We start from the raw sequence: 144,179 nt of genomic DNA, 5'->3' as shown, positions 1-144,179 counted from the left end.
TCTAATTTCTTCATAAATGTAAGCCAAAATGTATTCTACTACATGTGTTTGATAAAACAAAAACCCAATATATTTATATTAATTGGTTTGTGTGAAAGTTACGTTGCGTCTACAAATAATGGTATATATGCTGGAATTTTGTTATATGCTGGAATTTTGTTTTAATAGTAATGGCAGCAATCAGCTACCTATAGTGGGACTGTAGGCAGTGGGCAATCTGACACTCGGTGAGAACTGACTAAATGACACTGACATCTCTAGTGACACTAATACAGTGATCAGTGCTACTAATATACATTATATAACTCATTTTGGTGCAATCAAAAAGTTAACTGTGTGCCTCACAATGTTTACTGTGTGCTGTTTTCACTAAACAATGTGCAGTTTTTACTCCCTGCTTTGTAGGGAGGAAGAAAAATGGCACATTGCTGCTGTCTTTAGAGAGCCCTGTGTTATTTACCAACACAGGGTTCTCTTCTGTCACTCACTCAGCCGATTAGCGGGTCCCAGCCATAAATCATTGGCTGGGACCTGCTAATTGGCATGTGCTATAGTGAATGGCAAATGGTATATTGATTGATTTGCGTGAAAGTTATAGTGTCTACAAGCTATGGTATGTATATAGTGAATTTTTGTTTTAATACTACTAATGGCTGGGATCAGCAACTTACAGTGGGACTGTGAGTGCAGTGGGTGATCTGACACTAACTGATGCTGGGTGGGACTGTAAAACAAGCGGAAAGAAGGCGCAACAGCCTAGTGCATTACCTGAGAAGTAACTTTATTAAGTTACTAATAAAGTTACTTCTCAGGTAATGCACTAGGTTGATGCGCCCTCCTTCCCTTTTGTTTTACAGTGACTCTTCTGGGTTTCCCCCGATCTTTAGAGGGTAGCAAGGCCTATGTTGACATTGTATGTGCTAATAACCTGATACTTTTTGATCACAGTACACCACTATTGAACGCAGGGGACTTTTGTTTTGTTCTTCCATTAATTCATGGGTTGGAACTGACTAAGTGCCACTGACATCACCAGTGCCAGTGCCAGTAGGTCCAGCAGCGTATAAGTACATTGCTGTGCCTATACAGGTTGTCTGTACAGGTTGAAGGCGGGTCTGAAAGCAGTTAAATATTGTACATACCTGTATGTGCACATTCCTGTGCAATTCACTTGTGATTCAGTGCAGTGAGATTTGAGCCCATTCATTTTGATTGCGTTCAAATCACACTGCATTGCACCAAAAGTAGAGCATGCAGTACTTTTGGAAATGCACTGCAACTGGATCACATGATAGTTTTGTACCATGTGATCCGATGCTGGTAAGCGCACTGCATTTGTGACCTGAGTTTGGAGTGTTGTTAACCTAACATTGCCACCCGCTGCAGATGCAACTGCATTGTGCTTTGAAGGTGGTACAGGAAATGCGCGCGGAATGTGGGTTTCCCGCACTGCGTTCCATTATGAACCTAGAAAATATTTAGGCTGAACTCCAGGCAAACAGGTCAAATAGAGTTAACCCCTTCACACCTAAGGGGAAAACAAATCTTAAAGCCTAAGTAAATTTTTACAACTTGTGTTAGTAAAGCCATACATATCATCACAACTACTTTGTACATCCAGGTGAATTATACCGCGTTTTTTTCCAGGAAAAATCAGGCTTTCGTTTGATGTTAACTGGTAATGGATATCTCTTGATTTTGTTTTTTTTTATTATCAAAGGAAAGCTGGGCCAAAATAGTAAAAAAAAAAAACACAAAATCTTTACGATTACAGCGATACCATATATGTGTATGTTATTTGTTGTTTATACCTGTACTACAGCTCAGAAACAATAGTGCACATTTTTTTTTTTTACCTAAAACACATTGACACTGACACTGATACCAATAAAAAAACAAAACAAAACATTATCTTTGACCCTTACCTCAACCCAAACACTAACCCTGGCATTGAACTAGATCAAACCTTGATCTAGGTAGTTTTTCTTTTTTCTTTTCTTTTTTAATATTTATTTTTGTATCTTTTTTTTTTACAAACAGTTGTTTTTTTTTCTCTATGCAAGGAGAGAGAGAGAGAGAGAGACAGACAGACAATGTATCTCTCTCCTCCATTCAGAGCAAAAAAAAACAGGGGGGGGGGGCTTCACAGTGACTGATCACTGTGATAGCCAATCAGAGGCTATCACAGCAACCTGTGACCCAGAATCGGGAGTCCCAGGTCCCGATCGTTAGACCGGGACCCGGGGCTCTCAGTGACACTCAGGTCTTTGTGCTGGAAGCGCGCTGTGTGGTGCGCTCCCAGCACAAAGACAGGTATTCAAATATCACATATAGATGTAGAGATGTGCTGGTTGCTTTCAATTTTAAACAGCAGTTGCAAAGCATTTTTTTTTTTCCCTCTTTGTGAGTGACAGACAGGAAAAGCGGGACTTTGCTCTGATTGGTTGTTGCTACAGCTGAGAAGGATCCACCCATAGCAGCACTGTTGCAGCTGGACTTATGATTGGCTGTGGAGGAAAGGAGAGAGGAAAAAGGAAGAAGAAGCACATGTGGGGAGGCAGACATTTTCAGGGGACCGCATGGAGCAAGGGCTCCTGGTGTAAAGTCACAGAATCTCACTCTCTGTGCTGCTAGAGCCCATGGGCTGGGCTGGGAGTGTGTAGCAGAGGAATTGTTGCAGGAGGACAGTGGACTAAGGATTGTCCTGCCTGACACTCAGGATTACAGCCACTCAAGTGTCTCTCAAAGTCTGGAGCTGCTGAAAGAGAGAGGATTTCTACTGCTGTCTAATGCTAACTAGAGGACAATCCAGAAACAGTGAGTACTCTGTAATGAAAGGGGATTTTGATATTGCTGCATTTGCTGTTCATCTCTGGAGAATGAGAATTAGAGAGCAGGCTTTGTCATGACCAGAGTGACACAGATCTTGGAAAGCCCAAGCTGCTCAGAATTAGCTATTCCTGCTGCTGATTGATGAGAGACCTCTGTCACTGTATATTACTAGTTTGTCTCCTCAAGATTTGTGCTGTGGCTGAAGAGTGTGTTTAGTTCCTAGTCCCCACAGAAAGCTTGCTGCTCTAAATATACTGAGCAAGTGTCAATACATCAGGATTCACCTGTATGGTAAAGACTTTGTTGAAAGTGTTCTTTTCTATTGCAATGTTCACTGGAAGATTCTGCTTAAAGGAGACTGTGCTATCCTGTTACTCTCTGCATGGGAGAGTATTTGTAATCCAGGGGTGAGCGCTCTTCCATTGATTAAAGGGCCCCAATGTTGAGAGACTTTAAGTTTCATCCCACTGACCAGTGGTTAGGTAAGATATTTATGCTCTAGATAGTACTGCTATAGCAAATATCAATAAGCTGCTTAATCTCATTAACAGTTATTGTTTCATGTGTCAATGTCACCCTAGTCAGTGTGATACTAGTCAGTTTGGTTTCTTTGGCGAGTGAATTGTGACTTCTTACCAACTGTGTTATTCAAAGTGGTATCTGTGTTTTATGTACATTACCTGTGTTAAATCAGCCAGTTCTTTTTCAGGGTTTGTTTTCTTCAATAAAACCCATATAAAATATTTTCAGAGTGTCGGAGTGTTCTGGGTAATCGGAGGTTTCACCAGATTCAGGTGAGAGCTGAACCTATATATCTAGCCAAGCATCAGCCAAGGGTGTGCTACACAGATAAGATAAGTGCAGCACTAAACCTATAAACAGTTCTTCAATAAATCGATAGTCCTTAGTAAAACATATACTGTACATATGATAAAAGTGCTCTGTGTGACTTCACATGTCTCAGTGCATCATTCCTTCAAATGGATAGGTGAGGTGCAAGGTAATGAATAAAATGTGCACTCACCGGACGCGCAATGGTTATGCGCAGTGTATAACAGGGGCGGACTGACCATTTGGAAACTCGGGCACTGCCCGAGGGCCCGGGGTCAGTAGGGGCCCCATGAGATGCCCCTGGTACCTTTTTCATAGGCTTTTTTGAGTTTGGGCAAGGACACAGGGCCCCCAGGCAATAGGGGATCATGGGGCCCCTATGAGTGGTCAGTCCTCCCCTGGTGTATAATATAATAGAGGTCTGCCAATGGGTCCCTCTCAGCATAGGAACGGGATCGACCCAGGATAGGTAGATGTCATCAAGATATATATATCTGGAGGTCCCCTTTAAGGACACGGGTGCAGCCTCTTCAGTGTGGTACAGTGGTCACCAGGGGGAGCTCAGCTGGTTAAGTAATAGGGGCCGCCGGACCTCCTTGATCCGGCGGCTTGACGTCAAGGCTCGTTGGCTCCTCCAAAACGCGTTTCGTACGCGTGTACCTCCTCAGTTGGGGTTGCCAACTGCGCATAACCATTGCGCGTCCGGTGAGTGCGCATTTTACTCATTACCTTGCTCCTCACCTATCCGTTTGAAGGAATGATGCACTGAGACGTGAAGTCACACGGAGCACTTTTATCATACGTATATGTTTTACTAAGGACTATCGATTTATTGAAGAACTCTTTAAAGGTTTAGCGCTGCACTTATCTTATCTATATGTGTTACTTGGAAGGTTTTATGGTTCCCTTGTACTGTGCATAGTTGCTTTTTTATATTGAGCGCTCGCTGAGTTGTTTTTTTTAGGTATTCAAATTTGTGGCCCACGGAAAAAAGCCGAATTCTGTGAGGCCGCATATTTGTCTGACGTCGATGTCAAGGGATTAAAGTAACACTAAACAGAAAAAAAAACTATTTAGAATGTGGCAATGGGATTACCAAGTAAGTTACTCATAGAACTTGCAGGAAATATATGAGATCAAGTAACACTAAATTCTGATTCTGTTTCAAGAAAAAAATTTTTTATTCAATTCTATATTTGTATTCTTACCCCAAAACAGTCCCTTCTATTGCTCTCAGCCTCCTCCAAATCTCCAATTCTTTCTTACCACATCTGAGTATGTGTACGATACCGCACAGCTACGAAACCTTATTGTTCCCGCTGTCAGCGGGTTCCCCGCTGATAGCTGAATGTAAAAATAATTGCCCTGCAATTAAAAAAAAAGACAAAACACGTGGGGTCACTCCTCCATCCATACCAAGCCCTTCGGGTCTGGTATGAATTTTTATGTTTTTAAACATAAAAAGTTTGGGTCCCCCCAAATTCATACCAGACCCTTATCCATGCATGCAGCCCAGCAGGTCAGGAAAGGGGGGTGGGGCAAGCAAGTGCTCCCACCTCCTGAATCATACCAGGCCACATGCCCTCAACATAGGGGGGTGCTTTGGGGCAGGGCCTCCCTCCCAAAGCACTTTGTTCCCATTTTGATGGAGACAAGGGCCTCTTCCCCACAACCATGGCCACTGGTTGTGGTGGTCTGCAGGTGGGGGCTTATTGGAATTTGGAAACCCCCTTTAATAAGGGGGCCCTCCAGATCCTGCCCACCCCCCATGTGAATGAGTATGCAGTACATTATACCGCTACCCTTTCAAAAAAAAAAAAAAAGTGTAGTGTAAAAAATTACAGTAGATAGTCTTTGACAAGTCCTTTGTTAAAAACAAAAATAAATAAAAGTCCTCCAACATATTTTCCCCCGAATCACAATGTCAGCCGCCACCGCTGACTCCAAAAAAGAAAAGAAACGCTCTTGATGCTGGCTCCTTCTGCCGGACAGCTGTACCTGAATGACAGTTCGTAAATACTGTGATGATGTCACGAGGGGGTTGGGGTCACCCCACCCCCTTGTGACGTCATCAGACACTGTGATTGGCTAAAGCATTGCACCTGACTTGTGGTCAGGTGCATTGCTTTAGCCAATCACAATGCACTGTCAGGGCGCAGTGCATTTTGGGGTACGATAAGCGAACAACCGATGTTCGGGCCAAACATAATGCCCAATACTAACCTTGTTGGTTCGTGTGCATGCAGGTCCTTAGTTTTTTTGCTGCACATCTTTTAAAGGAATAATGCTTCAAATCCTTTATGTATATTGCACTTAATTTCTTCACCATTTATATTGGATGATTTATGTTCAAAGAATATCAGTTGTGTTGTGTTACGCAATTTGGTTTGATTATTTTTTACAGGAATAGTCCCACACATTCTTATGTATAATAGGACCATGAGTGACTCTTTAATAACAAGGGAACGCAGAAGGGCGCCAGCCTAAGTGTAGTTTTACAAAATACAAGTGGCAACTCACATAAGAAAAGTGATTATACTGTAAGTGCCTGTCATCAAAAATCATGGAACCGGCAGCTCAGCGGTACAAAGCTATCCGTCACTCTGGTACCAGGAATCAGGGCTGTCTGAGGGCCGAAAGTGACATCATATGTCAGTGGAGCAAAAAAGGGGTGTTGCTATGTACTGTATTTCAGAGCTGCCCAGCTTCTTTGTCAAGTCCGAGATTAACCCTGATGGTCCCACCCTCTCTCTGTCTGAATGATGCTGTACATGGGATGACAAGAGTTCCAAACCAAATCAAATTTAGGTATTTATATAAGTATTATTAAAATGAAACTCCAGGCACAAATCATCCTATAATTTTTTTACACCCTTTTATACTTTTTTTGAATTTGTAAAGAAATTTTGTCTGGGCAGGTGTGATGGGCTGTCAATAGAAACGCTCCTAACAATTAATTCACACATTTGTATATGCAGGAAGGTTCACTTACTGCTGTACTTCTTTTACATGAAATTAGAGCTGCGGCTCTAAAAAAGGGAATCAACTCCGACATTAAATTGCCCTCATCTCCCCTTCCCCATTCACAGAACATCTTGCATTTTCAGAAAGGTCTACCGAATACAAGCCTGCAGGAGTGCCCCCATAGTAAGCAGCTTGCTATAGGGGGACTCAGAAGGGGGGAGGAGCCAGGATCACCAACAGGGTACCCAAGAAAGAGAGGATTGGGGATGCTCTGTACAAAACCATTACACAAGACAGGTAAGTTTAAAATGTTTATTAACTTAAAAAAAAATGAGACTTTAATATCACTTTGTGATCACTTCTCTCTACAATACAAAAACACCTGGCAAAAGAAAACTATTTTTATCATTATAAATTCTTTTTTTTTTAACACATAGGTGCAGTCATTTTAAATCAGTTTATTTGTTCAAATGTCTCTGGCTTTAATACTTTCTGAGTCACTGGCCTGGAACAAGCATGCAGACAACAACTGCAGAGTGAAGTAAAAACACCTGATCTGCATAATCATTCCAGGTCAGTGATGCAAGCATTAATGCCATTGGACCAGCATGGTAGCCAAGCAGAGGGAAAGGCTTTCCACTTTAAGCCAAACCATTCCAAGTTAGTCAGACTGATGTTTTTTATATATATATATATATATATAGATAGATAGATAGATAGATAGATAGATAGATAGAGAGCTCAAAAAAATTAAAGGAACTCTTTGAAAACACCCCAAAAATAAAAGTGAAAAAATGATGCAGCAGGCTAGTCCATTTTGCTGAAATTTCATTGCAGCAACTCAGAATGGTACTCAGTAGTTTCTTTGGCCCCCACATGCTTGTATGCATGCCTGACAACGTCGGGGCATGCTCCTTATGAGACGACGGATGGTGTCCTGGGGTATTTCCTCCCAGATCTAGACCAGGGCTTCACTGAGCTCCTGGACAGTCTGAGGTGCAACCTGGTGGCGTCAGATGGACTGAAACATGATATCCCAGAGGTGTGCTATTGGATTTAGGTCAGGAGAGCGTGGTGGCCATTCAATGGTATCAATTCCTTCATCCTCCAGGAACTGCCTGCTTACTCTCGCCACATGAGGCCGAGCATTGTCCTGCACCAGGAGGAACCCAGGACCCACTGCACCAATGTAGGGTCTGACAATGGGTCCAAGGATTTCATCCAGATACCTAATGGCAGTCAGGGTACCATTATCTAGCCTGGAGAGGTCTGTGCATCCCTCCATGGATATGCCTCCCCAGACCATCACTGACCCACCACCAAAACGGTCATACTGAATGATCTTACAGGCAGCAGAACATTCTCCACAACTTCTTCAGACCCTTTCACATCTGTCACATGTGCTCAGAGTGAACCTGCTCTTATCTGTGAAAAGCACTACGCTAGCCTGCCAATTCTGGTGATCACTGGCAAATGCCAATCAAGCTCCATAGTGCTGGACAGTGAGCACAGGGCCCACTAGAGAACATCAGGCCCTCAGGCCACTCTCATGAAGTCTGTTTCTGATTGTCTGTGGTCAGGTGCATTGCTTTAGCCAATGGTCAGGTGCATTGCTTTAGCCAATCACAATGCACTGTCTGGGCGTAGTGCATTGTGGGGTGCGGCTAGCGAACAGCCGATGTTCAAGTTGAACATAATACCCAACATTAATCTTGTTGGTACATGTGCATGCAGGTCCTTAGTTTGCGACTCTTTAATAGCAAGGAAACACAAAAGGGCGGCAGCCTAAGTGTAGTTTTGCAAGTGGCAACTCACATAAGAAAAGTGATTATAAGTGCCTGTCATCAAAAATCATCTGCCAACTCTAAAGAAAAGAGAATATCTCCTTAACGGTGCATGTTTCTCCTTAGGAATACAGAAAGGAGCACCAGGCAAAAACCACCTTGAACAGTCCAAAATAATTTTAACCACTTCCCATCCGGACGCTGTATATAAACGGCCGGACGGTGGCAGTGCAGGGGTGGGTTGCCGTTCATAAACGGCGCCCACCATTTTGGACTGTGCTTGCTTTTTTTGCGTTGTCTGTTTTTATAAGACTTTTTTTTACTATCAATTAAAATGGTGTTGGACTCTTTCATCCAGTTTCGGTCTGGTACACCTTTCTGTATTTCTATGGCTTGAATTACTGTTGGGTGCCCATCAGGGGAAGCCTTGCCATGTGGGAATCACCTAATCAGAGCTATTGAGCTTGTTTGTCATTTTTCCTTAATCTAACTACACCTGCAAGCCTTAAAGTTCACAGCACCTCTTTAAGTACTGTATGTTGTTCTGGAACAATAACAACCTGACAGATTTCCAGAAGCGCCTCAATGCTCGACACCAGATTTCTATGTTATTCTAATGTGCCCATTCACATCTAAGTGATGTGCCTCAGAAACTGTACAGGAACTTCTTTGGGTAATGAGGACATATTTCTGACCCCAAAAGACTTCAACAGAAGCACCTGAACACGCATAATGCATGATTTTGTGGCTATAAATCATGTCCTCCTGCTAGTGACTGGCTTTCCATTGGCTAAAATAAAAATACTCAAGGCTAAAAAAAGTGCAAAAAAAAGAAAAAAAGTTCCAAAAACATGAAAACATTCCCACAAAAGTGTGAATACCGGCTAAGGGTTAGGCTAAAGGTTACTATCTACTTGAGAAGCAGCTTTTGGTTTGCTGACACAGATTAGCTCCTGCTGTGGCCTCTCACATTGTGACTTCCTACAAATTTACAAATTTCAGACTGATCACTTGGGGAAAGTTCACCACTGGTGGAAGGAAAAAAAATTGATTGATTTTCCAATCAACACAGTCAGTGCTGATGGGGGAATCCCTACCCCAGCACTATTGTGCTGTGCCGGCAGGGATCTTTCCACATCGAAAGAACACAATGATCACATTGTGATCACATGAAATCACACAATGATCACATGAAAAAATCCAACAGGCTGATTCTACTGAAGTTGATTGATGAGTTGACTTCAGCACAACCAGCCTATCCATAGATCATTCAAATATCGGCCAGTCCCTGTTGAACCAGCCGAGAAGGGATCCATCTATGGATCTTGGGAAAATGCTTCACCTGCTTGGAGCAAACTGATGGCATCATCCCAGTCTAGGCATAGCTCAAAGAAGGTTTTTTAATAACAAAAAAGAGTGGCTTTTGAAAAATGTTACAAATACTGCATATTATGATATGTCAGAAATGGATTCACACAAACTCCTAAAGTTATTAAAGTGTTCATTTTATGGTAATGTTTGTGCTAATCCTATGCCAGCAAAACTTATTTTTTCTGTTCCACCGTAACATATAAAGCTGCCATTGTAACTTTTTTCAGAATCACCTCCATCACTTGTTCACCAAATCTGAAAGGAAATGTTAAAAAATAATAACAAACACATGTTTAGTCGCCTGAATTTTCTCTCCCTGTCATTCTTCCTTTACCTCCGAGATTTCTTCCTCCCAACATTAATCTTTTCTTGTCAAAGACACGGCCACCAGGGATAAGAAGACCGGAGTGTTGAGTTTGTATGGCGACCATGTTCAGTGACTCTTTGGGTGGCTTGGCACAATAAAAGACTAACACTCCGGTTTTGGGGACTACGTATTAGCCATAGGGTGATATACATCAAATTCTTGAGAACAGGTTTTGTGATGACAAAATATTTGTTTATTGGTAGTACCAAATGTGGTAGAATTTTTTGTACTTGCCAGACAAATGTAAAAATAGCCAAGAAAGCTTGATATCAGAGGAAGCTTTGATATGGGGGAGATTTACTATGAGGGAGATTTACTAAAGAACTCAGAACTTGGTGCAGCAGTGCATGGTAGCCAATCAGCTTCTAACTTGTATGTTTTGGCAATAAAACCTGGCAGCTGATTGGATTTTATGCAGAGTTGCACCATATTTTGCACTCTCCTTTAGCTTTAGTAATGTAGCACCCTCCTAGGTAGGTTTTTAGGATGTACAGTATATAGTCTAGTTTAAGTGTGGTATGGTCTCCTGCTTAACATTTGTTAATTAGTTTATGTGAAATCTCAATTAAACACTGTAAATAATATTGTAATTATGAATATATTTCAGTTAGAGCTGTATCAGTCTGGGTGTGCAATATATCTTCCTATAAATCCCTGTTCTATAGATACCATAGTTGCCAAATGAAATATTCTATTATTTACACCTTCTTTACTGTATAACAGAAGTCTTTGCTGAGAATCCTCTTTCAGACAGTTCGGTGCCAGAGTTAGTTTATCTAACAATGGGACAAACCTGTTGGCTTCACAAATATGAAGGTCAAAGGTTAGCTCATTTAGATATGCAATGAAGGTGGCCAGCCATTCATGAATACTTAGTTTCCCAGGAAAAGGTCATGAACTCGCATGCTTAAATTCCAGATTTTCCTTAAAGGGGGTTGGTGTATGCTAAATACAGGGAATTTGAAGTTAGCCAATTGAAAGGGAATAGATTTGCCAACCAATCAGTGATACTCCATGAAAATTAATGGAGGAGAGGACTATAACTATAGACACTAGATAGAGAGGGACTCTCTTTGGAACACCAGAGGAAGGGAATGGAACTTGTACGTCCAGTTACATGGTAATTATGGAATATATCCCTTGCACTTATATCTAAATGTTTTAGTTTAGACCTCCATCCTATTCACCAATAAATTTTGGTTGTTGAGTTAAACCTTTCACTTCTGGGTAAGAACTCTTCATTTACCAAATCATATCAGAGAATTATTATATTTCATAATCTATAGATTTGGTCAACACAGTAGACCGATAGGTAAAACATATCTGCTTAACAGAAAGCTACAATTGTTTAGTGAGAATATCCTGCGTGGCTCACAGTACTGCTGTGTTTGGCTCCTCTGTATCCAGGGGACCTTGGAAGGTTCTGGGTGAACAGGGGTGACCCATGCAGATCAGCAGCATGAATATGGATCCAGTTCCAGTCAATTACAGGGAGTTTTTTTTTTGTCCGCAAACGTGCAAACTACAACGAAAAACCCGTAAGTGATCACAAAAAATGTGCAAGTGCGAACACCACACGAAAAAGTGCACTTAGGGGTGTGTTTGTCCTACCCCCGAAAGGGTTGGACCGTTCACCTGATCCCCCGGGGCACAAAGCTCCTGACAGGGACAAGGTTCCCATTTGGTCCTCCTGGCCAAAAGGCCTGGTGGACCACCGTTCCTTATGCCCAGCCGAAGCCGGACATCCAGTACTAGGCAAGGGGGTTCTCCCGAAGAGAAAACCCCCTAGGGATCAGGGGAGGAAGGAACCGTAGGGCCACACATCCTCCCCCTAGACTTCAGGTAAGGCCCGAGGACCCACACCCTCCATCCGTGAAAAACACACACATAAGTAAAGTAAAAAGTGACAAAACGTGGGAGTGCATAATAAATAAGGTAAAGATAAAGTAAAGAAAAAAATAAAAAAATGGTACCGTGCCGAATTGTGCACAGACCAGGCCCTGAGGCCCGTAGCAAAAATTGCCCTGGACTTAGCCAAAAGACCTGGTCCTTAGGGCGCTGTGCAAAAAGAGGTGAAAAACAGTGGCCATGTGTCATCTTCACACCGTGGGGTCCCACACCCAAGTGTTACTAGTGACACCCCTGAGAGCGTCTTCCCCAGGGGGCACTGAGTTTGCGGACTTTTTGCGTCCCCAGCCCCAGGCCAGACCAAGGTAGATCCGTCCAAATCAGGAGGTACTGGGTCTTTCCAGTCTTCCCAGAGGAATTACTCCCAAGGCCCCAGAACGAATCATGGCGCTCCCTGGTTTCTGTCCCTCCGGTACTAGCCTTCCGGACCCCCATCATACCAGTGAGGGTACTATACAACAACCATCCCCGCAAAGCTAGAATGGTCGGGAGCACCCCCACTGGACACTGATAAGAACAGATACTACACTTGATCTTAGCCAAAAGGCCGAGAAGCGATTACAGGGAGTGGTGCCCCTGAGCATGCTGGGTACTAGTATTTATATTCAGTGAGCACATGTGATCTGGGTTCCTCCTTCTCTGAGAAGGGAGTTCCAATTAGGGGAGGTGGCTGCCTCTCTCATGCTTCCAGGCGGGTGACCAGAAGGCCAAGATGCTGAAACCCAGAGTGCTTCTGAGAGCTAACTAAGGGGGGCGTCTACAGATCCTGTCTGGTATCACAGAGGAAGGTGACCTGCAGCAAGGGCCTTGTGAGTAATTACTGTTCTACAGGGATGCTGGGACTTGTGCTGTTTAACCCCTTCAGGATCTATATAGTCAGCTGCTGGGTGTAAGCTGAAAGGGTCACTGGCTGGTGTCCACAAGAGCAACTGTCCACTAAAGTTCAGCATTTCTACAGAGGGACTTTGCTCCATTCGTTTTACTGTTTTCTACACAGATCTGCTTAGAGAAAGCTGTCCTCACTTGTGCATAGTTTGTATTGGAGTATCCCACTATATCCTTTCCCTATCTCAGTTCTAAAACAAAATAAAAACAAAAAAAAAACTACAACCCCTGGACTGATCATTGGAGTAACGAGCGGAAGTTGCATGCACCTGACTATAGTAAATGCTGTGTGCTTGGCTGCATGAGAAGATCTAGGGGAATGAATGGAAAGATACAAGCAACTCCTGCGGTGGTAGTGCTACAGTAAACAACGCCCTATGTGTTTAATATTGAGTTCTAATAATGCATTTTGGTGTAGCACTACTCTCATAAGAGCCGATGGACTTGGTTTGTGTCCCCCTAAGCACTGCACAGCCAGGCAACATGCATTTTCCACACTTGTATATCCAAAGTCAGTAAACAGTCCATAGACTTAGGTTTTGTTGTTTTATTAAGGGATTGAACTTGAACAGGGTTATGGGATGTCCAATCTGATTGAAGAAATAGCAGAATGAGGAAATTTTCTCCTCTGGCACACTTAGTAATAAAACGACAAGCACTTGACTACATCCCAACCATTACACTCCTTAGTAAAGTAATCCCCTTCTAGGAGCTTGGTGTCCCCTGAGTGGATTTCCGGTAACGTGAGAATGTGTAGGAGCTTTTGGTTCCCTTGGTGCACAGTGTACCAGCCCCCCTGGCTACAGTATATGATCCCAGGACAGGGGATTGGGTCAGCTATGAATTGTCCCCTGAAGACTTGCCAGAACTTGCATCCAACAGAGCTCTTTCATCTAGGCAATGAGGGTGTAAGGGTACTAACTCTGTCCTTGTCCTGCAGTTGTGGAACTGCTTTCAGGCCTTCTAGCTGGGCTGGTTCCTCTCCAAACGTTGCAGGCTGTCCTTCACTGCTGGACTGCAGGACAGTGGAGCTCCCTATTTCAGCTTCTGCTCAGCTTCCAGCCTCCAGCCTGAAAGCAGAACCCCCTCCTCTGAGGCTCTCTCCCTGGCTACACATCAACACCTCTCAGCAATAAATCTTCCACCTGACTCCCCTTCCAGCATAGCCCTTTCATGTCAATGGGCCAGTCTACCACCCTACCAAAGCCTCTTAGCCTGGGATCCATCTGACTTCCAGGAATATGCAAATTTAGGTCTCCACCCTTCCACCTACTGGCTTCTGGAAGCTTCCATGGATCGCCAAAACTAGCTGGAGGCAACCTGCTGAGTCATCCAGCCTGACTTCACACTGAACCCACAGTAATTCAAGCCGCTCACTACCATGAACCAAAAATAAAGTTGCCTTACACTTCTCCACCAAATGGGTGCTAAATTGCCTTCAAATTTTAGAATTTGCTTAAGGTAAGAGTAGCTGCTTCGATGACTTCCAGAAGATGGGGAGAATAGTGAAAACCAAGTCTGACAAGCTACTTATAGACACCCAAAGCTTATATTGTAATAGTGAATGAGTACTGTAGGGTTCAATCACACCCTGATAGCTTATTGTCTCTTGGCTCCAAGAACGTGTGAGTCTTGGAGCTCACATAAGTGTTCTTATCTTACAGTGTGTCACTGACACAGAAGTACTCTCTAACACTTGGTTCTCCTCCCCCTTAACATTTTTTGTAATCCATAACAGTTTATATTAGTAATCAAATTGGCAGAGATGAGCAAAATTGATCCTGACAAAGACATGCATCTATGGTGTACACAGTCAGTCAAAGGAAGAGCTATAAAGCTAAACAAAGTCTCTGAAATGTAACACAAAAAAATATATTACATAGTCATAAGCCAAAAGTTATCAAGTTGCTGAAGAGCAAGAGCGATGACAACCGGGCGGGATTACTCTTGTTCTGGTTCTGCTGTGTCTCTCACACAGCGCATCAGTGATCAGGGTAAAGAGCCAAAGATGTCTCTTTACAATGTGATCAGCGATGTCCAACAAATGAACAATTAACATTAATAAATGTCGGTTATTGTCCCTTCCTTTTCTCAGCGCTGTCACTATCTAAGAAAGGGAAAGCCAATAACCGTCTTTCCTGTAACAGTGCTCTGATGATCAGTGCAGCCCCATCAGTGCCAGTGTCCAAAGGTGCAGCATATCAGTGCCCATCAGTGCAGCATATCAGTGGTTATCAGTTCTGCCTTATCAGTGCAGCTTTATCAGTGCCTCTTCATCATTGCCCATCAATCCAGCTCATTAGTACCTTAGATTGTACGCCCCTTGAGGGTTAGGGACTGATGTGAATGTACAATATATATGTAAATCGCTGCGTAAATTGATGGCGCTATATAAGTACGTGAAATAAATTTTAAAAAATAAATAAATTAGTGCCCATCAGTGCCGTCTCTTCAGTGCAGCCTTTTAGACACTTTTTGTTTACAAGTAAAAATCAGTATTTTTTGCTAGAAAATTACTTAGAACTTCCAAACATTATATTAGTATATTAGCAGAGACCCTAGAGAATGAAATGGTGATCTTTGCAAATTTTTATATCACACGTTATTCGCGCAGATTAATTTTTCCATTTTTTTTTTAAAAATACACTTTAACTATATTTAATGCAAGAAAAACACAATATATAACTGATTTTCTAGTAGAGTATAAAATATAATAAATAGTAATAGTAAATAGATACCCAACATGCCACCCTTTAAAATTGCACACTCTCATGGAATAGTGACAAACTGCAATATTTAAAAAAATTGTAAAATACTTTTAAAGAAATGTAAACATCTCTTGTGATAGAAATAAGGGATGAAAGGTCCTCTTTATGGAGACATCGGGGATCTATTGTACCCCAAATGTCTCCTCTACCTTTAAAAGTATTGGATGAAAAAAAAAAAATGTTTACACCCGCCTTAGTTATGGCATCACACTGGTCCTGCTACATCATAGAGGTGAGAAGAGGTGATCTGGATTCTCCTCACCTCTGTGGCCAGCCACACAAACCACCAAATCATTTCCTGGGCTCGCTGGTGAGATTGGTAGCCTGAGAGACACCGGCGAGCGGCGCGCGGGGAGGGGGGGGATGAGTGACCCTTTTTGTTGCTTCTAGAAAGCGACCCAATTGCTAAGCCACTCGGATCTTTTAAGAGAAAGAAAATCGACAGCCGAAACGTATATATATATATATATATATATATATATATATATACAGTCATGGCCGAAATTGTTGGCACCCTTGATATTTTTCCTGAAAATCAAGTATTTCACACAAAAAAGGTATTGCATTAACACATGTTTTGCTATACACATGTTTATTCCCTTTGTATGTATTGGAACAAATATAAAACAGAGGCAGAAAAGCAAATATGACATAATGTCACACAAAACCCCAAAAATGGGCTGGACAAAAGTATTGGCACCCTTAACTTAATATTTGGTTGCACACCCTTTGGAAAACATAACTGAAATCAGTCGCTTCCTATAACCATCAATAAGCTTCTGACACCTCTCACCCGGAATTTTGGACCACTCTTCCTTTGCAAACAGCTCCAGGTCTCTCTTATTGGAAGGACACCTTTTCCCAACAGCAATTTTAAGATCTCTCCACAGGTGTTCAATGGGATTTAGATCTGGGCTCATTGCTGGCCACTTCAGAACTCTCCAGCGCTTCTTTGCCATCCATTTCTGAGTGCTTTTTGACGTATGTTTGGGGTCATTGTCCTGCTGGAAGACCCAGGATCTTGGACGCAAACCCAGCTTTCTGACACTGGGCCCTACAGTGCGACCCAAAATCCTTTGGTAATCCTCAGATTTCATGATGCCTTGCACACAGTCAAGGCACCCAGTGCCAGAGGCAGCAAAACAACCCCAAAACATCATTGAACCTCCACCATATTTTACCGTAGGTACTGTGTTTTGTTCTTTGTAGGCCTCATTCCGTTTTCGGTAAACAGTAGAATGATGTGCTTTACCGAAAAGCTCTATCTTGGTCTCATCTGTCCACAAGACGTTTTCCCAGAAGGCTTTTGGCTTACTCAAGTACATTTTGGCAAACTGTAGTCTTGCTTTTTTATGTCTCTGTGTCAGCAGTGGGGTCCTCCTGGGTCTCCTGCCATAGCGTTTCATTTCATTTAAATGTCGACGGATAGTTCGCGCTGACACTGATGCTCCCTGAGCCTGCAGGACAGCTTGAATGTCTTTGGAACATGTTTGGGGCTGCTTATCCACCATCCGGACTATTCTGCGTTGCAATCTTTCATCAATTTTCCTCATCTGTCCACGACCAGGGAGATTAGCTACAGTGCCATGGGTTGCAAACTTCTTGATAATGTTGCGCACTGTGGACAAAGGCAAATCTAGTTCTCTGGAGATGGACTTGTAACCTTGAGATTGTTGATATTTTGCCACAATTTTGGTTCTCAGGTCCTCAGACAGTTCTCGTCTCCTCTTTCTGTTGTCCATGCTTAGTGTGGCACAGACAGACACACAATGCAAAGGTTAAGTGAACGTCTCTCCTTTTTATCTGCTTTCAGGTGTGATTTCTATATTGCCCACACCTGTTACTTGCCCCAGGTGAGTTTACAGGAGCATCACATGCTTGTAACATTCTTATTTATCCGCAGTTGTGAAAGGGTGCCAATACTTTTGTCCAGCCCATTTTTGGAGGTTTGTGTGACATTATGTCGAATTTGCTTTCTTTCCTCCCTTTTTTTGTTTTGTCCCAATACACACAAAGGGAATAAACATGTGTATAGCAAAACATGTGTTAATGCAATACGTTTCGTGAGAAATACATGATTTCCTGGAGAAATATCAAGGGTGCCAACAATTTCGGCCATGACTGTATATATATACACACACACACACACAGTATATATTGCGGTCTTGAAGTGGTTTTTAAAGTGATTCTAAAGGCTGAATTTTTTTTAATAACAAACATGTCACATTTACCTTCTCTGTATAATTGTTGTGCACGAAGCAGCCCTGATCCTCTTTTTTTTGGGGTTCTCCCCTGGTGGTCCTAGCTCCTCCCCCCTGCCTCTTGCTAAGGGGGTGCTCAAGCAAGCACACTTCTGAGCCATGCTCCTGTGAATGAACATAGTCCATTCCCACACAGAGAGCAGCTAAGCCTTGTCCTCTACTCCATTCTCATTGACCCACTGGCTGTAATTGACTGCAGCAGGAGCCAATGGCTCCCACTGTTGTGTGAGCAAATGAGGAGAGAGAAACCCAACTCCCATGCAGATCGCTGAATCGAGATGGGGATCAGGTATGTATTGGGGGATTCTGAGAGGAGAGTTGCACCCAGAAGGTTTTTTACCTTCATGCATCGAATGCATGAAAGTAGAAAACCTTCTGCCTTTAGAACCACTTTAAACCATATGTGCCATCTAAAATATAGGGATTAAGTAGTACCCTTAGTCAAAACAGATAAAAAAAGTATATGGCATTGCAGCCTGTGTACATAGGATTTAAATACATAAGAATCACAGTGACCCTGAATGTTGCTTAGGGGCCCCTCTCAGGCAGCCATAATCCTGTGAGGAGAAAGCCACTGTGAGGGTGCAGGATGGTAGTGGGTCTGTCCCAGGGGAGGACTGACCATTTGAGCACTCGGGCACTGCACGAGGGCCCGGGGTCAGTAGGAGGCCCCATGAGTTGCCCCTGGTACCTTTCATTGGCTTTTTCATAGGCTTTTTTGGGTGTGGGCGAGGATACAGGGGCCCCATGATCTCCTGTTGCCCGGGGGCCCCATGAGTTGTCAGTCCACCCCTGATCTGTCCTGACCCAAGGCACACCATATTTGCAAGTCACCTGAAATGCAAATCATATGCCAACTCGCACCCGATGTGTTATTGCTAAAGCTTAATTGAACAAGCTGAGGTTAGAAGCTGATTAGCTACCATACACAGATGCATAAGATTCTGAGTGAACCAGCTTTTGTAAATTTCCCCCACAAGCTTGAGACACTGAGAAACCCTTGAACCCACAATTAATAATAGCAAAAGGGTATAAGGAAGAGGTAGTACTGCCAGGGGTCATAAAGTGCATAAACCAGGGGGCTTTAGCTTTTAAATATGAGAAGCCTGATCAGCTGAGTAGTATAATTTGAAGTCTGGTTGTAAAATGTTTCAAGGTGGACCACTCTGAACCCTTAGCTTAGAGTACGCCTAAAGTGTAACTGAACCAAGCACCCTAGACATATGATATGCAATTAAAAGTATATAGGGCAAAACTAGTGAGCTCTAGTATTTCCAATGAAGGCCACTGTTAATGATTCTAACCCTGTAGGAACAGTTTTAAGGAAGGTCTTTTTCTCTTCCAGCCGAACTATGCCACTATGAACAAAGCCGGCTTCTTAAAGGCATGGTTTGATGGGTTTCTGTTTATGTGCACCAAGCCATGACCCTGGTCCTACACCTTTGGGATGAATTGGAGCCAGTTTTTCTTCAAAATCAGCACCTGACCTCACAAATGCTCTTTCGGCTAAATGGGCACAAATTCCCACAGAAACACCCAAAACTCTTGTGGAACATCTTACCAAAGGATTGGAGCCTGTCATAACTACAAATGGGGGACCAGCTCTTTATTAATGCTCATGGTTTCAGAATGGGATCTCTTTTCCAACAAGCTGATATGAGTGTGATGGTCAGATATCGACAAACGTTTGGCTATATAGTGTAAAAGTAAGGAAAAAAGTTAAAGGACTTTTATATTCCAAGTTACTACTTCAATCAATCATCAATCTATTTTAGTCACAATGAAAAGTGGTAGATTTTTATATGTTTACTATTTCTTGCAAACTGTGCACTGAGAATATTTTTTTAACATAGTAAAGGTCTCTCTGTGTCTTCTGCTAAAAAGTTTTATCACAAACGTGAACGTTAGGCAATGTCACATTTTGGTGATTGACCAAGAATGAAACGAAAAAAAGAAAGAAATGAGGGTTGAATGAGGTCTTGGCGCTTGGCAGTTAGGAGGATTCAACAGTGCCAGTCATGGGGACAGCAAGCATAAGAGATATATGCCATGTTCAGTAAATGAAGCCGCTATTGTCTTAAAAATAACCAATTGTTCAATGTAATGTCCTTTTAACAGCAATGTACCAGATAATTTTATGGTTTCATGCCTGATCATGGCTGAGCATTACTCTTTGTCTTTTTTTCATCAATAAAATTTGATCTCGGTAATCTGCCACATCGGGTTTTAGCAAAAAGGCCAAAATGGTAAGTGATTTTCAAATATACATCACATGATATGTCTCACATATCAAAGATTATTGTAGCCAAGGAATTGCAGAAGATGCCAATGACTCAAAAAATGAGGGCTATTTACTAAAACAAAATCTGGTGCAGCTCTGCATAGAAACCAACCAGCTTCCAGGTTTTATTGTCAAAGCTTAACTGAACAAGCTGAAGTTAGAAGCTGATTGGCTACCATGCACAGCTGCAACAGACTCTAAGTGCACCAGTTTTAGTAAATCTACCCCGATGCTTACAACATATGTTGGGCAATATATGATTTAGAGCAGTGGTTCTCAACCTGTGGGTTGCGACCCCTTTGGGGGTCGATCGACCCTTTCACAGGGGTCGCCTAAGACCATCGGAAAACACATATTTCCGATGGTCTTAGGAACCGAGACACCGCTCTTCTATCCGTCTCCAGGCGGGTCCACCCACATACAGATAGACTCTATGAGGTAGTGGTGAGGGCGGCCGGAGGAGCTCGGCAGGGTGTCCCGCACTCCCGGCTTGCTGCGAGCCTCTCACTCTGAACTAACACCAGCACACTGACTGACCTGCTCCCTCTTCCCTGTGCGTTATGAGCGGCCGGCCAGGCTGGAGGCTCCTCCCCTGCAAGGGGCGGGTCGGAGGTGCCCCACTGCCACCCATTGGCTGCCCTTGCACCTGCTGCATGTTTCCCAGGCGGGCAGCTGCTCACAACAGCTGGATAGATGTTAACCGGGCCCCCCTTTGTCTCTGGGGAGGGGGATCTGGTTACCTGCAGAGCGTGTGCCCTACAGCCGCTCACCTCCCACGGAGGCTTCTCCTCACAGCACTTGTATGAGGGCTGGCACCGGGGCACATGGCCCGCTAGAAGGAAGTACACAGCGACCAGCAATCCCAAACTTTCCGGGGTCATACAAGGAGCCTCAGGACAGACGACTTGGTGTGGGAGAGGGCTGATATCCCTGGGGGGGAGGGGGGGGATACTGGCCATACACGCTTCAATTTTACTATCCGATCCAATTGCCAATCAGATTAACTTCCATTCCCATCAAATTCCTTAAGTCGATTGACCAGGGCGCAAAATGATTGACCAGTTTGCATCGATTGGCCGCACTGAGATGCTTTTTTCCATCAATTGTACCATATTTCCATCAATTTATGAGATTGTATGGTGAGAACAGAGATGTGGTCGATAATCTCAGATTGTATCTTCCAAATATTGATCAAAATCCACTTCCCCGTCCGTGGCTGATCAGTTGATCGTGTTATTGGTAGTGGTGCACCGAAATGAAAACTCTGGTGCCGAAAAAAAAACGCTTTCTGATAATCAGATCATTAGTATTCCGCTGTCGAGGGCTGGTCATGACAGTTCATGCGAAAATATCCAAAGGGACAGGCACATAAATTTTCTCGTACAATTACAGAAGGAACTATTGAAAATACATCCTGCATATCAGATATTTACATTACGATTCATAATAGTATAATGTATAATAGTATAATAATATAATAGCAAAATTATAGTTATGAAGTAGCAATGAAAATAATTTTTTGGTTGGGGGTCACCACAACATGAGGAACTGTATTAAAGGGTCGCGGCATTAGGAAGGTTGAGAACCACTGATATAGAGCCTCCTGAGATACAGATGTCATATATCTCAGGGGACATTACTTTCCTCTCTTCATAGAACAATATGTAAACAGACAAGGTACCCGATCCTCTGTCTACACACATTTAAGATCTGGAGCAGCCTCTAATCATTTCCCTCATTCTATGGATGGTGAAAGGAAGGCCTCCTGGGATATGTTCTCTGGGAATTAGGCATATGGCACTGGAACCTAGAGCTAGAAGTAGGTAGGCAGTTCAAATTGCAGTCATCGTTAATATGATTCTTGTGTAGCACCCACTTGGTATATATGCTGCTTCCACAAACTTCCACTGCATAATTCCCTTTATCATGTAGTTTTGATTGTTTTTGAAATCCAGGGGTATCTGATGCTTCAATCTCCTGGGATATGTGCTGTCAGTATCACAGGAGGCGAGGGGAGGAGTGAATCATCTCTCTAGGTGAGAATAAAGGCAATGGGAAAAAATGGAAAAGAAATACTAAAAAGTGGTAAAAATTTGTTAAAAAAATAGGTATACCATACATAACTGCAGTGCATACCATTTTCAAATTTTGCATTTCTAAAATGACCTTCTATGCTTATTTGTAGTCACAGCAACATTCATTTTAAATGTCAGAATCTCCCCAATTGTCACCCTCTGTTTCTTCAATGGCCTCACTGCCTCTTCCAGAATTCCCCACAAATCCTAACATTAACCGCTTGCTGACCACCTCACGTAGGAGTACGGTGGCACAGCAGCACTCCTATGCTGGACCACGGATCTAATATGTGATCTGGCTAGAGGCTGCACAAGCCAATCAGTGGGCCGATGATTGCCATCCGGGACCCAGTAATCAGGAAGAGGAAGACAGGACAGAGCTCTGTGAATATAAACAACACAGAGCCGTGTCCTGGCAGCGGGGATATGCAGAATTTGTTTTCCTTAAAATCAGGGGAAATAACGGCAGATCCCTTAGTAAAAACAGTACACAGTTAACATGCCAAGCAGTGTTAGGCATACAGTTATCCCTTTGTTTGCCCTAGATGTTAACCCCTTCCAGGCCAGTGTCATTAGTACAGTGACAGTGTATATTATTACTACTAAGGGGCGGACTGACCATTCGAGCACTCGGGCACTGCCCGAGGGCCCGGGGTCAGTAGGGGGCCCCATGAAATGCCAATGGTACCTTTTTATAGGCTTTTTTTGAATGTGGGCAAGGACATAGGGGCCCCATGATGCCTTATTCCCTGGGGGCCCCATGAGTTGTCAGTCCACCCTTTTTACTACTGATCACTCTATTAGTGTCATTTGTTCCCACAAAGTGTCAAAAGTGTCAGATTGCCCATCCATACTATCACAGTCCAGCTATAAGTCGCTGGTCACTGCCATTACTAGTAAACAAAAATGAATACAAATTCCAGTATATGTGCCATTGTTTGTAGACTCTATACCTTTTGCGCAAACCAACCAATATACGCTTATTGGAATTTGTTTTACAAAAAATGTGTAGTAGAATACATTTTGGCCATTTTTTATTGGATATGTTTTATACCGAAAAGTAAAAAATATTGGTTCTTTTCAAAATTTAATTTTTTTTGTTTATATGATAAATAAAAACACTCAGTGGTGATCACATAACATCAAAAGAAAGCTCTATTTGTGTGAAAACAATGATATAATATAATTTGGGTAGAATGTTGCATGACCGTGCAATTGACGGTTAAAGTAGCATAGTGCCACATAGCAAAAAATGGCCTGGTGATGAAGGGGGGGGGGGGTCCTCTGGAGGGCAAGTAGCTAAATCACAGAAATGTAGAATATGACCAGTCTTAGAAACAACATTCAGTTTGTTGTCAAGATTTCCCAGAACTCTCATCCCCCTGCTCCTGTAACTGGCTCCAGGCTTCTTCCAGCAATATGCACTGAGGTGGAGATCAAATTGCAAGCAGCCTGTTGCTTCTGAGATAAATAGATGCTTTCATTACACAGGTCACAAGAACTGTTTTCAAAACTGTGGATGGGGCTCGGCACTGTAGCTTTTTTTTTTGTTTTTTTCCAGTAATTCGCCACCCGGCTCATCTATCAGCACGCTGGCAGATTACTTTGCGCGCCATTACTGTAAATGATAAGAATAGACACCTTGTTTCCAGTTCACTAACATTTCCCCTCTCACATCATTTCCTGCAGCTTCTGAACTTATTAGTGCCCAAAGCGCTACAAGCATTAAACCTCATTACAAAATTAACTTCTAAGCTAATTTCAGCATACTGTTTTCTCCCTGAAATTCATTTGCGAAGCCACAGCATTCCAGGACCAATCACATTTAGCCGGGTGATATATTGCTCCCCATAAAAAAACAATTGCTTATAATTGCATAACAACATCAGATGTGCAATATAATTTTGTTATTGTTATTAGTGGAAGATAATTTAGTGGTGGATTTGACACACTGTATAGATGCTGGGAATTTAGGCTGAGCATTTCCATAGTTAATTATACCATTTTATTGGGTTTTATTATATTAGGGCTAATTAATAAAACATGAAACATATATTCCATTACCAGCTGAAATATTTTCATAAGGACCGGAGTCCCTGCCATAGATCCACCAGCGTAAGAGCATAATTTGATTGTCTGTGCCTTGCAGTGTTCTGCTTTATCTATTTTGTGAGCCAGCTCAGATGCCTACTCCAAAGATCTTTGCTGCTTTTAGCAATGTCCTCTCTAGTTTGACTGTTTCACCGTCTTAACTCCTTGGCGCCAGGAGTACTGAATACAGCAATACTAAATGCATTAGCACTTAACACTGCATGAACCCAGCCACTGGTCAGGAGGACAGAAGTTATTTTAGGACAGGCATTTGATCAGACGGAGAAGAAAAAAAATTGCTATCTGCTCAGAAAGTAACTTATCAAAGCATTGTTAATAATTCTACTGAAAGCAAAAGAATACAGGCCATTCAGGGTCGTTCTTCCAAAGGACGAGTCCATATGGGAAAACGATTCTGTGCCCAGATGCATTCTTTTGCTTTGGCATGGTAGAAGCAAGGTGGTGTAATTGAAGGACAAGGGTTAAGTTCTAATCATAAAGTGTTCTCAGGGTTTGGGTTCATTTGGATTTCAGGGATGTGCCATTTAAGGACAATTTTAATGGACCTTCTCCTCTAACTACAGATGTGAGTGGCTGCACAGTTCTGTGCACCAGTAGAGTGGAGTGTCAGATGTGAGTAGGTCCAAGATTGAGACAGCACCTGTCAAGGACAGCTAAATGTGTAGCCTGGCTGGTCCAACCTAAAAGGAAGCTTGCTGAGTTGCTGATGAAGGCCCTGATCTTGCCCTACTCCTCTAGACCTCCCCATACTGCTGCTCATGTTCCTGATAGACTGGTGTCCTGTCCCTATAACAGCCAACTCGCAAAATGTGCACTAAATGGGCTTAAAAAGACTCTGAGTGACCCTAGATGGTCACCACGATCACCTGGAATCAGGGTAGCCAATTTGAACGCTATCCCAGGGGACTGAAAGAATCATAGAGAAGCCCAGTTTCTCTTGAATTCCTCCCCCAGCTGCATTGCCATTCTGGACAATTGCCACCTGCAGTGGAGAATGTAGACAGCACCTGCCTATAAACACCTAAAAAACTTACTTTTGCCTGAGATAGCAGTACTTCAAAAATAGACCTTAATTTTTCCAGAAACATAGCAGTCCACTTGTAGGCAGTCCTAATTACTTGCAAGCTTCTGCCAAGCTGGCCAGGGCACCTCCCATGTTATTCATGTTCAGGATGATAGGGTTTGAACACTCCTGTATAGGGAGAGACTCCACCATCTTGGTTACTCACAGTCTCGATGCCATGCCAGCATCCTGATCACCACCATACCCCATACCAGTGTCCTGATCACCTCTATACCCCATACCAGTGTCCTGATCACCGCCATACCCCATACCAGCATCCTGATCACCACCATACCCCATACTAGTGTCCTGATCACCGCCATACCCCATACCAGTGTCCTGATCACCGCCATACCCCATACCAGCATCCTGATCCCCACCATATCCCATAGCAGCATCCCAATCACCTCTATACTCCATACCAGCGTTCTGATCACTGACATACCCCATACCAGCATCCTGATCACTGCCATACCCCATATCAGCATCCTGATCATCCCATATGCCATACCAGCTTCTTGGTCACCGCCATACCAGTGTACTGATCACCACCATAACTCATGCTAACATTGTGATCACCACCATACCCCATACCAGCGTTCCGATCCCTGCCATATGTCATACCAGCGTCTGGCATTTTAGGGTCAACTGATCAATTTTCAGATATATATCACATAGTCTGTAGACTCTATAGCTTTCATACATACTAAGTACTATACACTGTTTTGGGTTATTTTTACCCCAAAAAAGTAGCAGATAACACTTTGGTCTAAATTTATGAAGAAAAATTATATATATTCAACATTTTGTTTTGGTCTTTCTTCCTTTATATAGTAAAAAATAAAACACCCAGTGGTGATCAAATAACACCAAGAAGAAAGCTCTATTTATCTAAAAAAAATGATAAAACTTTCATATAGATACAGTGTTGCATATCACTCAAAGTGTGAAAGTGCTGAAAGCTGAAAATTGGCCTGGATTGGAAGGGGGTGAAAGTGTTCAGACTTGAAGTGGTTAACCCTCAAAATGCCAACCCACCATAGTGCAACCATATGCATTGAACTCAGTTTCAGAGCAGTTGTGGTGCAGCCCTATTCATTTGACCTATTCACATGGGGCAGTGGTACCACCTGCCAAATGCAACATGCCATTTATTCTTTTCTGCACCCATGCTGCTTTACTTAGGTACAGCAATGCATTGCTGTGCTTAATTGGACAGTTGGATAGGTGGCTGTAGAACTGCAGCTCATCCTACTTTTACTTCTCCCTGGATGCCTGTTTGAAGGAGTTTTTAAAGTGTTCTACATTTTAGTAAAAACACTTGCCCATAGTATTTCATGTTCAGGTCACACTTGTCTTCATTAAAGGCCTTTATACAAACTTTTGCTACTTTTACCGCTACTAACTTAAACAGTGTTAACCACCTCCACCCAGGGGCGGACTGAACATTCGGGTACTCGGGCACTGCCCGAGGGCCCAGGGTCAGTAGGGGGCCCCATGAGATGCCCCTGGTACCTTTCATAGGCTTTTTTGGGTGTGGTTTGAGTGTTGGTGATGACACAGGGGCCCCATGATCCCCTATTGCCCGGGGGCCCCATAGGTTGTCAGTCCGCCCCTGCCCCCACCCCCTACTCCATTTGTTTACTTACCTTAGTTTCAGGACCTCTTCTGATGTTTACAGCTTGTTCTAATGAAATCTCTTCAGCACTGGCCAGATTGGCTCACTGAGCCTTTGCAAACCCATATATTACCTTGTAAAAGTAGCAGTGACATCATCACTGTGCTGTACATAGCCTGTGAAGACAGCAGAGCTGTGGGAGAGACCCAGCAGGCTCCAACCAGTACAGACTGCCACAGGCTGCCTGAAGAAAACTATAGGAAGGGGAGGAGACAAGACCAGTTATCCTACACAAAGAGAAAAAGCTGCAGTGACTGGTCTTTATTGCAGGAAACGTCTGCACAGAGGCACATTTCTGCATTACTACTGGATTACCGCAAATATCTGGAAAAAATACACAAAGCACATCAAGATTAGACACATGCCTCTTGTATTAGAAAACATTTGCAAATCCTGGAGTTCAGCTTTAACTACAATATATCCAAATCTGGCTTTCACTTAGTCATTTTATATAGGTCTAGGAAATGTTGCCTTGAGCCTCTGAAACCTAAAAAAGCATGACCAGTTGACCAGGTCCACATATTTCCTTAATTACCTCCACACATCGGTTGTCAGCGACATTTATGGCAGCTGTAATTAGCATACCAAGTATTGAAAGAACTTTTTTTTGCACATGGGTCATGATGGCCTTTGGGTCCCTTTCTAGACCTTTCTCCTGTCTTTCAACACATGAGCTAATGCGAGCTGTTCCTTCTACTTCCCTATTAATTTAACCTTATACTAGATGACCTCTGTTTTCATGAAATACATCCATCAGCCAGAACAGGCATAGAGGTGGAGGAAGGAAGGAAGAAGGTGATTCAAGTAAAACTTACATGAATGCAGAAATAAAATTAAATAGCTTTTGTTATTCCATTATAAAATTTCACAAAGCCACTCTGAGCTTTGGGTCTCTAAAATAAAGCTTAAAATAATATAGGTAGTGTTGGTAGCCCCAAACTACGAGGGCCGTATTTTATTACCCCATGCCCTTTATGTTATGTGATTATTTTAGCAAAAAATTGCCAGAATGCTCTGCTGGAGGAAGCATGCTATCTGCTTAACCTCTTGCCAAAAATGTAATGCATATGTGCGGCGGGAAGGGTGGTGAGCCTTAATGCCAGTGCCCCTCTGTTTGCGAGAGCATTGGCATTCCTCTGTTATGCGTCCTCAAGGGCATTTCATGGTATGGGATCTCGCTCACAGCCCTGGAGTACATTAATTTTCCATTTATTGTCAACTTTCCTGGCACCCTTATAATAAGTAGTAAAAGAGAGGGTGGGCTGTGGAGGTATGCCAAAGGTCCCTGCTCTTGCTCCTGGTCACCTGGTTTGAGATGGACTTCCCAAGACTATATCTGACCAATTAGATACTGCCAAATGGTCTTTATACCTCAATGATAATTGTATCTCTCCAGTTTTCCCTGATTTATTTCAGGTACTTGTATAGCGCCGTCAATTTACACAGTGCTTTACATACAGTATATATTGTACATTCACATCAGTCCCTAACCCTCAAGGGGCATACAATCTAAAGTCCCTAACTCACATTCATTCATACATACACATACTAGGGCCAATTTAGACAGGAGCCAATTCACCTACCAGCATGTCTTTGCAGTGTGGGAGGAAACCAGAGTACCCGGAGGAAACCCATGCAGTCACAGGAAGAACATGCAAACTCCAGGCAGGTGGTGCCATGGCTGGGATTCGAACCAACAGCCCTAGTACTGCCAGGTGGAAGTGCTAACCATTTAGCCACTGTGCTGCCCATGATAAACACTTGTTTGTAGTCAACACACATTGGGAAACATCACTGGGGAAAGTTATGTTACATTGGTGTGCATTTTTGCTATTGTTCTCTTTGTATGTACAAATGCCCTGTATTTGGATGATATATTGCAATGGCACATGGCAGATTGTCATATGCATATTCTAACTGTACAGGCAAGACCAGAGTTTTGTTTTTATTCTGCTATTGTCTTAGATAGAATCTGCAATAAATCTATTTTTTATTGATCTTTTTGACATATTTTTGGATATAAATTTTCTTGTTGCTGCATTAAAGTCCCAGGGGAGTTGTATTTGCTGTTTTCCTTCTTGTTCTAGGGATGAAGCAGCAGTTTATTCACAAGCGCATTACCCTCCTTTTGTGTATAGTTAATGCCAGTGTAGTACTCACCCCTGTAGGAGCCCACTGTTTAAGTCCCTAGGTTGTTTCCCAATAGATACACTAGCAGCCAGGCACACAGTCACAATCAATTTTTTGGCTCAGTAATCAGTCTAGGAGTTTGCTTTCCCAGTGCATTTTTTATTAGAATTTGAACTTGGATGGGTGTAGGGCAGTGGTTCTCAACCTGTGGGTCACGACCCCTTTGGGGGTCGAACGACCCTTTCACAGGGGTCCCCTAAGACCATCAGAAAACACATATTTCCAATGTTTTGTAATGTACAGCGCTGAGTGAACTATTGGCGCTTTATAAATACTGTATAATAATAATAATAATAATAATAATGTGTAAAGAGCAGCTACTGTGTAGAAAGCAGCTGCTTTGTTGAAAGCAGCTACTCTGTTAAAAGCAGCTACTGTGTTGAAAGCAGCAGTATTGGAGGTAAAAGGACACTCATGAATTATAATTACCATATTTTCCGGCGTATAAGATGACTTTTCAACCCCTGAAAATCTTCTGAAAAGTCAGGGGTAGTCTTATACGCCGGTGCGAGCCGGTGTCAGGGCGGCACTTTTTCGAGGGGCGGCGCGGTGCCGCCCCCCATCCTCCTCCAACGGACACCAAGTACAGGGGTGGGCAGAGGGGCTGCTGTACCTTACCTGGCTCCGGTCCCACGACAATCCGGTCCAGGAGGCGCGGCTGCTCCTTCTTTCAGTTCGGCCAATCGATGGTCACGCGGCCGCTCGGCTCAGCCTCCTCACCAGTGATTGGGCGCCAGCACTGGAAAGGCACACAGGCGACCAATCACCGGCAAGGAGGCGGAGCCGAGCGAAAATCGAGCGGCCGCACTGGAAGAAGGAGCAGCCGCTCCTCTCCCCCACTGATACTAACGATGGGGCACTATTCCTCCTCCACACTGACACCAACGATGAGGCACTGTTCCTCCCCCACTGACACCAACAATGAGGCACTGTTCTCCCCACAGACACCAACGAAGGGGCACTGTTCCTCCCCCACTGACACCAACGATGGGGCACTGTTCCTCCTCCCCACTGACACCAACGATGAGGCACTGTTCTCCCCACTGATACCAATGATGGGGCACTGTTCTCCCCACTGATACCAATGATGGGGCACTATTCCTCCCACTGACACCAATGATGGGAAACTATTCCTCCCACTGATACCAATGATGGGGCACTATTCCTCCTCCCCACTGACACCAATGATGGGGCACTATTCTCCCCACTGACACCAATGATGGGGCACTATTCTCCCCACTGACACCAATGATGGGGCACTATTCTCCCCACCGACACCAATGATGGGGCACTATTCTCCCCACCGATACCAATGATGGGGCGCAATTCCTGCCACAGATACCAATGATGGGGCGCTATTCCTCCCACTGACACCAATGATGGGGCACTATTCCTCCCACTGACACCAATGATGGGGCGCAATTCCTCCCACTGACACCAATGATGGGGCGCAATTCCTCCCACTGACACCAATGATGGGGCACTATTCTCCCCACTGATACCAATGATGGGGCGCAATTCCTGCCACAGATACCAATGATGGGGCGCTATTCCTCCCACTGACACCAATGATGGGGTGCTATTCCTCCCACTGATACCAATGATGGGGCACGATTCTTCCCACTGACACCAATGATGGGGCACTATTCCTCCCACTGATACCAATGATGGGGCACTATTCCTCCCACTGATACCAATGATGGGGCACTATTCCTCCCACTGATACCAATGATGGGGCACTATTCCTCCCCCTGATACCAATGATGGGGCACTATTCCTCCCACTGATACCAATGATGGGGCACTATTCCTCCCACTGATACCAATGATGGGGCACTATTCCTCCCACTGATACCAATGATGGGGCACTATTCCTCCCACTGATACCAATGATGGGGCACTATACCTCCCACTGACACCAATGATGGGGCACTATACCTCCCACTGACACCAATGATGGGGCACTATTCCTCCCACTGACTAATGATGGGGCACTGTTCCTCACACACTGACACTAATGATGGGGCACCATCATTGGTGTCAGTGGGAGGAATAGTGTCCCATCATTGGTATCAGTGGGAGGAATAGTGCCCCATCATTGGTGTCAGTGGGAGGTATAGTGCCCCATCATTGGTATCAGTGGGGGGAATAGTGCCCCATCATTGGTGTCAGTGGATGAAAGTGCTTCATCATTGGTGTCAGTGGATGAAAGTGCCTCATCATTGGTGTCAGTGGGAGCAATAGCACCCCATCATTGGAATACCATACTGAAATAGCATACCATATTGAAATCAAATCTGATGTTTTTTCATTTTTATTTGGTGTGCGTTGGAAGAGGGGTAGTCTTATACGGCGAGTATAGCCCAAACCCTATATTTTAACAGGAAAAGTAGGGGGTCGTCTTATACGCCGGAAAATACGGTACTGGGTAAATAATTTTATGGTTGGGGGTCACCACAACATGAGGAACTGTATTAAAGGGTCACAGCATTAGGAAGGTTGAGAACCACTGGTGTAGGGTAATCATGGGATACTCCAGCAAGTATAAGAAGCAACTTAAGGACATTAATCTTGCTCCTAGGAATCTAAGCACAATCATTGCAGCAACACATATTGGGCTAAACTACGCTGGAACATTAAGTACAATGTCCACGTTAAGAAACACTGACTCTTGTATGAGAAGGACAGCAGCAGCACACGTTCACTAGGATCTTTCACACTGTCTGTACTCGTTAAAGTTCTTGGATAATTAGATGCCTCCTTACTATATCTTCTAGACACCTCACTGGTGAATTCTTCAGACTTGATCCCCAAAAAGTCTCAGCTAATATCAGCAGAATAGGTTCCCCTAGCTACCATAGCTGGGACTTCGAGGAGCAGCAGACACATAGCAAGCCTGCCCAGAAGGGCATCATCCCTCCAGGCTGGGATCTCCTCTAGGTCAATATCCCCTCTGTTCTAGGCCCCCGGCTATTTCCAGACCCTCCCAGCCATCATCTGGGCACCACTCCTTAGCGATTGGCAAACGTTGCATAAATATTCAGCTGCTGATTTGACTTTCCTAGCCTACTTTCCTGTAGAACCCTCCAGACAGGGGGAAGCAGTCAGCCCTGCAGTCAGTGAAACACAGAAGAGATCAAAATAATCAGATACAGCTCAAGTGATTACAGTGAGACAGTAGCTAAATTAACTAACCTAGCACCCATCTAGAAGGGTGCTACACCAGGACATGAGGCGGGCTCTTTTTGACTTGCTGCAGCTTATAATGCACAAGAGGATGAAAGAGAGCGCACAAACCTTGCGCATTACCTCAATAAATAGTGACTAATTTTATTTTATTTAGGAAATATACTCACAAAAGTGACGGTAAAACAGGCATAAGTTAACCATAATCCACACAGGGTTACAGGTAAATCCAAAAGGGGGGGGGGGATAAAAGCTAACGTGTTTCGAAGGGTGCTCCCTTCTTCATCAGAGCTGGGCTTGGCAGATAGAAACTTCAGTATAGCAGAGTTCCCATGACAAGGAGACATTCAGCCACTGTCAGTATTACAGCAGTTCAGCCTGTTTTGTTTTCAGTGGCTGAATGTCTCCTTGCCATGGGAACTCTGCTATACTGAAGTTTCTATCTGCCAAACCCAGCTCTGATGAAGAAGGGAGCACCCTTCGAAACGCGTTAGCTTTTATCCCCTCCCCCTTTTGGATTTACCTGTAGCCCTGTGTGGATTATGGTTAACTTATGCCTGTTTTACCATCACTTTTGTGAGTATATTTCCTAAATAAAATAAAATTAGTCATTATTTATTGAGGTAATGCGCAAGGTTTGTGCGCTCTTTCTTTCATCCTCTTGTGCATTATAAGCTGCAGCAAGTCAAAAAGAGCCCGCCTCATTTCCTGGTGTAGCACCCTTCTGGGTAGGTGCTAGGTTAGTTAATTTAGCTACTGTCTCACTGTAATCACTTGAGCTGTATCTGATTATTTTGGTCTCTTCTGTGTTTCACTGACTGCAGGGTTGACTGCTTCCCCTTGTCTGGAGGGTTCTACAGGGTAGTAGGCTAGGAAAGTCAAATCAGCAGCTGAATATTTATGCAACGTTTGCCAATCGCTAAAGAGTGGTGCATAGAGCTCTGAGGAAGAAGGTACGTCCTTCAAAACGCGTCAGCTGTACTGAGTGTCTACCCCCATGATGGGATTTGCGCTGGCCTCTTGTTTCTGAAGTCCCTTGGAGGACTTACATACCTGTTTTTATTCGCTGTTTGTGAGTACCATTCTTTTACTAATACATTTTGGTTACTGAGGTAATGCGCAAGGTTGGTGCGCTTCTTGTTTTTTTCACTTTGCAGTATTGTTCGGGCTTCCCCAGCCTTGTTTTGGAGCTGCACGACCTTCTATGCTCTGGTGGTCATTTCGTTTGGGTTTGATTTCACCTACTCACCACCGGCCTGGGTCCTGGAGCACAGGAGGAATCGTATTTGTCTACTAACCTCTGATCACCAGCAGATGAACACACTGTTTGTTACTAATGCCCGTTTGATCTGAGTCTTTGAGCGCAGGAGATAATGGATCTTTGGTGCTTATAATGCACACTCAGAGAAGCTCACAGTGTGCAGTGAAATATGAGTAAGCATTTTCAGTACAGGAGATTAGCCTGTGCACCTGAGCAAAACCAAAGAGAAGGCTGGAGTCCAGCTTTAATAAGTAAAACAAATGGACAAAGCACATGCACTGCATGGTTTTCCTTTGTCTTCTTTATCAACATTCTTTGCTTCTCAGTAGCACAATCAATCAGTCATTCTTGGGTCAAGTGAACATCTGCATTTTCTAGTTAATATTTCATCATCCCAGATGTTAGGGCACATAGCTTCTGGAACATATTTTAAATAACAGTGTCATATGTTCTTTTTATGAAATAATGTTGTCATATGCTGCGTTCCTGTAATTGTTTCATCAGTATACAGCCATCAGCAAGGTTTTAATTAACGGTATGATTAAAGAATGCCCACGGTGTATGACCGCACACATCTCAGGAACTCACCAAGGTGCCACGTGAATAGAACCATCTGGTTTTTTAATTCACTTCCAGAATTACTGAGCTGCTTCCGCATCTAACCCACCAATCTTTGGGAGATTAGATTTGGAAAATGCAAATAAAATTAAAATCGACCTCATAAAAAAACCATAAACCTTTCATTATAGGTCTGATTTTTGAGAGTTTCATTGGAAACGAACCCCCAACTCTACTCTTTATACATAACGCATTATGCTGACCTATACAATAGTGCAGAAGAAAGGGCACTGATGATGTGTAAAATGCTAAATTTCAGACTGGCCAAAGAGGCTCCATTTTTGTTTAATTATTTTTTTTATTAAATAATGTTTCCTGTCCCCTGAGCTTTATTGGTCATTGAGACTTGCGGGCTGGCTGCAGCATGTCAGAAATGACACTGAGGCCCAGATGCAGAAATTAGTATATTGAAAAACTTGCAAATACAGTCAGAACAGCCCGGCGGAAAAAATGCCCATCGAGGAAACTCATAGTCAATGCAGCGGAGAGTAGCGGTAGTAGGCCCGAGCTGAAGACAGCTCCTGGTGAGAGAGATGGAGTGAGGCATGGCTGATCCTACCCAAGAGGGAGCTTGCAGAAGTGTAGACATAGGCCCTGCTCTTTTCCTATTCCTCTGGAACCTTTCCCTACTGCCAGTTCTATCCCTAACAGACGGGGTACCTCTCTATACACTAGACACTTTTCACATGCATGCCATAACTTGGGGGCAGGCACTTAAAAAGGCTCTGCTTGACTAAAGATGGTCACCTCGATGCAGCATAGCCAGGCGGAACACTGAGTCAGGGTATCAAAGAAACCATAGAGAAACTGAGTTTCTCTTGTTTTCCCCTCCAGCTTCAGTACCGCTTTGCTTGAGTGCCACCTACAGTAGAGAAAGCAGACTGCAGCTGCCTACAGGCTGATCGTCATATTAAATGACCAGCATGGGGGCTTGAGAAGTAGAAGGTTGAATCCAATATTTACCTTTTGCAGGAGCATTAGAGCTTTTCACAGAGCTTCAACTGCCTATATATCTAAATCTCATGTTTATGAGAAATTATACTTTCTCAACATTTACATAATGAGTTTGAAGGATTTTGCTGCTTTTTCCACACTTAATTCCTCATCGGTAGATTTTAACATGGTTGAAACAATAGGTCCATCCAATGACTGTTAACTCCCATTTTATGTCTAATTCTAGCAAGACAGCTTCAAGTAGATGTAACCCTAACTAAATGATATTTAGTACATTCTGCTAAGAGCTGTTTTGCCTGCCAAAGAATTTGTATTTCTATCCAGTTCTGGGATTTACACTGCCCTGCCACATCACACAACCCTAACTGACAGGAAAGGAAAACTGTTTTAACTCATCTTCAGTTTAGTAACGCTTACAGGTCTTGTTCCTCCCCTAGTCTGTGGTTGGATAATGAAGAAGAAGCAAGCCATCATCATGGTTCCTTGAACTGCCACACAACTTATTGGCTTCTTGTGCTGCTTCTCCCTACCCTCTGTGAACTCTGCTGTACAAGGACTACAAGAGGCGATTGTAAAGCCAAATTCAGGTACTTGTTGCAGTTAAACACATTTAAAGATATAATAATGAATGCTTAGCTACATTTAATTGTGCCTTCTATATCTATAAAGTTCATCCTTAAGACACCCCTATCATGGGGGATGTTGAGAGAACCGAGTACTGGTTGTGCCAAAAAAAAATACAGCTAGACTACGGCCATAATAATTCCCTAAACGGAGTGTGGGTTTTTTTTTTACTGGGGTTCCTCTTTAACAACGCCAACAGAAAGATCTTTAAAGAGTATATAAAAATATAAATATGAAGTATTCTACAGGACGACGGGCTGAAGAGAATAACAGACTCCCTAGTTTTCGGCTGTTGTACTGTAAGTGTCAGGATTAAATAGACAGGTCTGGTTTTCTTCTGCCTTTGTAATAAGCTTCCAGCCTAGAGTCTGCCTTCTGTTTATGCCTGGAACAGATCTGTGGAAAATACACTGTTTCCCCCCAAGATTATTTTATAACATTTGCTCAAATTTTATATTACACTTCGTGCACACACATAAAAAAATAGACATAGCCCTATTCAAAAAGCACAATAGCTTAAACATATGTCGAGGGAAGGTTTGTGTCATCGAGAGGATATGTGAAAGTTTTTGTGTCTCCAGAAATTATAGAGACAATGGGATGTTTGATGCGTTGTACTCCACAGAAGACTGTTTAAAGGTTTATTCGGATTGCAAACTAAGACTGTGTTTTTAATTATAGAGGTGGTGCGAAAAGATACACTTTGTTCCAAGATGCTTGGAAGGAGGGAAACACAACAAGCAACCTGCTTTAAGCATTTTCTGGAGCCTCATGATGGTGTTTCAGAAGGAGCCCACTAACCCCAACCTGTTGGGCCATTGCTCCATCCTTTTGGGCTCCCTAAATCAAACAGACCAGACCTAATTGGGGCTTTATGGTCAGTATGGCTTTTTACTATTTCCCAAGCGTTTCATCAGTATAGCTCAGGATTCAGTAATCTGGTGACCTCTCCATTGAGGCACCTTCTTGCCACCGAGTAGCTCTTGCTAGGCCAGTCTTAATAATGACCACTCTGTCCTTGTAGATGGTCCTCCTTCCGCTCCATTGCAGCCAGATATCCTGGCCAATACATCAGGGTTAGGGGACCCCCTTTGGTACTTAGGGACATGCAGATAGTTCCAAATCAGCTCCTCTTCCCAACGGGAGTGGGAGGTTTCGATGGTGTCCATAATATCTGTGGAAAGTCCAATCCCCACTGCAGCACGGTTCTCCTTTGTAAATATCTCTGGAATAAGGAGAATCTAGGGAGCTCCCTGCACCTGCCCCCTCCAGGTAATACACAAGCCTGTGGAGACTGGGTAATCCACAACTTGTAGGCCAAGTCACAAGGCTCTTTCCTGTCATGGTGTTGTAAGCCATGTACCGGGGTGGGCTCCCCAGGATACAGTGAAGTCACGAACGAGGAAAGCAACCCCAACACCAGCTTTTGCCACAACAGAATTTTACTTAGATGTGGCAAATAAACACAACCAAAAATGCTGGGAACATACAATAAATTTACATACACCCAGCCCAAAGGCTGAGACCCTTGTGCTGCACAGCACGGTGCCTTCTGATGGATGAAGGTAGAAAGTGAAGTAATTTACCTACTGGCGGGCACAACTAAGCTGCCACACCTTACCCGTTATTACTCTAAAAGAGCAAGAATCAGTGTATGGGTGTATGGTATGGGCTAGCCTGCGGTGCAGCACAACAGCTTACAATCTTACACAAATCTACAGTATTCCCCCTCCCATAACTGTTCCTGTAGCACATACCTGAGTATTCCTTCTGAGCAAAACGCCAGTCTGGCTTGAGTTTGTGGGATTTTATCAGCTCTCCAATGTGAGATGTCACTTTAAGTTATGGAGTCCTTCCAATGATCAGTAACAACACTTGTGGCCTGACACAAACAGAGACCCTAACTAACTAACTAACTATAGGCCTGGTCTTAGTCTATAGGCGCCAACACTGAAATGAGGTGCGTGCACGATCTTACCGACCCAGGTCTGCTTTGCATCCGCTGGTGACTCTGAACAGAACAAATGTCTCTCCAACAAGCATGCGATATCGCAGTATATGTTGCGTTGTTCTTCTGCTCTCATCAGCATTCTTGGCAGCAGTCTTCCTTTCTCTGAACAGGATCAGGGTCTTGGACACGATCAGCTTCACTTAGCCGCAGCTCTGGTTACTGAGGGATGCATTCACACCTGGATGTCATCGGATTCTCAGCTCACACGGCCCCTTCATTCAGCATCGTCCAAAACATGGCTCCAGTCTCCTCTTCCTGTTCACTAAACTCCATGTGAAAACCCCACCTCTTAATGAATATAGAAATATCTATGCAGTCTGAGGCTGTGTTAGAAAAACAGTGACATCTTGTGGCTAAATGTCACTCCAGAACATTTAATTTACTGCACACAAACAGTGTTCAAACAATGAGAGCTGTTTCCCCATCTCACATGGTCACATGGCTCCTCCTGGGTTTGATGTTGGACATGAATGGGATCCGGTCTGCTTGGTTGCTGTCTTTCTGCAGGGGTTGATGGTGACTCGGATCCGGCCACCCATCCTGCCTGTTCAGGGGTAAGGGTCCTTTCCCTCTGTCCTGCTTGCTTTCCAAATAGTCCCATTATGCAGGTCAATGATGTCTTGAGCATCCCCCCAGTGCCATTCCTCGTTAGAATCACTCTCTGGGGAATACTCAGTCTCTAGCTCTAGGGGCCAAAACTCGGCCTCCAGTCTGAGAGACCCCCAATCAATTGTGCCCTGATCATTACTCCCCACCGGCTCAACTGAAGGTATGCAGATACCTGAACTTGGCTCCTTCCCAGTGGGTGTGACAGGGCAAACCTCAGCAGTCAGCCTCCCCTGGGAAGCAACTTGCGGTGAAGCGACCGCACTTGCCTCTGGTCGCGACTCTTCCTTCTCCAGGCTCCAGGCCATGACTATCATCTGGCCTCTCCCACAAGAGTAGTGATACATACCTAAACGACTGTCACCACACATCTCTTGCCTTCCTCCTTCCTCTCCACGTATAGACCTGAGCTCAGACCACTGAGTAGATGACCAGTGGAAAGTCATTAGGTATCAATCCCATAAGCAGCTCATCACAGTGCCCACACCTCATCCAGGCTCTTATCATTGCATTCAGTTTCTGGCAGTCAGGACACAGCAGGCATAGCCTCTCCACTCCATCAACTATGCCGAGGGCGAATTCTCCTCAGTGTTTCAAATACACATCTATATCCACCATCTGATCGTCTGCTATTGATCCCGGTACCATAGCAAAGTTGGCCACAGGGTCACAAACTTGTAGGTAACCCGCAATGTTGCTCCTCTCTCTGACCTTCTCATCACACTGGGTGTACTGGGCAGGCTTTAAGTTGAGGTCACGCCGCTCATTTAGACTTGTAGGCGCCAGTTCCACTGCTATGCAGAATTTTCCCCATGCTTGTTTTAACCCTTGCTAAGCTGAGCAAGTGTGTACTGACTGGGTTGTAGGCTCAAGAAGTACCATTTCCTGGCAGGAACACAAGAACAGGCCACTGATTTTTGCAGCATGTTTCCACTTTCCCACTTGGTTCCTGTGATCTCTCGACAGTACATAATATTTTTCTGGCTCAATGGTTGCTAGGGAAAACAGCCATGTTGCTATAGAGATATCCCGGATGAGAACTCCAAATGTAGTGCCTCATGATGGCCATTGTTTTGTGGGTATCCCTTAGCTTTCCTCCGCCCAGCCAGACAGCAGGTATAGTTGCATCCAAAGACAGTGACCAGTCCATGAACCTGGTTTTGTTAATTTATTAGGGGATTTTAACTTGGATAGGGAAATAGGGATTACGCAATGCCAATTTTGGTTTGAAACTATGGAAGGGGGACACTTCCTTCCTACAAAAGCAGATTCTGGCTGTTCTTTTCCTAAAAGCTTCAGTCATTGCGGATAAGTAGCAGCTGTCCCTTACGGGTGAGGAACTAGCAGCCCCTCAAAAATCACTTCAATTCTCGTAGCTACATGCAGGAACATCTTCTCTCCCCCTTCCTCCTGGCTTCTTGGAAGATCTCCCGGGTCAATGATAAAGGATTTAGCTCAATGCTGTCTTTGGAAAGTTTGCTATATTTGTCAGTCTTTCCCCTTGTAGATCCCAAAGGGGGCTTCTGTTCTCACACTGTCCTCTTTGCTCCCTGATGCTCCAGGCCTTGATCTCATCAGTGCCTCTCTGCAGAATGTATCCTCTTGAGTCAACCCAAGCCCAGTCTAGAGGCCACCCCCCAGACCTAGGGGACACCTCCTAGACACTGACAGTTTCCTCAGCACTCCGTCTTCCACCCAACTCCCCTGTCAACCTGACTCTCCCCTATTTATAGGCTAGTCCACCAAGGCACTTGTGCGGGCTCCATAGACACAGACAAGGCGGATTGTCCCAGCCCCCAACTACCCCATCACAGCATTTGATTGACAGCAATGGTAGTCAATCTGCCAATGAGAGAGGAGATGACTGCGAGAGCCACTGCTCTCATACACATCACTGGCTCAGGTATGTATAAAAGGGGGCTGGGGGAAATACTGCAGGGTTTTTTTACCTTAATGCATAGAATTCATTAAGATAGAAAACAATTTAAGGCTTTAGAACTACTTTAAAGTAAAATGTATTGTGTTCTGTGTCCTCATTGGGCAGATTCACCCTCTTTTTTTTTGTTATGGTGACCAATGTCAAATGTGATATGAAATCCAAAATGTTACAACTACCACCAGAGCAGTTGGTGCAGGGAATTATTCCAATGGGGACTCTTGTTTAACTGTCTAAGAGAGGATTTTCTTTTACTTTGCGGAAATTTTCATTTACTTCCTGTTGTGTCTATAAACCAGAAATTAACAGGTGTATTAATCATTCCCTACTCTGTCTGAAACTAGAAATGTTATGCTTTAGATGTTTAGATGTGCTGTTTTTTTTATTTGGGTTCCGAAATTTCAGTTAAAGTCTTATATTTTGAAAATGTCCCTTGCTCTCAATTGTGACCAACTGAACCATATAATTCTAAAAGTTTAACTTCGCCTTGAACAAATATTTTCTTTTTGAGTGTTATCCTGCCAAGAAGATCACCCTTTTCAGGAGGCATGAATTTCCCCTATGCTGACGAGGTTGTGACATGTGACATAATCAGCTGGAATGCCAAGCTCCTTACGGTCACTGTCTTCTTAACATTTTAATTTTAAGTTGATGATAGGCAGGATTTGATATGTAGTGGCAGGGGAATTCCCACCTCTTCTTATCCTGCTCCTGTGGGACTGACTTACTATACATTGTTCTGCACTGTGTGTGGAAGAGGCCATAATGTTAGAGCAAAAAGGGCTTTGCCTTCTCATTTAGGCACCATTCACACAGATGTTTGTCACACTGCAATGACATTCTGTTGGTGGCCAAAGCTATTTTTGTCCTCAAATCCAGCATGTAGGCAGGTGCGGTCTGTATTCCCCACTGTAGGTGGTGCTTTACCCAAAGCGGCAATGCAGCAGGGGAAGGAAGTCCTTTGGAACTATGTTCCCCTATGATTTCATGTTAAGCTGGGAGCAGCTGTTTGAAAAGATGCTGGTTCCTTGGTGACCCCTGCAGCCATCTTGGGTTAGGACAGATATTGTTTAATTCCCTGTGCTCCTTAATTGACATGTATTTTGCAAGTGGTTAGAGTAGAGACAGGTTCCCTGTCTGTTAGGGACAGCACTTAACGGTAGGGAAAGGTTTTGGAGTAGTAGGGAGAGTGCAGGGGCTACATATCTCTTCTGGAGTAGCTTCCCAATTTGGATTTCCACCCCTCCTTGCAGACTCTGTGTCAGGGACCATCGCGACGCATGGGTCTACACAGGCGTAGGTGTCTGCCAAGATGTGTAGGTGGCAGGGCACTAGGACCCAGGCACGCCCGTCGTCTTGACGGTACTAGGCAGGCACTAGGACCTAGGCTGCGCCTGTCAGGTGCAGGGCGGGCTATTTAAACCAGCTCTGCACAAACACTTGTTGCCAAATGGTCTTTGTATGCTGTTACCTGTGTTGTGAGTATCTTGATCTGGATTGTTTGACCTTGCTGCCTTCTCCTGTCCTGACCCTTGGCCTGCCTGACTCTGCTCCTGGATGTTCCCCTTTAAATCTGATCTTTTGGTATTGACCCTGCGTGTGACCCGACTATCCTTTGCCTACCGTTTTGTACCTCACCGACCCGCTAGTTACCGAGCCGGCCTGTATGACTCTGATTTAGCTCATCCATCCATCCATCCCGCAGGGATCACTAGGCTCCCTCACATCAGACTCTTAGCCCCCTGGAGCTCCTGTCAGACTCCTCTACCCCTGTTGGAGATACCTAGCAGCTGCGACCTGGTACCGGAGCGCTCCAAGTCCATCCCCACCATCAGGGGCCCTGGTGTACAAGTGCTTCGGGTGCTTAGACTCCGCACTCTGGGGAGGCTCTGCCAGGGGATTGATAGAGGTGCTGTCAGGCGGTCCATTACACTCTGTCAGCATAACTCTGAACCTCTGCCATGAGTTTTACATGTGTTTCCAGATGGCTGTGCTCAACCACAGAACCTGTTGTGGCTTGTTGGAACATTTCAATATATTCCATTCTCTTCAATCAACCCCTGTGTACTTTCTCCTGCTGCCACCTCACATTGCACCCTGCTCACAAGTGCTTCCTGCAAGTGATCATGGCTGGACGCACGCAAGTTGATTTCTACCATTGGGATTAGCAACGTGGTAAATTGCCCATGCCATTGGTGCCTAAAGAGCTGCTGCCCTCATGTCAAGTTATTTGATGGCTAGTTGGGTTAAAGAGAAGCAGAGAAAGCACTGATTCTCAAAATGAATGAACTAGTTAGATATTTGCACTGCAGGTGTCTATAGTTTTGGTTTCAGCAGGCCCTCTAAAGAACAAAGAGCAATATGGTAGTGACATCACCAAATCTCACTCCAAATCTCATAAGAACAGCAGTCATCAATGACAAGAGTGAGCAGGATATGCCTTGGATGATCTCACACTGTAAATATGCAGCTACAAGGCTACTGAATAGGGTTTCCTAGGTACATTCACATCAGGCAGTGCACTGCTGTTTTAATGGAAGAATTCCATGCAGGTAGATTTTTCAGGATACTGCATAACCAAAATTAACTGTCATATAAACTTCCTAAACGACAGTAAATCTTCACTTTTCGAGTATAGGTCCACTTTAATACAGAGACAATTGGTGTTGGGAGGCCAACAGGAAAAAGGATGACAAGATCTGCTTTTTTGGAAAATGCCAAGCCACCAACCTGGGCCTGCTCTAATGCCCTTGAATGTCTTTTATTTCCATTTAAGAATGTGTCTACTGAGCGCTGAAGTAACGGTAATGCTGGAAAGCAAAGCACCTCTATTTTTCAGAAATAAGGGACATTTGATGGAAACTCGTTGTGCTCTCTCATTAACTGGAATATTGCAGAACAGAATCCTAATAGTCATATAAGCCATGAAAGAACAAACTGAACTAAATATTTCTTTGGTATAACCTGAAAAACACAGCTATTTCCCTCTCTATAATAAAGGATGACGACTTTCACTGCTGAGAAAACATTTTTTTTTTATCCCTTTGTTTTGCAGTAAAAGGGCCGTGATACTGCAGACTGTCTCCAAAAATCAGTCAATGTGTAATGGCTTCTGCTTTTCTGCACAAGAGTCATTAAACACATTCATAAATCAATGAAGCGGACTGATGCATTACTTTAATTATTATTTCTGCTCCGATAGTTGGATTATATCACAGACTCATTTGCTAAACACAATGCTGTACCTGAAAGGCACTGGATTCAGCCTTCCCCAAGTGTTATTTACTATATTCTGTGAGTGTAGATAGCTGATTTTGTATTGTTAACATAAGTGACTGAATAAGCCCAAGAGCAATGTCACATGACCCACTATGCTAGGATTGCCAACTGTGCCCTATTTATGGGGAAGTCCTTTATTTCTGTGTGTTGTCATCTCATGCCCTCATTTTCCCCTACATACACTGCCCCAAATAAGGAAAAATATCAGCTATGCAGCCTATGAAGGAAGTCGATGCAAGGTGTCTTAATATTTAAAGAGATTTTGCCCATTCAAGGCAACATGGCAGGCTCTCTTAAAAGAATAACTCTCCTCCTGCTGATACTCACCATCGCTGCACTTTTACACCTGGTCTGTTGCTCAGCCAGAGCCCTTGGTAAATATCCAGTGCTTACAAGTATGAGGAAGTGTGTGACCACCTCAAAGGATGACTGGCCAGGGGCCAGGCCCAAGAACTTTCATGTGATGAAAGGGAGGAAGACATTAACCCAAATCAGGTCTTACACAGGGTTGGATATATACAGTATCTTCATCACACACACCAGACCAGAGTCCTCGAAAAGGGTGCCGGATGGTGCCACAGAGGACAGAAGAGAAATATGTTGCCAGCACACCACAAGTTTCTTTTAATAAAACCACCATTATTGACACTTTTTCGGCATGTTACATAAACAAATGAATGCATTGTATCTGGACCACTAAGGGTCCCTTCATCAGGAAAAGTGACCACAGACTTTGCCTGATGAAGGGACATTTGGTGGTTCCAAAAAGTTACACAAGGTTTTCAAACCTGGTTCCAATGGAGGAATGGAGCAGCAGGGTAGCACAGGCTGAATATCCCTGGGTGGGGTGGTGGGGTTCTTTTTTCTAGACAACCTTTAAGGCAATGGGTGGCTCAGTCGGAGAAGCCATGTAAATGTAAGGGCTTACAGGATCAGATGTGGCTAAAGTTGTGAAGGTAATGATCCTGCTAGAATGCCACAGGGTGGAGGGAATGATTCACAAAGCTCTTACCTGTACTGAGCCATTCATTTCAAGCACCTTTTGAGGATCAGCATTATGGATTATTTAAGGAGCATTGAGAACTGCTAGGAAGACATGTTTCTTTCTCTTTTGGATAGAACATTTCAAATTTCTTTCCAATAGTCCTATTGATTATTCTGACTATATAAGGAAGTGAAAGACAATTGCATATTTGACATCATTGCTATAATAAGTAAGCCCTATAGTTCATTTTTAGGATAGCACTTAGTAAGATACTACATTCTTAATAGGCTAATGGTGTCACAAAAAATGGGTCTCAACCCATAACCTCCTGCAATGATTAATCAGGATTCCCTCCATGACAAGAAGACCAAACTGTCTATTTTGCATTTGGTGAACTGATAAGCCATCCTTTGGATCAGTTCACCAATATGCTAAGCGGAAAGAGTCTTGCAGCAAACAGCACTGGAGGAACACATTTTCTATTACTTGTCCACCTTCACTGGCATACAGCTTAAAATAAGCCTGCCACCAACCCTGGCAATTCATACAGAGCATGTGATGAAAAAATGCAAAAGCTGCAGTTACCTAGATTTAAAACCATATTTTAAAAAGATTAGTAGATGCAGAGCTGATCCAATATGCAAATCTCAGATTTTTCCTGTTAATGTTAACCTTGTCCCCATCCTCTACCATTTATTGAGATTTGTTATTGGTCCTTTAATGTCATAACATTCATATGTATAGTTAAAAGAAAAAATAAATTCCCTTTAGCCTCAATGAGCAGTTTGTCTTGCCTTGGCAGTCGTGTGCAGATGCACAAGTGAAATCCCATTATTGTCTATGGGGCTTGTTCATAACTATGTAATGGGGTTCTGTGTAACTTGGAAAAAAGTGTAGGCACTTCTTTTGGTGTGCACTCATAGACTGTAGCCTCCCTAGCGGTCTGATTGTGTCAGTATTTCTGTGCTCAAAGTGGTACATATTTTGCATGGAAATATGTAGTTTTCTTTATTGTAGGCCTATAATTCTTAGGAATAACTCACTGAAATCTGTCCGAACAAGAGTCTAGTAAACATCCCGGGTATGTTAAAATTTGAAACACAAAATCATAAATTATAATTTAATAAATAATGATAAAAAAAATATAATAATACATTTAATACAATAATATAATCAAACCAAAACCACTGACATTTGAAATATAGCGCCAAGTTCGCACATTACTGAGCAAAGTTGCAAAATCGTTTTCAGTGTCTGAAGACGAATTTCCCCACGAATCATCACTCAATTCTGCAAGTGGTTCTAATTTACTATCGCTGTTCTCTAGCCGGTCTAAAACCGCTTTTGACCTAAAGGGACGCTTTTTTGACGCCATGGATGTTTCTCAGTTTCCAGGCAGAAAGAACGGTAAAAATGTAGGCAGGGCACAGGACAAAGCACTCGAGACAAAATGTATGTGAAATGGTTTGATACAGTAATGTTTTACTATGTGATTTTAGTGTATTTAGTGAATGTCACTTTTTGACATTTTTAAATTTCCCACCAGTTCCATCCCCCGTACGTCCTGACGTCGCAGGGAACGGAACCCAGAAGACAGATGCCGGCATCGGCCGGAGGACATTGAAACAAATATCAATGTAACTGTAAAAAAGAGGGGTGGTGGTTAGAGGGGGAAGAAGGGAGAGTGGAACTAGTACAGTCCTGAGTTGGAAGGGGACTTCAGTTGCTCTCATTTAGCATGATAAAAACACCTCCATATGACAACAAGAAAGGAACAACATTTAAGGATGTACGCAATACCAGGTCCAGTTCAGAGCCATGATCAACCCCCGGTTGAGGACGAGGTTTCAGATGTCTTAAGGTGGCAGCATAATCTGTTTGTACTTGTCTATGGATTTGTAATGAAACCAGCACTGTATAAATCAGTTCTGACAGGTGTTCTTCTTTTCAAACTCCAAGAGGTCTTTCATGTGTTTTTCACTGCGCATCTAGGCACTCTGCCATAATCAGTGGAGGGCTGCAGTGATGGTTGTCCTTCTGGAACTTTGTCCCATCTCCACACAGGATATCTAGAGCTCAGAGTGACCATCGGGTTCTTGGTGACCTCTTTTACTAGGTCCTTCTCCCCTGATTGCTCAATTTGTCTGGGTGACCAGCTCTTGGAAAGAGTCCTGGTTGTGCCAATCGTCTTCCATTGAGAATTATTGAAGCCACTGTACTCTTGAGAGACTTTAGTGCAGCAGCAATTTTTTGTAGATTTGTCCAGATTTGTGCCTTCCAAAAATCCTGTCTCTGAGATTTGCGGCCAGTTCAGTTGACCTCATGGCTTTTGTTCTGATACAGTATGCATTGTTAGCTGTGATTTCTTTTATAGAGAGGTTCATGCCTTTCCAAACCATGTCCAATCAATTTAATTAACCACAGGTGGACTCAATCAAGGTGTAGAAACATCTCAGCAATGATTAAGAAAAACAGGAAGCACCTGAGCTAAATTTCTGTTGATGCAAAGGGTCTGAATACTTATGCAAATTTGATAGTTCAGTTTTATATTTTTATTAAACTTACAGATATTTATAAAATTCTGTTTTCACTTTGCCATTATGGGGTACTGAGTGTAGGTTTATTGGAAAAAAAAATGAATTTAAAAAACTATAGTATCAGGCTGAAACATAACAAAATTGGAAAACGTAAAGGGGGTCTGAATACTTTCTGAAAGCACTATATATTCACTATATTGCCAAAAGTATTGGGACACCCCTCCAAATCATTGGATTCAGGTGTTCCAAACACCTTTATGGCCACAGGTGTATAAAATCAAGAACCTAGGCATGCAGACTACCTCTACAAACATTTGTGAAAGAATGGGTTGCTCTCAGGAGCTCAGTGCATTCAAGCGTAGTACCGTGATAGTTTGCTACCTGTATAATAGCCATTATTAGCATGGGGTAGGCTGGCAAGTTGAGCTGGATAGTCATATTTTTTACTTTGTAACGCCTTCCATGTTCATTGTTTAAAAAGCCAGTTATAGACCTGGGTAGGTGACCAGTTTTTTCTTTGTATGTTAATTTTGGAGGTTTAGTGGGTGCATTGGACACCCTGGCTGCCGTTGTGCTACATGCTGGTTGTCAGGTGCGCTCCCATGACCTTAACGAGGGGTGGGCTCCGTCGGGTTCACCTGCCCTTGTTTCTATCCATTTAAATGCATGTGCCTCCATTGTGAGGACTCTCAAGATTTATAGAGTTAGGACCAAAGATACTCAGGGAGCCGTGATGTGGCTCTGTGGCTTACGTATGTATTTGCAAATGTGTGCTAACTAAACCCCTGTTTTTAAACACATGTTCTTAGACAGGTTAATTTGGCTTTTGATAGTTGGCTAACTGGCTGGCAGTTTGAACTGGCTTTCTTATCCCCCTCTTTTGATAAGTTATACTTATCCATGTTCCTTGCCGACAATAGCCATTATTAGACTGGGGTAGGCTGGCAAGTTGAACTGGATAGTCCTATTTTTTAGGTTGCTACCTGTACAATAAGTCAATCCCTGAAATTTACTTGCTGCTAAATATTCTATGGTCAACTGTTAGTGGTATTATAATAAAGTTGAAGCAACTGTGAACAACAACAACTCAGCCATGAAGTGGTAGGCCACGTAAAATGACAAGGTCAGTGCATGCTGAAGCACACAGTGCGCAGAAGTCACCAAATGTCTGCAGAGTCAGTAGCTAAAGACCTCCAAACTTCATGTGGCCTTTAGAATAGCATGACAACAGTGTGTAGAGAGCTTCACTGAATGGGTTTCCCTGACCAAGCAGCTGCTTCCAAGCCTTACCTCACCAAGTGCATGGCAAAGCGTTGAATGCAGTGGTGTAGAGCATGTTGCCACTGGACTATGGAGACGTGTTCTCTGGAGTGATGAATCATGCTTCTCTGTCTGTCAATTCGGTGGACGTGTCTAGGTTTGGCAGTTGCCAGGAGAACAGTACTTGCCTTATGAATTGTGCCAAGTGTAAGTTTGGTGGAGGAGGGATTATGGTGTGGGGTTGTTTTTCAGGGGTTGGGCTTGGCCCCTTAATTCCAGTGAAGGGAACTCTTAAGGAATCAGCATACCAAGGCATTTTGGATAATTTAATGCTCCAGTTAGTGGGAACAGTTTGGGGATAGCCCCTTCCTGTTCCAACATGACTGCGCACCAGTGCACAAAGAAAGGTCCATAAAGACATGGATGAGCGAGTTTGGGGTGGAGGAACTTGACTAGTCTGCACAGAGTCCTGACCTCAACCCAATAGAACACATTTAGGATGAATTAGAGAGGAGACTGTGAGCCAGGCCTTCTCGTCCGACATCTGTGCCTGACCTCACAAATGCGCTTCTGGCAGAATGGTCAAACATTCCCGTGGACAGCCTTCCCAGAAGAGTTGAATCTGTTATAGCTGCACAAGGTGGGCCATATTGAACTTTACAGACTAAGATGGGATGCTATTAAAGTTCATGTGCATGTAAAGGCAGGTGTCCCAATACTTTTGGCAATATAGTGTGTATATATATATATATATATATATATATACACACTGTACACACACACACAGCTCTTGGGATATTTGTATACATAAGAGATAAGAGAAAAATGCCAACAAATTCAAGTTACAAGTCATTCCCTTTTAATACCTACTATAAAATTGATAAGAAAATAAACAGTGCCTGCTTTATTTTCAATGAACCGTATTTGTCTGATGACACCAAACTCCATTGTATGACATGTAACGGTCACAATATCTGTCAGATTCTATAGCAATCTTAGAATATCCTTTTCAGAAAGCCTGGGAAAACCTTTAAGTTATTAATACAAAGCAATAACATATAGGGTTTCTTTTAATTCTATTTGATGGCAAGGGTCTCCAGAGCTTAAATAGGTCAAGAGAGCGTTGTTTTGTTTACAATACCAAAGTATGTCATGAAAACAGCTCCCCTTTGTTAAGTTCCCCCCCCCAGTAAAAAAAGTAAAAAAAAAAAAGCAGAAAAAAAATACATTTTTTTTAATCTAAAAATTGGCATAGGTTCATGAAGCAACCTGGTGCCCTAAAGTAAACACTGCTGCACTTGATTTTTGAATCTTGATGCATGCTAAATTAAAATAACATTTCATTTGAAATTTAGATCAACAAATAAAGTGCATGAAATATGATTAAAAAGGCAAACTATGACACTCACCATTTATCAAGTTCTAGGAACTATTTTTAATATGTTAAACAGAAAAAGAACATAGTCCTGGGACTGTTTATACTACGTGTTCTATGTTTAGACCAGCAGAAGTTCAGTTGACTATAAATGACAGATCACCTTTAAACACATCTTCACCTATCTTGACAAATGACTGGATTCAGAAGGGCGACTTGGGGTAAGTTTATGGCAGTTTGTACTGTACTACTTTTACAGAGCATTTCAGGACAACCAAATTTAACCTATGGAATATCTACAGCTCTGTATTTCACAATGTCTAAATCAGACATTTTGTAGTGTAATCAACTATGGAAAACAGGAAAACCTTTGGCCTGGGGAGCAAACGCAACAAAGCAGCCCTTTCATGGTTGTACAAATTTTTGTGAGCTAAAGAACGTCTATCATGAAACGTGTCACAGTAATCGGTGGACATGGTGAAAGATGGGTGTTCCTAAAGGATATTTCACATTTGCCAGCATCAACCTCCTTAGTGACTCTCGGCATTCATCCATATGACATCTTAGAACCGCAAATAAAGTTATCTGATAGATGGTGTGAGTGCAGGTCTGAACGGGGAGCAGATGGCTATATAAGGTCCATTATGTGTCCTTGACGGCAGGCCCTGCTGTGACTGATGTCTAACTGGTAAGTATCTTCAATCAGAGCCACCAGCTAATCATATCATCTTAGGACAGCCCTTTGGCGGCAGTTGCCCTCTTTCCCAACAGCTCAGTCCCTTCCTGGCCCTTGAGCTTCCTAGATCAGCCATAAAAGCACGTTTTGCAGAAGAATGGTTGAAACACTTTTTTAGGATATGATTATCTAACAAGGATTCCATGGCACCATTAAAAAATTTGAAAAGGGATTGTATGACAACATCATCTGTGTTTGTAATGGATAAAGCAGTGTTAACAAGGTGTAACCCAAACAACACTCTGGTATGGTTCTCTTGCAGATGGAGTCTGTGGCATAAAAGATGCCAGTGCATGATTCAACATGCTGGCATGTATAGAAACATTTACCATAAAACTGCCTATGCAGGTAAGAGGCACTTGTAGATAAAAATAAAACTGTGCAGATTTGACCAAAGTTGAACAATGCCCTTGCAAAAGGCCTTTTATTTGCTTCCCAAATGGGGAAACTCCTGCAGATGGTATCCCACTAGTCCTGCCTTGTTACTAGGATGCTGCTAAGACACTCCCAGACATTACTGCTCTCCCCCACCCTCACAGCAATGAGCTTTTACTTTCTTTGATTAAAACTCCTTAAAATGTGTGTAAGGGTAGAGCAGGGCAGCAGGGTGGATGTTGTTTGTCATGTCTTCCATGTTTTCCAATTAACTTCCATCATCCAGCAGAGTCAAGTACCAGAAGCTGGTCTCTTTTCGAAGTAAACCCAAAGTGTTTTCGCTATAATACCTCTTCCAAGTGACTTTATCATCAGGGTTCTGGCGACACAGCCAAGACCAGGGAAGTGAACCAGTCTTCTCTCAAAGCAGATCTTCCAGACTCTAGACCAAGGCACAGGCCATTGGCCACCCGCACCCTCGGGCTTGGCCCACTATCCCAATTTATATCCAAGGGTGCAGTGGGTCGGACCCAAGAATCCTGCCAAAGGACTGTGAAAACATTAACCCTTACCCTCCTGGCTGGGAAAGCACCGACCTAACTAATTCTAACTTGCTTACATGTGCTTTCTCTCTCCATTGTAGTAGCTCTGAGCTCAGAGATATTGCGATGGAGGAGATAGTGAACCATGCAAAAGTAGGGGTTTAACAATTCACACTCTTGATAGTGGGCATAAGCAATAACAGTTGGGAGTGCCTTAGCAACATCCTAGCAACAAGGCAGGAAAATGAGCATGCTATCTCTTGGAGTTTGTCAGCCAGGCTTCAGGAAGTACAAAAATTACTTACACCTATAACTAGGACATTATTCAACTTTGTTGAAAGTTGCACAGTTTCGTTTGATCTGCAGGCACCCCTAACCTGCAAAGGCAGTTTTTTTCTAAAGGTCAACTAACCCTTTAAAGAAAACCTGTTTTTTTCCATTGCAGGGTGAAGCAATAGGTTCCTACTAATGCCCTTCCCCCCAGCAGCACAGACTCACCCATCCTTTATTCTTCATTCTGTTCAGCCAGAGCAAGAAAATAGCCAGTACCACTTGTATGGAGTAACATGTGACTCACTAACCTTCCTCTCATGTGTCAACGCTGGTGCTTGGTTCAGCATTGTCACATGGGGGTAAGAAGAAATGACTCAGCACTGTATAAGCCCCCTCAAAAGCAACTTGGAGCTCACACAGGACAAAAGGAAGGTAAATTCTAGAGGAAAAGATGCCCTTCACCTATTCTTGCCCATCCCCACCTTCCCTTTAAGTGGTTCACCACTCCCGGGGAGAACTGTCCAGTCACGTGAGTCAATCACAATGGTTGCATGATCAGGAACCCAGCTAGCTGGCTACCAATCAGTACTAGAGACCTTGAGCTTTCTATGAGAGCCCTATCACTGTATTGGGGTACACATGTATGGCATGCAGGCTTTAATGCCCACCCTCTTCACTGCCACACATATTCATGATGTGGTCGGCAAGACGTTACAAAGAATCTTTATAGGCAAAGCACAGGTTCACTTTAAAATATATAATCACTAAAAATAAATTTTGGTTTGTCATAAATGAAAACAGCACTTTTGTTTTACTTTCCAGGGCTCTTCTCCAGTTCTCAGCTCGTACAATATCAGATGTTTAACAATAACATTTCAGAAGTTTTCAAGTAAGAAAATTGTGCATATTTTTTAATCATCATTTAGCCCATTTGATGGCATCCCTCAGAAATTCATTTTATCTCATAATAACTTCCCCTTGTTGAAAGAAGTGGTAATTTATCAATACTGTTCTTTCTAAGGATATGTGGCTTTCCAAAGAAACTGACTATATTTCTATCATCAATGGCATTCATCCACTTTTATCCTGCTATTACAGAGAGTTTGGAGCAATACGGGACCCTATCCAAATTGTTTTCCATCATCTAGCCAATATAGGAAAGGCTCAGCTAGAAGAGGGTTATCAAAGAGAATACAATAGAGCCTTTCCCTGTCCAACCTACTCAGAGTGTTGACAGCTCCATTGTTCTAGAATCTCTTTGTTCTTTTAATGCCCCACCACTATTATATTATGGCAAGGTTTCTATTTGATTAGAAATTAATCAGGGGTGCTTTAAAATTTTGCAAAAGGCCAATGATCTATGACACATTTGAACAGTCACACAATGTAATTCATCTTTTCCTTAATTAAGTTTCTTCATAAGAAGACATAGATTAGGAAATTCTATTTTCTCTAATGATACAACAAATTGCAGCACACAAACACATGGACAAACAAACGGAAAAAAAACTGAAATGTGCCAAGCAACTAAAGTCAACCTGTACTCCATTTTAAAGTTTTAAAAGTGAAACTCCAGGCAAATGTAGACACCATGAGATGCCTGCTACAGCTTATATTGGCCAGAGAGAGAAAGAGGCATTTCTCTGTGGCCATGAAAGGCACTCTTGATTGGACATTGAGATAGCAGTTGGTGGAGATGACCCATAAAGTCATAAAAAGTAAATGTGAGTGATAAAGTAAAACTAAATCAGAAAGGTACACAAAATAAACAAAAAAAAAAAAAGTAGGAATCTCTTACGCAAGACTTTAAGTTTTCATCACAAAGAGTTGAGTATCTGGCCCCAGCATAAATGTAAATGAAGAATCCCTCCATGGGACTTTAATGCAGCAACCATGTCATTACACATATACTCAAAAGAAGTTTTTACATACTTATCCTAGATTGTAAGCTCCAAGGAGCAGGGCCCTCCTATCCCTCTTGTATTGAACTGTATTGGTGCAGTATTGTCTCCCTTTATATTGTAAAGCGCTGAGCAAACTGTTGGCGCTATATAAATCCTGTATAATAATAATATGCTTTTATTACATAGACATACTTGTGAAAGATACATAATCTTTAAAAAAGGATATATTAGCTCTGATGGTTATTGCAAAAATGCTTTCATTACAGAATAACAAAATTCCCAAAAAATTACGACACGTTTCGATCATTCCACTTTTTTTTATCTTCTTCAGGGAGCATAAATACAAGAAAGATTTAAGGGAATTAAGCAATCAATATTAATCAGAGCCATCATAAAATCATGATATCTAAGACGAGGCTGCATGGTCCAAAGTTTTAGTGGCTTGAGCCATCGGAAGAACAAAGGTGGTCAGATATCAATCTCATAGTGCTGACGGCAACAAGAGAGCATCAAATGACCCTCTATATCCCTCATATTGGGGGCATGGCCAATAAGCAAGATGAACCAAAATATCCCTTGTTTTATAGTGAAGATATCACATGTCCCTCAAGATCAAAGATTATGTATACAATTGTTTGATCACAATGCTTACTGAACTGTAAGAGTATGGAAATGTCCCAGATCCCCAGGGAACTAGGAGTTGTATCCGGCTATTTTAAAAACTGTCCAGAACAGCATAAAAGACACCTCCAAACCAGAAAGCCTAACTTTAAACTCAATTCCACTTTTTTAGGTGTAATAGACAGAATAACTGACTTGATTACAGCTTAAAAGAGAAGTATGGCCATAGCTTTTCGGCCATTCTTCTTTTGTGGGTCACAGAAGTGCATTTATTTTTGCTCTCCTGTGACCCAAAGTCAGCTGACAGCGGGCTATTGCCACAGAGTCACAGAGCCATTCCAGGCTCTGGAAGATCCCGCCCTTATTGTTGGTATTCACCCTCCTGCCTAATTGACAGCTGGTTCCACCTCTTAGCACTTGGCTGAGAACCAGAGCCAGCTGCGCCCACTTCCTCTTCTGCCTGGTGCTCCAGTGAGTTCTAGAAGAGCAGAGTGGAGAGCGGTGACTGACAGTCACCACTGTCCACTCTGAACCGACTGAGAATTGAGCGATCAGCGGTCAAATGACCACTCAGTTCTCGGGCTTAGAGCCAACGTGGGACAGTTGCAGCTTTACACCAATGCTGCAGCATAGAGGTGAGCACGAATGTTTCCTTTTTTATATACCCCATTCTTCCTCTTTAACTTCATCCCAGTGTTTTGTTTTGTTTTGGATAAAGTAGGGAAAGATACACTTTTCTTTAAATATTTACTGCTGTCTTTTAACTCATTTGGCTGCTTTTTTTTCCTAACTTCCTCTGTAACACCCATACAAGAGATGAGTCACCTGAATAGGAAAACATGTTAAGCAGTGAAAATATTATCATAAGTTCTAACCTGTGCTTATTCTAATAAAAATGTATTTTTGCTTTCATTAATTTCTGTTGGTGAGATTTCCTATCACATCCTGTTCTGACAGAAAGCAATGGGACATTAACCAACCATGCAGCACAGTGGCTAAATGGTTAGCACTTCCACCTGGCAGTACTCGGCTCGTCAGTTCGAATCCCAACCACGGCACCACCTGCCTGGAGTTTGCATGTTCTCCCTGTGCCTGTGTGGGTTTCCTCTGGGTACTCCGGTTTCCTCCCACACTCCAAAGACATGCTGGTAGGTTAATTGGCTCCTGTCTAAATTGGCCCTAGTATGTGTATGTATGAATGTGAGTTAGGGACTTTAGATTTTACGCCCCTTGAGGGTTAGGGACTGATGTAAATGTACAATATATATGTAAAAGCGCTGCGTAAATTGATGGCGCTATATAAGTACCTGAAATAAATAAATAAACCAAGCTGTCCAACAAAGGTGGCAGAGGGTTGAGACAAACCATTTTCCATTGACAGGGGTGCTTACAGAGATCAACAATTATTCATATATGTAAAACTTTTAAACTATTTAAAAGTGTTATTTGGAGTTTGCTTTAAATTGTTAGTCACTAATGTAAAGTCCATCTAAATCTACTAGTTCCGAACAATATTAAATAAATAAATAAATCTACTATTCCCTCCAACTTTACCCTCTCCATTGATTGTTGATGCTGCTGTCAAAGTGGCCATACATGGAATGAAATTTGGGCGGTTCAGCATGGACCCGACTTATCTAATTTTTACCAATCATCATCTGTAAAACTGCCCGATTGGAAAATTACCACTTGGCCGGCAGCTCTGATCAGTGTATTCTGATGGTGAGAAAGTCTCCCCACTGAATACAAAGGCTCAACAGGGATGATTTCCCATCCACCTCAAATGTGTGTATAGGGGAATAAAGTAATTGTATTTCTGTTCAACCCGCTGCTTGAGCAAAAAAAAAAAAAAAAAGAATCATCTATGGGCTGCCTAAGACAGGAGGTGTGTAATTGGCTGATTGCCAGGTGAAAATAAAGGAATAAAAGCATAAAAAGGGAAACTAATTCAGCCAATGATTGCCAAGCTACAATATATACCATTTTTGTTATTGGGTTAAGTCACACTTAAATATCAATGTAAGGAAAGTGAAGTCTTGTATACAACCAATGTCCAGAATTCATGGGTCTCCAAATAGCTTCAGGTTATGAGTTGAGGGCTAACACAGGTACTTGAAGACACCACAGAAATGATGATAAGTTAGGTAGGTTTTAGACCAGATCAGCTTGATTGTAATGTGGAAAAACATGTTTGATTCAGTTCAGGATGGGGTCCACGTAGCAGGTAATCACTCTCATAACTAGAAAAAAAAAGAAAAAACAATCTCAGTTTTTGCAGCCATATACCTCCAATGGGCCCAACCAATGACTGATTTTTAGATATGTTTTATTCATAAAATAATTCCCATGTTCACTCATTTTAATTTAATACTTTGTTACAATTTGTGTTTCTTTATTAGATCTTGAACTATTTTATATTGCTATTTTATTTCCCATTCTTATCAAGTAACTTGTATCTCTATGATGTCACGGATGAAGTTAGGAAGCTAGGAACAAAGGAATTGATTTCTGAAATTGGAGCGTGCAAAATCTGGTGCAACTTTGCATAGAAACCAATCAGCTTCCAGGTATTTTGTCAAAGCTTAATTGATCAAGATGAAGCTAGATGCTGATTGGCTACCATGCAGGGGCGGACTGACCATTTGGAAACTCGGGAAATGCCCGAGGGCCCGGGGTCAGTAAGGGGCCCCATGAGATGCCCCTGGTACCTTTTTCATAGGCTTTTTTGAGTTTGGGCAAGGACACAGGGGCCCCATGATCCCCTATTGCCCGGGGGCCCCATGAGTTGTCAGTCCACCCCTGCTACCATGCACAACAGCTCCAGATTTTGCACTCTCCAGTTTTAGTAAACCAACCCCATTATGTACAGGAAATTTGTTATTAGGTTTTATAACAGAAAATTGCTGGTCTTTTTTCATTTACATATTAAAAAAAACCGGTGGTGATCAACAGAAAGCTCTGTTCCTCTTACCCTGCTGCCATGGTCAAACCCCCTTAAGTGTCCTTTTGGTAAATATAACCCTGGTCAGTGCCAGCTAAATACATACAACAAGAAACTTGCATTTCAGATTTAGTTTTTGTGTGAAATTGTTGAGCAAGGCTGTGGTTTTTACTTGCTACCTTTCTCATTTCACACATAAAATTAAAACCACATGGAACACACAAGGTAATGTTTGAAATGCTTGTGTTTCTGTGTTTTTGCTTACCAATAATCAGCCGTTAAGCTTTTGGAATTGTAAGTCTCCCTCAGCGGTTTTCGACTTAAAAGCTTATCTGACTCCACGCTGGGGGGATGGCACATCTCAGAGATAACGCCCCCTGCTGGATGACACCTGGAAATGTTGTTTGAAATGTTGCAGTTTTACTCCAGGTTACTGCAAGCCAAGAGCTTCAAAGAACGTCATTATATTCTCTATGAAAAAATGATAAAAACAAATATCCATTTTAGTGTGTTGCAGATCAAAAGACTTTACTATATCAAAGGCAGTTTCATTTGCATTCTCACTATCACTACTTTCATAAATGTAAGGAAAGAAATGGCCTTTGATTTCAGAATGTGAATTTATGTCTGCTATGCTCACATAGGAGCAACTATAATATTCAGTGCTATTGCCGGGAATATCAAAAATAAAGACAGGCATGCATTTGCAGAACTGACACGGTACACAAAGCCACCAGACAAACTTCAGATGCTGGTAATCAGAGTAGAAGAATCTGATCATAGGCAATAAAGATGACACTTAGCACACACTGATAAAAAGAGTGTCAGCCCTTCATTTGGATGCAATGTTACTTAGGAGCAAAAATTTAAATAAAAACCTTCAATGCCTTGACACCCCATGACTCTCACTCAATCACAATAAAAAAAACTGCTAACCAACTTTTTTATGAACTTTTTTTTTCTTTATGATGGTTCGGTAAAAAAGTCCAGGTCCACCTGCTGGTCTTGTTGCTTCCCCATGCATTGTGACATCATGGTGCTGCAGATTGAAGTCTTCAGTATACTATGGGAACCCATGTAGGCAGGTGGCGCCAAGTGAGGCACTATGGTATTGCTCCAACTAGGTTATACCAAGGAACAATACAGTGATCCTATAATTGTTAGGTCACCTCCCCCTCTTGTTTTAGTAGTAAACAGAGTTGTCACAAGATCACCGCTTACTACTGGCACTAGGGGGAGCCCACAATAACACTAATGTGTCCAATGAACTGGGCACCATCTTGGGGAAGCCTGTGTCACATATTGACACAGCGTTCCTATGAGATTTCAGAGGGATTTTGGGAAACAGGTGCTACTCTGTTTCACCAACAGGCCCTGGACTGGGAAATTTGAGTTAGGGATAGGAAGCCATCTTATCAGGAACAGACAGGGTCCCCAAATGTCTTTCAGATGGATAGGTGAGCAGCCAGGAGGTTCACAACACCTGAAACTAGGAATCCGGTGGGAATCTAGTTGACAAAGCGTGTCACCAAAAGAAAGTTCTAAAACTGCAGAGGTCCAGCTTCTATGGGAAGCCATAGTGCCTAGGGAAGCCCATTTTGAAAGACTGTTAGCAATAGCTCAGTACTTAAAGAAAATTATAGCTTAATGGATGCATTTTCTGATATATCTCTCTGATATATCTCATATCTCTCATTGCTCTGTAACCGTTGAAGCTGAACCTGTGGCACCTGTACATGTTGATAAACTACCTTTACTGCTTGAGAAGTTGACCTGGAAAGCCTCTTTACTTATAGATCTGTAAATTTTGGCCCTCTGAATAAAAAGATGTTTAGAAAAGTTCCCCATATGTTCTTCTCCATATGAATGAATTTATAACCAACATACCCCTGCCATCTTCAGAACCCTGTGAGGACCTAGTAATTGAATGCATTTGTGTCATCAGGGAATGATGACATGGGTACTCAAAAAAGGAATCTCCCCTCTGCAGTTTTTTTTTTTTATTTAACCTATAGTGATTAGGGTTGAAGGGGAGGTAAAGTGCAGGGGTGTTTCACGTAAATGGTGAAGAATGGAATGTTGTGGAAACCTCTCTTGTAACTCCTGCCAGGGGCGGACTGACCATTTGGAAACTCGGGCACTGCCCGAGGGCCCGGGGTCAGTAGAGGGCCCCATGAGATGCCCCTGGTACCTTTTTCATAGGCTTTTTTGAGTTTTGGCAAGGACACAGGGGCCCCATGATCCCCTATTGCCCGGGGGCCCCATGAGTTGTCAGTCCGCCCCTGACTCCTGCCCAACACTCCTGAAGATAGAGACAGAAAGCGTGAGGGCATGGAGTGGAATAAGTGCCAGAGCAATCGCAGATCTCAGGATAAGATGCTGAAGCAACTTGGCACCAGAGCAGGAGGTGAAAGCAGGTAGCAGTCAGTGATAGCCTGGCAATGAGGGACCAAATCAGCAGGCACAGCAAGTCCAAGAAGCAGCCCAAAGTTAGTAACAGCTGGACAAAGCAGTAAAAAAAGGACAGGCAGAGACAAGTCCAGTAAACAGGCCAATGTCAGGGTAAACAGATGAGCAAGGTAGAGGCAAAGAGCAGAGGCAAAGTCCAGGGAGAAGCCAGGTCATACAAAGGAAGGCAAATATAACAGATCAGGTCTCAGGACATACAGAACAATCTAAAGACTGTTTACTAACCTCTACCATTGACACATCCTTTTAAATAGTTTGCTGGACTCCAAGTGTGCATGCTAATTGCTACTAACACGTGCACACGCACATGCACATTCACCTGATCTTCACAGTGCACAGCACATGTAGTGTTACCCTTTTGTCCAGAAGTACAAGCTGTAATGCATAGCAAAGAGCTGCATTGTGTTCTTGAGAATCCAGCTTACCTTGCAGGGTGAGAGGGGGTAAAGAGTCATGATGGTTGCTGGAGGGGGTAGTTGAGATCATTATTAAAGTAAACCAGTGCTTTGTCTAAGCTGGACAAAGTAAAATATTCACTTAAAGTATTACTAAACCTAGGACCTTGCATTCACTATATCTGGTCTCCCCGGACCCTGCATTCACTATATCTGGTCTCCCCGGACCCTGCATTCACTATATCTGGTCTCCCCGGACCCTGCATTCACTATATCTGGTCTCCCCGGACCCTGCATTCACTATATCTGGTCTCCCCAGACCCTGCATTCACTATATCTGGTCTCCCACAGTATACACAACATGGAAATGCAATTGTTTCAGTAAATAAAAACTACTAAATACATTTTCTTATCAGTATATATCAGTCTTGTGACATCTATCAGTGTCTGGCTGAGCACTGGTTATGAGTGTAGGAGTGCCCTTTTGTAGGAGGAGTTTTCATTCTCCCCTAATTGTCCTATGAGGCTGCAGGACCCCTGCCCCTCTTTCTGGATACTGCTGATTGGCCCTGTGCTGATCACATGTACTCTCCCAAGAAAAAAAAAACTCTCTAGCAATACACACCAAATTGAGCATTTGCAGCTTGCCCCCAAGGCTCTGTTCTATCAGCAGATTGATTGGGGACAGTAGAAGAAGGGGAAAATCAGAGCAGACAGGTTCAAACAGCCTTTTTACACAATATAGAGGATTAACCCCTTAGGTTCCACAGTGAGTATAATATGCATGCTTTACTGCATATACAGACTGATTGTACTGTTGTGGGTTTAGTAACACTAACTACTGTACTTCAAGGCTGCACATGCTCATCTCCTTTTTGCTGCTGTGTTTAGCCACAGAGAGCAAAGGGAAATATGCAGTAAATCTTGTTTTGTTTTTTAAGTGGCTCATTCACCTTGCTCATCAGCTGTTGCTTGGGGATTGACCCAACACTGTCACATACCATTGGGGAGAAAGTCCTGAGCCCCAAGCTTGCTTGCATTATTCCTAACCAAAGGGCTAGATTTCTTCTCTTCTGGCAGATGAACAGAATTATGGTGAAGGTGAAAGCAAGGTGATTATATGCAGGTAAAGGAGGTAAAGACAAAGTGCACCTATTGCCTTGCATGGGAAAACTCAGGATCACATTAACATCCCTGGCGGTATTCCCGAGTGTAGCTCGGGGTAAAGTTTCAGCACCACAAGCGGTAACCCCGAGCTACACTCGGGAATACCTTGCAGCGCTGCTCTGGGATCCCTTCTTCACTTACCTTGTCCTGCGTTCCTGCGATGTCCCTCCTGCAGTGTCCCCGGCCATATCCTCCGGCCGATGCTGGCATCTGTCTTCCAGGTTCCGTTCCCTGCAAACCTCGGGACGTACGGGGACGGAACTGGCAGGAAATTTAAAAATGTCAAAAAGTGACATTCACTAAAATCACATAGTAAAATATTACTGTATCAAACCATTCACATACATTTTGTCCCGAGTGCTTTGTCCTGTGCCCTGCCTGCATTTTTACCGTTCTTTCTGCCTGGAAACTGAGAAACGTCCATGGCGTCCAAACAGCGTCCCTTTAGGTCAAAAGCGGTTTTAGACCAGCTAGAGAACAGCGATAGTAAATCAGAACCACTTGCAGAATTGAGTGATAATGATTTGTGGGGGAAATTCGTCATCAGACACTGAAAATGATTTTGCGACTTTTGCTCAATGATGTGTGAACTTGGCATCCAAAAATGTTTGTTTGCAGCGTTTTACCGTGTTTTTCCGTGTTTTTCTACGTTAGAGCGTTTTTACAGCTAAATAACTCCTCTTGAAACCTACTAGTTCTGGGGGGTTTTCCAGCCAAAAAACGCTGATTACAGACTATGTGTGCATGGAAACATAGGATAACATGTTGGGGAGTTTACTGGCTGTAGAAAAAAACATCAAAAGCCAAAAACAGCAGCTTTAAAAAAATCCAGTGTGCATGAGGACTTTAGACTGGCAATACATTATACAATTTTCTTTAGAAAATTGCTTTGGATTTACCAAAGACCATATAATATGAGATCAAACTTGAACAAGACTTTCAATTGTATCCAATTAGGCAGGGCCTTGCACTACATATTTGAAGGTAAATCTAAAGGAAATTGGGCAGAAATTGAACAGAAAATTGTATAGTGTATGGCCAGCCTAAGACCTCCAATGCGTACTTTCCTTTCTGTTCTGTTACTCACACGTAGCTATGGTACATCCAGAGCAAGTGATTCATTTTTCTCCCCAGCTGATACATGGTGGCTGGTCACTCAGACACATGGCACTGTTACACAGGACTGGGGAGAAAGTCTTCAGGTTACCATCACTTTAATTCAGAAAAAATGAGGAAGGGTTGTAACAGCACAAACACTGCAAAGTCCTGGGAAATGGTAGTATGGGTGATGGTGGTATTAGTGGCTACTGTATGAAGAGCGTAGGATTCCGTGTGGCACTGAGGGCAAGGCTTCCAAATAAGCTGTAGCAACTTCTGTAGATGAGAAAAAGGAGAGAAGCGCCTCTAAGTGCAATAAGTCTTTTAATTCAAGTCTAAATGTAGAAACACTCACATATGTGAAGTAATCATAAGCATAAAAACCGTGGTTAACAATAGTTAACGGTGGGGTGGTAAGCCGGGTGAAGAGCCGTCATCTCTCTGCGATGAAAAAGGAGTGCTTGAAAAAGGAGTGCACTTCCACCTTCCACGGCCAGTGCATGCTCCGAAACGCGTCGCAGTGCACCCTGGGATCTGACGTCATCACGGCCACGCCGCCGCTACGTTCCAGCGTGCGTTCCATCCGGCTCTGAGGGAGGACGTGCATGAAGGCTGGCCTCACCGCTGTTCCCCCTCCAGCCACCACGCTGTTCCAGCCGAGAGCTGACCTCCCCACATCGCAGAGAGATGACGGCTCTTCACCCGGGTTACCACCCCACCGTTAACTATTGTTAACCACGGTTTTTATGCTTATGATTACTTCACACATGTGAGTGTTTCTACATTTAGACTTGAATTAAAAGACTTATTGCACTTAGAGGCGCTTCTCTCCTTTTTCTTACCATCACTTTAAAGCTGCCCTTAAATTGGGTTGGTGATCTGTGATTTTCACACCCTAAGGCTTACACTGGAATTGACAGCCCTAGCCCTTCAATAGCCATCAATGAAATTCTGCTCATCTCTGTGCTAAATGGAGGTTACTGTAAGCACAGCTCGTGTCAATGCCAAGTCCTCAATTCAGTGGTCCAGAAATGCATACCTCTGCATTTTCTTTCTGCTAATTTGTGCACCTGCGATGACAAATGATTTGCCCTGCAGTAATTTCTGTAGCAATGAACAGAGCTGTGATGACAGAGGCAAACTAACTAGGGTTAAAGCAGAACTCCAGGCAAGAGTCTAGAGTCGAAATATGCAGTAGAAATACATACATATTTACCTGCCCTAAAATATAATATATATGCTCAGTTCCAGACTGCAGAGTATCAATCCTGGTGTAGGAACACCAGACTCCGTAGAGGTATACTATATTGTGGTATCATTGTAAAGACCCTGAAGGCTGCTCTTCATTAACCAGGGGATCAATAAGAAGTTAAAAAGAGGAGGACACCAGCTTAATTTGTGCAGTCTATATGAAGCAGGGGCGGACTGACCATTTGGAAACTCAGGCACTGCCCGAGGGCCCAAGGTCAGTAGGGGGCCCCAAGAGATGCCCCTGGTACCCTTTTCATAGGCTTTTTTGAGTTTGGGCAAAGACACAGGGGCCCCATGATCCCCTATTGCCCGGGGGCCCCATGAGTTGTCAGTCTGCCCCTGATATGAAGTTTTATTCCACAAAAATACCAGAAAAGAGTTGTCATTTTCAGGCATCTACTGTAAATGATCTGTACATACCCACTATATCAATACATTAATAATTTCCCTTTGGGATTAATAATGTATTATAAATCTGAATTGAGACTGGCATGAGTGGTGCTGCCCATCACTCTGTCCAGCAGAGCAGGACCTGTCCTGTCCCTCTGCACCGATCACAGAAATATTCGGCTGTTATGGAATTCCGCCATCCATCACTGTAATCAGTACACTAGGCTTCCTACTTTCCTGGAGTACCATTGCTCATCACTGTAATCGGTAGTGTGGAACCCTTCCTCTCAGTCTAAGTTAAGATGAAGTACTTAATTTGAGTGGAGGTTCTAGTGGTGGCCCCCTTAACCCAATGGGCCCATAGCAACTGCTTTAATTTTTCAATGATTAAAGAGGCCTTAAAGTGGCTGTACACCTCAGACAGATATATGAACAAAGCATATCCTTCTATAGTATGTACTTGTCTCATTTAAGAGCATTAAGTGTCATTTCTGTCTGCTGCTTCCTCTGTTGTCAGCATGAGTCACGTCTGACAGGTTTTCCTGACATCAAGAGAAAAATGGTGACAGGGGAGGGAGCTCCAGGCCAAAGCCTGTGATTGAGAGCCTCAGCTCTGTTCCTGTGTGCTGTGTGAAGGGGATGTGTCCCTTCCCTCCAATCAGCTCTCAGAACGCTCCTCACTGAGCTCTGCATATATATACTTAGTGGCCACTTTATTAGGTACACCTCTTCAATTGTTTGGTAACACAAATTGCTAATCACATGGCAGCAACTCAATGCAGTTAGGCATCTATACGTGGTGAAGACGACTTGCTGAAGCTCAAACAAGCATCAGAATGGGAAAGAAAGGGAATTTAAGTGACTTTGAACTTGGCATGGTTGTTGGTCCCAGATGGGCTTGTCTGAATATTTCAAAGACTGCTGATCTACTGGGATTTTCATGCACAACTATCTCTAGGGTTTTCAGAGCATGGTCTGAAAAAGGAAAAAATATCCAGTGGGTGGCAGTGCCAGTGGAGAATGGGCATTCGATTTCAGCTGTGACATTCAGATGGTAGGATCAGAATTTGGTGTAAACAACATGAAAGCATGGATCCATCCTGCTTGTATCAATGTCTCAGGCTGGTGGTGGTGTAATGGTGTGGGGGATATTTTTAGCAAGGTGTACCTAATAAGTACTCGATGAATGTATATATACACTAAATCATTGGATTCAGGTGTTCCAATCACCTTCATGACCACAGTTGTATAAATTCAAGCACCTAGGCATGCCGACCACTTCTACAAATATTTGTGAAAGAATGGGTCGCTCTCAGGAGCTCATTGAATTCAAGCGTGGTACCGAGATAGGTTGCCACCTGTGCAATAAGTTCATCTGTGAAATTTTCATGTTATTAAATATTCCACAGTCAACTGTTAGTGGTAATATAACAAAGTGGAAGCAACTTGGAACAGCAGCAGCCCAGCCACAAAGTGGTAGGCCATGTACAATGACAGAGTGGTGCTGAAGCGCACAGTGTGTAGAAGTCACCAACTATCTGCAGAGTTAATAGCTAAAGACCTCCAAACTTCATGTGGCCTTCAGATTGGCACAACAGTGCGTAGAGAGCTTCATGGAATGGGTTTCCATTGCCAAGCAGCTGCATCCAAACCTTACACCAAGTGCAATGCAAAGCGTTGGATGCAGTGGTGTAAAGCATGCTGCCACTGGACTCTAGAGCAGTGGAGACGTGTTCTCTGGAGTTGAGGAATCACACTTCTCTGTCTGGCAATCTGATGGATGTGTCTGGTTTTGGAGGTTTCCAGGAGATCGGTTGTTTTTCAGGGGTTGGGCTTGGCTCCTTAGTTCCAGTGAGGGGAACTCTTAAGGTGTCAGCATACCCAGACATTTTGGACAATTTCATGTTCCCATTTTTGTGGGAACAGTTTGGGGATGACCCCTTCTTGTTCCAACATGACTGTGCACCAGTGCACAAAGCAAGGTAAATAAATACATGGATGAGTAAGTTTGGGGTGGAGGAACTTGACTGGCCTGCACAGAGTCCTGACCTCAACCCAACAGAACATCTTTGGGATGAATTAGAACGGAGACTGTGAGCCAGGTCTTCTCGTCAGACATCAGTGCCTGACCTCACAAATGCGTTTCTGGAAGAATTGTCAGACATTTCCATAGACACACTCCTAAACCTTGTGGACAACATTCCCAGAAGAGTTGAAGCTGTTATAGCTGCAAAGGGCGGGGCCAACTCAATATTGAACCCTACGGACTAAGAGTGGGATGCCGTTAAAGTTTATGTGCGAGTAAAGGCAGGCCGACCAATACTTTCGGCAATATAGTGTATTTACCTATATATATATACATTACCTGTGCCATAGCAAGACATTCATATATAAGAACTATGCTGAGCTAGAGCTCCCTCTAGTATTTGGCTACGACAGTGAAATATTGTTCAGAGGCACAGAGAGAGAGAGGAGGGCCCAACAAAAGAGCTGAGAATTGTGAGATGAGCAGAGGATTGTGGGACATGTAATTCAGAAGGCTGGATTTCCAAAGGGACCAATACTGTTGTGAACTTCAAGTTCCAGATGGCTGGAAGAGAAAGTGGAGTATTGGGAGAGGATATATAAATCATACCCCGGAAGATGTGCTTTCTCTTGGGACCACGGGTCAAAGCTGAGGGCAGAGACCCGGCTGCTTGTGAGAGTTTAGTAGGCCGTGAGGTCCAGACAATGTGGAGGATCTTCAGTGGGAGAGTTACATATCTACAAGCAGATCACCCATCCCAGCTTCCCCTGTCGATGGAGTGACTTTTCAGAGTCAGTTAGCAGAATCACTGCCACAGTTACATAGAAGTCCCAGTGGAGCATGGGGCTAGGCCTGAAGCCCATAAGCTGGTGCAAATTCTGTGAGAGCCCTTCCAGGACATCCTGAATCCCTTGAGCCACAGTGTCATCAGGATTGGTGAGCAGGCTGAAGCCCACACTGTGTACACTCTTCACTATGGACACCGCACGCAGACACTTTTACCATACCTCTGATTGTAAATCTGTCAACTTTACCTGGAGTAATTTACCTACATTATCAGGCATTGGTGATCGCCATTGCACGGCAGTTTCTTTGGGGCTCCATTGAGCTAGCCGTAGATTCAGGACGCTCGTGTCTCCAAGACTCCCTTTCACTAATCTTCAAGCCAAGGACTCTGCCTCACATTGGTGCTAATACTTAAGAGGAACTCTATTTAGAATTAGTTTATAGTATATATTATACATCTAGCTTTCTCAAAGAGTGTTGATATTTTCATGCCTGTGGCATCAGGATTCTAAGGCAGCAGTCTGACACTAATAAAGGTCTTTCTTCTCCCATTCATACTTGAGGTCCAAGGCTCTTTTTGATTATATTTGAAAGACTGTTATCTTGTTGTGTTCACTACTGCAGATACCTTTGTGTTTCACTTTGGGATTAGTAAATCGGGTTACTGTCTTAAGAAATGTTTGATTTAACTGTCTGCAACCAAAGAACCATTAGTAAATACTCAATTTACTGCAATTTGGTGTCTTTAAAATCATGACTTGTACATTATGTCTGAACCCAGGTCGTCAGAGGTGTCAGGAGGCTTGCAAGGTCAGGGCAACCTTTGGGGTCTATCTTACAGCAGCCCTCATGAAGGTAGCGCTACACACACACACACACACACATATACATATATATATATATATCTACTGTGTGATACACAATTTTACCTGCCAATAGAACTGCTTTTCTGTCCAACCTTTCCTATGGGACGCTTTCACATCCCTGTGTTTTTTAGAAAGCGTCAGGAGGGACTTTTTTAAACACAAAAAGTTGTGTTTTTGGTTCTATAGACGTCAATGGAGACGCTGTAGAAAGCATATAGTGCATTTTTGCAGCATTTTTGATGAGTTTTAATCTGCCTAGCAACAAGAAAAGAAGCAAACCGCATCAAAAATACAAAATGCACCGCAAAAAGCACTACAGAAATAAATCGCACACAAACTGCAGGCAGAAAGTGATTAAACAAACATATATAGCCAATGCAAGACCATAAAATCCCAAACATTTAAAGTGGGTGGCTAAATGGTTAGCATTTCCGCCTAGCAGTACTAGGGTCATTGGTTCGAATACCAACCATGACACTACCTGCCTAGAGTTTGCATGTTCTCCCTGTGCCTGTGTGGGTTTCCTCTGGGTACTCCGGTTTCCTCCCACACTCCAAAGACATGCTGGTAGGTTAATTGGCTCCTGTCTAAATTGGCTCTAGTATGTGTATGTATGAATGTGAATTAGAGACCTTAGATTGTACGCCCCTTGAGGGTTAGGGACTGATGTGAATGTACAATATATATATAAAACGCTGCGTAAATTGATGGCGCTATATAAGTACCTGAAATAAATAACTGCATAGGTGTGAACCTAGCCTTACAGCTCTTCCCTGTATCATTGTCAAGATGGAACCTAATGCCAGCTTTTAGAGAGATCACGCTCATTTTCATGCACATGTGTAGAAACGTGTGCGTTGGAGCTTAACTAAGCAAGTGTAAACAGCATATACATGGACGCACAGGCACATCAACCACAGATACTGGCACCTAATGGACTATCTAACCTGAGCACTGCATGAGATCACTGGATGAATCAATGTACAATCCGTTGGCACTACATAAACCCTGTATAAGAATTTGCATACTTACTTTGTCTATTTTATTGTATTCTTCTTCTTCTGTATTCATCACTACAACCCAATAAAATGCTTTAACACAAAAAAACTATTTAACTAGGTATTAATGAATACAGAGCTGCTTTAATTTGTGCCATTTATATCTGTCTGGAGTTCAGCTTTTAGGAAAATATTCCAAATAAGATCTTCAGGTTGAGTCAGAAGATTAGAATCTCAGTAACTGCAGAGATTTAAATATTTGGCAGCGGGCCACAAATGATAAATGAAAATCAGAACAGTTCAGGCTATATCCTCTGCAAACTTTTCATGTGTGTCTAGAGTTCCTCTGTAAGGCACGGATTATATTCCAGAATGTCATGTGCCGTAATCTCACCGTTCCTAGCCCTGGATTAACAAGTATGTGTGCTCCACTGTTGGTAAAACAGATGACAGATAAGTGCATGTTTCAGGAGCTAAACAGTTAAGTAATGGGACTTAATTGATAAATTATTAACCTAATCAATTAGAGTTAATTAGATTGATTAGTTCCCTTATAAAACCTCCCAGTAGACAATTTTCTCTTCTACTAAAATTAATGAAGTTGTTGAATGGAGAGGGAAGTAATGTTTGATAGGAAGCTACTGGAACGGTGCAGGACAAATCAGAAAAATAAAATAATAAAAAAACTTTTATAATTAAATCAAATTAAAAAAAATGAGTAATTATTTTAACATCTTTCACCTTGCATCTTGCATTTTTTAAATGCATGTTAAATCTGCATTTTTTTGGGCTAGACAATTGCTTAAAACCACCAAACATTTATATATTTTCTGAATGCAGATGCACTGTAGAATAAAAATATGGTAGTTGTAATTTTTTATGTCACACTACATTAGCACAACTGTTTATCAGATCTATATTTCCATGAACTTTAGTGCACATGAACACAATTTAATTTTCGTTTTATTGTACAAAATAAATGATGAGGGTTGTGCAAGGTAAATAAATATCAAAAATGTCAAAACTCAAAACTTTGTGTGCCTGCAAAACCACAAAAAAATTACCAGTGCTCAAAATTATCAATAGGACATGTTTAAGGAGCCTTTACAGTGCATTCGTATAGCATTAACTATAAATGAGGGACTTAGAAATAAAAACACCTTTATATCAATACGTATGCTGAAGTGAAAGAAAAAATTATCTTTCTTTCTTTCTTTCTCTTTCTTTCTTTCTTTCTTTCTTTCTTTCTTTTCTTTTCATTATAACTTAGGTTAATTGAACACTTTTTTTCATATAATTTTTTTTCATTACCAGCCTTCTATGTGATAACTAGAGATGAGCGAATCGAACTAGGCGAACCGGAATTCGAGTCGAATTTCAGGAAATATTCGATTCGTGTCGAAACCGAAATTTTGCCTACTTCGGGTGCGCGAATCGAACATTTCCCGATCAGCCGGCAAAAGTGTCCCTGCAGTGAGCTCCGCTATTTCTGACAGTTCTCTGACAGAAGGAACACATGTTTAGCGGTTGAAACATTGTATCTATTAGTTTACATTTAGGATACAGATGTTTCAACCACTGTACATGTGAAGAAGTTGTGAGAGAACTGTCAGAAATAGAGGAACTCTGCACATACACTTTTTGCCGGCTTGGAATTATTCTTCTTTTCATCCTACTTCTTCTTCTTCTTCATCCTCAGAAGAAGAGGATGAGGATGAGGATGAAGAAGAAGAAGAAGAAGAAGAAGAAGAAGAAGTAGGATGAAAAGAAGAATAATTCCAAGCCGGCAAAAAGTGTATGTGCAGAGTTCCTCTATTTCTGACAGTTCTCTCACAGCTTCTTCACATGTACAGCGGTTGAAACATCTGTATCCTAAATGGAAACTAATAGATACAATTTGTATCTATTAGTTTCCATTTAGGATACAGATATTTCAACCGCTGTACATGTGAAGAAGCTGTGAGAGAACTGTCAGAAATAGAGGAACTCTGCACATACACTTTTTGCCGGCTTGGAATTATTCTTCTTTTCATTCTTCTTCTTCTTCCTCATCCTCATCCTCATCCTCATCCTCTTCTTCTGAGGATGAGGATGAAGAAGAAGAAGAAGAAGAAGTAGGATGAAAAGAAGAATAATTCCAAGCCGGCAAAAAGTGTATGTGCAGAGTTCCTCTATTCTGCAGATACACTTAGAGGAGCTCTGCAGATACACTTAGAGGAGCTCTGCACATACACTTTTTGCCGGCTTGGAATTAATCTTATTTTCATCCTACTTCTTCTTCTTCTTCTTCTTCTTCTTCTTCATCCTCATCCTCAGAAGAAGAAGAGGATGAGGATGAGGATGAAGAAGAAGAAGAAGAAGTAGGATGAAAATAAGAATAATTCCAAACCGGAAAAAAGTGTATGTGCAGAGCTCCTCTAAGTGTATCTGCAGAGCTCCTCTAAGTGTATCTGCAGAATAGAGGAACTCTGCACATACACTTTTTGCCGGAAACCGCTGTATGGAGTGAATGTCCCAGAACTGTCAGAAATAGACTATTTATGACAGTTCTGGGACATTCACTGCATACAGCTGTTTTAACCGCTGTATGGAGGGAATGTCATGGAACTGTCAGAAATAGACTATTAATGACAGTTCTGGGACTGTCCTTCAATGCAGCGGTTGAAACATTGTATGTATTTGTTTCCATAAATGGATCCATTTATGGAAACAAATACATACAATGTTTCAACCGCTGTATGGAAGGACAGTCCCACAACTGTCATTAATAGTCTATTTCTGACAGTTCCATGACATTCCCTCCATACAGCGGTTAAAACAGCTGTATGGAGTGAATGTCCCAGATCTATCAGAAATAGACTATTTATGACAGTTCTGGGACATTCACTGCATACAGCTGTTTTAACCGCTGTATGGAGGGAATGTCATGGAACTGTCAGAAATAGACTATTAATGACAGTTCTGGGACTGTCCTTCAATGCAGCGGTTGAAACATTGTATGTATTTGTTTCCATAAATGGATCCATTTATGGAAACAAATACATACAATGTTTCAACCGCTGCATGGAAGGACAGTCCCAGAACTGTCATTAATAGTCTATTTCTGACAGTTCCATGACATTCCCTCCATACAGCGGTTAAAACAGCTGTATGGAGTGAATGTCCCAGATCTATCAGAAATAGACTATTTATGACAGTTCTGGGACATTCACTGCATACAGCTGTTTTAACCGCTGTATGGAGGGAATGTCATGGAACTGTCAGAAATAGACTATTAATGACAGTTCTGGGACTGTCCTTCCATGCAGCGGTTGAAACATTGTATGTATTTGTTTCCATAAATGGATCCATTTATGGAAACAAATACATACAATGTTTCAACCGCTGTATGGAAGGACAGTCCCAGAACTGTCATTAATAGTCTATTTCTGACAGTTCCATGACATTCCCTCCATACAGCGGTTAAAACAGCTGTATGGAGTGAATGTCCCAGATCTATCAGAAATAGACTATTTATGACAGTTCTGGGACATTCACTGCATACAGCTGTTTTAACCGCTGTATGGAGGGAATGTCATGGAACTGTCAGAAATAGACTATTAATGACAGTTCTGGGACTGTCCTTCAATGCAGCGGTTGAAACATTGTATGTATTTGTTTCCATAAATGGATCCATTTATGGAAACAAATACATACAATGTTTCAACCGCTGCATGGAAGGACAGTCCCAGAACTGTCATTAATAGTCTATTTCTGACAGTTCTATGACATTCCCTCCATACAGCGGTTGAAACCGCTGTATGGAGTGAATGTCCCAGAACTGTCAGAAATAGACAGAAACTGTCACAGAACTGTCCTTCTTCTCATCCTTCTCCTTCTTCTCATCCTTCTTCTCATCCTTCTTCTCATCCTTCTCCTTCTTCTCATCCTTCTCCTTCTTCTCATCCTTCTCCTTCTGCTCATCCTTCTTCTCATCCTTCTCCTTCTTCTCATCCTTCTCCTTCTCCTTCTTCTCATCCTTCTCCTTCTCCTTCTTCTCATCCTTCTCCTTCTCATCCTTCTCCTTCTCCTTCTCATCCTTCTCCTTCTTCTCATCCTTCTCCTTCTTCTCATCCTTCTCCTTCTCCTTCTTCTCATCCTTCTCCTTCTCCTTCTCATCCTTCTCCTTCTTCTCATCCTTCTCCTTCTCCTCATCCTTTTTCTTCTCATCCTTCTCCTTCTCCTTCTTCTCATCCTTCTCCTTCTTCTCATCCTTCTCCTTCTTCTCATCCTTCTCCTTCTTCTCATCCTTCTCCTTCTTCTCCTTCTTCTCATCATTCTCCTTCTTCTCATCCTTCTCCTTCTTCTCATCCTTCTCATCCTTCTTCTCATCCTTCTTCTTCTCATCCTTCTCCTTCTTCTCATCCTTCTCCTTCTCCTTCTTCTCATCCTTCTCCTTCTTCTCATCCTTCTCCTTCTTCTCATCCTTCTCCTTCTCATCCTTCTCCTTCTCCTTCTTCTCTTCCTTCTCCTTCTTCTCATCCTTCTCCTTCTTCTCATCCTTCTTCTTCTCATCCTTCTCCTCCTTCTTCTCATCCTTCTTCTCATCCTTCTTCTTCTCATCCTTCTCCTTCTTCTCATCCTTCTCCTTCTCCTTCTTCTCATCCTTCTCCTTCTTCTCATCCTTCTCCTTCTTCTCATCCTTCTCCTTCTTCTCATCCTTCTCCTTCTTCTCATCCTTCTCCTTCTTCTCTTCCTTCTCCTTCTTATCATCCTTCTCCTTCTTCTCATCATTCTCCTTCTTCTCATCCTTCTCCTTCTTCTCATCCTTCTTCTTCTCATCCTTTTCCTTCTTCTCATCTTTCTTCTTCTCATCCTTCTTCTTCTCATCCTTCTCCTTCTCATCCTTCTCTTTCTTCTCATCCTTCTCCTTCTCCTTCTTCTCATCCTTCTCCTTCTTCTCATCCTTCTCCTTCTCCTTCTTCTCATCCTTCTCCTTATTCTCAGCCTTCTTCTTCTCATCCTTCTCCTTCTCATCCTTCTCCTTCTCATCCTTCTCCTTCTTCTCATCCTTCTCCTTCTTCTCATCCTTCTCCTTCTCCTTCTTCTCATCCTTCTCCTTCTCCTTCTTCTCATCCTTCTCCTTCTCCTTCTTCTCATCCTTCTCCTTCTTCTCATCCTTCTCCTTCTTCTCATCCTTCTCCTTCTCCTTCTTCTCATCCTTCTCCTTCTCCTCATCCTTTTTCTTCTCATCCTTCTCCTTCTCCTTCTTCTCATCCTTCTCCTTCTTCTCATCCTTCTCCTTCTTCTCATCCTTCTCCTTCTTCTCATCCTTCTCCTTCTTCTCATCCTTCTCCTTCTCCTTCTTCTCTTCCTTCTCCTTCTTATCATCCTTCTCCTTCTTCTCATCATTCTCCTTCTTCTCATCCTTCTCCTTCTTCTCATCCTTCTTCTTCTCATCCTTTTCCTTCTTCTCATCCTTCTTCTTCTCATCCTTCTTCTTCTCATCCTTCTCCTTCTCATCCTTCTCTTTCTTCTCATCCTTCTCCTTCTCCTTCTTCTCATCCTTCTCCTTCTTCTCATCCTTCTCCTTCTTCTCATCCTTCTCCTTATTCTCAGCCTTCTTCTTCTCATCCTTCTCCTTCTCATCCTTCTCCTTCTCATCCTTCTCCTTCTTCTCATCCTTCTCCTTCTTCTCATCCTTCTCCTTCTCCTTCTTCTCATCCTTCTCCTTCTCCTTCTTCTCATCCTTCTCCTTCTCCTTCTTCTCATCCTTCTCCTTCTTCTCATCCTTCTCCTTCTTCTCATCCTTCTCCTTCTCCTTCTTCTCATCCTTCTCCTTCTCCTCATCCTTTTTCTTCTCATCCTTCTCCTTCTCCTTCTTCTCATCCTTCTCCTTCTTCTCATCCTTCTCCTTCTTCTCATCCTTCTCCTTCTTCTCATCCTTCTCCTTCTTCTCCTTCTTCTCATCATTCTCCTTCTTCTCATCCTTCTCCTTCTTCTCATCCTTCTCATCCTTCTTCTCATCCTTCTTCTTCTCATCCTTCTCCTTCTTCTCATCCTTCTCCTTCTCCTTCTTCTCATCCTTCTCCTTCTTCTCATCCTTCTCCTTCTCATCCTTCTCCTTCTCCTTCTTCTCTTCCTTCTCCTTCTTCTCATCCTTCTCCTTCTTCTCATCCTTCTTCTTCTCATCCTTCTCCTCCTTCTTCTCATCCTTCTTCTCATCCTTCTTCTTCTCATCCTTCTCCTTCTTCTCATCCTTCTCCTTCTCCTTCTTCTCATCCTTCTCCTTCTTCTCATCCTTCTCCTTCTTCTCATCCTTCTCCTTCTTCTCATCCTTCTCCTTCTTCTCATCCTTCTCCTTCTCCTTCTTCTCTTCCTTGTCCTTCTTATCATCCTTCTCCTTCTTCTCATCATTCTCCTTCTTCTCATCCTTCTCCTTCTTCTCATCCTTCTTCTTCTCATCCTTTTCCTTCTTCTCATCCTTCTTCTTCTCATCCTTCTTCTTCTCATCCTTCTCCTTCTCATCCTTCTCTTTCTTCTCATCCTTCTCCTTCTCCTTCTTCTCATCCTTCTCCTTCTTCTCATCCTTCTCCTTCTCCTTCTTCTCATCCTTCTCCTTATTCTCAGCCTTCTTCTTCTCATCCTTCTCCTTCTCATCCTTCTCCTTCTCATCCTTCTCCTTCTTCTCATCCTTCTCCTTCTTCTCATCCTTCTCCTTCTCCTTCTTCTCATCCTTCTCCTTCTCCTTCTTCTCATCCTTCTCCTTCTCCTTCTTCTCATCCTTCTCCTTCTTCTCATCCTTCTCCTTCTTCTCACCCTTCTCCTTCTCCTTCTTCTCATCCTTCTCCTTCTCCTTCTTCTCATCCTTCTCCTTCTCCTTCTCCTTCCTCATCTCCAAGGGCATTTAAATTAAAGGTACAGTGTTCTGCACTAATTTAAAGGCTCTCTGAAGCCTAGAAACCCTTTAAATAAGTCATCTTCGTAGCGGAGAAATTCGCATCGAATCGAATTTCACACTGGAATTCGCCGAATCAGCCGAATCGAATTTTTCATTTCTTCGCTCATCTCTAGTGATAACATTGGACAGATGCTCCTAAAGGAGACATTAGAGGGGTTATTTACTAAAAATGGAGAATACAAAATCTGGTGCAGCTCTGCATAGAAACCAATCAGTTTCCAGGTTTTATTGTCAAAGCTTAGTTGAATAAGCTGAAGTTGGAAGCTGATTGGGTACCATGCACAGCTGCACCAGATTCTGAGTGCTCCAGTTTTAGTGAATTAACCCCTAGGGGTCTATTAGACCCAGAATTTCTCTGCTGCCCTCTGCTCCAGCCAATCGAGTGCAACGATTTTGACAGCTATGAACCTGGAAAAGCTCAGAGCTGAGCACTTCTAGGTTCACATTCTGCAGAGGAAATTGAGAAATCCTGGTGCCAACATGTCAGCATTCTATAGGATGTATACTGCCATGGATTGGCGCTAGGAATGGAACATTATGGTAAGTATTTAATACAATTTTCCTGGTGCCAACATGGCAGCATACATGTGGTAGTATTTGATATAATTTTTTTTATGTCCTCCCACTTGCCATGCTGATGCTGTTTGTTGGGTTCCCTGGCTCCCAAGAATGTGATGTGGGGTGTCAACTTGAGAGTTCTGTAAAAGTGGAGAGGCCGTCTGATTCTGCTAAACAAAATAGACAAAATAGACACAAGCTCATGGCTGCTACTGCGTTGCGGAGTCAACACTGCACCCAAATTAAATTTTTTGCCCTTTTTTCCCCACAATTAGAGCTTTTTTTCGGTATTTGATCGCCTCTGCGGTTTTTCATTTTTTGCACTATAAACAAAAAAAGACTGACAATTTAAAAAAAAATATATATATATATATATATATATTTGACTTTTTGCTATAAAACATATCCAGTAAAAAAATGTAAAAAATCTAATTTTGTCATGAATTTAGGCCAAAATGTATTCTGCTCCATGTCTTTGCTAAAAAAATTCCCAATACGTGTAAATGAATTGGTTTACATGAAAGTTATCGCGTCTACAAATGGCGGTATATGTACTTGAATTTTTTTTTGTTATATACTAATAATGGCGGCGATCAGCGACTTATAGCGGGATTGCGGCAGGCATTCTGACACTGAGGGGAATTGACTAACTAACCAATACAGTAATCGGTGCTAATAAAAAGCACTGAAATTGTACTGACACTGGGCAGGAAGGGGTTAACTGTGTATTGTGTGTGTTTTAATGTGTGCTGTGTTTTACTGTGCAAGCACACTGCTTTTTATTGCTCTGCATAGCAGAGCAATACAAAGCAGCATGCTGAAGCTGACGAGGGAGAGATTTCTATTGTTTACATACAGACCTCTCTCCTGTCAGTGTTCCTCGGCGATCGCTGGGTGCCGGTGGCGAATTTCTGGCCCGGACCCGTGATCGACAGTCGGTCGGGTAGGACGCGTGCACCCCCTACTCGGAAATACAAAATCACGTATATATACGTGATTTTGCGCAGCACTATGGCCCAGTAGAAGTAGTTCTGCTATTGGGAGGTCAGGAAGTGGTTAATTATTTATACAAATTTAATTTGGGTAACGTGCTGCATGACCGAATAATTGTCATTCAAAGTGTGATAGCACCGAAATCTGAACAATGGCCTATGCAGGAAGGGGATGATAGTCTCCGATATTGAAGCAGTTAATGATGTATTCAAGAATACAGAACTGCATTAATTTGTGTCTTTTACATCTTACTGGAGCAGATTTAACCAAATCTATTGGAAAACAATTGATCTTCTGTAATTTTCTGAACAGCAAACACTTAGGTAGTACCATTGAAAGAAACTTTTGTCAAATACGACCTATCAGCTAATTGTTTTCACTAGTTCAGTGCTAACAAATTAATGTAAGATGTGGTCTGATTTGAGAGTTTTTGAAGTTTCGGGTCAACATTGCTCTTCGAAATTGCTAAATAAAAGCCTCAACATAGTTATTTGGGTTCTTTCTTTTTTTTTTTTTATGTGGAATGAAAAGAAGAGAAAAAAGAAGAATTTAAAAAAAATAATAGCAATATGGTAATGTAACTTCAAACATGAAAAAATCACCTTTTATCTAAGCTATTCAACACTGAAGCTTTCAGCCCTTCATCGGAAAAACAAGGCCTATTGTACTCATCTTAAAAGCTGGTATGATCTTTTGCCATCAGTAAAATAAAACTGCATCTTTGTTGTTCTCAAAACAAGGCAGAGACAAAGTATGAATAGTATACATTAGAAAACTTGACCGGTTGCATGGATATGTAATTTGTTAGCATTTGTATTCTGACAAAAGTTCACATGTACAGTCTGTCACCTCACATTACCATTATATGCATTCCGAACTGCCAGTGCATTGAACAAATTGAGCTAAGGGTACGCTCTAACATGAATATATTAAATGTGAAGCATCTCTTCCCCCAGTCCCCCCCCCCACCACATTTGTTGGCAGGTGCAGGTATTATTCTTTTCTGTAGGTGGAACTGTGCCAATTCTACAGGAAGGGGTGTCTGTTAGGCCCCTTTTACATGGGCTGGATCCATTTTTTTTTCAACAGGAGATCTGTCCTTTGATCCCCTGCTGAGCTGAGCAAAGCAGCCAGATGACAGGTCCATGTCCTCTCTAAGTACACAGAGTGGACATCAAAACAGCCAGCTCTGCTCTATGGGCACCAGCTGTTCATTTACACCCGACTGCTCTGTGGCCCCGATCCGGCCAGATGGAGGGGAAGAGTCCCCCTTCCGCTTGTTTTTGCCGTATTGGATTGGAGGTAGCTGGACATAAACGTACACAAGTTCATTTACATCCAACTGCCCATAGAGGAGGATGGAGGGTCCAATGGGGTTCTCCTGAAAAAACGACAGACTGACTCAATTGGACTGCTCATGTGAAAAGGGCCTTAAAGTGACTGTAAACCTAAAATATCTACAAAGAATATCCCTCTATAGTGTGTACTTTTCTCAATTAGGAGCACTAAGTGTCATTTCTGGCTGCTGCCTCATTCCTCTGCTATCAGCATGAATCATTTCTGAAAAGTTTTTTGACATCAAAAGAAAAATGGTGACAGGGGCAGAAGCTCCATCAGATTAACAGCCTACGCTCTGTTCCTGTGAGCTGTGTGGAGGGGAGGGTTCAGCTCTTCAGTGTATATTTTCAGCTCTCTGTGCCCTTTTTTCTGAACTCTCAGACAAAATTCTGAACAACTGTAGAGAAGAGAAGACTGCAGATAAACAGGTACAACTTATGTAGGAGGATTTGTTTCATCTCTCTGTATTACCTGAGGCCAGTCACTTTATTTGGATATATAAGGGTTCACAACCATTTTAAAGGGAAATTGTCCTCTTAGAGACTCTATTAGTTCTGTATGAAGAAGGCAAATGTCTGTCTTGATGCCAAAGCCCTGCAGGAGTTCAGGTGTCCATCTTAACAAAAGCCTTTAAATAGGGATCCCCTGTCATTCAGATGCACATTGAGCAAGTGGTAGGGCAGGGAGAGGCACCCACTGGTTAGCTTATTGCAGGGAAAGGTTCCTGGGGAGTAGGGACCTTCCAAAGATCCCTTGCAGAGGATTATTGTGATCCAGTCATCTAGCATTTTGCCACACTTCCAGCATGAGCCATCTTCCGGTAACATAATAGTATAAAAGTATCAAGAGCCAGTCCGAAATGCCTGTACTATACCATGGCATTGTTTGATTTTTATAAGTGTCTCAACTATGAATAGCAAACCAAACGTTTCCGCTTTGTTGAGGCCTGTGCGTGTATTCCCCACCAAGTGGGTGCCTTAACTAAGGCTCTGCCTACACACTCACCTTGCTCCTATTCATTCACAAATTTAAAAAAAAAACATTAACACCATTTTATATTCACCTGAGTCTAACATCACATGATCCTCTACAGCACCTTTTCTGGTAGAGGAGACCAGTGATCCACTGCTGTACTTCAGACTCACCGTTGACTGGTCTTGGTGCCATCCCTCATTGTGATGTCCTCTTGTCATTGCTAAAGTCGTCAGTGGCCTTTGAGGACCACACTAATAGAGTCTACTTATCATCAATGGGAAGTGCCCACATCACCAAGTAGGGATATGGTTGGTCAGAGACAGACTCTCCCGCTCTGCAGTGCAGAAGGCACAATTCCCAAGACTTGGCATATCACATACCATTCATTTATGTAAGAAATTGGGGTATTTATTTATTGTCTTAGTAATCTAATTGGGAGATTAGCAAAAGGGCGGGTAGGCTAGTACATTTGAAAATTCAGTATTCATTTAAAAAGTTCAGTCCTGGTCAAATATACAATTGGAAGGGTTACAATCTTTGTTAGATTTTTTCTTGTTCAAACAATTTTATTAACAATAAATCAGAGTGGAACAAACAAAGAGACATTGCTAATGTACACTGGACATTGAAGTGACAATAGGACATAAAAAAAACAATATGAATGAGGGTCATAGTACAATTGTCTATACATTACTAGCGGAAACAGGTAGGTAAAAGTTGACAACAAAAGACATTATTGTTCCAGCCAATCAAAGTGATGTCTCCCAAATGCATTAAAGAAATAGGGGGAAGTTTGAAGGGGTTCAGACAGGGGTGGGAGGGGGGGGAGGGGAAGAGGAACAGCAACAATGACTCCATGAGTGTTCAGCAAGTGTACAATAACCCCTACGTGTTGCGTACAAAGGGCCAATGACAATATCTTTAGCGCATAGTACACAAATCAGGGGAGGAGTGATTCGTCAAAATTAGGCGGGAGGAAGCGCTCTACCCAGGGGCTCCATATGCGCAAGAATTTAGGAATCGTGTCGAGAATTGTTTTGTTAGATTTTTTATTTCTATATGTGGCTCAGTTGGGGAGATTTCTCTTCCTGTTCTGAGCTGTCATTGGGCCAAAAATCTCTCCAACAGGGGCATAGACAGCGATAAAACCTCATTAATTTAAGAGTTAGTAGAGTTGGGTTTTTTTGCTGCTTTTTCCATTTACTTGTGGTCATGTTCCTGTTTGGTTCTATAGGTTCATGGGACAACAATGAAGGGAAAACTCTCAGGACAGAGACATAAAACCTTTTAACTCTAAAAGGCCAAAACAAAAATTATATAGTCCACAGTGTATTTATTTTTTTTTTTTCCTAGAAAATGGAAGAGATAATTCAACATGTTTTGGGAGTTCAGACTGTCCACATTCATCAGGGCTGTAAAATACAAACCATATAATATACAGTATGTCATAGCTTAACCCATGGTTGGATGTTTAAAACAAAAATAAAAGGTTTAAAGGTTAATGTAAATTGCATTAAATTAATGTGTATATATAATTGATAGTGGTATTCAGAGTTAGCCCATTGCTGTTTTTTTAATACAAGAATAGAAACAATAACCTTAGGCAACCATATTTATTAAGGGCATGAGGCTCTTTTGCTATTGCTCAGTCCTAAGGCCGACCATACATTTTCAGACATTTGAAAGTTTTCCATCAGATAATCATTCAAAGCTAAACACATAGTTAAATGTTTTTCTCTGCCAAACAATTTGTATTTCTGTTCATACAGTCCTAAGGTTTCTAGGGCACTGCCAAACAATAGAGCCAAGCTGATGACCTGACCTTTCTGTACTGCAGTCGTCAAATTCAGCTAGGTAACTTCTCAGGTTTATCACATTGATCTCTCCTCCTGCCAGCATGTTCCGTATCAATATATTTGAATGCTATATACCTGGCTTCCACCCAGTCTTGCCCTTTATATCCATGTTTTATTCTACATCGGACTGATATAGATACAGATTCAGTTAATCACGATGGTTGAATTTTAGATACATTTGTAATGCATGTTTAATTAATATGCAGCTGCATTATTTGGTGTTGTCTGTCTTCACAGCAAATTTTCGCCCATTTTTTCAATGATTTCTCAGTTTTGAGCATCCATATTATCAAATTAGAAGGGAAATCGATTGACAGGAGAAGTGGCAGATTGCCATAGACTATTCAATTTAATTTCAGCCATTTATTTTTATGGCCATATCTATTGCCAAAACTACAGATCAGCACTCATCTAGAGGGGTGCGGAGGATGCTTTAGGATTGGAGGAAAACATCAAATATTACTTTTTTTACATGCAAAGAAGTGAAGACTAATTGCAGAGGGTCAGACATTTAAAGTGTTTATAACTGGACAAGGCATGAGAAACGCAATTTCATTTTTATTTTTGTAGGAAAAACCAATTTAATTAAATTCTTTTTTATTTTTTTATTTTTTTTAGGAAAAGGGATGCCGTTTTTTTCAAATACTTTTTCTAAGATCTGCTAAAAACTGATTAGCAAAGCTCTCTTGTAAAAGCAACTAGAATAAATAGCATACTGTGTATTGAATTCAGCAGGGATCTTTAATACAACATATAGGGTGCTATTTCTGTACATTAATAAACTAGAATTCCACTGGGGATCTCCTTTTGTAAGTGTTGCTTTATTTTATACACAGCTTCAATAATACGTATATTGGTAATTATGCAGAACATTTTTGAAGCAACCAGAGGCATAGGTCAGTTATTGGATATCTGCTTTTTAATCAGTTCCAACACATATTGCATTTCACACCTTATCTTTTCCAGGTATGAGCTTAGCAACTAAGGCTGAAGAATTATTTTCACTTCCTATCTTTAATCATACCTTCACTCCTCCGCGTTCCCCAAAATAATTTAAAAAAGAGCTTTCACGGGTTCCATCTTTAATTTTTTCACCACACAGAAAGCAAATAATGGATATGTTGTGTAGATTTTAACTGTTTCCATTGCTTGTTTATTGTCTTTTCACCACAAATATTGAAAACGTGTATTACACACGAAACGCGTCAAAGAAGTGCCCCCCAGCTGTTTTACCACACTGCATGGCCTATATATGATGGCCGGCCGCCATCTTTGATTCATTTTGTAAATGTGTTTATTTTATTTGCGTTATTCCTCATTAAAGCCTACTACACTATCAAAGCTCTTGTCTGGGGCTCTTTTTGTATGGGAGCCCCGGCCTTTTGAAGGTTTTCACCGTATCCTGCCTACCCAATACCTGATGACTGGGATGATCCCCCTAGTGGCAGATATTGGCAATTATGGAGGCCTTCTGTTGATCCTGGATGCATGACACCTGGTGGCTACATTAAAGATGACCGCTACCTTTCCAGTGTTCCATGTCCAGAGTACCAGGAGTAGGTCTTAAATACTTCATGCACAAGCACCTCATCTATCTGGTTAGTGTAATCTACACTCGGTTTCACCACCACATGAGTCATGGTTACTCTGCTGTACCAGTTTATTTACGCTTCACAGAAGTCACATTTTATCTTGCACTTTTGTATTTATGAACTTTCATTTATGAACTTTCATTTATTGAATTTTAAGATGCATACCGTCATTTCACTTGTTTATTTTATTTTTCATTATGGCAATTAGCGCTGCATTTTATCGTTTATTATTTATCTTCTGGAGGTTTTAGAGGTTTACCTTTCATGCTAGCGGCTAGCCCCCGCCCCCTCCAACCCCCCGTTTTCCTTCATATTGTCACCCAGCACTTGATTATATGTGTTTTTTATTCTGAAGGCAGGATAGGCTTCCCTGCAGATATAGGTTTTCAGAGATCGCCTAAAAGTGAGCAGAGTAGGGGATAGTCAGCTAGATTGGGGTAGAGAGTTTCAGATGATGGGGGAGGCTCCGGAGAAGTCCTGTAGATGAGCATGGGGGGAGGAGACAAGGGAGCTAAAGAGCAGGACATTGTGGGAGGAGTGCAGAGGACGGTTTGGGTGATATTCGGAGACAAGATTGGTGATGTAATTTGGGGCAGAGTTATAAATGGCTTTATATCTTATTGTTAATGTTTTGAATTGTATTTGTTGTCACACATGTGAATATAAGGTAACAAACACATTGGATGAGACTTGATGACAGGCTCATGCTGTATACAATCACAGCGGATGCTGGCCGTGGGACACGCATGCGCGCTCCCGAAACCCAGAAGTAGGCAGTAGCATCTGGGTGCACTGCTTTGCCTACAGCGGCCGCCCTTCCATAGTACATTGCAGGCAGGTGGTTAATGTGAGCACAAATACACATAAATAATTATGGATGTGAGCATATTACACTATTGTTGTTTTGTTTTTGTTTCATATAAAGGAGGAGACTGGCAAGATTTAGAGGAGCATCTTGGAGCACCACACTGTTGTGGACTGATGTACGATTGAAAATTTGCGTTTTCAGTAAGGATACATACAGTAGGGGAACAGAGAATGCACACAGGCAAGCGGTGTTAAATGGCATGTTATCACTTACACATGTGAGCATATTTTGGGAAATTATTTTCTATGTGATTTGAGGGTATTGCACTATAGATTTTTTTTTTTGGGGGGGACGTGTGTGTTGATGTATGAAGGAATCAACTAGAGAAGACACAGAGACAGCTTGGAGAATAAAAGCTTTATTGGACCCATTTCTTTGTATATGGGTCAATGAATCTGGTAATATCCTGGGATATTGAACATACACAAACCTGTTCAATAGAGGAGTATTTGCTATATAGTGCTGGATGGTGTGAAATAAATTTGAAGAAGATGACCCTGCAGCATCACGTGATTAGCCTGAAGATATCTGATAAGGTAAGTGTGGAAACACAAAAGCATTAAATATTACACAAGGGACCTCCAGGAGGTGACCACTGAGCTTTTTTTTTTTGGTAATTTTTTATGCTTCTCCACCTTCAACTCTCTACTCTCTCCACCCCCACCTCCACCCAGCACCTCACTCACCGCCCTTGAGATTGCCAATCACTTCAAAAACAAGATTGACACAATTCGCAAGGACATTGCCGCAACTCACACGCCCTCTCAACCCGTCCCCTCTCACACAGCTACCCCTCATCCCCCCTCCCCCTCGACATTACCCGCAGGGACTTCGTCACTGCTCAAACTCCCTCCAACCCCGTTCCCCCTCATCACCCCTCTCCCACGGCCCCACCACTGCTCTGACCTCCACTTCCACCCCACCCTACATTCCTCATACTGAAGCTCCCCCAACACTCCACACCTTTGACCTTACTACCATCGAGGAAGTCTCCAAGATCCTCTCTGATGCCCGCCTCACCACCTGCCCCCTCGACCCTATCCCCTCACAATTCCTACGACCTCCCTCCCCCTCCATCCTACGCTCCCTCACCCACATCTTTAATCTCTCCCTCTCCTCCGGCACTTTCCCCTCCCCACTGAAGCATGCACACATCACCCCCATACTTAAAAAGCCCTCCCTGGACCCCAATGACCCGAACAACCTCAGACCCATCTCCCTGCTCCCACTTACATCTAAACTCCTCAAGCGCCTCGTCTACACCCGCCTATGCTCTCACCTCAACGACAACAACCTCCTCGATCCCCTACAGTCTGGCTTCCGTCCCATACACTCCACCGAAACCGCCTTACTCAAACTCTCCAACGACCTTCTAACCACCAAAGCTAATGGCCACTATTCAGTGCTCCTACTCCTTGACCTCTCTGCGGCCTTAGACATAGTTGACCACCCCCTCCTCCTCAAAATACTACACTCCCTCGGCCTCAGAGATTCTGCTCTCTCCTGGCTCTCATCCTACCTGTCACAACGCTCTTTCAGCATTACCTATAATGCTACCACCTCCCCCTCACTCCCCCTCTCTGTTTGGGTCCCTCAAGGCTCTGTCCTCAGGCCCCTTCTCTTCTCCATCTACACCTCCTCCCTTGGCCAACTCATACACTCTCACGGCTTCAACTACCACCTCTATGCCGAAGACACACAAATCTATCTCTCAACCCCCCACCTCACCCCCTCGGTCTCTGCCCGAATCACACACCTACTGAGCGACATATCAGATTGGATGTCGCTCCACTTCCTTAAACTGAATCTCTCCAAAACCGAGCTTCTTGTCTTCCCCCCAGCCCGAACCCCACCCCCCATTGACTTCTCCATCACATCCAACAACGCCAATATCAAACCCGCCCTGCAGGCCAGAGTACTTGGTGTCATTCTGGACTCCAACCTATCCTTCCAGCCCCAAGTCCAATCTTTAACAAACTCGTGCAGACTCCACCTCTGCAACATCGCCAAAATCCGCATGTTCCTAACCCCAGAAACCACTAAACAGCTCATCCACTCCCTCATCATATCACGACTCGACTACTGCAACTCCCTCCTCACTGGCCTGCCTCGCCGCTGGCTATCCCCGCTTCAGTCGATCCTGAATACGGCTGCCAGACTCATTCACCTTTCCAACCGCTCCGTTTCCGCCACCCCCCTCTGCCAATCCCTCCACTGGCTTCCGATTGCGCAACGGATCAAATTTAAAATCCTAACATTGACGTAAAAAGCTGTCCACCATACTGCCCCGAACTACATCACTGACCTAATATCCAAGTACCGCCCAACACGCACACTCCGCTCCTCACAAGACCTCCTTCTCCCTAGTTCCCTGGTCTCCTCCTCCCATGCCCGCCTCCAGGACTTCTCCAGGGTGTCACCCATCCTCTGGAACTCCCTTCCCCAACCCATCAGATTATCACCTACTCTCCTCTCCTTTAGGCGCATCCTGAAAACCCATCTCTTCAGGGAAGCCTACCCCTTGCTAACTTGACCGACCTCCTCCACTCTTCCTACCACTCCATCCCCCACAGCTATCTCCTCCTGTACCACTATCCTGTCCTTTTTAGATTGTAAGCTCAAAAGAGCAGGGCCCTCAATCCCCTCATGTTTTGCATTGTATTGGTATTGTTCTGTCACATGTTCTGTCCCCCTTTGTAATGTACAGTGCTGAGTGAACTATGGGCGCTTTATAAATACTGTATAATAATGCTTTCAATGGGCTTAAATGGTTTAGGATGCACTTCTTCACTATCCTGGACCTGTTGGTGCGTGAAAAAAAACTTCTAAATATCATGGAATGTAAGAGAAATTAATTTTAAACATACAATTCATTGGTTTATGGTCATTTCATTTGTCATTTTTGTCAGATATCGATTTCACCATTTGAACAGTGTTTACCTTTCAGTGTGAAACAATGTTTCAAAAATAAGAAGGGCAGTTTGGCAGGTGTTTCTGTATTCTGCCTATTTGCTGAATTCCTTCATTTAGTTGCAAGGTTCCTCTTCTATGTAACTAAGAACAAAGAAAAATGTAATTAATATATCTAAGACAGCCGTGACAGGTCTGAGGTCCTTTAAACTGGAATGTCCTTTGAGTAGTTGGCCATTAGCACTTTTTTTTTTATTGTTTGTCAAACACAAACATGTACTTAATGGGAACCACTTTTGGAAATGACAGCATTTGCTGTTTGTTCTTACCTCTTGAGGTATGATTTGTATGGGATTAAACAAATTGTTATATTTAGCAAATATATTTGTATCCTTGGCATGGTAGAAAGTATTAATCAAAGCCAGGCTTAATGTTTTAATACAAAGACTATGTAGAGAAGACCATCAATGGCTTTATACATACTGTAGTGGTAATATGCGTTGACCTAAAAACTTCTAACAATATTGTAACTACTAAACTCAGAAGGTTCAATAGGGGACATATTTATGAGGCAGTGAATGTGACTTTCATCAAACATTCAGTGGTGATGAATCATTGACTGTCATTTAAAACACATGCACCTGGAAGATTCATTGGTGTGTGCGTCTTAAGGCCCCTTTCACATGGGGCAGACCTATCAGTGAATCTGCTTGCTCAATGGGGGATTTCTCCGCTGATCCTCGCTGAGCAAGCGGATCATAGGTCCGTGTCAGCACCACTGCAGCAGAGCCAATACAGACACAGCCCACTGTCTTCTATGGGCGGTTGGATGGAAACGGACCACCTGCCCATTTCCATCCAACTGCCATCCCATCTGATCTGATGGACAGAAGGGGAATGGATCCAAATACATCTCTTTTCGGCAGATCGGATTGGATTGGATGTTGAGGGGTGTATTTGGATACATGTCTGTTTACACCCGCCGCTCCATAAAGGAGAACAGAGGTTCCGATTGGGTCTGCCTGCCTGATTTTTTAGTCTGTGTCAAAAACTGCTACAAAAACTGTAGCTGATGACTTTTAAAATATAGACACTTACCTGTCCCTCGGTCCAGCGGTGCGCTCACCACGGCTGATTTCATTGGCCATCTTCTCTGCCTGGCATCTTCAGAGTGGGCACCCAGCTGTGAGAAGCATTGCGCTTTGGGAATGGCCCCGTAGTCTTCTGGGACCTGTCACATGTCCCAAAAGAATAAGGGGAGAGGTGGGGCCAACTTTCGCTTCCGATTGCCTAGGCGATCTTAATGGAAGTGGGAGCGGGTACCTGTCAAATTCGGGTACCCGCTCCCCAAAGGTGCCAGTCCTTAATGGGGAGTGGGAGACAAAGGCTTAAAGAGGAACTTCCCCTTTTGGGTGAAGCACCGCTTTAAAAATAGACCACACTAGGCATGAGAGCACAGTGTGGTCAGTTCTATAGCTGTGCTGGAAACTCAGCCTGCTCTCCTCTAATGATTAGACTTGTGATGACATGCCCCCTCCTGTACAGCCATTCACAGGGAAGATCAGATGCAGCTGAGAACAGAAGGTTTGTGATCACTTTTAACAAAGGGAAAAAGGTATTTATAATGTTTTTATATCTATACACAAATGTTTTGCTTTTTATTTCTGTTTTAAACTGAATGGGTTGTTTTACAAGGTGCGGGTTTACATATCTTTAAAGTATATCATGCAATAATATTATACACCTCTGTAATACAGTCATATATCTCCATGTTTTATCAATTAAGAATACTGCAATTACAGAAAAATATCTGTTAACTTCCTGTTTGGCCTCCTACCTCTTACAGTCCCTTTCCACAATCATGCATTGATTTCTTTCCTAGCAAGACAATGTTGCCTTGACTCATAAGAACCTTTTCTTTCTCTGTGTAAAGAAACAAATTTTGGGAAATGTATTGATGGAGGATCACCACCAGAACTATAAGCTCCGCTGCCAGAAACTTCATTTTATGAGCCTGGTGGTAATGTCAAGGCAAAAAATTAAAGCTTTTTCTCACTACAGAAATGAGGTAAAACAAAAGATAAGTTTGGGGCATACTCTAGAGGTGGGGGTGGTGTTAAATTTGTGTAATACCTGGACGTACCCTTTAAAGCAGCCTTTCTCAACCTTTTCAAGGAATCCTTGACATAACTTTCCGGTTTCAGGGAACTCCAGGTAAAAATGACTATGACTATCACACTAATGTATCATGAATTGTAGATAGACATAAGAATACTCCTTAAACTTGTGATCAATGGGAAGAATTACCTCCTTACAGATTGCTAAAAAGATCAGTGGTGTCAGTGAGAACTGAGAGGCAAAAATTGCTCATTACTCAAGGAACCCTTAGCATCCTCTGGAGGAACCCTAGGGTTCCACAGAACCCTGGTTGAGAAACCCTTCTTTAAAGTATAACTCCAACCATACTTTTTTAGGTTTTAGTTGGAAGGTTTAGATTCAACATTTCATTCATGTTGTATTTGTAGCTGTAGAGGAGAGGGGTTTGCTTTCTTGCTCATGCTAGACTCTGGTTACCCCCAGAACTTACCCTTGACATCTTTCTCTACCTATATTTCTGTTTAGCCCTTTGGCACAAACTATACCTGCTTGAATAAAACCCATTGCCTGATATTGATCAGGAATGTGGCTAATGAATTGTACTTCACTTTGGCCTCTACTGGCAATCAACAACAAAGCCATTTCAATGAAGAGTACCCATTGTGCAAACCCAACCCTGCCATTATGGGCTTGGAGGAAGAGTACCCATTGTGCAAACCCAACCCTGCCATTACGGGCTTGGAGGAAGACTGGATATTTACTGTGACTTTGCACTAAATGTCCTCTTTCATCTTAGCTTAGGCTGCACAGATCCTTCAAAGCCATTGCTCAGAAAAGCAACATAGGCACCTTCGATGCCACAATTGCAACCAACCAAACCACTCTTAAAAATATTATGCCCTAAAATCTATTTGTATTACATTTTCTACTGTAATTATGATCACTACAAATTAATTTCTTGATACATTACTGCTCCCTATGTCTAAAAATGAGTGTGAGAACAATTTTTTTTCTCCTCCATTAAAAACATGTTACAACCTTTGTTACTGAGGTTAATTTGTTGACTCATGATTCATGTATATTAAATGATACTCTGACTTTTGGTAGAGACTGCAACATGATATCATTTTACTGAAGTCTGACCTTTAATCTCCCTTGTTTTTATTATAAATGACAGTGACCTTTCCATCGCACAATGTTATATCAGTAGTGCACAAATATGTGAGCTGTATGCTAACAAAGAATTAATCCAAAGAATATTCACGAGGCTTTTTGAAGGTTCTACTAAAACATCAATGGTACAGTAGTTAGCATTAGGTTTATTTATTAACAAAAATGACAAAATATGGTCATCTGTGCCTTCAAGAATGCCCATTTCCATGAGTGAGAATATAATTACTTCACAGATGTGCCCAAGATGTTTTGATGGCTATAGATGAGTCCATTTTATAGCCAATGTCATTAAAATTTGAGAAATGCTTACAAAAATATGAATGATTAAAATCTGGAGCTTTGGCTGAGAAAATGTTCTGGGAGGCTGGAAAATTACTGTTCTTGGAGAAGCCACTGAAGGGCAGGTATCCAAGTTGCTGAACTAATCTTTTGAGCATGAGAAGCTGACTCTTTTCGAATTATCAAACAGAAACAGCCCATTTCTGTATTTGAAAAGCTGGATTGCACAAGGTGTTTTCCCACCTAGGGACATTCTGGAATGTGAATGTAGGTAATGATGGACTATAAGAAAGAAAACTAAAGGAATTCAGAGTAAAGGCCTGTGCTAATGATTTTTTGTTCACATCAGAACGATTTCTTTCACCATTCAAGTCAGTGGGATATTGAAATTCAAAAGTAGCCTGAAACAGGTTGATGCAGCTTATCAGTAAGTCAAGTTCAGGTCAGAAGGAGGTCAGCTGCAGGTAAAATGTACCTGTCAATAAACTGCTAAAATCTTAAAATCCTAAATTGATGTCAAACGCAAGCTAAATGCACTTGGAAGCAAGTTGCATTTGTCAGTGACAAAATCCCAGAGACTCTACAGAGTTCCGTGATTCACATTAACTATGACAGGTGCCACTCAAGGCTCCACCAGGTCCTCTTGCATGACAATCCGCTAGAAGGGCTAACAAGGACAGAGCTCGTCCCAGCTCAAATCATCCAGTAGGAAAATTAAGTCGTAATATTTGCATAGCAAAACTCTGTGAGGAGGTTATGACAACACCAGCCCGGGCTCCAACCAGGCATGGTTGGAGCCTGGGCTGAGGCTGTCATACTCCACATCACAGGGTTTTGCTGTGTTAATTGACTTTTACGACTTCCTTTTCTTACTGAATCTATAGAGCTCTGATACAGTCTAACAGGCTTAAAGGACGTCCATCATCAAGGACATTTTAAACTACATGTTAAGAAACTGAAAGTTCACATGGGACCAGACTATGTATATTCAATTATTTACATATTTCTATTACACAGGAAAAAAAAACAAAATTTAAAACAAGTGCTCATTGACCTCTATAGCTGTAGACACTGTAGAGTATGAATGGGCACAAGTTCAGACCAAACTTTGTTTGTTTGGGTGCTCATTTCTACCATTACTATATATGACAGCTTCCTCTGGCTATAGCTATTAACCCCTTTACACCGGCCACACACAAATGTGTGGCCTCCCGGCATCTGGGCCTAGATGCCAAGCGGCCGCACATTTGTGTTCAGGTAAGAAAAAACATATGTGCTGAGAGCACGTGACCTGTGCGCTCCCAGCACACATGTCCGGTACTCACGGAAAGATTCTGGTCTGCTCTTTTGTTCGGGACCTTTCCCGATCATGTGACCGCCGTGACAACGCGTCACAACGGTCACATGATCCCTAAACCCTGCCCCGCTCGTCCCACCTCCCGGTTTCTGAAACTCTTAAAGGGCCAGAGGCACCGGCGGGAAGGGGTTAAGGATGTGAGTGCTGTTATCCGCCATGTCTTTAACAGCCAGTGGCATCACCCAGCCCAATTCATTTGCTGGTCTGATAGTGCTGACATCATTAACCAAACTACCATATTGGTCAATAACATCACTGAGTATAACCCAGCCCTACAAACAATCTACAGAGCTCTGTGACCCACATTAATAATAGCAGGTGCCACTCAAAGCTCCACCAGGTCTTCTTGCATGACAAACCGCTAGGAATGGCAACAAGGACAGAGCGCGTCTCAGGTCAAAACATCCACTAGGGAAAGGAAATCAGAAAAGTCGCACATTACAGCAAAGCCCTGTGAGGAGATTATGACAACCCCAGACCTAACTTTGTATGTTTGGGAGCTCTTCCGAACATGGGGCACTGAGTCCTGGTACCTGCCAAGTCCTTAGAAGTCAAGGGCATCACCCAGCCCCATTCATTTGCTGGTCTGATAGTGCTGACATCATTAACCAAATAACCATGCTCCGGGTGCTCATCCGAACATGACTATGGTTATTAGGAAGCACTGAGTCCTGGTACCTGCCATGTCCTTAGAAGCCAAGGGCATCACCCAGCCCCATTCATTTGCTGGTCTGATAGTGCTGACATCATTAACCAAATTACATCACTGAGTATAACCTAACCCTATAAACAATCTACAGAGTTTTGTGACCCACATGAAAATGACAGGTGCTGCTCAAAACTCCACCAGGTCCTCTTGCCTGAGAAACCGGTAGGAATGCCGACAAGGACAGAGCTCATCTCAGCTTAAAACATCCACTAGGGAAAGGAAGTCAGGAAGGTCACACATTACAGCAAAGCCCTGTGAGGAGGTTATGACAACCCCAGACCTAACTTTGATGTTTGGATAAGCACCCAAACATACAAACGTCTAGTTCTTTTTCTACCATTACTAGATATGACAGCTTTCTCTGGCTATGGTTATTAAGAAGCAGAGTCCTGGTACCTGCCATGTCCTTAGCAGTCAGGGGCATCACCCAGCCCCGTTCATTTGCTGGTCTAATAGTGCTGACATCATTAACCAAATGATCATATTTGAGCAATAACATCACTGGGTATAACAGACCCATGCCGACAGAGCTCTGTGACCCACATAAAAAATGACAAGTGCCCACCCTTTGTTTACATTTAGTATCAGGTATAATACCCCATTTGTTTACATTTAGCATCAGGGACCAGAACTGTCATTTGCAATGAGTGTAGTGATGGGATAGGATGTGTTTATTGGTTGGCAGGGATTTTTATTTCTGTTTGTCAAATGGCATTGTTCTTCATGACTGATGTGCATCTGCATTGCTGGACAACATAACTGTCAATAGATTTACATTGTGGAGGAGTAAACAATTTGGGCTCAACAACAATGTAAATGCTTTGCTTATGATGGAGGCTATGTTGAGCAGTACCTTGGTAGAGTAACTCTCCTTTTATACAAACGTGAAATTTCAATGACCTATCTAAGTTAATAAAAAAAGGTATGCTACTTTTGCATTACTTTCAGTACAGCCCTAGTATTTATGAGCCCATTCCAAATAAACCACTGTGAAGATTGCAGAGGTTAAGGTGAAATCATTGTCGGTTTTGCCATGCCTTTCCTCCGACTTACTGCTGAGTGGAATAATCTATCTCTAGTATAATCAGGACCACCGCCAATAATGTGATATAGACTTGAAGACGTCAAGTGACGAAACACGTTGGGCCTGGCCTAATGGATGTGACGTTGGAACGTTCCTCCCAGCTGTCGGCTGTGTTGATCGCAGTGCAGGAGGTTCGTCCCTTGGTTTTTCCCTTGTGGATGTGGCATTTTAGAGGCTGTCATTGCTGGTGTCGGCTAGACACCTTCTTTGTGAGTGCAATACTTTATTAATAAAATTTTACTGGTTTTAAACGTACTGCACCATCATATCTCTTCTTATTCCTTGAGCTTTACCCATGTTATTGGAAGATCATTTGCTGCTTAGCTGTTCCATATATGCTGCCTAGCTGTTCCATATGTCCTGATTGGATCACTATTAGTTGCTGTTCCTCTACTGGGATATCCTGCAGATCATTGCTCCCAGAGCAAAATGCTATCATCACAGCAACATAGAGGTGCAATATGGTTTTATACCATGGTACCCCTTAAGGCACTATCACTTCAGGATTATTTATCATGTATGCCACATATATGTACATTTTTATATATGTTTATTGTTATAGCCACAAGTCACAGTAATTGATATTGAAATTTACTTTAGAAGTATAAGTTTAATATATTACTATATAGGAGCGCGGCGCAATCCATCCTTTACCATTATACACACACTAGCAAGTGAGTCAGTGTAAGTGCCAGCGCACCTTATACACTAAATAAGAAGATTTTACTTAATGTTACTTATTGAACACCTCAATTCATAATAGCTCACAAGAATTCACTATCTATCATGCTGGTTTATAATATAATCAGCATATAGCTCTGGTGAGTGTATTCATTTCATCTGGTGTCGGATTTGCACATGGGTGTTTGTTTTCAAGATTGACATTAAGTTGATATTGGACTATCACTGTTATGGTGGCTGGACTTATGTTTATATTTATGAATTCATTTATTTTTATTATTTATCCTTGCATGTTTCGTGAATAATTAGCGCACTTTTTATTTGTACACCATTTTACCTTTTTTGTTTAGAGGTGCTGCTTATTATTTGATTTATTTTGCATTTTCTGTGGCGCTTCTTATATCTGCTACATTGATATACAGTAGAAAGAAGCCTCAGAATGCCTTTGGTCTACTCAACTTTAAATGTAGGCTCTGTGAAGAGGTCTGAAAAAACCAGTGAGCCAATCACATGCACAGGATACAAGATTTTTGAAAGTGTTATATAAAATCAGTGTGCAGAGCACAATTAGGATGTATAATTAAAAAAAAAAAACATTTTTTTTTTTGCATTGCATTTATGTTTTTTTAGCTTGTGCAGCAGTTATACTGCACAAGCTATATATTTTCTTTAGAAAATATAGGTTTTGAGCTTGTGTTGTTTTTTTTTGACTGCACAGTGTGGAAAAGCAAATAATATAAATAATAGTACTACTAAGAAACCTAGGTTATATTTTATTCTAAATGTACATTTTCATTACTGCCAGAAGGAAAAAAAATTATTTTGTAGTAATAAAATACAACCTTACTATAAATTCTCAATATACTGTACGTATAAACTAATACTTCACACAACAATAGCATGCAGAAAAAAGCTGGTCCTTGTTATGGCAGTTTACTATAAATTGTGTTAATATCCACATGGGTACTCCACTAAATTTTAGCCAGTTTTAAATGCAGTCACATTTCAATTTTTAAAATAGACATAACTGCACATACAATAAGTACTCCATATGGTATTAGTCATATGAAAAAATATCATTGTATTCAAATATACTAATTTCAGAACAGACAGACCTTGCAAGGAAGGAAATAACATCTTTAAATCCATATAATTATTACCAGTTGTTCAGGAAAAAATCAAATCAGCAACATAAGCAGTAAATTAATTTTGCAAGCTAATATAAAGCTAAAAAAAATACACCGGAGGTTTGGTTTGCTAACAAAGAGTGGAAATTTAGTGTTTAGTGCATGAAAGCTGACTCACATTAAAAAAAAAAAAATAACAGTAAATTAGGTTTGTATTATTAGCCATATCTGAAAATGTCATGAACCCTATCAGGCTACATTCAAGTTAACCATAATATATTTATAAATGTCTATCACTGAGTAAAACTTATGGAAAGACTTTCAAAAAGTCTATTAAAAATGTTTTTCCATTTTCAATTTTTTTAAATTATTAATTATTTTTAATTTAATTTGTATTCTTGGAAACTCATGTATTTATATTTTTACCACCTGAAAAAAACTGAAAATATATTGTAACGTGTTGAAAAATGGGAGACGACAGACTAGTTTGATTTTGTAGAAAGAGCCATATCATAATCTCATAATCCACAATCTTTTTTTTTTTTTCACAAGACCTTTTCCACGCATACAGTGCTGTCTCAGTGGCTTGTATCAGCTGTTGTCCTAAATCTTTGCTTTTTAGTAGAGATGCAAAAAAAAAATAAAAGTAAAAGTAAAAAATAAAATGTCATAGAATATACAAAGGTCACTGACTAAATCTACTTTCACAATTTTCTTTTATTAATTTGAGATCTTCAAGTTCATAGATGGGATAAAATCCTGTTTTAATGCAACAGACGGACAGTATTTTATACTGCTTAGCAATTGGAGAGCTCCCTTTCCTGACATCATTATGTTGAAAGCACAGTTACGGTAATCTTTCAGCTTAAAATTAAAAAGGGTTTCTGGTATATTTATAATTCTATGGATTTTAAGGGGAAAAAAACCATGTTCAGTTTGTTAAAAAAAAGGCATTGCAAACATATTATAATATAAATTTGTATCAGTGTGAGAAAAAGATGGTGCTTTGAGTTTAACAGAATTGATTTACATAATCTCAAAAGAAATTAAAATTGGATGTGTAAAACCGTAAAATTTGTCCCAAACATAGAACCATTATTTTTTTTTACTCTCCCATGAGGCTGGAACACTGCTGCTCATACTATTAGCACAATGCTGTTAATGTGTATTTTGATTTTTATGTATTTCCTAATAACATATAACCATACAAACAACTGACTTCACAGTCATGGTACACCAGCTTTAAATCTATTTATTTTATATTTATTTATATATTTATCTCTTTTTTTTTCTTTTGAACAATAAAAGGAGATAGATATAATACTGAATAAAAAATGTTTCTATTTTCTAAAATGATGCTTAAAAAGTATCAAATTTCTATTTTTATGGTGCTCTTTTTGTAATCGGTTACCAAAATAGTCACTTTTTTTAACCAAAATTGGTGGGAGGTCTTTATTGTATGTGCCAGAGTTGGTCCTGGTGAGTCTGTATAAAAGTCTCAGTAGGGATCCATCCGGTTCCCACAATAGTCCATAATGGATAATAAACGGTCTGGCATGTGAAATATCTCGGAAGAACGCCACACCATTCTCTTTCCTTCATTTTTGTAGTGTTACAATAAACCAGAACAGATTTTAAGACTCTTACATTTGTTACAATCCCTTCTTCTGTCATCCAGTTTTGACCTTTTCATTTTCATTATGTGATATGTTCTAATCCAGTGTTTTTTCTCTTTAGTTCATGAATTGATTTACTCATTAGTTCATTCCTATATTCTTGAATATATTTCATATTTTGCTGTAAAATGGATAATATTCCTCAAGATAACACGTTATCAGGTGAACTCATCTGCTCAGTGAACTGATAAAAGGTCCTTGATTCCTCGCCAGTTCATTTCTCCAAAGTCAAGTGGACAACCCCTAGATAAGAGCTTTATGATGATACAGCTAATCAATAAAACCATATGCCATATTACCAACATGATACCTAATTATCCAACCTCAGATTAGTGAGGATAGCTGAGGGATCACTTGGCACACAGGTGATGGAGAGCCATAGAAGTGAACTACTAAAGAATATTAATTTACTGAAAAATGATTAGAGATTGTGAGTTATAGTTTCAAACATATTGTAGTAAAAATCAGATTTCTGTGATTTTTTTTTTATTTAAAATTGTATTTTTATTAGATTTTCCCAAAAAATAACAAAATTAAATAAAGTCATGTCAAAGGCGAAGATCGACTCGGGTACAACATCTCAGCACACAGAAGACTAGATATTACAAACCAAGTCAAAGTCATGTCAATGGTGAAGATCAACTCAGGTAGAACATCTCAGCACACAGAAGACTAGATATTACAAACCAGGTGAGGCAATACCAAAGTTCACAAGCAGAAAATCAGCAAATAAGGATAACAGAAGCCCGAATGTAAAAGAAGGAGTGTAAAAACACACCAGGGGCAGATATCAGACAGAGCAATAAAATGGATAATGTCAAGAAAAAGATGGCTGGGGCAGAGAACCTGAGAAGGAGAAGGAAGACCATATACAGAAAGGTCCCAAACCCCCCAAATCCTTTTAAATAGAGGGGGTGTATTGCCCACAGTAGCAGTAAGACATTCCATTCTCCTGATTTCAGCTATAATATTCAAAAGCTGGATTTGAGAAGATGGGTCAGTAGATTTTTGTGAAATTTTGCCATTGCAGCTCTAAATCCATTGGAGTAAATATTGATCGAAAAACTAAGGTGTGTGGTGTTTTTGTTTTTGTTTTTTAGGTTGCAACGATATACATAGCTCATGTGGGCTAGGGATGCACCTTTCAACTTTCCTGGACATGTTGTTGTGCCAAACAATGTCATCTTATTAGCCTCAATATTTTATTTTTTTCCCAAAGAAATTAAACAGACAGTTAAAAAGTACAATCACATTCTTAAGTGACAGTATTCAATAATCAACCAAAAACATAAAAAATATCCTAAATACATTTACAATACCATTAAAAATACACCTCTAAATAAAAAAGAGCTGTACCTTTTATTCCAAGTAAATGTTGCCTAGGCAGCTTAATCAGTGAAATTTAGAGCTTACAGCAGGGAAATCAGTACTTTTGCAGTAAAATTAATTTCACTTAAATCACCCCACCCATCCCAGGACTTGAGAAACAATTAGCCTATTTGAATTGGATGGATTAGCAATGGTGAAAATCCAATGGATTGACTCATCACAATGCTTCATAGAATACAGGGATACAAATTCCACATTTGTTGAAAAAAAATAATATAGAATACAGAATTGCTGTACAAGTTATTTTGTCATTTGAAGTGTAGCTAAAGGCAAAACTTTTTGAATAGAGTAAGGGAGCTTTCCCTTCTCTTCTTGTCCCATAGCCAAAACAGGAAGAGAGAGGAAATCCTTCCTCAGTGAGAGAATCCCAGTGTGACAACAAGGTCACCAGAACTAGGGCCCCATTAGAAGATTTTTCCCTATTACTGTTCTAAAGTCAACCTACAATTCGAGATTTTCTTTTACTTTCACTTTTGATGATACCAGTTTACAGGACAAATAGAGAAGGTAAATCTCCCTAATAAGGGCAAAGACAGCAATACAAGTTGACAGGTGTTCTAATCCATCTCCACTCTATCCAAAACTTAAAAAAAAAGTTTTGTCTTTAGTTACAGTTTAATGTAATAAACATTAATAATTTAAATCTGTACCCGCTGTAATTTTCTATGACTTTCAAAAATGTAATTCAATATGGCAACCTGGAGGGGTTCCCTACACTGTTGGTGTATCAATAGCCCCTAGAAATGTCATTTTCTGCTTGTTTGGTTGGTTCAATGATTTTGCCATCAGTCAGCACAGAGATACAGGTCCAATTTTAGGCATTCCCTGCAATATGAGCTTAATTTTTTATGAAATACTCCCTAAGGCTTGCCTTCTTCCAAAGAGACAAGTGATTGCAGTTTTCCTTATTAGAACACTGAAATTTGCTCAGGTGGATATAATTAAGTCAGACCCTCCCATTCAGGAATCACTCTGAGAAAGGGCATGGTAAAACACACAGCTATTTATTCCTAACATAGAAAGGTAGAAATCTGCAATGTTGTTTGCTATAATTCTGGCAATGTTTACCAGTCATCTACTGCTTTTTCCCAACAAAGTGGAACTACACCTTAAACTCAACAAAGGTCGAATTACACCCTAACCGAGTACTACCTGGTGTGTATCACTGTGCTTCACATGTCTTGAAACCATGCAAATTTCTTCTCAAAAGTACAATATTTTCCTAATATATTTTTTGGTTCTGGTTTCAAATCAAAGCATACACACATGGTACCGTTATCCTTTGTTTTGTTCCATGACAGAGAAAAATATTTGGCCTACCCTTAGCCAGATGGTCCATTGGGTTGAGAAATCTCCCCATGCAATAGTAAGAGCCCCCAACCATTACTGTTGACAACTATGTTTAGCTAAATGGTCAGGAATTCCATGTCAACCACAAATACTGTAAGTATGATTCCATTAATAAATATATAACCTTTCTAGGTGCTTTGTTAGCAGCAGCCTTCTTGGGTGCACATTTGGTTCATCACAGTGCATTAGTGCAAAAAAAGGATAAGTAATGGCAAAAAAAAGGTTTTACAGCCTTTAAAATCCTTTAGGTCTAGCAAAACCAAAAAGAGCAGGAATATTTTAATCATCTGTTTCATGCTACATACAGCATATACATTGTCATAAATCTATTACTAAGCACTGTATGTAGCATCAAATGTGCGATTCAAGCATTTTGTGCCTTCACTTATACTGCTTAAAGCCGGCCAGAAATGGATCGAAATTGAGCAGGGACCAGACAAATTTCTATCCATCTATGAGCGGGCTGGTTACAAAAGTCAGTCTCTCAAATGACTATCGTACAACCAGCCTGTCAGGGTTTTTTTGTGTAATCAGTGCCACCAGATATAGCCGGCAACACTGATCATTAAATTCTAACAGTGAGGAACTGTCCCCATTGTCAGAACAAAGGATTCCCCTATCAGCACTGAGTATGTTGATAAGGGAATCAAATAATTTTTTTCATTCAACCCACTGGGTGAGAAAAAAAATGCATAATCTATGGACTACCTTATACAGGCAAGTATTGCTAATAGTTTTTGGAACAGTTTACTTTTACCCGTATTACCACATATGAACTCATTGTATAATCACTTCGTTATTTGAGACAATAAGGTGTATGGCATTTTTTACAAAAGGTGGTCAGACCTGCAAGGTATGTCCTTTACATATCTCCTAGATTGTAAATTCTAACAAGCAGGGCCCTCTGTTTCCTCTTGTACCAAATTGTATTGTAACTGTAATGTCTGCCTTCATTTTGTAAAGTGCTGAGCAAACTGTTGGTGCTATATAAATCCTGTATAATAATAATAATAATAATATGCATGCTGGATAAAATGTGTATTGAGGCTTCATTCAAGTCCATCAGGTAGCACACATAGCTAAACACATAACTGTCCCCCATTTGGAGGAGTTGTCCCTTTTTTTAAACCAGATCCCTCTTTCTTCCTTAGTTGTCCCCCTTTGTGGTCTGATGTACAATATAGACCTCAATTTAAAAAATATATATTTAACTATGAAAACTGTTATACTACACTTAACCTTTTCAGCTGTAAATTATTTGACTCATTATTTTAGAAACATGGAATCAGGAAAAAGTAGCTTAAGAGAAAAAACACTTGTGGGTTTAGACAATCTTTTTTTTTTTTTGCTTACTAATTCACAGTGGCCAACATAACTTTGGGCATGGAAAGGATGTATCGTTCGCTCATATACGGTTGGGCATGGAAGGGATGTATCGTTCGCTCATATACGGTTGGGCATGGAAGGGATGTATCGTTTGCTTATATACGGTTGTACTAGAAGGTATCCCTGTTTAACATTTCCAAAAGTTGGAGGTATGCAAAAAGGGTAGACTGACTTTTAAAGTTTACTTGTGTCCCCAACAGGGGCAGACTGACAACTCATGGGGCCCCCTGGGCAATAGGGGATCATGGGGCCCCTGTGTCCTTGCCCAAACTCAAAAAAGCCTATGAAAAAGGTACCAGGGGCATCTCATGGGGCCCCCTAGTGACCCTGGACCCTCGGGCAGTACCTACGTTTCCAAATGGTCACTCCGCCTCTGGTCCCCAATGAAATTATAGGAAGTTGAGTGACTACAACAGGATCAGAATTTTTTCTGGATATCCTGATTAGCATGTTAATAAACTGGAAGTAGATCGGCATTGAAGAAATTCTCTGAACCGAAATGACAAAACTTTGTGTTGATTTTGTATACCTAAAAGAAAAATAAAGCCTTGCTTTGCCTCATGGTATACTAGTCTATGAAGTTTTTTTTTTCATTATACAACAATAGATTAATGCTGGGAAAACCATATTTTCGGTAATCTCTTTAAAAAATGTTACATGTCAATATTTAATACCTGGACCCTTGTGAATTTTTTTGACAAGGGATTTGGCATGAGAGCAGAAAAACATACAGATTATTATACTCAAATTCGATTTGCTTTGCATGTATTAAACATTATACAGTAAGTCTTTAATGTGTATGGAAGGGAAAAAATAAATTGTAATAGAGCTTCTGTTTTCTATAACATCTCAGCATGGTAGAAGGAAAAACCGACAGGATTCCCAGAAACCATCTGAAATAGTTTCCAGGGAGAATCTTGTATCACATCTCCAGGTCTCTATTCTGTCTGTTTGAATGTTATTTTAAAGTTTATATGCTAGAAAAAAAACACGTGTGTTGAACGTAAAGTAGTTTTTGTGACTGTTGTTTTGTTCTTAGAAAAGGGCTGACCCAAAGGACAGGGAGCAAACACCCCCTGAGTCTAAGTCACTCCAACAGCAAAAGGCCATTAAGGTCAAGACTGATATCAGCAAGGGCTGGCCACTTAGTGGCCTGTGCAATGGGCTTGCTCCAGGACAGAACATTACCCTTCCTATGTTTATTTTTCTTATATTTCAGCTGAACTATAAAACAGACTTGTGTTCTTAAAGTCAAGTCTCTTTTTTTGGTATGAAATCTTTTGAAAGGAAATCAGCCAGCTGAAATGTTTTCAAATGAATTCAATAAATTGAACCTAATATCAGAAATAATTCCATGCATGTGTGAAACTTAATGAGCATGCAAACCACTCACAGGTATTTTTTAATGTAGTATTTGCCATTCTCTTGACTGCTTTAGAAGGATGGTTCTATCTTTGTTGGGCATCATCCAGGGTCAGAATCCAATCCTAATACCAGAAGCCCCTGCTTCTGCCTTCCATGTTCTGACTTTCTACAACACTACAATGTTGCCGTGTGATCAGGGGGAGAGGAGATTTTGAAAATGCTTCCCTCTACCCACAGAAAATTGATAATATCATCTCAGACTAGGCAAAGTCACTGGACTGGAGCTCAACGACAACTTTTTAATAGAAAAAGAGCATTTGTAAATAATTATACTGGTTTTTTATATTGTGATATGCTAGGAACGTATTTATGGAGATGCAGTTCCACTTTAAACCCTTATCATTATAATATCAATTGGCCTTGAATTAAGTACAGTGGTTCAAGAACTTTTGATGAAAGGTGGTTATCCCGAATTATTTCAACCCTGAAATGATCTTCTATATCTACTGTATGTGTGCTTTTGAGAAGATCATAGCCTATACATGTATTACAAGGACAATGGAAATCTGCTAAATATATCCACCCTACCCTTCAACTTGGCTTCTATAATAGTTTTCTAGAATCTCCAGTTGCAATTGTTGATAATTGTTAGTATTGGATCTTTGCTATTTTAAGTTTCTGAGTTTCTTAAAACCCTATTACTGCAAACATTTTTAAAATGTGACTGTGTTTTGGATAGAGGGGTTGGTGTTAGGTAGACATTTGACCACATTCTTATTGCTTTCTGGGGAGTTTCCCCTCTCAATTTTTGTCTCAGTGACAGCAGTAAGGCAGGCCATCTATCTAATTTTCTTTCCTTCCACTGCAGGTTGCAGGAAATAAAACCGCTCGATTTCCTCATCTACACAGTCGATGTTGATGGGGGAATCCCTCCCGCAGTGCTAGTGGAGAGCCTTTCTCCAGGCAGACCACAATGATTAGTGTTGCCGGCCATAGCCAGCGGCATTAAACATTCAGGAAAAACCCTACAGGCTGTGTGCAAACAAGTCAGTTGATAGATGTACAGCCAGCCAGCCCTTACATGGAACAAAATTAGTCCGGTCAGTACTGAACCGGTCAAATTTCAATCCATGTGTGGCCGGCTTAAGAGAGTATTAATAGGTGAGAAATCTCTTCAGTATTGACAGTGATAGCTACAAAAACATTATTTTAGTTAGAATAGGAAAAGTGTAGATCATTTGTGATTTTTTTTTTATTGCTGTCTCAGATTTATTGTCCTGGTAACCTCTGTTTCACTTTTACTGTCGTGATGTCCCAGGTATAGAAATGAGGGGAAATCGTCCCACTGGAGCGAGAGACAACGATGAAAGCCTGAATTTAACCAAAAACATTTTTTTTACCAAAACAAGTTAATGAGAGGGGACCTTCCAATGAAGGCACTTGTACTGGTAACAACCAAGCATTACTCTAATTTTCTGTTGTTTCTTTGGAACAGGAAGTGAATGGAAATTTCCCCAATGGGACCATGTATTTAGTGTAAAGGTAGTACACTCTGAATAGTGTAGGGGTGAACTCTAAAATGTAACTGTGATCATAGGTTTGTCTAGGTTTTTGTGAAATTCTGGGTTAATAGACTGGGGATTTGGCTTTGAATAGTCAGGCAGCTCTTTTTGTTCCAGGTAACAAGGCCAAACTCTAAATCTTTACAAATATAACTCATATTTTTTCTCATTCTAAATAAAATGTTTTTAAAAAGTGTTCTAGTTTTTAGGCAAAAATAATAAAAATATAATACAAATAAAATAATAATTAAAAAAAATTAAAGATTCATCATATCAAATATTTTGCTTAAAAGTCTAGTGGGGTGTTTGGTTGTAGAGAACAAGGACATCACTAAATGACAACTGTTTTAGTAACTTTAGATTTAACCAGATAATACTTTACATTATTATTATTATTATTATACAGGATTTATATAGCGCCAACAGTTTGCTCAGCACTTTACAGTATAACGGGAAACAATACAGCAACAATACAGTTCAATACAAGAGGGTTAGGAGGGCCCTGCTCCTTGGAGCATACAATCTAAGAGGGAGGGGCCACATTTTACATACAGTGGGTTTAGGTGGCACTAAAAGGCAGCCTTGGCATACCAGGTGGAGCATCATACATTTGTATGAGTAACGATAATATAGGCAGTCCCAGGGTTGCAAACAAGATAGGTTCTGTAGATTTGTTCTTAAGTTGAATGTGAATCCAAGTTGGGACAGGTAAATGTTTTTTTAGTGTAACTCCATCCAAAAAATTATTTTGGCTAGCATAGGGAAGGGTTAACTGGCCATACAGTGATGTGGGATTGCTGACAGGTCCTCCGGACAGTAGTTGGCAGCATGCAGTGAGTGGCAAGATAGCCACCCAGTGGTTTCTGGGACCAGCATGATGTCACACTGCCTCCGTTCTTAACTATGAATCATATAGAGGTCAGATGTTTGTATCTCGGGGACTGCCTGTAGTTATAACTAGAGATGAGCGAATCGAAGTATCCGAAGTGGAATTCGAGTCGAATATCGGAAAAATTTCGATTCGTGCCGAATCCGAAAAATAGCCTAATTCGGACGCGCGAATCGAAATTTTTCAGAAAATGGCGGCTGACATGTGCGGCGACGGAGCGGGGATGTCTGGGAAGGCGCGCAGACAAGGCGCGCTGACCCATAATGCATTCCTCAACTACATGTGATCGCATCAGCCTATCAGCAGCCAGCCAGCCAGCACTGTGTAATGGTCGAGCTATAAATAGCGGCCATTTTGGAATTCTTCATTTGCCTGCAGTTATTGAACAGAGGCAGACCGCTCTGTACTAGGGACAGGGACAGAGTTAGGGCCACAGAAACGATAATTGGGGACAGAGAAAAGTTACTTAGGGACAGAGAACCATTACTCAGGGACACAGACTTGTTAATGAGGGCCACAGAATCGTTATTTAGGGACAAAGAAACGCTAGTTAGGGCCACAGAATTCATAATCAGGGACAGACAGAATTGTTACTCAGTGCCAGAGAATTGTTACTTAGGGCCACAGAAACGTTATTAGGGCCACAGAATTGTTACTCAGGGACAGACAGAATTGTTACTGAGTGCCAGAGAATTGTTACTCAGGGACAGACAGAATTGTTACTGAGTGCCAGAGAATTGTTACTTAGGGCCACAGAAACTTTAATTAGGGCCACAGAATTTTTACTCAGGGACAGACAGAATTGTTACTCAGTGCCAGAGAATTGTTACTCAGGGACAGACAGAATTGTTACTGAGTGCCAGAGAATTGTTACTTAGGGCCACAGAAACTTTACTTAGGGCCACAGAATTTTTACTCAGGGACAGACAGAATTGTTACTGAGTGCCAGAGAATTGTTACTCAGGGACAGACAGAATTGTTACTGAGTGCCAGAGAATTGTTACTTAGGGCCACAGAAACTTTACTTAGGGCCACAGAATTGTTACTCGCACAGACACAGAATTGTTACTCGCACAGACACAGAATTGTTACTGAAGGCCACAGAACTGTTACTTAGGGCCACAGAATTGTTACTCGCACAGACACAGAATTGTTACTCGCACAGACACAGAACTGTTACTGAGGGCCACAGAACTGTTACTTAGGGCCACAGAATTGTTACTCGCACAGACACAGAATTGTTACTCAGGGCCACAGAACTGTTACTTAGGGACAAAGAAACGCTAGTTAGGGCCACAGAATTCATACTCAGGGACAGACAGAATTGTTACGGAGTGCTAGAGAATTGTTACTCTGGGCCACAGAAACTTTACTTAGGGCCACAGAATTTTTACTCAGGGACAGACAGAATTGTTACTGAGTGCCAGAGAATTGTTACTCAGGGACAGACAGAATTGTTACGGAGTGCCAGAGAATTGTTACTCAGGGCCACAGAAACTTTACTTAGGGCCACAGAATTTTTACTCAGGGACAGACAGAATTGTTACTGAGTGCCAGAGAATTGTTACTCAGGGACAGACAGAATTGTTACGGAGTGCCAGAGAATTGTTACTTAGGGCCACAGAAACTTTACTTAGGGCCACAGAATTGTTACTCGCACAGACACAGAATTGTTACTCGCACAGACACAGAACTGTTACTGAGGGCCACAGAAACTTTACTTAGGGACAAAGAAACGCTAGTTAGGGCCACGGAATTCATACTCAGGGACAGACAGAATTGTTACGGAGTGCCAGAGAATTGTTACTCAGGGACAGACAGAATTGTTACGGAGTGCCAGAGAATTGTTACTCAGGGACAGACAGAATTGTTACTGAGTGCCAGAGAATTGTTACTTAGGGCCACAGAAACTTTAATTAGGGCCACAGAATTTTTACTCAGGGACAGACAGAATTGTTACTGAGTGCCAGAGAATTGTTACTCAGGGACAGACAGAATTGTTACTGAGTGCCAGAGAATTGTTACTTAGGGCCACAGAAACTTTAATTAGGGCCACAGAATTTTTACTCAGGGACAGACAGAATTGTTACTGAGTGCCAGAGAATTGTTACTCAGGGACAGACAGAATTGTTACGGAGTGCCAGAGAATTGTTACTCAGGGCCACAGAAACTTTACTTAGGGCCACAGAATTTTTACTCAGGGACAGACAGAATTGTTACTGAGTGCCAGAGAATTGTTACTCAGGGACAGACAGAATTGTTACGGAGTGCCAGAGAATTGTTACTCAGGGACAGACAGAATTGTTACTGAGTGCCAGAGAATTGTTACTTAGGGCCACAGAAACTTTAATTAGGGCCACAGAATTTTTACTCAGGGACAGACAGAATTGTTACTGAGTGCCAGAGAATTGTTACTCAGGGACAGACAGAATTGTTACGGAGTGCCAGAGAATTGTTACTCAGGGACAGACAGAATTGTTACTGAGTGCCAGAGAATTGTTACTTAGGGCCACAGAAACTTTAATTAGGGCCACAGAATTTTTACTCAGGGACAGACAGAATTGTTACTGAGTGCCAGAGAATTGTTACTCAGGGACAGACAGAATTGTTACCGAGTGCCAGAGAATTGTTACTCAGGGACAGACAGAATTGTTACTGAGTGCCAGAGAATTGTTACTTAGGGCCACAGAAACTTTAATTAGGGCCACAGAATTTTTACTCAGGGACAGACAGAATTGTTACTGAGTGCCAGAGAATTGTTACTCAGGGACAGACAGAATTGTTACGGAGTGCCAGAGAATTGTTACTCAGGGCCACAGAAACTTTACTTAGGGCCAGAGAATTTTTACTCAGGGACAGACAGAATTGTTACTGAGTGCCAGAGAATTGTTACTCAGGGACAGACAGAATTGTTACTGAGTGCCAGATAATTGTTACTCAGGGCCCCAGAAACTTTACTTAGGGCCAGAGAATTTTTACTCAGGGACAGACAGAATTGTTACTGAGTGCCAGAGAATTGTTACTCAGGGACAGACAGAATTGTTACTGAGTGCCAGATAATTGTTACTCAGGGCCCCAGAAACTTTACTTAGGGCCACAGAATTTTTACTCAGGGACAGACAGAATTGTTACTGAGTGCCAGAGAATTGTTACTCAGGGACAGACAGAATTGTTACTGAGTGCCAGAGAATTGTTACTTAGGGCCACAGAAACTTTACTTAGGGCCACAGAATTGTTACTCGCACAGACACAGAATTGTTACTCGCACAGACACAGAATTGTTACTGAGGGCCACAGAACTGTTACTTGGGGCCACAGAAACGTTAATCAGGGACACAGAATTGTTACTGAGGGCCACAGAACTGTTACTTAGGGCCACAGAATTGTTACTCGCACAGACACAGAATTGTTACTCAGGGACACAGAATTGTTACTCAGGGACACATAATCGTTTAATTAAAGAGTATGTCAGACAACATGCAGAGGAGTGGCAGAGGAGGCAATGTTTTAGGAGCGAGCAGACGTGGCAGCAGAGGAAGGGGTCGAGGCAGCACTATTCGCAGCCAGAGGCCAGTGCTCCCGGTGTCATCCAGCGGTCGTGTCTCCACCGACAACCCTGCCGTCGTCGATTGGTTGGCTCGGTCGTCTTCCTCTTCCCAGGTCACCTCTGACACCTACAGCCAACGGTCGGTGGGTACGTCAGACACAACCGTTAGTTGGCATGGCCCGGGACCAAGCCCACTGAAATCACGTGTCCTCTACCTGCCCCTGTCCTTTGGTGTTCCCTCACCAAGCGAAGTATCGCATGCTGTGGGCTCAGCCCCACTGTACAGTGAGGAAGAGCTAACAGAGGGCGGTCAGGAACGGGGGGAGACATCCGCCTTTTCAGCAGCCAGGCGAAGAAGTAGTGGCGAGGAGAGTGGCTCGGTAGCCGGTCTAGAGACAGGTCTGTCTCCTGACCCAGACGCAGCCGAGGGGGCTAGTAGTGAGGCGGAGACCCTACTTGATGATGAGGAGGTTGATCGCACTTGGCAGCCTCGTCGTCATCAGGCAATTTCTTCCGCATCATCAGGAGAAGAGGGTGGCAGCTTGGCAGCGAGCAAAACAGTCGGTGGGTTGCCCAGGAGACAGCAGGAGGGTCGCAGCAGTGTCAGTGGAGCCAAACGTCCACGGAGTAGAGCACCAGCTCCACTGCAGCCTACCACCACGGCCAGTAGTGGTGCCGGTGTGCACGGAGGAAGCAGCAGTCAGCCAGTGAGGAGTATCGGGGGCAAAGTTTCCTACTCGGCGGTGTGGCAATTTTTCGTCAAGCCGCCCGAGGAAGTAAACGTAGCCGTATGTTGACTATGTGGCCAGAAAGTCAAGCGTGACCAGGGGGCCCATGTTGGGACTATTTGGGCCATGTTGGGACAATGGGAGACCTCCCATTGCTGCTGTCTCCATCGCCACACTCTGCCATGTGCCACTTTCAGGTCTCCTCACACACTGCTGGTGTGTAGAATTTTTTGACATAGGGTGCTGGCAGATTATGGGCCTCCCATAGCTGCTGCCAGGCCCCTAATCTGCCATAGGCCCCTATATACCGCCTCCTCATGCTGCTGCCAGGTCCAGAGTCTGTCATGGGTCCCTGTACGGCCTCCCATTGCTGCTGTCTCCATCGCCACACTCTGCCATGTGCCACTTTCAGGTCTCCTCACACTGCTGGTGTGTAGAATTTTTTGACATAGGGTGCTGGCAGATTACGGGCCTCCCATTGCTGCTGCCAGGCCCCTAATCTGCCATGGGCCCCTATATACCGCCTCCTCATGATGCTGCCAGGTCCAGAGTCTGTCATGGGTCCCTGTACGGCCTCCCATTGCTGCTGTCTCCATCGCCACACTCTGCCATGTGCCACTTTCAGGTCTCCTCACACACTGCTGCTGTGTAGAATTTTTTGACATAGGGTGCTGGCAGATTATGGGCCTCCCATAGCTGCTGCCAGGCCCCTAATCTGCCATAGGCCCCTATATACCGCCTCCTCATGCTGCTGCCAGGTCCAGAGTCTGTCATGGGTCCCTGTACGGCCTCCCATTGCTGCTGTCTCCATCGCCACACTCTGCCATGTGCCACTTTCAGGTCTCCTCACACACTGCTGGTGTGTAGAATTTTTTGACATAGGGTGCTGGCAGATTACGGGCCTCCCATAGCTGCTGCCAGGCCCCTAATCTGCCATAGGCCCCTATATACCGCCTCCTCATGCTGCTGCCAGGTCCAGAGTCTGTCATGGGTCCCTGTACGGCCTCCCATTGCTGCTGTCTCCATCGCCACACTCTGCCATGTGCCACTTTCAGGTCTCCTCACACACTGCTGGTGTGTAGAATTTTTTGACATAGGGTGCTGGCAGATTATGGGCCTCCTATAGCTGCTGCCAGGCCCCTAATCTGCCATAGGCCCCTATATACCGCTTCCTCATGCTGCTGCCAGGTCCAGAGTCTGTCATGGGTCCCTGTACGGCCTCCCATTGCTGCTGTCTCCATCGCCACACTCTGCCATGTGCCACTTTCAGGTCTCCTCACACACTGCTGGTGTGTAGAATTTTTTGACATAGGGTGCTGGCAGATTATGGGCCTCCTATAGCTGCTGCCAGGCCCCTAATCTGCCATAGGCCCCTATATACCGCTTCCTCATGCTGCTGCCAGGTCGAGAGTCTCTCATGGGTCCCTGTACGGCCTCCCATTGCTGCTGTCTCCATCGCCACACTCTGCCATGTGCCACTTTCAGGTCTCCTCACACACTGCTGGTGTGTAGAATTTTTTGACATAGGGTGCTGGCAGATTATGGGCCTCCTATAGCTGCTGCCAGGCCCCTAATCTGCCATAGGCCCCTATATACCGCCTCCTCATGCTGCTGCCAGGTCCAGAGTCTGTCATGGGTCCCTGTACGGCCTCCCATTGCTGCTGTCTCCATCGCCACACTCTGCCATGTGCCACTTTCAGGTCTCCTCACACACTGCTGGTGTGTAGAATTTTTTGACATAGGGTGCTGGCAGATTATGGGCCTCCCATAGCTGCTGCCAGGCCCCTAATCTGCCATAGGCCCCTATATACCGCTTCCTCATGCTGCTGCCAGGTCCAGAGTCTCTCATGGGTCCCTGTACGGCCTCCCATTGCTGCTGTCTCCATCGCCACACTCTGCCATGTGCCACTTTCAGGTCTCCTCACACACTGCTGGTGTGTAGAATTTTTTGACATAGGGTGCTGGCAGATTATGGGCCTCCTATAGCTGCTGCCAGGCCCCTAATCTGCCATAGGCCCCTATATACCGCTTCCTCATGCTGCTGCCAGGTCCAGAGTCTGTCATGGGTCCCTGTACGGCCTCCCATTGCTGCTGTGTCCATCGCCACACTCTGCCATGTGCCACTTTCAGGTCTCCTCACACACTGCTGGTGTGTAGAATTTTTTGACATAGGGTGCTGGCAGATTATGGGCCTCCTATAGCTGCTGCCAGGCCCCTAATCTGCCATAGGCCCCTATATACCGCTTCCTCATGCTGCTGCCAGGTCGAGAGTCTCTCATGGGTCCCTGTACGGCCTCCCATTGCTGCTGTCTCCATCGCCACACTCTGCCATGTGCCACTTTCAGGTCTCCTCACACACTGCTGGTGTGTAGAATTTTTTGACATAGGGTGCTGGCAGATTATGGGCCTCCTATAGCTGCTGCCAGGCCCCTAATCTGCCATAGGCCCCTATATACCGCCTCCTCATGCTGCTGCCAGGTCCAGAGTCTGTCATGGGTCCCTGTACGGCCTCCCATTGCTGCTGTCTCCATCGCCACACTCTGCCATGTGCCACTTTCAGGTCTCCTCACACACTGCTGGTGTGTAGAATTTTTTGACATAGGGTGCTGGCAGATTATGGGCCTCCCATAGCTGCTGCCAGGCCCCTAATCTGCCATAGGCCCCTATATACCGCTTCCTCATGCTGCTGCCAGGTCCAGAGTCTCTCATGGGTCCCTGTACGGCCTCCCATTGCTGCTGTCTCCATCGCCACACTCTGCCATGTGCCACTTTCAGGTCTCCTCACACACTGCTGGTGTGTAGAATTTTTTGACATAGGGTGCTGGCAGATTATGGGCCTCCTATAGCTGCTGCCAGGCCCCTAATCTGCCATAGGCCCCTATATACCGCTTCCTCATGCTGCTGCCAGGTCCAGAGTCTCTCATGGGTCCCTGTACGGCCTCCCATTGCTGCTGTCTCCATCGCCACACTCTGCCATGTGCCACTTTCAGGTCTCCTCACACACTGCTGGTGTGTAGAATTTTTTGACATAGGGTGCTGGCAGATTATGGGCCTCCTATAGCTGCTGCCAGGCCCCTAATCTGCCATAGGCCCCTATATACCGCTTCCTCATGCTGCTGCCAGGTCCAGAGTCTCTCATGGGTCCCTGTACGGCCTCCCATTGCTGCTGTCTCCATCGCCACACTCTGCCATGTGCCACTTTCAGGTCTCCTCACACACTGCTGGTGTGTAGAATTTTTGACATAGGGTGCTGGCAGATTATGGGCCTCCCATAGCTGCTGCCAGGCCCCTAATCTGCCATAGGCCCCTATATACCGCCTCCTCATGCTGCTGCCAGGTCCAGAGTCTGTCATGGGTCCCTGTACGGCCTCCCATTGCTGCTGTCTCCATCGCCACACTCTGCCATGTGCCACTTTCAGGTCTCCTCACACACTGCTGGTGTGTAGAATTTTTTGACATAGGGTGCTGGCAGATTATGGGCCTCCCATAGCTGCTGCCAGGCCCCTAATCTGCCATAGGCCCCTATATACCGCTTCCTCATGCTGCTGCCAGGTCCAGAGTCTCTCATGGGTCCCTGTACGGCCTCCCATTGCTGCTGTCTCCATCGCCACACTCTGCCATGTGCCACTTTCAGGTCTCCTCACACACTGCTGGTGTGTAGAATTTTTTGACATAGGGTGCTGGCAGATTATGGGCCTCCTATAGCTGCTGCCAGGCCCCTAATCTGCCATAGGCCCCTATATACCGCTTCCTCATGCTGCTGCCAGGTCCAGAGTCTGTCATGGGTCCCTGTACGGCCTCCCATTGCTGCTGTCTCCATCGCCACACTCTGCCATGTGCCACTTTCAGGTCTCCTCACACACTGCTGGTGTGTAGAATTTTTTGACATAGGGTGCTGGCAGATTATGGGCCTCCTATAGCTGCTGCCAGGCCCCTAATCTGCCATAGGCCCCTATATACCGCCTCCTCATGCTGCTGCCAGGTCCAGAGTCTGTCATGGGTCCCTGTACGGCCTCCCATTGCTGCTGTCTCCATCGCCACACTCTGCCATGTGCCACTTTCAGGTCTCCTCACACACTGCTGGTGTGTAGAATTTTTTGACATAGGGTGCTGGCAGATTATGGGCCTCCCATAGCTGCTGCCAGGCCCCTAATCTGCCATAGGCCCCTATATACCGCTTCCTCATGCTGCTGCCAGGTCCAGAGTCTCTCATGGGTCCCTGTACGGCCTCCCATTGCTGCTGTCTCCATCGCCACACTCTGCCATGTGCCACTTTCAGGTCTCCTCACACACTGCTGGTGTGTAGAATTTTTTGACATAGGGTGCTGGCAGATTATGGGCCTCCTATAGCTGCTGCCAGGCCCCTAATCTGCCATAGGCCCCTATATACCGCTTCCTCATGCTGCTGCCAGGTCCAGAGTCTCTCATGGGTCCCTGTACGGCCTCCCATTGCTGCTGTCTCCATCGCCACACTCTGCCATGTGCCACTTTCAGGTCTCCTCACACACTGCTGGTGTGTAGAATTTTTTGACATAGGGTGCTGGCAGATTATGGGCCTCCCATTGCTGCTGCCAGGCCCCTAATCTGCCATAGGCCCCTATATACCGCTTCCTCATGCTGCTGCCAGGTCCAGAGTCTCTCATGGTTCCCTGTACGGCCTCCCATTGCTGCTGTCTCCATCGCCACACTCTGCCATGTGCCACTTTCAGGTCTCCTCACACACTGCTGGTGTGTAGAATTTTTTGACATAGGGTGCTGGCAGATTATGGGCCTCCTATAGCTGCTGCCAGGCCCCTAATCTGCCATAGGCCCCTATATACCGCTTCCTCATGCTGCTGCCAGGTCCAGAGTCTGTCATGGGTCCCTGTACGGCCTCCCATTGCTGCTGTCTCCATCGCCACACTCTGCCATGTGCCACTTTCAGGTCTCCTCACACACTGCTGGTGTGTAGAATTTTTTGACATAGGGTGCTGGCAGATTATGGGCCTCCTATAGCTGCTGCCAGGCCCCTAATCTGCCATAGGCCCCTATATACCGCTTCCTCATGCTGCTGCCAGGTCGAGAGTCTCTCATGGGTCCCTGTACGGCCTCCCATTGCTGCTGTCTCCATCGCCACACTCTGCCATGTGCCACTTTCAGGTCTCCTCACACACTGCTGGTGTGTAGAATTTTTTGACATAGGGTGCTGGCAGATTATGGGCCTCCTATAGCTGCTGCCAGGCCCCTAATCTGCCATAGGCCCCTATATACCGCCTCCTCATGCTGCTGCCAGGTCCAGAGTCTCTCATGGGTCCCTGTACGGCCTCCCATTGCTGCTGTCTCCATCGCCACACTCTGCCATGTGCCACTTTCAGGTCTCCTCACACTGCTGGTGTGTAGAATTTTTTGACATAGGGTGCTGGCAGATTAAGGGCCTCCCATAGCTGCTGCCAGGCCCCTAATCTGCCATAGGCCCCTATATACCGCCTCCTCATGCTGCTGCCAGGTCCAGAGTCTGTCATGGGTCCCTGTACGGCCTCCCATTGCTGCTGTCTCCATCGCCACACTCTGCCATGTGCCACTTTCAGGTCTCCTCACACACTGCTGGTGTGTAGAATTTTTTGACATAGGGTGCTGGCAGATTATGGGCCTCCCATAGCTGCTGCCAGGCCCCTAATCTGCCATGGGCCCCTATACCGACTCCTCATGCTGTGACGTTGCAACAAGGTGGAATTCAACCCTACATATGTTAGACCGCCTTTACGAACAGCAAAAGGCCATCACAGATTTCCTGATGTTAAAAGCGGATAAAGGTACTCCCCTGTGTAACTTAGATGTCAGCCATTGGCAGCTCATGCGTGACACCTGCGCTTGCTCAGGCCCTTTGAGGAGGCCACGCTATTCGTGAGTCGGCAGGACTATGGGATGAACGACGTCATTCCTCTGTTGCACGTCCTGGAACAAATGCTGTTAACAATGGCTGGTCAGGGTGCGGTAGACGTGGCGCACAGATCTCAACGCCACATGACCCCTGTGGGGGCAGGACAGGAAGAAGAGGAGGAGGTAGAGGAGGACATTGGTGCTCAGGAATTATTGAGTGAAATGGGTGGTTTTTCCACTCAGCGGACAGGAGTGGAGGAGCAGGAGCATCTGGTAGAGGAGGAGGAGGAGACAGAGGACCCAGACGCACCGTGGCAGTATGCTGTGGAGATGGAGGCAGGGAGTCCCTCGCATTCCTTGGCACAAATGGCCCATAGCATGCTCGCTTGCTTGCGTAGCGACAGCCGAATAATAACCATCAGACAGAGGGATGACTTTTGGCTGTCCACCTTGTTGGACCCTCGCTACCGTTCAAAAATGGTGGCCTTTTTCACACCTGCTGAGAGGGAGGCCAAAATAACGTACTATAAAAACCACCTATGTAGTCAGCTGGTCTCTGCCTGTCTGCGCCAACGTCCATCCTCAGACACTGTGGGCCCTGTGCGCTCACGTTCCGCTGCCATGGCAGCAGGGGAGGGGTGGGGTGGTAGGAGCAGTGGCAGCTCCACCAGCAGCGGCTGCCTCAGTCTGCAGTCGATGATGAGTAGCTTTCTTCACCAGCGCAGTGAGGAAACTACTAACCAGCCACAGCAGCAGCAGCAGCAGCAGCAGCAGCAGCAGCAGCAGCATCAGGTGGACCTGGAGCAGGACCTCAAACAACAGGCTTAGGCCTACTTGGACAGCACCCTGCCAACCGAGGTAGACAATCCCCTTGACTACTGGGCAACGAAACTTGACCTTTGGCCCCAACTAGCTGAATTTGCCCTTGAAAGGCTGTCATGCCCGGCCAGTAGCGTGGCATCGGAGCGCGTGTTTAGTGCGGCAGGAGGTATTGCAACTCCGCGGAGGACACGACTGTCCACCCAAAGTGTGGAGAGACTGACGTTTGTGAAAATGAATCAGGCGTGGATTAGTCTGGATTTCAAACCACCAGTTCCTGACACAACTGACTAAATCCGCCATGAATCATGCCCCAAACATGTGCCACTTTCAGGTCTCCTTACACTGCTGGTGTGTTCCATTTTTTGTCATAGGGTGCTGGCAGATTACGGGCCTCCCATAGCTGCTGCCAGGCCCCTAATCTGCCATGGGCCCCTATACCGCCTCCTCATGCTGCTGCCAAGTCCAGAGTCTCTCATGGGTCCCTGTACGGCCTCCCATTGCTGCTGTCTCCATCGCCACACTCTGCCATGTGCCACTTTCAGGTCTCACACACTGCTGGTGTGTAGAATTTTTTGACATAGGGTGCTGGCAGATTACGGGCCTCCCATAGCTGCTGCCAGGCCCCTAATCTGCCATAGGCCCCTATATACCGCCTCCTCATGCTGCTGCCAGGTCCAGAGTGTGTCATGGGTCCCTGTACGGCCTCCCATTGCTGCTGTCTCCATCGCCACACTCTGCCATGTGCCACTTTCAGGTCTCCTCACACTGCTGGTGGGTTCCATTTTTTGTCATAGGGTGCTGGCAGATTACGGGCCTCCCATAGCTGCTGCCAGGCCCCTAATCTGCCATGGGCCCCTGTTGTCGCTTGTTGGCATATTCCGCTCGTTCAGATGCTCCTTCTCCTGCTACTCCTCTTCACGGATTCCGTCAGCAGTCTTTCTTGGAATCCGTTTCCAAGAGACAACAGTTTGCGAGCACGCACCAGACGGTGCAGAAACTGAACGTCCTCCTGTCCAAGTTGCTGCTGCCAGGCTCGTAATCTGTCATGCGCCCCTGTACCGCCTCCTCATGCTGCTGCCAGGTCCAGAGTGTGTCATGGGCCCCCGTACCGACTCCAAATGCTGCTGCCAGGCCCGTAATCTGTCATGGGCCCCTGTACCGCCTCCCCATGCTGCTGCCAGGTCCAGATTGTGTCATGGGTCCCTGTACGGCCTCCCATTGCTGCTGCCAGGCCTGTAATCTGCCATGGGCCCCCGTACCGACTCCTCATGCTGCTGCCAGGCCCGTAATCTGCCATGGGCCCCTGTACCGCCTCCTCATGCTGCTGCCAGGTCCAGAGTGTGTCATGGGTCCCTGTACGGCCTCCCATTGCTGCTGTCTCTATCGCCACACTCTGCCATGTGCCACTTTCAGGTCTCCTCACACTGCTGGTGGTTTCCATTTTTGTCATAGGGTGCTGTATGGCCTCCCATTGCTGCTGCCTCCACCGCCACACTGTGGCTCCACACTCTGGTTTTGGCCCCGTGACTGCCCAAATGAGTGAAGTGTGCGGTGATTCTAAGATCGACGGCACTCATCTGCATGTCATACTGCCTGACAGTATTATTTCTCTTCCCCAGCAGACTCCAAGGGCATTTAAATTAAAGGTACAGTGTTCAGCACTAATATTAAGTCTCTCTGAAGCCTAGAAACACCCTTTTTTAAGTTAAATTCACAGCGAATATATTCGACTCGAATCGAAATTTTTCTACGAATTCGCCGAATCAGTCGAATCAAATTTTTGAATACTTCGCTCATCTCTAGTTATAACCATACAGATTATCTACATCCGGTTTAGCAGAAAACCAACAGACGGGGAAAATGAAACAAGAAAGGCAGATTATTTCTGGCACAGTTAGAATGTCATTTCTAAAGTGTTCTACCAATAAATTAGCACAAAATCATTGATGAGTAAAATATATGAATACTCAATTATATTTTCAATTTAAATTAACTAAAGTATTCCATGCGCATCAAAACGGTGTGCAAAGATTGTTTTTTTAGAAAGTAGCCACAGCCTGAATAGAACACCTGACCCTTGCCAGCACGATGCACAGAAGGACCCTTACTTTTTGTGTGATAACATTGGTCTCTCCACAGACTTCTGACATAGTACCTACTCAGCCAGAGCGTAAGCTCTCTAAGCAGAAGGGAGCATGAGTTCTGCTGACTGAAGTGGTATAGATCTAACTCAGCAGGAGGTGTGTTGGAGAGCACAGATCCTTCTCTACAGCATACTGGCTTTTTCTAGGTTGTGGCTGCTTACTAAAGAAAATGAACTGTAAGACTTTTCACATGCTTTGCTTTGTATTTAACATATTTCATATAGATAGTTTGATCAGGATTTGAAGTATTATTAAATCTTAGTGTATTTTAGCTTAACACATTGAGCACAATAAAAGAAACATTTCCCAATAAACTATTTTGTTAATATGCTTCCCCTAATGTAGCATTCACCCCCAAAAGGGCCCTCTATTTTGCCCCAGGTTATTTTCTTAATTTAGTGTATCAGCAGCCAGGCACACAGCTTCACTCACTCTTCTGGCTCAACAAACAGTCTAGAGTTATCCTTTTCGATGTGCAAACAATCTGGGGGAGGGGCCTGAAGATGGCACCGGCAGGGAGCAAGCTGTAAAAGCTCCTTGAAAACCCGCCAGGAGATGCAGTAGTATGAGGGACATACTTCCATTTTTGGTCCTTCTGGTTTGGATTCTTGTTTTCCGTGGTGCCACGGGACCCTCTTGGATTGCGGGGGGTGCAGTGGCGGCTTCAGTGAATGGAGAGTCGGTCAAAGTGGTGGTGTCAGGGCTCCGGGTATGACCAGAGGTGTGTGGACTGACACAGGGAAACGCAGGCTTCAGGTATAGTGTAAATAAGACAATTTATTAAGACTAAACAACATAAACGCAGTGCAAGGTAAACATAACACAGTGCAAACATCCCAAACTCCAACAGATAACCATATATACAAATCAAATGTAGTTGGGCAGGCCGGGTCGGTAGCAAACGGGCAAACAGGGTACCAGGAGCGAGCGGAAGAGTGGTCAGGAATAGCCGAGGTCAGGACAGGCGGAGTTCGTTCAGAGTCAGGATCAAGAAGAGTCAGGATCAGGCAGGAAGCAGACAGGATGAAGGTACAGGGGCTCATGGGAAACGTACACCAAGGCACTGACTGCAGGTCTGGCCATTCCTTAAATACACCTCCTGCAATCAGCCTCAGGTGATGGGTGATTGCAGGAGTGAGCTTCTGGTTGCTGAGAGCACCCACTGGCCAGCCCTGGTACTGCAGCCCACACGGCAGATGAGTCCCACCACTAATGGTGAGTCCATTCCTGACAGGTGGTGAGGCAGAGTGGAGGCAGCTGAGAGGAAGAGGCTGGGGAGTGCAGTGGAGAGCCTTGCGAGATAAGCCACGTAGACTCTTGGGAAGAAATGCTCGGTCGAGTGAAGAGAGAAAAGAGCCCGAGGGGTGACATCCCTGAATGCCACTGAGAATTCCATCGTTGAAGAGGAGTGCGGAGCATAGTAGAAAGTAAAGAGTACCACCACGTCAGCTTTTGTCTGGGCTGAAAAGAGTGGTCAGATTACTGAATGGTGAGTTCTTAGAGGCAATTCTAAAGTTGTTTCTTTGTGTATAAGCAAAAAGAGGGGGAGATGGTCTGTAAAGGATCTCTACATTAGGGGAGAGAACCAGGGGGTCACCCAGCGTGTGTCAGAAAGGAACATCTAGGAGGAAAACAGACTGAGTGAAAGTAACAAGGAAGAAATTAGAAAGCAGCACACAAGTGGGACTTTGTGGGGTAGCATCGAGGAGAGGAGAGAGGAGAGTATATGCCCTTGCAGGAGAAGAGTCCAGGGGATCGTACCCCAGAGAGACAATGGGGAGTTAATTGTAGACAAGAACTGGGGAACAACTGTGGAGATCAGTCCAGACTGTCATTGGGGACAACCAAATTAAATCAAGGTAAATAAACCCCAAAGAGAGTGAAGAAGATATAAGAAGCATGGAAGAACAAGGATGTTGCTCACAAATGCCCACTAAAACGAAAATGGCAGACATGTTCACAAAATTAGAACTTTAGTTAAAGAATGATATGGCAATAATACATAAAGATCTGTGACAAGTTTTGACCCGAGTGGAAGAAACTGAAGAAAAACTGTACAAACACGCTCAAGCAATAATTGAGTTGAATGGTCAAATGTAAGAAATGCGACATGAACAAATGAAATTGCTATATAAGATAGAAGACCAGGAGAACAGAAACAGAAGGAAACATTTGAGGATCAAGGGGCTACCTGAAATTGCCCAGAGAGAGGACTTGAGAGGCTTAATGAATGCTTAACCCAATAATGGAAAGACCCATAATAGAGCAGTTGAAAATAGAGAGAGTACATAGGATAAGAAGACCTCAAGGGGTGTCAATGAAAATGCCAAGGGATGTGATAGCGCAACTTCATTATTATGATGACAAAGTAAAGATCTGGGAGAAAAAAAAGAGGGGTCCCTAAAATAAAATATGAGGGAGCAAACTTGCAGATATATGCGGATATAGCACCCGAAACATTATCAAGAAGAAGAGTCCTGAAACCATTGCTGGAGCAGCTGCGGAAAAACAATATCCGATATAACTGGGGTTTCCCAGCGTGTTTGGTGGGATGGAAGGATGGACATTGTGCTAGACTGAGGTTTTCAGAGGAGCTTCAGGACTTCTGTGAGAGACTGGAACTACAAATCCCAGAAATAACAGGATGGACTGATGTGTACAAGGAGAAAACGGGGTTGGAAGGAGAAAGATGGCAACTAAACTCTAAAAGAAGACGTGGTAACAGAGAGATGAGGAGTGGAAGAAGATAATACTTGGAATAAACTCTTATATCTAAGAACTCCTGTGTGAATCTAAAGCATTGCCTACAGCATTATAGCATTGCCTATTGATATTAAAAATGTATGCAGTTTGTCACCATTGAATGGGGCGTATGCAGTTTTAAAGCATGTCATGTTTGGCACCTATTTACTCAGCATAACATCATCTTTTACACTTTATCAAACAATTGGCCAATATATTGTGTTTTTGTGCATTAAAATTCCAAAAGGTGTATTCTTTTCAAAACATTTGCATTTGAAAATTGCTGTGCAAGTACTGTGTGACAAAAAATTGCAACACCTACCATTTTATTCTCTAGAGTGTGTACTTTAAAAATATACAATTTTGGGGGGGTTCAAAGTAATTTTCTAAAAAAAATACAGATTTTTGCATGTGAACAAAAAGTGTCAGAAAAGACTTAGTCTTCAAGTGGTTAGACGTGAGTGATATGTGGTATAAGCTTCTAATGCTGGGCATAAAATGCCAAGATAACAACCCCCCCCCCCCAAATGACCCATTTTTGGAAAGTATACACCCCAAAATATTTGCTGAGAGGTATGTTGAGACAATAGAAAAATGTATTTTTTACCACAAGGTTTTGAAAAATGTGTAAAAAAAAATAATTTTTCTTTTTGTCAAAGTTGTCACTTAAATGATTTATTTCTCACACATGCCCTGGGTATATATGAAATTATTCCCCAAAATACATTCTGCTACTTCTCCTGAGTATGGAGGTACCACATGTGAGAGACTTTTTGGCAGTCTAGCCGCATACAGGACCCCAAAATCCAATAAGCACCTTTAGGCTTTTAAAGGCCTTTATTTCCTCATTACACTTTGTGACTATCTGTCACAGTTTCGGAGGCCCTGAAATGCCAGGATAGTACAAAGCCCCACAAATGACCCTTTTTGGAAAGCAGACTCCCCAAGGAATTTGATAAGAGCCATGATGAGTATTTTTCAGATCTCATTTTTTGTCACAAGTTTTTGGAAAATGAAGAAAGAAAACAAAAATGTGTATTTTTTCTTTTCTTTTTTTCTTTTTCAAAACCTTGTGAAAAATAAATGAGATCTGCAAAATACTCACCATGCCTCTTATTAAATTCCTTTGGGTATCTACTTTCCAAAAAGGGGTCATTTGTGGAAGAATTGTTTTATCCTGGAATTTCAGAGCTTCTGAAACTGTGATAGGTAGTGAAGAAGTGAAATGAAGAAGAATTTATGCACCATCAAGCTTTCAAAGGGGTCATTGGAGTATAGACTCTTGTATGTGGCCAGGCACCCAAAAAGTCTCACACATGTGGTATGCCCATACTCAGTAGAAGTAGCAGCATGTATTTTGGGGTGTAATTTCACATATATCCATGGCATGTGTGAGCAATATATAATTTCAGTGACAACAAAAAAAATAAATTTTTTACCACAGGTTATTGGAAAATGACATTATTATTATTATTATACAGGATTTATATAGTGCGCAGTGCTTTCCAATATAAGGGAGACAGTACAATTACAATACATTTCAGTACAGAAGGAAAAATAAAGTATTCTTTTGACTCAACATGCCTGTTAGCGAATAGTCTGGGGTGTCTACTTTCCAAAAAAGGGTCATTTGAGGGTGTTTGTACTGACCTGGCATTTTAGCACCTCAACAAATGTGATAGCCAGTCAGAAAGTAAAAGCTACGTAAATTCCAATATATATACCATAGTTTGCAGACACTATAACTTTCACAAAACCAATTATTATTCACTTATTTGGATTTTTTTTTTACGATGAACTATAGTAAAATACATTTGGCTTACATTTATTAAATTAAACAGAAATTAGACAATATCTTTTTTTTCAAAATTTTCAGTCTGTTTTTGTTTATAGCACAAAAAATAAAAAGCCCAGAGGTGATCAAATGCTGCCAAAAGAAAGCTCTATTTGTGGGAAAAAATAATATAAATTTCAATGATGTACAGCATTGCATGACCACGCAATTGTCAGTTAAACTAGCGCAGTGCCGTATAGCAAAAAATGGCCTCAATTCCAGTACCTATACCATAGTTTGTAGAAGCTATAACTTTCACATAAACCAATTAATATACACTTATTGGGGTTTTTTTTTTCACCAAAGACATATATCAAAGTATATTTTGGCCTAAATTTATGATGAAATTTGAGTTATTTGGATATTTTTATAACAGAAATTAAAAAAAGACAAAAAAAATATTTTCTGTTTATAGTGCAAAAAATAAAAAACCCAGAGGTGATCAAATAACACCAAAAGAAAGCTCTATTTATGTGAAAAAAGGACATAAATGTTGTTTGGGTACAGCATTGCATGACCGTGCAATTACCAGTTGAAATAGCGAAGCACTAAATAGCAAAAAATGGCCTGGTCAGTAAGGGTGGTAAAATCTTCTGGAGGGCAAGTGGTTAATGTGGAGAGTCACCATGAAACATCAATATATCTTATATATGTTACAATCCACGAACTAACCAACATCCGATTTTTTTCATGGGTTATGATATACCCAGTGCTGCTTTGAGGCTGGTGCGAGCAGTTCTTAAACCTCTAACAAGCTCTGTCCATGTAAGATTACAGGATCAGTGAAACATGGGCACATTATTTTAATGATCACGCATCTGTTTAGATTGTACTGCTGCTATTGATGTGAAAGGAAAGCAGCTAAATAAATATATCCCTGCATTTATACAGTATAGGAGCAATCTTCTATGCACTAAGGTCAGTGCTTACAAGCTTTATCTATAGCTATGTTCAGGATTTGTCTGTGTGAGAATAATGAGCTTCAGATTAAGAACCTTCTTGTGGAATGAGTGACCTATATTCTATGCTGCCACTAAATTGGTGGATAAAAATTATATACAGGCAGGAAGTGGTTAAACAAACATACAAACAAACATACATACAAACATATATAGATCTGCGCTAATGCAAGACCATAAAATCAAAAGGTCTATAAAGTGGACAGCACAGTGGCTAAATGGTTAGCAGTTCTGCCTGGCATTATTAGGGTTGTTGGTTTGAATCCCAACCATGGCACCACCCGCCTAGAGTTTGCATGTTCTCCCTGTGCCTGCCTTGGGTTTCTCCCACACTCCAAAGACATGCTGGTAGGTCAATTGGCTCCTGTCTAAATTGGCCCTAGTGTGTGTATGTATGAATGTGAGTTAGGGACCTTAGATTGTACACTCCTTGAGGGTTAGGGACTGTTGTGAATGTACAATATATATATACAGTATATACATATATATATATATGTAAAGCACTGAATAAATTGATGGCGCTATATAAGTACCTGAAATAAATAAATAAAGTCTGTATGAGGAAACAGAACAGAATGAATGCCACTATGGTTCCAGTATAAACTTGAAACTGCCGAACAGTTTTGCTGCTTCCACGTCACCATTGGGTTGTGATAAAGCTGACATAAACGAAAGGAAGTACAGTGTAATCATTTATTAAAAACAGTTAAATAATATACATCGTGTGGAATACATTCACATTTGGACAATGATGAGATCGCTTATACAAATCGGTATTCAGCCTGGAATGAACTCCAAAAGGCACCAGTGTTACGGATGGTATACCACCAGAATGTCTATGGTGTTAGACTATGGCTGGGAGAGTACAAGCGCTCCCATGCCTAGATGAATACTGACTTGTATTGGCACTCCCATCTTTGCTCAAATGTGAGTGCATTACACATTTGAGACCTAATCAAACAGAAAGCACAGCTTGAAGACCCCAATGTTCAACCCAGTGATTCTAAACTCTGCCGGGTGCTGACTTCACAAGGGACCATGTCGTCCAATAGCCAACTATAAAAGAAAAAAATGTAGAAGCAGCCCAGTATGTCAAATAGGCTTCAGTTTCCCCTCCCTAACACATTTAACCCACTCAGTCGTAGAATGTAAGATTAAGCCCACGATGACCCATTTAGATTTATACATTGGGGTGCAACTCACTGTGTATGAACACTACAAATCCCATAGTCCATCTCGGGAGCAAACAGTAGAGGGTGACTACAATCCTACAAACAGTGGTACCATGAAAATGAATTTATACAAGGTGTGACAGTAATTCCCAGAATGCCTGCTGCATAGCTCTATGGTGGGGAGTCACACAGCCATTTGCACTCCAGCGTGTTCTGATATGTTCTAACGTGCACTCGCCTGAGTCACAGACCAGTTGACCCAGTCTTTATGGAGTAGTAGAAGAAATAACACGTGGGTGCTTGGTGCTATTGGTGGAAAATAAGTGACAGGAACTGGAGCAGCGGATTAATGTAAAATTTTGGGTGAAAATTGGCAGAAGTGTGAGTGAAACTTTAGCTCTGTTACAACAGGCTTATGGTGAACATTCCTTGAAGAAATCAAGTGTTTTTGAATGACATAGATGATTTAAGGGGGGGAGGGGAGATGTCCATGATGACACAAGAATGGTCAGTCTATATTGTTGCTTGGAAATTCTGACACGGTTAAGGGAATCTGTTCGGAGGAGAAGATTGACCGAAATTCTGGCCTGACTAGTGGATTCTTCACCTTGACCATGTGCTCCTACACATGATGCATTATGGTTTGCAAGTTTCTGACCCAGAACTTCTGGCTGTTTCCAGATTTTTAAAAATGCCTTAAAAGGACACAACTTTGATGACATCCTGGACATCCAGAGCACCATGACAAAGATATTGGTCAGTGTTCCAGAAAACGAATTCAAGGAATGTTTCCAGCAGTGGCACAGTCATCTAGAAAAGTGCATTGTTTTACAAGAGGACTACTTTGAAGATGACAACAGCTGCTAATGTATAGGTAAGCAATTTTTTTTTTTTTACAATCCATTCCAGTATTTAAATAGTTTCAACTCATATGCGATCTGCAATGTCGTTAAACATGTCAATATAGGGTGCTGTTCGAAGGCTTTAAAATGAAGTATTGCTGTAATGCATATTACAGAAGAGATGGGCAATAAATAGTTTTAATGTTTCCTATGTTTTTAATCACTTGCCCTCCAGAGGATTTACCCCCCCCCCCCCCCTTCCTGACCAGGCCATTTTTTGTGATACGGCGGTCATGCAACGCTGCACGCAAATTAAATTTACATTCTTTTTCCCCACACATAGAGCTTTCTTTTGGTGCTATTTGATCGCCTGTGCATTTTTTTTTTTTGCACTATAAACAAAAAAAAACCGATCATTTTGAGAAAAAATTTTTTTACTTTTTTGCTATTAAACATGTCCAGTAAAAAACTTAAAAAATCAAATTTCGTCATAAATTTAGGCCAAAATGTATTGTGCTACATGTCTTTGCTAAAAAAATTCCCAATACATTACTTTAATTTACAAATTAATTGGGTTACGTGAAAGTTTACAAATGGCGTTACAGATACTGGAATTTTTTTTTTTTATTAGATCAGCAACTTATAGCGGGACTGCGGCGGGCATTCTGACACTTGGGGGAACTGGCTTGGTGTCACTGATATCCTCAGTGACGCCAATACAGTGATCAGTGCTAATAAAAAGCATTGACACTGTACTAATGGCACTGGGCAGGAAGGGGTTAACATGTGGGGCGATCAAATGGGTTAACTGTGTGCTGTTTCACAGTAAGCTGTGTCTGTGCTTTCAACTATAAGCACACTGCTTTGTATGGTTCTGCTATGCAGAGCCATACAAAGCAGTGTGCTGGAGCTGACAGGGGAGAGACCTGTATTGTTTACATACATTCTCTCCCCCTGACGGTAATAGTCGGCGATCACCGGGTGCCGAGGCCGCAAACAGCTACGCGGATAGGGCGCACGAGCAGCTCGAGCTCGCCCCCTACCCGGAAATGCAAAATCACGTGTATATATACATGAATTTGCGTGCCCCTGCTGCCCTGTGGCAGTATTTCTGCTATAGGGCAGTGAGAAAGCTGTTAACATGTATACATAAAAAAAGGAAATTTTGCATTGTATGTACTTGTTGTTTATTATATGTACTGTGGACTTCCCTGGGAGACACATTTAAAGAAGAACTTTGGGATAGGTAAAAAAATCACACATTAGTACACCCCCCTACACAAAACACTAAACAGTTAATAACATTTTGAAAATCTTTACCATTTAGGAGAAAGGTCTAATTCAATGTTCATGAACTCATCTCTGTAATTCAAAAGATAATAGCATCTGCTCTGCCAAGGAGGAAACAGCAGGGATTACATTATATCCGCTCTCTCTGCAATAACAGGAAACTACAGTTCCCATCAACCACAGGGAATTGGAGTGAATGTGGGCGGGTACACTAGACCTGCACATGTTGAATGGGTCTGAGAGTCATGGTCCGCCCACCACTGCAAGTGGGGCTAAATTACATTACTGCTTTCTGGAGAAAGAACTACAGAAGGGATGTGCCAAGACCAGTGGCTGGGGGAATAGGAAACATAGGAACAACTGGTCTTACAAACAGAAAGAACATGTAAAGACGTTTTTGCCTTGAGTTCTGCTTTAAAGTCCATTGGTCCAATATCCCTCCACTTTTAGGCTATGTTTTTATTTAACTTGTCTTGTCTTGCAATCTTCCCAGCCAACATTTAAAACAGGAAAGGGTGAATATATTGTAAGCTTGCTAATGCTCTTGATATTTGCAATAAATTTTAACAATGAGAAAAGCAAATCCAAATTCCACTGGAACCAGCGACAGGAAAACCCTGACCTCATTTTTGACGTACGCCATTCCTCTCACATATTGGTGTTAACCGCGGTGTGATACGAGACTGTTAACGCATGTGTGAATAGTGATCACCATTTTGATTACATTAGACAATTTGTATATAAATGGCAAATGAACATTGATTTTAAATCTGTTTCCTTCGGCAGAACCTGTTACCGAATGTAATTGTTAGTCACCTGCTGAGAATACAAGGCAGCGGTGATTGCTTTATGCGCCGTTAGCGGCGAGTAAACAGCGACGACAAATAAATGGCTGAAGATGTGGAGGCTATGGTGGGGCACCTGTTTTTTTTCATCCCTGCCAAAGCAGATAACGCACTCTGACACAATGGCAAGATAACAAACACTCAACATTGAACAGAATGGCCATTATAGGTGCTTAGTCCATTTTTCTATCTGTCTCTTTGATGCTCTGGTGCATTTCAATTGCAATCTTGAAGGCGACATTTTAATTTAAAGCACTCACAACAACAGCATGTAAAAGCCTTAAAATAATTTGAATCTGTCTCTTCAAACATCCCTGTGGACTCTAACTAATGGTTTTGAAGTCTTTGTATATTTTTTCTTTTTTTTCTTTTTTTTTTAATTTACTTGCCGGCACTTGTTTGCATCCAAAAAAAGTAAATAGTTGAAACATGTCAATGAAGTTTTAAGGTGGGGTGGCTAGATAACGCTTTGGGTTAATGTTCGTCATTACCAACCATTGCCGAAGGAATTCGGAACACATGAGAAATGTCAATCAAGTTCTTAGAGGGGGGGAAAAAATGAGAACATCAAAGTCTATCACAAGTTGAACCAGTCAATTATATAGTGATTCAATTCTTAACCCCTTGAGGTGTAAGTAAGCTTTCTTTCTGCTCTAACAATCATTTTCATCATTAATTGGATGAAAGCATCAAATATTTCAAACATGATATCATGTAGGGAGATTTCACTTAGTAATTTGTTAGATGGGAGCATCAGTTGAGGATTCTTCTATAGGATGAAATTGGGGCATATTGATTATTAAAAGTAAACTATAACAAGAACAACTGTGCTTTTGTTTTTATGTGTCAACTTTTTTTTTTACTTACTTGCCGTTTCATATTTTTATTAATTTGCTTTGTGCCCAAGTCAATTTCCACTTTGAATCCATTCTCTTAGTAGCTTAGTAAAATTTAAAAATTGTAAATGTTTGTACTTTAAACATTGAAGTGACATTTATCTATTTACATATTTGGTCCATAAATTTAATTCTGTTCTTTTTTTTTTTTGCTTGCACATGATTGAATGTTCTTTGCAAAGTGAATTTTTACTTACCTGATCCTTCACAGAATGAGAAAGCTAAGTAAAGGTTCTTCTAATTTCCCCTAGACATAAAGGGGTTTATTTACTAAAGCTGGAGAGTCCAAAATCAGACTCCCTTCTGCATAGAAACCAGTCAGCTTCTAACTTCAGCTTGTTCAATGAAGCTTTGGCAATGAAACCTGGAAGCTGATTGGTTTCTATGCAGAAGGGAGTCTGATTTTGGACTCTCCAGCTTTAGTAAATAAACCCCAAAGTGTTACTAAACCCAGGACTCTGCATTCATTATATCTGGTCTCCAACAGTATTAAAATAATTCCATTTCCATGTTCTGTGTAAATATAAACTGCTAAATACCTTTTCTCATCAGCAGTTAGAGCAGTCTTGTAACTTCTATCAGCATCCAGAGGAGGAGTTTTCATTCACCTCTCACTGTCCTATGAGACTGCAGAACCCCTGTCCCCTGTGTCTGGACAGTGCTGGTTGCCCCTGTGCTGATCACATGCACTCTCCCAAGGAAAAATAAAACCATCTAGCAATACACACCAAATTGAGCATGTGCAACTTGCTCCCAAGGCTCTGTTCTAGCAGGAGATGAGTTGGGGACAGTAGAAGAGGAGGATCAGCCTGGACAGGATGAAACATTCTTTTTACACAATGCGGACGAATAACCCCTTAAGTTCCACAGTAAGTATAATTTTTTGAGTATATGATTTTGCAAAGGAAATTTTTAAAGTTTCCTGGAGTTAAGTCTTAAGTACTCTGATGACCATATTTAAAAAAAGAAAAAAATTAAATATTTGAATACACGGTAGATTTTTCAATTAAAGCGCACACACTAATTCAACAAATTTAAAGTATGAAAGAAAAGTTGAGGTTCTATTTTGTCTAGCCATTCCTCTACTTAAAAGTGAAGCCTTCTTCGACAGTCGCTCAAGGAAAAAGACTTTATTATTATAAAGAATATTCATTCATTTGGAACCGAGGACATAATTGAGGCACTCTTGAAGACTGGTATTCTTTAGCCTTTAAGCAGATGGCAAGCCTGACTAAATAATATCGGATTGTGCAGCGCAAGCAGAACCGTATCTCATGTGGCTCTTGATTTGCAGATTTTTAGCCCCTAAATACCTTTTTGGAAAGCTTCAGGAAGTGCTCATGTGACTGCTTGATATCTTTTTCTCTTTCTCCATAGTAGGTGCCAGAGGGTCACCTACTGTGATGCTATTCTCATGTGCCAGACTACACATCCCAGCAGAATTTGTGGCACATATCAATATTGCAAGTGGCACTCATTGACTTAAAGCAGAACTAAACTAAACTTTCAATCAGGGGCGAACTGACAACTCATGGGGCCCCCAGGCAATAGGGGATCATGGGGCCCCTGTGTCCTTGCCCAAACTCAAAAAAGCCTATGAAAAAAGTACCAGGGGCATCTCATGGGGCCCCCTACTGACCCCGGGCCCTCAGGCAGTGCCCGAGTTTCCAAATGGTCAGTCCACCCCTGCATTCAATCCACATTTAATCCTTATGCTGCTGCCATTAGTAAATAGATAGGAAGTTATTTTATATATATTTACTTGTTTAAAGTTTTTATTTTTTTAAGTTACTTCCTGGATTCTGGTCTAGACCAACACATCCCAGGAGTCTTCATGGGCATTTCTTTTTTCTTCAAAGGGGAGGAGGTGTTTTCTCAGCCAAGCGTACCCTCCTGCCTGCATGCCTGAGCTAAGAGTAGATGGATTCCAGAAAGTAAATGCTGCATGAATCATCTGCCCTTATTCAAGATGGCTAGAAAAGATTTGGGGGTGTTTTTCAAAGCAATCTCTCAATAAAATAACACATGAAGACATGGATGGATGGGTGAGTTTGCTTTAAATAGTAAAAATGAAATAATTAGTGTTTTCAGTTTGTGATGATACAGTTTAGTTCCACTGCCTCTTGCCAGCTGCTCAGGGTTTGCAAATAAAATTGGAGATGAGCACCACAATCACTCAAAGGGAGATAGGTGGGGCTGCCTGTGAAACGTTGGTTTCTTTGGGATTGGCCAGCCTTTTTCTCCAGACCTTTCAACACCTAGCACTTTGGTTCTATGACAGCTGATTAGTGGAAAGAGTGAACACAATGTGGATAAATTCACGAAAAGCTTATGGCATCCACAGCAAAAGAGCTGGGGGTGCTGCTCCAGGATCATGTATGTCTGCATCTGGTGACTCTAACTGAAGGTGCTCCATGACTAAGCCCCATGAGTTGGGCAAATTGAGGGTGTGGCATGGACAAAGTCAGGCTGAGGCTGCTTCGTGTGTGCGACATTTGGGTCAAGGCACCCTTTAATATCCTGCACATTCCCAAGGACCCCATTCTAAAATGTAAAGACTTAATTTAAAAGTTTTACATAACGCTGCGACATGCACATATGTAGTGTAGGGCACCCAACATTGGAGTTTAATTATTCTAACAAAGCTAATACACCTTTGTATACTGGCACTGACTAGTATTCCACCATTCCTTTTCTCCCTCACTGATCTCAGTGCTGATGGACAGGGGCAAACAAAGATGGAGGTGCCTGATGTCCTCCTTATCAATCAATTACATAAGTGCCCAAGGTTGTAATGCTGCACTTGCTTGATTGTTGACAATTTTGGGGCAATTTTTGGGGATTTTACCAAAGCACCCTTGAAGAACCCAGAAGGCACCCTGGTTGAAAAACAACAAATGTGTCAGGGCTCCGGGTATGACCAGAGGTGTGTGGACCGACACAGGGAAACACAGACTCCAGGCATAGCGTGTAAAACAATATAATTTATTAAGGGCAACACAAACATAAACGCAGTGCAACAAACCAAACCCAAAACTAACACAAATACGTACAACAAGGTGCAACAAATCCAAACCTTAACTGATATATATATATAAATATGGAGAACAACGTAGTCAGGCAGGCTGGGTCAGTAGCTAACGGGCAAACAAGGTACAAGGAGTAGGCAGAAGATTGGTCAGGAGTAGCCGAGGTAAGTGCAGGCAGAGATCAAGCAGAGTCAGGATCAGGCAGGAAGCAGACAGGATGCAGGTACAGGGGCTCATGGGAACAATACACCAAGGCCCTGACTGCAGGCCTGGCCATTCCTTAAATACACCTCCTGCAATCAGCCTCAGGTGATGGTTTGATTGCAGGAGTGAGCTTCTGGCTGCCGAGAGCACCCGCTGGCCAGCCCTGGTACTGCAGCCCACAAGGCAGGTGAGTCCCACCAATATTGGCGAGTCCATTCCTGACAAAATGCTTTCTAATCCTAGATATTATCAGTGACATCTTCACTGGGCTGTACATAGCCTGTGCAGAAAGCAGAGCTGTGGGAGGAGCCCAGTAGAGTCCTCCCACTACAGACTGCCTGCAAAAAACTACAGGAAGGGGCGGAGACAAGACCAGTCATCCTGCACAAGGAGAAAGAGCAACAGTGACTGGTCTTTATGACAGAAAGCTCCTGCACAGAGGTGAAGTTTCACACTGGATTACTGTACAGATCTGGAAGAAATACACAAAGCGCACCAAGGAAGAATGCACATGACTCTTGTCGTTAGAAATATTTGCTTTTCCTGTAGTTCTGCTTTAAGTAAATCAGATGTATGTGGTCTGTAAAAGTGTGCACATGAGTCACATCACATGCACATAATTATTATAGTGAGGATTTGACTGGGTTGTTCAGAGCAGGGGCGGACTGACAACTCATGGGGCCCCTGGGCAATAGGGGAGCATGGGGCCCCTGTGTCCTTGCCCAAACTCAAAAAAGCCTATGAAAAAGGTACCAGGGGCATCTCATGGGGCCCCCTACTGACCCCAGGCCCTAGGGCAGTGCCCGAGTTTCCAAATGGTCAGTCCACCCCTGGTTCAGAGTGTGTTCCATCTATGTGACTGTAAAGATGAATATACTTTAGTTCCTATAGTATAGTTGTATCCTATAGAATTTTTGAAGAAGGAAAAAAGGAGTGAAGAATGGCAGCCTATGTCCAAAATATATTTTGTTTATTTTCACATTCATTAAAAATTCAGATTTTTTTTTTCAGGGTTTAAATGCGGCCCTCTTTAAGTAGAACCAAAAGGAGGGTTATAAAACCTGCAAGATTTATTTTTGCTATCTATGTCCTATTGGGGAGATTTCCTTTCACTTCCTGTGCCATAGACAAAACAGGAAGTGTGAGAAAATCCTTCTAAAGTGAAGGAATCCCTAGTTGTCACCAGGGTCACTACACCAGTTACAGTGCCCCTGATCACCGCCACAAAGTCCAGATGTCCTTGATCACCACCACACTAGTCACAGTGTCACTGATCACTGCCACACCAGTCATAGGGGTTGATTTACTAAAGGACACTTTACAAAATGCATTTACACTCTGCAAGGGCAGTTGCTCCTGAGCTTAGTGAATGAGGTGAAGCTCTGCCGACTTCCCCATCCAAAAATGTGCAAGCAAACATTTTTTTTTTTTTTATCTTCCTTGCATGTGCTTAGGTATTCATGCAAAGTGAAGCTTTGCTTTATTTACTAAGCTCTGGAGCAACTGCACTTGCAGAATGCACAGCCTATTTGCCTTTAGTAAATCAATCCTCTAGTGTCTCCATTGGAAGATCTCCCCACTGATCCTGTTCTGGGGACAGTCCAAAATTTGGAATTCACTGTCGGTGATAATTGTAAACAGGAAAAAGAGAAAGGGTGAATCTCCCAAATGGGGACACGGGCAGCAATAAAAACCTGAGAGGTGCTCTAACCCTCTCCACTCTATCCAAAACTCAAAGAAACGTTTTGCCTTTAGTTATACTTTATCCAGCATCTCTGAGCCCTGATTAGAGTGTGATCTGCACCATGTGGATTCATTGTTAAATTCATAATAAAAATAAATTAATTATGAACAGGGGCGGACTGACAACTCATGGGGCCCTCGGGCAATAGGGGATCATGGGGCCCCTGTGTCCCCTGTGCCCAAACTCAAAAAAGCCTATGAAAAAGGTACCAGGGGCATCTCCTGGGGCCCCCTACTAACCCTGGGCCCTCAGGCAGTGCCTGAGTTTCCAAATGGTCAGTCCACCCCTGATTATGAATAAATTAAGAAATGTTCTCCAAGCCTGCTCAGTCATTGGCTTTTTACTAAATGCAACAAAAAATAAAGGATATTCTCCACACAAACAATCAATCTGCACTCTTCTCCTTATATCTTTTGTTGAACTGAAACTCAAGTCACAGCCCTTGTATTATTTTTACCAACTTTCAGACCAACTTTGTACCTGTATATTGCTTCAGCCCGGTACCATTTCTTAGAGTTGGTACTGGCTCTCTTGTACAAGCAGTTAGAGTGGCTAACTAGCTGTTCAATTGCTTGTACAAGCAATGGATGGGGACATCTCCCCCTTCCACTGCCTTCCGCAGCTCTCTCGGGATCACCCATCCCACAGAGAGTCCCGAGCAAGGGCGGACTGACAACTCATGGGGCCCCCGGGCAATACGAGATCATGGGGCCCCTGTGTCCTTGCCCACACTCAAAGTACACCCAAAAAAGCCTATAAAAAGGTAACAGGGGCATTTCATGGGGCCCCCTACTGACCCCGGGCCCTCGGGCAGTGTCCAAGTGCTCGAATGGTCAGTCCGCCCCTGGTCCCGAGGGACCAGCCAACATGTCTGCTAGTTGGCCAGACAGCCAAACAAAGCCGGAATCAGCTTTGCTTGGCTCTCCTTTATTGTAAACCGGAAGCAATGACCTGGCATCACTTCCAGTTTACTCAGGAACTTTCAGTGCCGCACAGATCTTGGTGTTTTGAATGATTTCAGATGCAGCGGAGGGATTTAGGGTCTTATAGACCGCAGATCTCTCCATAAAAAATACTTGTCACATTTCTATTGCTATCACAGGGAATGTTTACATTTCTTGTGACAAGAATAAAAGTGATAAAAAAGAGACAATGTAAAAAAAAAAGTGCCCCCACCCCCCCTTTCTCGCGTGCTAAGGTGAACGCATGCGCCGGTCCTGCAATTGTCCTACACATGTGACACGATTGTCAGATCATGGGCAGTAATTATAGTACTAGACCTCCTCTGTAAATCTAAAGTGGTAACCTGTAAAGGCTTTAAAAGTGTTGCCTATGAATATTAAAATGTACGGCGTTTGTCGCAGTTGCATGGACGTGCGCAATTTTAAACCTATTTGGTATCTACATCATCTTTTATATTTGACATTAAAAAATAGGTTATGTGTTGTGTTTTTTTGCAAAAAAATTAAAAAAGTGTATATTTTTCTAAAAATTGCATTTGAAAAACCGTTGTGCAAATACTGTGTGACATTAAAAAAAATGCAAAAATCACCAATTTATTCTCTATGGCCTCTGATACACAAACATTATAGATTTTGTAAGTTTCTAAGACAATTTCTAGCAAAAAATACTGATTTTAAAATTTAAACAAAAAGTGCCAGAAATGGCTTGGGGCTGGAGTGCTTACAGAGAGCTTCCTAGAAAACATTTACACACCAGATGGGACACCCAGCCGGTACCCTCACCTGAATTACACAAAATCAATGCCCCATACCCCTTCCTTTGCTAAAGAAAAATAAAGAAGCTATCAATGGTTTGTGTAGCCTGAAGCATATCAGTGCTCCCATCAGCATCCAGTGATGTCAGTGCTTATCTGTACTATATTTTGTAAGGTTAATAATAAAAATAATAATAATAATATTAATATTATCAGTTAAAATATAGTATAATATTAATAATAATATTATTATTATTATTATTATTATTATTATTATTCTATATTTTAACTGATAACATAAGCTTAGAAAATGTTTGGTTGTCACCACAGTGTCCTAGAGAGCTTGAAAACCAAGACTCCCTGATATGCTAACACCAACTACTACTTGGAATATGAAGGTCTGACCCATCTTCTCTTATTATCCTTTTGACTGCTCAGGATTGAAGGTGGAATGGACGATGAGATGGAAGGCCATTCACTCAATAAACCCAATACAATAATGAGACACGGTAATGAATGGGCCAGAGCTCAAACTGAAAAAAGTGTATATTGTTTTTAATGACAGAACTAAATATTTCTGCCAGTAAAAATGAAAGTTTTTTTGGTATATAGTCCTTCAAGCAGTAAACCCAGGAGCAAACATTTATTATATTGCAGCTTACCAATTCTTACATATGACGGCTGCATTAGTTTCCTTTTTCAGGCTTTCTATCTTCTATTTTCATCTGATGATCTGGTCAGCAAGTCTGTTGTTTTTAGGAGCTCAAGCTGTCCAGCAAAATGTATCAGTTTACATGGATGAGACAAATCATTTAACACTGGAAGGGTTAAAGTGGTTATAAAGGCTCAAGGTTTTTTACCTTCATGCATTCTATGCATGAAGGTAAAACATCTTATCTCTGTATCATTCCCCCAGTCCCCCCCTAATATTCACCTAAGCCCCCTCTCAATCCAGCGATGTGCACTGGAGTCTTGCCTATCCTGGCACTCCCTCTCCTCATTGGCTGAGAGAGATGAGTGAGCCATTGGCTCCCACGGCTGTCAATCACAGCCAGTGAGCCATTGAGAAGAGAGAGGGGGTGGGGCCGAGGCACAGCTCCGTATGTAAATGGATACATGTTGCAGTGGGTGCCCTCATAGTAAGCTGCTTGCTGTGGGGGCACCTGACAGGAGGGAGGGGCCAAGAGCACCAGCGGGGGGACCCGAGAAGAGGAGGATCCAGGCTGCTCTATGCAAAACCACTGCACACAGCAGGTAAGGATAGACATGTTTGTTATTTTTTTTTTAAATGAAGCCTTTAGAACCACTTTCAAATATTCTGATGTTATTTATTTAAAACCTTTATCCCAAAAAAGGAAAAAAATGTTTGCTGTAACTGATTATACAATGTGAGCTGGAGTCTGGCTTCAGTTTGCTCTTATATTTAAATCTGGTAGCTGCTGTCTGCTGTGCCTAATGTGCTCATTCCTCCAGAGTTTTGTCTCAATAATACAGATGTTTTACTGGCCAGATCACCAGGTGAAAACAGAGGGGGGGGGGGAAAGCCAAAGAAAAGAAAACTGATGCAGCCACCACATCTAATGATTGGTAAGCTGCAATATATTACATTTTTGGTTTTGGGTTTAATATCATTTTCAGTAAATATCACAGCATTCTAATTTGTCTCCTCCTCTCATGCTTGTCTCTGAGACTTCTTCAGAGCTTCTCCCATCCTTCAGAACTCCACCTCAATCTGTCTACTCTGTCCACCATTAGGTTAGGTGAACTTTTAATTCGTTCATCAGCTCATTGCTCACAGTTATTATCTATTGTATCCCTTCTTATTAGATCGTACATCTCACGGGTAGGGCTCTCCTAACCATATGTTATTGCATTTTACCTGTAATGTCTCTCTTTATATTTTAATACAAATGGATGGAGCCAGGGGTGGACTGACCATTTGGGAACTCGGGCACTGCCCGAGGGCCCAGGGTCAGTAGGGGGGGCCCATGAGATGCTCCTAGTACCTTTCATAGGCTTTTTTGGGTGTGATTTGACTGTTGGTGAGGACTTAGGGGCCCCATGATCCCCTATTGCCCGGGGCCCCATGACTTGTCAGTCCGCCCCTGGTTGGAGCTATATATATCCTGAATAGTAATAAAAAAAAAAATAATAATAAGGCATCGATTGAGTTTTGTCATTACTAAGTTCATAGTTGCATTTGTGTTTAAAGGTATTAGACTTATTTTAGAATGACATATTTTGCACGGTGATATTAGCCCTCCCTAGATAAGATGTAAAGTAGGGATATGTTCAGGATCCATAAATTACAGGAAACATACCTAACATTTTCAAACCGTGAGCTGCAGCACATCTGAAGGATATGACTTACACATCTTCCCACTCTATTTGAGGTCAAGTGTAAAAATGTCGATGCAGATTGGTTTATTAACGGATTTATCTACATTGGATACAATGGCTTGACTGTCACCCAGAGGCTACAGAGCCAGGATGCTGCCAGAGACCTGATTCCCTATCAATGGCCCAAATTTACTGGAATAATATCGCAGGTGCCTCCAGAGCCCCCTAAAATGTGAACTAAGCCCCCCCATCATATTTTAATCAAGAAGCTTTAACTGTTCTAGATATGTAGGTGCTAATTTAAAAACAGCTACATTTTCTCATTTCAGTCCTAATAAACCTTAAAAGCCCAATAAAGGCATAAACAGCAGGTACCAAGACAAAGAAAAAAAAACATGAAAAAATGTAGCTTCATTCTGTAAACGGGGATGGGCTGGTGAATGTGTTGTCAAAGCTCAATCCCCAGTTAACATGCTCTTGATGGATGCTATAATCATTTTGACTCAAACAGCCAAAGCTATGTCGAAACCTCTGCAAAATCACAGACAGTAAAGTATATGTTAACCCAATCACTAAAATCTCATATAAGCTATAACATTTTCTGATTAGAGCTGCAGCAACACCCCTGAAGGGTATGACTTACATATTAGCCCACTACAACTTAGAGCAAATTCTTAAAATGTTTATTGTTGGTTGTATCTGCATTGAATGTAATGGCCTGACTGTTGTCCGGAGTCTACAGAAGCTGCCATAGACTTCATTTCCTATCACTGCCCCAAACCTAATAGATTATTACTATTGAAAATCCCTTAGATTGTAAATTTCTCGAGTGCAGGGACTGATTTGAATGTACAAGGGGTTTTCAAAAAGTTCCCACACATTTATATATATATACCGTATATAAATATATAGAGTAGAGTTAAGAAAAAGTGCAGAAACTCATTAAAGATATTGAAGAACCCTATTATAATAAATAAATATATATATATAATACAAGGGTTCTTCAATAAGTTTCTGCACTTTTTTTTTAACTCTACAATATATATATATAATATATATATATATATATATATATATATATATAGAGTAAAGTTAAGAAAAAGTGCAGAAACTCATTGAAGATATTGATGAACCCTATTATAATATATATATATATATATATATATATATATAGAAGGGTTCTTCAATAAGTTTCTGCACTTTTTTTTAACTCTACAATATATATATATATATATATATATATATAAATGAAAATTGCTGCATAAATTGATGATGCTATAGAAGTAGCTGTGATAAATAAATAAATTTAAATTAAGCCCTCAACCCCCCCACATCTTATACAAAAGTTTTAACTGCTCTATTTAATTCTGAGAGCACTAAGCTAAAAATATCAAGTGATATTCTCATTTAAGTCTTATTACAAAACCTAATAAAGGCATAGACAATAGACAGCAGGTACCAAGACAAAGAAACATATTATGGAAAAATGCAACTTCATTCTGTAAATGGGGCAGGGATGGTGAGGGTCTTGTCAATGCTCAAGGCTCAGAAGGGATAAGCCTAGTACCAACATCCCCTCGATAGACAATATAATAATTTCAAACAGACAGTCCGGCCCGCTGCAAAATCACACACTGATAGGGATTGTAAAAACCCAATCAATAATTTTCTAATTTTCATGTAAGCTTTAACATTGATAAATACAGATATATATATATATATATATATATATATATATATCTGTATTTATCAATGTTAAAGCTTACATGAAAATATATATATATATATATATATATTTTTTTATTATTTATTTATTTATTTTTTTGCAGCCTTTCTTGAAATAATACCTGGTTATCCTGCCATGCATGTCCTTGTACAGGTACTTCTAGTTATGGGGAGACAAATATCTTCCAATGGTGCTCCTGTATTGCCATCATGGTGGTGACTGTAAGAGGCTGTGCCGACACACATCCAGCAGGCATGGTCCATCCTTATCATCAATCTGGAAGCCAGTTGAGAGCAAAGAGGTGTAGCTGATACTGAAGCAAATGCATATAGACCGGAAATGCCTGAAAGAGAATACAGGAGATAAACACCATTGAAAAGCAATATGATGAAAAAAGGTGAAAACAATCCTCTATAATAAAATAAATGACAAAAAACCCCACAAAAACACTGAAAAATGGCAATTATTACACAATGGGGGAAAATTACTAAAACTGGTGCAAGCAGAAACTGGTGCAGCTGCACTTAGTAACCAATCAGCTTCCAGGTTTTATTGTCAAAGCTTAAGTGAACAAGCTGAACGTAGAAGCTGATTGGCTGCCATGCACAGTAGCACAAGAATCTGCTTGCCTCTGTTTTAGTAAATCTCCCCCATTGATACACATTTTTAGCAACCTAAATATCCTTCAGACAAGATTCATACTTGTGCGGTGTGGGACAACGCATGCGATTCGCTCAGGAATCGCACCGCATTCCTGTGCACATCGCATGCAATGTCTGTGGGGTGCTATCTGAGCCAAACATTTTGCATTGCATCTGCACCAAAATGGTTCTGGACCCTTTTTTTTTTCTGCACATGAATTTCATTGCATAGGTGTTTACACCCATGCGATCCAATTTCTGGCAATCGCACTGATTAGATTGTAAGCTCCAAGGAGCAAGGCCCTGTATTGAACTGTATTGTTGCTGTATTGTCTCCCTTTATATTGTAAATCGCTGAGCAAACTGTTGGCGCTATATAAATCCTGTATAATAAATAATAATAACTTTCAGAATGTCATTAATTTAGCATTGACAACCGCAGAAGGTCGCACCGACGCCGTCTGATTGCAATGCGGTGCGGAAACACACAAGATTCGCTGCGTTTCCTGAATTGCACCAGTGTGAACCAGGACTCATTTAGGGTCCACATCTACTTTAGTATGAACATTGATCAATAAAAGATTTTGATTGGTCCCATTTATTAGCATATACTCTTTTTCAACTAAGCACAAATATAACATTGTAGGGACATTTGTCAACATTACAATTTTCCATTCTGTATAATGTTTACTTTTTACATTCCCTTTTATATTGCATTTAGCTTTAACGGCCCAATAGCTTTGAAGATAAAAAAATCACGATTTTGTGACCATAAGTAAATTGCTTTTGATATTTTTTGGGCTTTGGAATCACTGAAGTTTCATGACAACATAATACAAGCGACAAAATATATTTTGGCAGGTTTTATCTGACTTTAAAATGTTTCCAGCTGTGAATCTCTGTCTATTTTACCATGCACTTTATGGCTGGGTATAAAAATAGTAGACACTGATGCTATTTTCTTTTCCCTCTCTTTTTTTTTTCCAACCCTCTGTAGACATGTAATAGTATCTGACAGGTGTATATTAAGAATCCTCGAAAATATGTCACATTGGTGGGTGTGGTTGCTATCTATAACAGCAGACAGATTTTAAAACAGTTGAAGGTTAGGTGTGTCATTATTGCAAGTGTTCCTAAAATATTTGACTGACAGTATAGAAATCACATTATTTTAAACAGATTGGAGGTAATATGGATAGATCACAAAAAATTACTCCCATAGCTACAAAAAAAAAAAAATCTAAATCTTGAGACAGACATTTAAAAATGTTGCAAAATTTGCATTGCAGTTAAAAAACAACTTCCATATTATATTCTTGGAACCACACGGAAAAAATTCTTTAGTTAGCCTAAATATTTTCCATACACTGGCGCTGGAGCCGGTCAGATAGGGTGAGAATAATGAATAACACGTGTCCTTTAACAGCGAGACAATTTATTACACATCACATCAATGGTTGACTTTTGAAATACAACGGATGAGATCGAGTTTAACAGAGGGATTGCTGTCTGATGTAGATAGGTCAGGTTCAGCACCGGAGACCGGTCCAAGGTCGTTGGCTTTCTGGGTGTCAAAAAACATTGAACCATTTCAGTGGCAATCAAGGAGTCTTTGAGCAATACGATAGCATACAATAAAGCTTGAGATTGATGCTAACATACTGATGAAAAAAAAAAAAAGATGAAAAGAATTTGTAACTAGTAATGAAAGCAAAATGGAAGACAAATCTAAAAAATAAAAAAATAAAAATATATATATATATTCATAAAAAAAGTATGCAAATAAATACATTTTATATATATATATATATATATATATATATATATAAAAAATTATATATATATATAATTATATATATATATATATAATTTTATATATATATATTATAATATAATATATATACACACACACTCACGCACCTATATTATAGTCTATAGTTCTCTAATACTGTAAAGATTAATACCTTCACTTACCAACCCTTTTATTAAGGGAAGTGCAGTCTAATTAGACTATCATTCATTGCCTTACATTATAATTTTGCTAATGAGCCATATCTTAAATTCCAAGATCTTTATTTTATACTTATTTCTTCCTCCTTCTTTTCACTAGAACTTCCTTGAAAATAGAAGATCTTTATTATATGGTTATATTGCACTTTATTCTTTTGTATTCATTGTACTTCTCATAGCATGTGTTATTTGCAAAGCCAATGTCACATTTAAAACCAATCAAATCATATATTTGTTTGTAGATAATATCTTGCATATCTTTTCATGGTATCTTTCAAGATATCTTGCAATATATCGCATTTACATTACAACACTTATCTGTTGTTTTTTTTTTTTTTACGTTAAAAAAACACATAAAAAAAAACTGTGCAAAGTAGGTTTGCATTTTTTTTTCACAGCAGGAAGTAAATATGTCAACATCCTGCCCCCAAAATGTCAGCGCAAAAGTGTGCAAAACGGTACTTGTTATATAATTAGTCTGCATAATTCTAGATTTGTTTTAATTAATGAGTATATTATCATTATTATTCATTTGTACACAACTTGCCATTTTTAAAGGGCTGATAAGTTATAGTCTGCCTAACCATCGTCCTACTTTGGTTTTGATTTGCCTGTCCTGCATTTGGTATTGATGTCATACCCATAGAGAAAAAGATATATAAGAAAAATCGCTGTATATTAAAGGTCAGACATGACATATATTCACTGCTTTATATTGATTTTTTTTTTCTAAACATAAAATGACACAGTTCACATATTATTAATATAATTTGCCTCGCCTGACAACCTACCTTTTTGCAATTTGGATGAAATTTAAGTCCCCTTAGAAGAGAATTCTATGTGAGAGCAGGCAAGGATTGCAAGGAATTGAATCCTTTTTGTCACTGCATACATACAGCAGAACTGCAATAGGAGAGAATGTAGCAGGAGGTGGGACTTTCAACAATTGACCTCCTAAAGCTAACTCCTCTTTGAGAATCAAGCTTTGGGATCCACTACCTCTGATTTGCATTGATTATCTCCACTTGAAGGGCTACATTTAAATTTTTCTGGCACAGCAGCAAAAGATACAGGGAGGTGGGGGGAGATCAAGAGTGAGATGTTGAGAGAAACCGAAAGAGGGAGAAAAAAAAAAAATAAAAAACACAAAGACATTTGCTGGGAACAGTATAATATGCTCAAGTGCTGTCTATGAAGAACTAGAGCGCCCTCTTCATGCCACATTGGTAAGACGGAGCAAGGTAATTTTTATGGCTCTTTGACATCAGAAAGTAATTAAGATTAGACATATCCAATTCCGCATACGATTAGAAAAATGGTCCTCTTAAAGTGCGTAATCAACATGAAATGAGGAAACCTAGATTCCGTTATAATGAAGAGAGTTTAGTTTATATTTATCATGATCATTAGCTTGTTGTTTTATAGACAAATCAATAGAACTCAACCTTTTTTTTTTTTTTTCTCTGTGGGTTAATTACACAAGTTACATTTTACTGGGAGATATTTAACTTACAAAAGTTAGAAGATGACAAGGCCAGGAGGTCAAGAAGTTTATAATTGTGGGTTGATAAATAATAGCTGAAAACTAATAACTAAATTCTTTATAACCGATCATTATTTTAAGTTCCAATGACAGCATATTGAGTGCAAAACGGATAATGTGGAAGTTATGTAAATCAATAAAAAAGCCAACAAAACAATGATGATGATAACAATTAAAGAAGTAAACAATTGACCCGAGTGGCTGACATTGTTGCTTGTTGAATTTGTTGGATCAGGAAGAGCTGCTAACATTTACTACATGGATTTGATGCAAGCAAACATCAAGGGTTTTCAGATGCCTTAACCTCTTGGCGCCGGCCGAACACAAATGTGCAGCCTCCCGGCGTCTGGGCCTAGACGTCGAGTGACCGCACATTTGAGTTCTATTAAAAAAAACATATGTGCTGAGAGCATGTGCCCTGCGTTCTCCCAGCACACATGTCCGGTACTCACGGAAAGGTCCCGATCTCCTCTTTCGATCGGGACCTTTCCTGATCATGTGACCACCATGACGGAATGTCCCAGCGGTCACATGACCCTAAACCCTACCCTG

At 42.3% G+C, this 144,179-nt stretch overlaps 1 long non-coding RNA gene and 1 pseudogene across 1 annotated transcript; both read right to left on the bottom strand.

Moving 5' to 3' along the window:
- Positions 1–12,500: 12,500 nt before the first annotated feature.
- On the bottom strand, positions 12,501–12,616 carry LOC149456785 (U2 spliceosomal RNA; annotated as a pseudogene).
- Positions 12,617–53,717: 41,101 nt separating this feature from the next.
- Positions 53,718–139,769, bottom strand: LOC149456784 (uncharacterized). The gene is made up of 3 exons (XR_016313793.1): positions 139,555–139,769; positions 57,659–57,864; positions 53,718–56,692 (listed from the first exon to the last, which is right to left on the bottom strand). It is a non-coding gene; the product is annotated as an uncharacterized LOC149456784 (long non-coding RNA).
- Positions 139,770–144,179: the final 4,410 nt, after the last annotated feature.

The sequence above is a fragment of the Staurois parvus genome, unplaced genomic scaffold, assembly GCF_062004578.1.
Source record: "Staurois parvus isolate SC_StPar_1 unplaced genomic scaffold, SC_StPar_1.0 ptg000347l, whole genome shotgun sequence".
Classification (NCBI taxonomy): Eukaryota; Metazoa; Chordata; class Amphibia; order Anura; family Ranidae; genus Staurois; species Staurois parvus.
The sequence above is the reverse complement of the archived record's forward strand: the minus strand, read 5'-3'. Positions and strand labels throughout refer to the sequence as shown.